Raw genomic sequence first — 110,639 nt, forward strand, 5'->3', positions numbered from 1 at the left:
TTGATTGTCAATATATTTTAGAAATTCAGGATTATAGTGTAAGTTATATAGAGAATTATAATTTTAGACCTAGAAAAATCAATTAGAAACTTATAAAATTTTCCCTAAATAATATATGTGATATTATTCAGGGGACAAATTAATATTTTTCTATTTATAAGGTTTTCGGGTTTTTTCTATAAATAGAAAGTTATGCATTTTATTTTCTAAAAGTAGAGTATAATACATAAATACCTGAAAAACACAAAAGAAAAGAGCTACCATTCAAAGGTATAACAATTTCTCTCTTCTAAAAGGGTTTAAGAGATTTTTTACTAGTGGTTTGTATGGATTATTGTTAGGGACCATACGTTTGGATGACTTGTGGTTTGCGACAACCCAACCTTCAAGTAAATATTCAAAGCCAAAAAGAATATTTGATATTCAAGTAATTCTCGTATAAACCCTAAGAAATTTTAGATTCATCTAACGAGATCCTTAAGAATCCTATTTTTTTTTTAATTTACAGTTTTTATTATATGTGTTTCGAGAAATCCAACAAATTATAGTTTTACCCTTAGCTAAAGCCATAATTATCTTCAAATAGTAGTTAATTAGTTTTTTTAGACTAGAATTTATCAAGTTCCTATAAAACCAATATAGAAGGAAGGCTACATGTTCACATTGGGTTGAAAATTTTTCTTCTTTCTTTTTAAAAGGTTCATATTTATTCACCCCTAGGTATAGACCTCCTATCATGGACAAATTATACAAAGTAATAATCTAAATGCCATACTTAAAGATGAATACGTTACTTGATTGACCAGAAAAGGGAGAGTTTCTATTCCTTACTAAAATGATGTTGAACTCTTCTTAGTTAGTTGCTTTAGTCAATGATTGCAACATAATGTCATATTGGAATCAACTTCTTCTAGATATTCAAGTTGATGTGGTCATCCTAAAATTGAAGCTTTTCTTTGTCAATATCAAAAGGGAAGAGGCTATCTTTTTTTGGGATAATTTCTTCTTCATAAAGGCCAGGACATTCCTTATTCATTCTTTCTAGGGCACTTTTATGACTTCTCAATTTACTTTAAGGATGCAATCAATGCATTTTGACAACAAGTGATTAGGGATTATTTTGGTTGAGAAGCACTGGAAGATGTTATTTCTATTGAAGAAGTAAACTTACATTTTCTGAATATCACTTTTTTTTGCAAAAATAAATTGGAGATTTTTTGATAAAAAGATGAAGATCTAGGTGTTAATTGATTAATTATAAGATAAAAACTTAATGTAACAATTCATACAATCCTAAATGTCCATCTAAGCCGATCAACATTTCATTTTGAAGTTTCTTAGTTTGATAACATGTTAGTAAGTAAAACATGGTCAATATTGTAATGAAACAATGCTCAATTTACCACATCATCAATGGTTGATTTGTTGATCAATTTAAAAAAGGATTATGATGGGTATTTTTTACATCTACAATAAGCAACCACCTATAATCTGATTAAGAATAATAGTTATTTTTTTTATTAATGTGGATGTCCGGATCAGCTTGCACGTACCTTGACTATCCCATGAGCTCTGAAGTTAATGACCATATAAATCTCCAATGGCCCTAAGGTTTGTGGGACTCAAACTGGTAACCTTTAAAGAGCAAGCTTAGGGTTTGACCAGTTAAAAAAAAAAGTAGTTATTTAGTTTGTAAATTAGTGAAGATAGTTGAGATCAAACATCAACCAAAGAGATTAATGCTTACATTATTAATCATCGATCAAGTTCTATGCAAAACAAGAGTATTTAACAATTATAGTAATGGATATTGAAACAACAATATTTAACATATAGAGTAATGAATATTGCAGTATAATTGAAATTCTAACACACATCACTGCCATGAAATACTTGGACCAACTTATTAGGGAACCTAATTGGTCATACACACAAGAACCATTGATCATAAATTAAAATGAAATGATTAATCAAATATAACTTAATTGTAAATATATTATAGAAATTGAGTAGAATGTAATTTATATAGAGAATTACAATTCTAGACCTAGAAAAATCAGGTAGAAACTTGATTGAATAAATTTATAAAATTTTGCCGAAATAATATATGCGATATTATTCAAGGGGCAAATTGATATTTTTCTATTTATAGGTTTTTAGTTTTTCCTATAAATAAAAAGTTATGCCTTTTATTTTCTGAAAGTAGAGTACAATATATAAATACCTGGAAAACACAAAAGAAAAGAACTAGCATTCAAAGGTATAACAATTTCTCTCTTCTAAAACGGTTTATAAGATTTCTTACTAATGGTTTGTGTGGATTATTTTTTAGAGACCATATGTTTGGATGATTTGTGGTCTGCGACAACCTAGATTTGAAGTAAATATTCAAAACCAAAAAGAATAACTAATCTTCGGGTAATTCTCGTATAAACCCTAAGCAATTTTAGATTTATCTAACGAGATCCTTGAAACTCCTAATTTTTTTTTAAAATTTACAGTATTTATTGTGTTTGTGTTTTGAGAAATCCAACAAGTTATAGTTCTACCCTTAGCTAAGGCCATAATTATCTTCAAATAGGAATTATTTAGTTTTTTTAGACTAGAATACATCAAGTTCCTATAAAACCAATATAGGAGGAAGGCTACATGTTCACATTGGGTTGGAAAATTTTCTTCTTTTTTCTCTCTTTTTAAAAGAGTGATATTTATCCACCCCTAGATACAGACCTTGTATCATGGACAAATTATACAAAGTAATGATGTACATGCCATACTTCCATACTTAAAGATAAAGACGTTGCTTGATTGACCATAAAAAGGGAGAGTTTCCATTCCTTACTAAAATGATATTGAACTCTTTTTAGCTAGTTGGTGTAGTCAGTTATGGCAACATAAGGCCATATTGGAATCAACTTCTTTTAGATATTTAAGTTGATGTGGTCATCCTAAAGTTGAAGCTTTTCTTTGTCGATATAAAAAAGGAAGAGGCTATCTCTTTTTGGGATAATTGCTTCTTTGTAAAGCTTAGGACGTTCCTTATTCATCTTTTCTAAGGCACTTCTTATGACTTCTCAATTTACTTTAAGGATATAATCAATTCATTTTTTACAACAAGTAATTAGAGATTATTTTGGTTGAGAAGCATTAGAAAATGTTATTTCTATTGAAAAAGTAAACTTATGTTTTCTGAAAATCACTTTTTTTTGCAAAAATAAATTGGAGATTTTTGGATAAGAAGATGAAGATGTAGATGTCAATTGATTAATTATAAGATAAAAACTTAATGTAACAATTCTTACAATCCTAAACGTCCATCTAAGCCAAACAACATCTCATCTTGAAGTTTTTTAGTTTGATAACATGTTAGTAAGTAAAGCATGGTCAATATTTTAATGTAACAATGCTCAATTCACCACATCATTAATGGTTGATTTGTTGATCAATTTAAAGAAGGATTATGGAGGGTATTTTTTACATCTAAAATAAGCAACCACTTATAATTTAATTAAGAATAGTAGTTAGTTATTTATTTTATTAATATGGATGTTCGGATCAGTTTGCGCGTACCTCGACTAATCCCACAAGCCTTGAAGTTAACGACCATGTAAGCCTCCAATAGCCCTAATATTTTTTAGATTCGAACTGGTGATTTATAAAGAGTAAACTTAGGATCTGACCAGTTAAAAAAAATATTAATTATTTAGTTTGTAAATTTATGAAGATAGTTGAGATCAAACATCAATAAAAAAGATTAATATTTAAATTATTAATCATCGATTAAATTTTATGCAAAACAAGAATATTTAATAATTAAAGTAATGAATATTGCAATATAATTGAAATTCTAATACACATCACTGCAATAAAATAGAAGAGCTAATAAGCTGTATAAATTATGAGTTATTCTTGAAATAACCACTCTTGTAATAACTTATCCCTAACCTTTAGATTTTTCAAGAAGGGAAAACTTTGAATTTTGTGTCTTTCTCTCTGTGTTTTTTTTTTTTTTTTTTTTTTTTAAGATAAAGGTGCAAATAAATAGATTTCTCACCTTGTACAAAAGAAATGTTAAGAGCAAATACAAAAATCAAGTTGGAAAATACAAGGGTAGCGAAGAAATAAAGTGGAAATTGACAGTGACGAAATTTAGCCTAAAAAGACAAAAGAGAGAAGAAAATGAATATATAAAATTCCATATGGACGGAAAGAAAAGAGAAGAAAAGCAGAGGTCATGCCGTGCGATCATCTGTGTCGTGTCATTATTCTCTCTGTTTGGAGAGAAAGAAGAGTATAAACAAGAAGAGAGAAACAGAACGCTGTTAGATTTAGATCAGACAAGAAATAGTAAACAGTAAGTGATAGAATTGAGGAAAACCTGGGAAGATCAATCATCATAGAGAGGGGATGGGTCAAGCCTTTCGCAAGCTCTTCGACACCTTTTTCGGCAATACCGAGATGCGGGTACTCTTCTCAGGCATATCCTTTTATTTTACTCAAATTAATTTCGCATGAGAAGTGAAATTCAAGAGATTTTGACTGTGTTCTTGAAACTCGGCAATCCAAAATTGTTTGGAGCTGACTTAGGTTGTCATGCTCGGACTCGATGCAGCCGGTAAAACTACCATACTTTACAAGTTGCACATTGGAGAAGTGCTATCCACTGTCCCTACTATTGGTTGGTATTTTTTCCTTGCAACATCTATCCTTATATTATAGGTATGCTTCCATTGATCGGAGGAGTAGCGCTTAAGTATTATATAGGTATGCTTATCCCTCCTTTCTCCCACAGGGTTCAACGTGGAGAAAGTTCAGTATAAGAATGTGGTGTTCACCGTTTGGGATGTTGGTGGACAAGAGAAACTAAGGCCGCTATGGAGGCATTACTTCAATAACACCGATGGACTGGTAATGGCTATTGTCCGCGTGTCTTATTTTGCCCGGTTATGCTTCTTGCAATCCATTGTTTCTTTCTAAATCTCGATTTTCGCTTTGCATTGATCCACATATGCTTTGTCTTGAAGCTGAAGGGTCTTGTAATAGTACAACTGCTTGTACCTTGTTTTCAGTAGTAAGCATATTTCTCTATGCAGATATATGTTGTTGATTCGTTGGACCGGGAGAGAATTGGAAGAGCTAAGGCAGAATTTCAGGTTGTGTATTCAGAAAGGTATGCAGGTTTTACCATGCTAATGTTAGAAAGAGTTCTAAGTTGACCACCACCTTTTCTTTCAGACCATCGTCAAAGATCCGTTTATGCTCAACAGTATCATCTTGGTGTTTGCCAACAAACAGGACATGGTAAGTTCTATTAATGGTTTCTGATGTGCTTTCCCACACATATAAAACTCATTAAACGAGTACTCCTTAAGTGATTCTGATGAGCTGCATACGAATTGAAATATCCAAGTCAATGTCCTGCACAGATACAAACTATCTGACCCTCCCAATCTTGCAAAGTAGAACAACATCACAGAGAAGATCTTGTCTTTCTGATTTAGAGTAGAGCAGAGAGGATATAGAATCCCAGTACAAGTTTATAATCATAATTCAAAAGACTAAATGCACACAGACGCACGCACTCATTTTACCTGCTACAATGATTAATCACCATGTCCATTCATATCTAAGCTGCCCCTTTGCTGTGACTGACTTCTGGAGCCTGTTGTGCTAATCATTTATCCTGCGATTCTCTATATTTGCATTGACTGAAACCATGCAATGCAATTTGGTATTCATGTTTGGTTTCTTGCTTGATGAACTTGTATATGAATTGTTAATTTCCTTATTTTATTTGGAGGGCAGGTTATCAGTTATTTGGTTTCATATAAAAAAGCCTCGTTCTGTTTCCAGATTTGTTCATTACCCACATCAGTAATTAATTGGATAAACTATAATCTAGGCAAATTCACATACTTTTGTTTTCTCATTACTCAAATAAAAAAAAAAGAGCTACCACCTGAATATTTTTAAGATTAAAGGAAGTTATATTAACAGACAAAAAGAATTACAAAATCATGTTAGATAACAAGACATCCTCTAAAATATAAAAGCAAAAAAGCAGAATCAGCTAACAATACTCACCCAAAAGAACCTGAATCATGACGTCATACAGAGAAAAGGGAAATTATCCTATCCCATAACGTTTGTCTTACTGCACCCCTATGCAATTATAAGCTCATCAACATGGGGGAATAGGGAGGAGGTTTGTGACAACCCTAATTTCAGCATATCTGCATAAATGGATCTCTAACTTTTGTGCTGACATCTGTATATTTCTCAAGGTGACAATCCTTTGAGCTACGTGCTTCTAAAAATGTGAGGCTAATGAAAGATGAATTATGAACTAAGATGTATGATACCTGAAATATAGTCTTTTCTGCATAATAAACTTTCTGAGAGTTTTGAACAAGGACTGTTCTGTACTGTTTGAATTCATTGCAGTGATAATGATAAATCTTTTCTTTTTGGCTGTAAAATAGTATTTGCATTTGGTAAATTTTTTAGATGGTATTTATTTCCTCGTAATTCTTCTGGATGATATCTGTATTAGAAAGGTAGATAAGGCAATCTTTTTTTTTTCCTTCTAATTTTAACAACATCACAAAAAAAAAAAAACAAAAGAGAAAAGAAAGAAAAGGTATCAAACCCAGATATGATACCTTGAGAACAGTGTTGAAACATCAGGATAATATTAAGACTCTTTTGGTCAGAAAAGATGCATCTGAACTTGATGCTGAACTTAGATATTTGGCAAGCTGCAGCTAGAAATTTGAAAAACTTTGCTTATTCTGGAAATATATAGGTTTTAAAACTTCTGTTCGGATCAATCTCTTGTTCTTTTAAACAATAGAATCACTTGGTGAGGCCTCACTAATTTTGAGTAAAATTCATAACAACAAGCTATTAACTTTGTCTAGTAGGGATTTGATTAAAATACTTGACTTCCTGACTGCTTTCTAAGTTTATCAACTGCACTAGATGTGAGTAGTAATTATGCCTTCTCAGACTTGCTTCTTATGTCATGCATCAAGGCTCTTACATCTCATGTGCTTGCTGAAGAGTTCTTGGCACTTAGATTTTGGACTTTAGAAATTTGCAAGGTGAAATGAAGCTTCTATAAAAGGGCTGATTTATTAAATCTGCTATGCTTTTAATGGAAAGGAAGCATCCATCTGTCTGAAACAGTATTTAGATACTTCAGGGCCTGTTTTCATGTCTTTCAATCTCCTTCCCTTTCCCCCACCCCAAGGCCTTCTGTTTTGATTTGCTAAGAGCACATGGACATTTGAATGAAAGCACAGCAGGTTGCTGTTTCCATCTTTTCTGCAAGTTCTTTCTGAGTCTCATGATGGTGTTGGTCAATACATTAGAAGAAGTTATTTCAGTAAATAAAGTATTCCATAATTTCCCAATTGTTCTCTAACATTGGCAAGGAAGCAGGAATCATCTAATTGAGTAGAGATCCGATCAAACACTGCTCCAGTGATGTTTGTTTTGCCAATGCCACTCATACCCCCAACATCCCAGAGAGTGAACATCTGATGAACAAATGCATAATAATGATTCTATTTTCTCAATGGCTAAATAGTTTAAAATTGGAATTAGAACATTCATTAATTTGAGCAAACAATATCAATCAATTTTATGCACGAACAGATGAAGTGAAGGGCAAAAACTCTCCAATATAAGGAGGACAAACTAGAGGAGGCTGAGAGGAGCAAATGCTTTCTATATGTTGAGGTCCATTTTTTGTCCTTTGCTAGTTGCTTCATGTTGATGGCCAAGACACCACAGCCTTTGCTATATTTATACCTCACTCTAGTTGTCCTTTGCTAGTTGTATCATTGTTAATAGATTTGCCATAAGCATGCATAAGAATTCAATGAGAGTATTGCATCGAAATGAATATATTTTGATTTTTATTGCATGCTTGTTCAATGGTTGTATCTATAGTGATATGTTGGACTCCATTTTTCCTGTTCAGAAAGGAGCAATGACCCCAATGGAAGTATGCGAAGGACTAGGTCTTTTCGAACTCAAGAACAGAAAATGGCACATACAGGGGACTTGCGCTCTCAGGGGAGATGGACTTTATGAGGGCCTGGACTGGTTATCTGGAACTTTTAAAGAGATGAGAGCTGCAGGATACTCTTCAGTGGGCACCTCATCATTCTAACATTCCAAGGTCATTTATTTATTTCCCATATACCGTCAGGATTCTGGAAGCAGCATCGTGTCAAATTTTTCACTTAATTTATATTTACTTCCTTTCACAGGTTTGCTGGAAGCCTCAAGTTCATCTCGATGAAGCTGGAGAGTTGGCCGTTGCATCTGGGGAAGTCCTGAACTAATCATTTGTAGGTTGCCTAAAGCATGTGGATTTATTAGGTCGCTTACCTTTTGGCTTTGACTTTCTCCCGTGTATATGGAAATACAGAGTCTGAATGGGATCTTTATATGCTTTAGGGTGCCCATCTTATAAAGTAGAATGCTTTTAATTCGGTCTCTTGCTGTATTGTATTTGGATGGAAGAAGGGTAGGGCTATTAAAAACACGTAAAGATGGGGAAAGGAAGGGGATGATAGGGTTAGAAAAATGAGATTAATTATTGAATCACAAAAACATCCTTAAAGAGTGAAAAATAGGGTATTTTATTTCTTTAAAAGTAAAGCATATATGTGTCATTTGATAATCTTCATACTTTTAAACACCTCAATTTGGACTCCTAAGATTTTTAATTATTTGGAGGTTTGAACTCTCCCAACAAAACCCATCTTTTCCTTTGCTTTTATTAGTAGTGACTGGTAAGAACTGAACAAGGATGAAGGACTTTGATCCCATCTTTAGCTTCCTTTTCAAACCTTTCTGAACAAACACGTTATTATTACGAACACAATGACTTGTAGATCTCAATTGGACGTCTAGATCAATTATTACTTGTTGAATCCGCTATAAAAAACAATTACTCAGGGACAGAGGCAGGAGGTGGCTAACGAGGGCCTAGGCCCCAACAAGAAATTCAAAATTTTCTAACTAGGTTCTTGAATCTTCAAATACATCATCGTTTTTCAAGTAGGGATAAAAATCCGTACTTTAATAGACAATAGTCACACCAAACTTGCAAACTATTTTTCCCTAACCCAAATCCTTCAATTGAAGCTTCTTCCTATACCACAACAAAAAAACTTCAACTCAAGTTTGGATTAGTTACAGAAAGTGACTTGAAAGCACATGTTGAAAAAGAACTGGTCTCCCAAACCGAGAAGAAGGATACGAAGACTTTTCTTGGCAGGGAAGTCTTCCTTCTTTATTCCAAAATTGAGTTACCTTTTCACTTTAACTTCAGCCATTCAATTTTGTTTGTTTTTGCATATTAAAAGTATTTTTTAAAAAAAAATTATTTACTTTAAATTAATATATTTTTGATATTTTTAGATCATTTTAATTTGTTGATATCAAAAATAATTTTTAAAAATAAAAAAATTATTATTTTTATATATTTCTGAGTGAAAAACACTTTAAAAAACAACCACAACTACAACCACACTCCGCTTCTAGCCATCTTTCTTGACCTAAAAAATAGTCTCTAACAACTCTACCATCAATACTTTTTTATTAATCTCTAAATCAACATTTTGGATTTGCTAGCTTTATTTGGATGTTTAAATTAAATCTTGTGGCTTATCAAAGTTATAATTCTCTTTAACTCTTCTTGGCTAAGATCTTTAACTATTGTTTTGACCTTGAAAAAAACCTTCAATGGTTATGCCATCAAGACTACTATGTGAAGCATTAAATCATATTTTTGTATCGGGTATAAAGAGCTCATCAATCATGTAGATAAACTTTATGGATTATTGAAACTAATTTGATTTCTTGACCTTAAATCTAGCCTATAATAACTTTTTCATCAATGAATCTATAATGCTTGTTTAATAGCCTAGACTATCTTGTTGAACTTTTATCTTTAATTAAAAACAACCTCTAAAAACTTTACTATCAAGAATACTTTATAGCTTTGAATAAACATTTTAGATTTTGAGCCAAAAAATGTTTTAGACATGAACATATTCAATATAGTTGTTTAATTCAAGAAATGATGTCAATATAGAATTATAACATTATTAACATATAGTCAATGGTAACTTTGAAATGTCTAAAGAGTTGTTATACTTCAATATCATCAATAATGTTTATAAATAAAAAATTATTTCACCAAAGGGTTATATACATGGTTCATCCTTTTGGTTTGGATTTTTTCTTATCACATTTATCCCTATGGTTTTGCTTTGGTGATCGTTGTCCCTATACATACAATTATTGGTCATGTTTAGCCTTATAGTTTCGATGTTTGGTCATGGTCACCCCCTATGATTTCTAGTTTTAGTCATATTTGCCTCTATGATTTTGATTTTAATTTGGTCATTATATTGAGGCTTTATTTATATTTTTGGATACTGTTTGTATGTTAGCTACGGTCGCCGATGGTTTTTTCCTCCGTCCATCGTTGGATCCTGCTTAATTTGAAATATGCTAGTCATATGAATGAGCTCTTCATTCAGAATGATGGAGATTGGAATAAGAGACTTCGACAAGAAGTTATTTACCAGTGAATAATATACTATCAATTTTCATGTCAGTTTTGTTTTGTTTTGATCTAAAGAGATCTATATGTTAACATGCTTTGATTTTTGAATATGTGTCATATGACATAATGATGGTTAACTTCATCGTGGAATTTATCAATTTTGATTGAGTTAGGAGAAAATTTAACCTTGCTGAAACTTTTGGTTAAATTAAGTTAGCAAGAATGAAATAAATAAAAAGTGGGTGGCTTGATTTGTGTTTAACCATGAAAAACATGTTAATTATGATTTAAATTGAAGAAAATCCTCAGTGTCTTTCCTTAGGCATGTGAATAAATTATCCTCTCATTGATTACCGTAAGAAGACTTTCCCATTTAGAAAGAATGACGCTTTCTTTGAGGAATTCCAGGGATGATATGGAATCTTCAATTTCTTGTTACATAGAGCAAAGTCATACTTCGTTATATTATTCCAATCTGTCATTATGGTTAAGTAACCTATCCTGCTGAGCTAGATCCAAGATTTCTATCACAATATTGTTTTTCTCATCATTTTTATTTCTTTCTACTATTGTGTAGCCACAAGTAGTGGGGAGCACAACCTAGAGGAGCCAAGCCCATGACCACCACTTTTCTAACATATATGAAAGCTGCTTCAAGAGTAGGAGAATATTTAGAGATTGCTGGAAAGAGACTTCTAGCCAGGTTTGCTCCATCTCTACGAATCAATTGAAAACTGGTGACTGGGGTCAACAACCAAATTCGACTTTCTGATGTAATTTCTCGATTTCTTTCATTTCATTCTTCTTGACCAGATTATTAGTAAGGAAGATAAGATTGATAAGTTATGTAGACATGACGTACATGTTTTGGTGTTAAGTGGAGGACTTCATGAAAAAAATGAGAACTAAATTATTGGGAGGGGGGATGAGAAGTTGGGGCTAGCCATTTATACAAAGAAACCTTGTGACAAATATGGATTCTAGAAAAGTTTGGATAAGCTGTAGTAGAAACATGAATAAGTGATGATGATATATATAAACTTTAGGATATTGATGTAAAAACAAGATGATAGTTAGGAAAAGTGAGATATTGGTTGTCTAATTCATGTATTGGGACTAAATAGTTCGGTTACCCAACTTCCAGTTAAGGTTAGGGCACCCAAATGATAAAAATTAAGATTGGTTTTTTCCTAAAGGTTATAGGTATAAATGTTATCTTTTAAACAAAATTGATCTCGCTTAATCTAGAGTTATAGAACTCCGGATATAGACTGATCTCCAGTCCATTTTTTTTATTTTTTTTCATTTGATTTTTGAAAATGACGCAAATACATCAAGAACATATTTTTTTGGATTTTTTAAGAAAATAATTTTTTTGGGTTATGACATCCTTTATGAAGAAATTCTTAGAAAAAATATCTTTATTGATTGGAGTAAAGATATGTCATTTCTTATTAATATGTCAACTACATATAAAAAACAACTCTACCCAAGCTATACTTTTTTATAAACACAAGGTTTATTTAATTTTTTGATGAAATTAAAATATTTAATTATCTTATTAAAATGAATATTTCTTCTCTTTGAAGCTTACTTGAGGCCATTAATTACAGCTTGCATATTTTATTAGCAAATTCTTTAGATTCAAAACCTTCAAGTATGTCATATATATATATATATATATATATATATATATATATATATATATCTTTGTGAAGATTTATATTTAGGAATGCAATTATGACATTCATTTGCTAAATTTCATAATCATTGTTATACAGGTACAAAACAAAATTTATATGGAACTTAACATAGTTACTGACGAGAAAGTTTCATCAAATTCAACCCCATATCTTTTCCTATAACATTTGGCAACCATATTGGATTTGTGCCTTTATACATGACCACCTCTATTAATTATTATTTTAAAGATCAACTTACATTTAATAAGTTTTATTCCTTCAGATGAATCAATCAAGACCTTACTTATTTGATGTACTTGGAATCTATTACAAATTTTATAGCCTTAAAACAATTTCATAAAATCAACATTAGATATTATTTTCATATATTTAGTAAGATTATTATGTATGAGTAACTCATCATTTCTAATTTTATTAAGAAGTTCATATCACATTAATACATGATATCTCCTATGAGATCTATAAAGTTGTGTTTCTTAAGCTTCAAACTAAGCATTAATTTAAAATTATAGTTTTAAATTCGAGTTTTATTTAGATGTCAGTTTGGAAATAAGATTGGAATGATTAAAAAAAACAAATTCAATTAATATGTTTTTTAATATTTTTATTTATTTAGATATGTTATTATTAAAAATAAAAAAAAATATTTTAATATTTAAAAAAAAAAATACAATAGCATCCTCCAGGACGGGTGACCTAAATTGTGAAACAACGGTGTATATTATAAATCCAACTATCCCAGGGATAAATACAGAATATGAATTTGAAATCAATACTACAACAGTAAAAATCCAGACGGTGGGAATGTCGTCAGCTGTCAGGATAGAATCCCGTTGAAATGCGGAAATTAACCCTATAAATCATATTATGTTCCACATGTGAATTATGAGCATGCACGGTGCCAGGTCTGAGCTTGAATCTAACACCTGTATATTTGAATCTCTAACGCGTGTCAATCAAAACCTCCCCTGCATGCAAAAGTAGAGAATCCCTTTGACGAAGTTCTTAAAACCATATCGATGCGAGAGTAGTCTCAATCGCACTTGCTTCTGTCTGTTCGCCGCTCAAACCCCTCCTCGTACGGCTACACCCGCAGGTCAGTGCTTATCCATCAATCAAAGAATATCAGTGTTCCGATTATATTAATTACGTATATATTGCTGGTCCAATTGCCATCTCTTGTTAATTCGTCGGTAGTATAATGGAAGAACCAGACACGGAGATGGAGTGGGATGAGATGATGAAACCATCAGAAGAAAATAATAGGTGTGGAATTGTTAGCTGGATATTGAACAAAGGATTGTCGGTGGGAAAGATGATTTTGGTCACAGGTTTTGTGATATCTTCAGCACCTGTGATTCTTCTTCCATTTGTTGTTGTCTCAGCAATTGGCATTGCTTGTTCTGTCCCATACGGGCTTTTCTTGGCAAGCTATGCTCTCACCGAGCAGCTTATGTCTAAACTTCTTCCAGCATCTTCTCACCTTTCCCTGGAATATTATGGAACAAATAAAAATATCATTGTCGATGATTATAGAGAAGACGACGCATGCGCTGATCAGTTTGGAGTAGATATTATTGATATGGGAAAGGAAGGAGAGCCAAAATTATCAGTGGAAGTGAACAGTGCCAGGGGTGAGCTGATTTTTGACAAAGAAAACGACTATGAAGTGCCCCAAGGATTTTGGAAGGATGAGAAACATCCATTGGATGATAAAAATAACGCAACTCTTGTGGATGAAAATGGATATGAGGAAGATGTTGAAGATCAAGATCATAAACCTCCATCAAAAGTCCAACAAGCCGAGGAAGAAAAACCAGTCATAGAACAAGGCAGGGAAGCAATAGTTGGGGCGTCCCAAGTCATGATTGTAATTAATGAGGGAGATGAGGGAAGTGGCAGTAATCTTCGAAAAAAAGAGAAAGCACCGTATGAATTAGCGAGGAGTTTGGCTGTAAATTTATCTAAGGATCATGATAAAGACGAAGACAAGGAACGGGTGATAGAGATGGTATCCGATATCCTCATGGAGAAGCAACCAATTCAAGATGTCAGAGGCTTGTTAGAGAAGAAGGATTTTGGTGACAGTACCAAGGGAGGAGCGCAAGGGGATGCTGCCTATGTTGAACAAAACCTTCAACTGATTAGAGTGAAGGAACTAGTTGTGACTCCTCCAAACGAGGATGCAAGAGAAATTGCCGATGAAAGTGGTTTGGACTTGTTTGATGATAAACAAGCAGTTGGTCCTCAGTGTTCTTACGCAGATTACCGAATTCCTGAAGGTAAATTAATTTATACTGTAGTAATAGTTGCTGCACTGTGAGAAATTTAATCTGTAAGTAGCGTTCTTTAATTTAGTCCATTGTTTCATCTGCAGGGAGTGAGCAACCAAGTTACAAAGCTTATGAAGTTACTCTTCCAAGAACGGTGGATGACTCCAAATGTACTGGAATTACCTCTGAAAATGACATCCATTTGGCTGCTGGTAATGTTAAGGTATGACTTGCTATGGATTGCCATAAACAACAAAAACAAATTTGAGACTCCCATGCATGCCAAAATGTGTTGTTGGTTAATCTCCTTTATGCATGAGATTTGTTTGAAGGGTTGATTAAGATGCAATGTTCATTATTGTCGAGTTATTTTACTGCTCTCTCTACTTTCTTTCTTTTTTAATCTGTTATTTCTCTGGATGCCAAACCAAGTTTTGAATGGAAAGGCCTAGGTTTCCCCCACTAACATAAAAGGACTAATATATCTGTAATCTTCTTTCCCTTTTGGAATTAAGCAAACTTAAGTAATTATGAGGTGGAATTGCATTTACATGTTCTGTGATGTCTGCCTTTCTTTAATTTTGAGCTGGAATTGCATTGGCTACCTCACAGATAGATTTGGCACTAGTGACAAGATCAGGTTTTAGCTGAATTAGAACCATAGTATTTTTCATGGATCTATGAAGTAATTTGACAACTATTTTACACTATTCCATATATTTGGTTATATATTTTCTAAAAATGTATTAATTTAATAATACTATATTTACAAGCTGAGTCATGGATATATAAAGAAATATTTTACATACTACAACATTAATTCCAGAGTGGAATGCTGAAGTGACTTGGTTTAGATGAAAATACTCCTAAAAGGCATTGACAACTTTGGGTTGCATGGTTTTGTGGAGGGTTTATTCATCAATTAAAGTTATGGGAAGATTATCTTATGTTATATAGATGGCCTCATAACATAGATTAGAAGAGTCAAGTTGAGAGATGGATTCAACAACTCTTGCGAGAGCAATTATTAGTGCTAAATGTTCTGGTTTATGTGATCAATTATCTCTTAATGCTGATTCCATATGTTGTAGATGTTGTTGGGGCTATCTTGCCCTGTTTGAGGTTTTCTGTTCTTAGACTTCAGCTTCATTTCTTACCAAAAGAGCAAAAAAAAAAAAAAAAACTCTGGAAACTATTTTTATTGGTATCTGATATCAGTGAGAAGTCGGCCTTTTTCTTAGTTTTCTTTCTGATGAGGTTTTATGGAAGTTCAACCCAAGCTTCATTAGGCAACCATTTGGGTTTTTGTTGCATAATCCTTTTGGAGCTCGAAGCCTCTAAAAGTTCGCTTAGTCCAAGTGCCGTCTCTGTGACAGTGTAAAATTTAGTGAAAGTATTGTTGCATAAATTGCATTGCATTCTGCCATGAGTTTTCCCGTTTTGGCTAAAGCAGGATTGAGAATTTGAACAGTATCCTCTATACAAAGTTAAATCTTGTATGAGATGGCTACTGAGATTTTGCTAGGTGATTACCTCTAAAACCTCACTTTGCATAAATGTTTAAATTGATGATCATATTCACCAATGTCTATGTTCTGGTCCTGGTTTTGAGTGTTAGAAATGATAGAGCTCTGAAAAAGGGTCAGCTTTCCTACTCACCAAGCACCTAACATCAAAGTTGGTGAAATCTCAGAAATAAAACTCCCAGCAATGGATATTTTGTCCAACTGAATTGTATAAAATCCACATTGAATACTGCAGGTGTTGTACAGTGAGGACAAGATATGGAAACAAATTAGTGCAGTACGCACAATAGTGGGGTACAAAGCTTCTGTGCGAGGAACGTGTATTGAGGAGCTCAAGGCACTGTATGTTTTCACCGGAGTGGAACCACCCGCCTCATTCAGGGATCCTTCCGATCTGGCGGAGGTCAATGACAAGCTTAAATTTCTTATGACCATTGTTGGAGTAAAGTAGAACTGCAGTTGGTTTATCCTATGTTTCTGTCCTAACAATGTCTCTGATTATGTTCGTGCGATGTTATGGATATATATTTGCTTCCCTGAAGAGAAGCTGCAGATTTTGCAGCCTGTAAATCTTGCAAATCATGTACGTGTTTAGAGCTATTGCCAGGAAATCTTGAGAAGACGTGCATTCAATTGATTGGCGATTCTAGCGCTTCCACGTCCACTGGCAAAATAAAATATAGTCATTATTTTTCTTATTTTAGTTGAAGATTATATACCTCTATGCCAAATATGTGTTTGAGGTGAATAATGGCACGGGATTGAGAGAAGTAGAAAGGAGAGGTAAGAGGGTATTTAATCAAAGTCGTGTCACGTGAGCTATGCATAAATTATCATTATTTTTCCAACTCTTCAAGGTATTATCTTTATTTTGAATTTATTTTTTTCTCAAATATAATAATTTGTGTTATGTGGGACAAAAATATAAGGTAATTAATATTTTTTTTTATTCTTTATATATATATATATATATATATATATATATATATGCTTTAAATCATATCCATTTATTCTTTATTTTGTAAAATCTAGATTTAAGAAAATAATAGACTAGCTTATCAATGATGGTGATTCCACAATTATAATGGGTGTCATAATTTAATTTTTCCAAAATAACAGAAAACAACAAAAAGTTCAAAAAATGTGTTTCCAACTATTTGTGTGCCCATTTTATGATTTTAAATATGTTTTAAAATCAAAATAAAAAAAAATATATATGTTTTTGACTTCATTTTCATGATTTTCAATGTCTTTTTAAAAAAGTTAAAATTCAAAAATATATTTTCAACATGTTTAATTTTTAACGTGTTCATTTTAAAATCATCGATTAATCTTTCTCATCAAATTGACATTGACAATATTTTAAAAAAAATCAAAATACAAAATATAAGTAAAATAGATAAAGAAACCAAAAGCACAAATAAAAGAAAATAAAACTAAAGTTAATCTAAGTTGCTCAAACCAAACAAGGAAAGTACAAAAACACTTGGTCTCTATAATACCAAATCTTAGGAGATCCATAATTAAAAATACATATTAGAAAATACAATAAAAAAAAATATAGATTTTCTCTTTAACACATCAAAACCCCTGGACTATTCTTCCTAACCTAGTTGCCACTCTCACAAAATAAGAAGACATGACCATTCTCTTTCTTTGATGTTTACTACCCACGTAAAAAAACATTAGCTAAGACACTGTGAAAACCTCCAACACACTATTGAACCTCTCTCTTGTCAGCCACCAACATCGACAACATTGTCAACCACCACCTACAACTTTCTCCCTCTCTCCTTATCAACCTCTCTCTTCTTGACGAACCTTCTCTCTCGGCCAATGCCATAAACTCGACTAGCCAAGACTCACCAACCCAAAGTCCTCCTTATCACCGGCCAAACACCAACCTCTTCACATCATATTTCATGTACTGCTGCCAAGCGCCATGAAAGTTAACCATGACAAAAAACAAACATCAATAATAGAAAAAAAAAAACCTAGTGGAAGAAGAAAGAAACAATGAGGGCCAAAACTTCAGAGGCTTCGATCTCCTCCCTCGAGTAATAGTGGGAGACAACGTCTGTACTAGAAGGAGGACCAATAAGAGATTGAGCAGAGTGACTCAAGCATTTCCATCCCTTGTCAGCGCATGCAACAATGCACCACTAGCAATTGTGCTCTCTTCACACATGTCAAACACACTGCCACAATTCATCTCACTTCCAACAACTCCTTTACTTGACTTAATTGTTTTTAAAGGTTGTTTTAAACCTTAAACATGGTTTTTGAATAATATTTTTGCATGTTGATGGACTTTGATGAGTATTGTAATGAATTTTATGGGATTCAGAAAAAACATTTAATGTGTATTGAGTTTAATTCATTTTATTTTGAACAATTGTGAAATGTTTGAAATGTGGAGGTTGTTTTTGGATGTTTTGTAAATGTTGTTCTTGATTTGTTGTGTTATAAGGCAATGTTATAGATTTTTTTTTTTGTGTGAAATTATGGTTAAATAATATATTTATCTTGTTTTATTTATTAAGAGTAGAATAATATCTTTAGCTTAATCTATATAGAAGCTCTTTGTATTTAGGTTAAATTATGTACTTTACAAATCAATAAATGAGAATTCTAGCATCCTTCTCTTTTGTGTTTGTATTTATTATGTTAATTGAATTGTTTTAATAGTTACTACTGGCACGGTGATGGTGATTTTGATTTGTTGTTGTTATTATCTTTTATTTTGTGGGTTTTGATTTTTGACGAATGAATATTTTTTTTTTTATGGTTTATTATTGTAAGTTGACATAGGATTAGAAAACCCAATGGTTTTATCCTTAGAATTCAACCTAAAAATGATAATAAAAACCATTTCAAAAGAATATATATGTGTGTAGTCAACACATAATTAAATATTCACTGGTAATTTTATTATTCATTGATTGATATATGATAAATAAACATTTAATGGATCATTGAAAGTCGATCTAAAAGTGATAATAAAATCATTTTAGAAAATATATTTTTAATATATAAATTTTTTATTGTGATTTTGTTATTTATGAATTGACATTGAAGAAATAAACCCTTGATGATATTTATTCTTAGAAGTTGATTTAAAAGTGATAATAAAATCACTTTGAAAAATATATTTTCAATTATCCATGGATCGACATAGGATAAATGAGTTCTTAGTAGGATATGTCCTTAGTGGGGTTTATCCTTAGAAGTTGACGTAAGAGTGATAATATAATCATTTTGAAAAAATATTTTTTCAATGTACATTAGATATTTTTTTCATTAAAAACAAATATTAATGAAACTTATCTTAGATAATATGATAGTTATCTTCTTTATTACATAATCAACCCCTTACTTAAAACCTCTAAAAATCAGTTAGGGTTTTTAATTACCATAAAACTAGGTGATAAGTTCTTTTTTTATTTTTACACATAGTTTTCCTTGATGTCCTGGGATAGAATGATGATTCTACTGGGGATTTTGAGGCTAAGCTATGTTGGTTTGTTTTGTGATGATAATGAGCATTTTCTATTATTCTTTGTTTGATATGATGTTTATTTATGTGTGTGATCTTGCATCTCATGCATTTTGTTCCTTTTATTGCATATATTAAATATGAATTTATCCCTTCACACCAATTCTAACAAACTTTGATCACACTCAACATCAACTTTAGGTTACGTGGGTAAGAGTGATACCCCAATAGCTTTAATATGGGCAAAACTTGTGAAATCATCTAACTCTCGTTTGATTATTTACTACGTAGTGGTTGATATGCCAACTAGATATTATCTATGGTCTTTATCTTCACACTCCTTATAAGACTCATATTGACTATCACATTTTAATTTTAGGTTTATCCTAAAATCATCTTTTTTTCTTTCTAAAAAAAATTAAAAAAAAAATGAAAATGAAAAAAAAAAAAAAAGAGGACCAGCAACTTGATTGGCAAAATAGGCTGGAGAGGGATTTAAGTGCAAAAATTGGAAAAATAATTGCACCGTTGAAAAACCTGAATTTGAAGGAAAACAGATAGTTAAGGCTAATTTGAGTGCATATCAAATGAATTTGCATTAAAATTAAATCTAAATACTTAATTAGATTTTTAATAGGCCAATTTGATTTAATCATGAGCTCAATTAGAGATTTAATTGAGTTTAAAACATAATTTAGCCAAAAGTAGAAAATTAGTTAAGTGTTAGAACTTAATTAGTCTTTCAATAAGTCAAATTAATTTTATTAAGGACTTAATTAGTAAAGAAACAAAATTTGAAAGCCTAACTTGAGATTAATTGAGAAGATTATAATTTTAAAAAACCATATTTATTTCTTACAAACTTGGTCAGATGAAATCAGGGGTAAAATTATTAAAAAAAAAATCAAAATTTAAGGGCTGATTAAAGACTAAATTGAAGAAATTTAAGATTGGTGACTTCTTTACAAAAGGCACACATATTCAAGGACCAAATTCTATTGAAAATAAGGGTTAAAATTGAAGAAAATAGATTTTTCAAGGTCAATTAAGGATAAAATTAAAAATATTTGAGACGAATGACCAAGTTGAAAAACGTGTTAAATTATAGGGTCTTTCTAAAATTTTATAGGGAGAAATTGAATTAATTCTTAAAATCAGAATTTAAATGAGGACTTAAATGAAAAAATTATAAAATTGAAAGTTGAAATAAAAAAAGAGATTTATGATCTAATTTAGTATAGAAGTGTCAAAACTATTTTAATTCAAAATAATGTTATTTTTGTCAATGCCCAATCAAAAATAAAAAAAAAAAACTTAGATATATCTTCTATCATTAATCATCATCTTGATGAAAGATTGTCTCTGATCCCACCTTTCAATCCTTCTTTCTCTCCCTGTCCCTAACCAAACAAGATAAAAAAATATAATATACCCCCCAACCCTATGACACTAAGCTTGGTCTGCAAGCCATTTTTATTTGTCTTGACCATGCTGGAACTTTGTCATGACAAACAGAGAGCACAAATTGAGCAATAAATTAAAATCTACAGCTACAATTTATTGAGAAGTAGCTTTGCAAGGTAAGAATCAACAACCAAGATGAAGACTTGATCATCAACCATGATGATCTTGCCAGCTTAAAACCCTGACATTCCCTAAACCCCTATAAATACCAACCCTAGGGCAGCCATGGAAAAAAAGGTGAAAAAAGAAAAAAAACGTGAAGGACATGAAACCAACGAGAAAAAAAAAAGAAGAAGAAAATCAGTCCCACCATTTGCTCATTCCTACCAAACCAAAACTCAAACACATAAACATTGCCACCTCTCCTCCCCACCCTTCCCTTTGCACCAATACAAACATTGTCAACTTCCACCCTTTCCTTTCCTTCTCAATAGCAATAACACTCTTGTGGTCCTTTTTCCAAGATTCCAGCCTCCATTAAAGCAACTCCAACAGCCTAAGGTCATTATATCCCTTTTATTCACTGTCTTATATGTCTTACTTTCTTTCTTGTTAATGCCACCAGACATGCAAGGCCTTTGATGGAGTAAAGATGGGCTTATCCAAGCTCAGCCCATATGGTTAGGTTGGGTTCATATATAAAAGAAGTTAAGCATTTTTTATTGTCTATCGAACCTATCAACAAAGTCAAGTTGGGTTAGGTTTGAGCCCAAATCATATGTGTATAGGCTTAAGACTTTGGCCCAATAAGCTCAATCCATATGGTTGTGCTAGGCCCCATCCAGCTTTAAGAGCATGTTTGGCTCACCCTGATTTTTGCCAAAGACAAATTATCTTTTTTGGTTCTTAAGGTATTTTTTTATGTCTCTAATTTTAGGCTAAGGATATTTTTGGCAAACACACTCTACTGTCTTCCCTTTTAGTTTTAGTTTGTCCCTATTTTATTGTTTAGCCAAACAAGCCCTAAATAATTTCAAAAAAAAATATAAAAAAAAATTCAAGAACTATTTTAAAATAATTTATGGATCCCTCGTGTGTTTTTTTAATAATTTTACCTAATATCAAATTGCAGATTTACACTATAAGATATTGACTCTGTATTAAAAATACATGTTTTTTTCTTTGAAATTTAAGAAAAATAAAAACAATTCTCATTTCAAAAATACAAAAAGTATGTTTTTATTTTTGCGCATAAGGCCAAATTCAAAAAGTTTTTCATGCATAGTTTTATAAAAAAAACAAAAAATTACATTTTTATCATGTTTTAAAAAAATTTAAAAAATGAGTATTGTAACCCATTAATGATCATCAATTAGGATTTGGCTGAAATTTTTAAAAATATGAAAAAAAAACTAATTTTTTTAATTAATATTCGGGGTATGAACTTTGCAATATAATGCATACTCCTAGTATTAAATTAAATAAATTAATAGCAATAAATATTTGAAAATTAGTAATAGACTTTATTATTTGATGGTATAAAATTACATTGTAAGGTATATTCTTAGATATTAAAGATATAAAGTAGGGAATTAATGCAATGCTAAAATTTAGTCTCTAGAATTGTTAGGATTTAACTCGATAAGGCAGAGACTTCATCACGAATGGATATTTATCTTAAACCTTAGATAAGACCAATGAATAGAAACATGGCCTAATAAAACAATCAACCAATAATACAGCTTAACATAGGTAGGGTGCACTAGGGTCAATGCTATGTGATGACTCCTTCAAAATCACAATTAAAACGAAACCCCTTCAATCCAGGAGGAAAACTCATCATTCGATACCTTTTATGCCATGACATCAACCTTTTAAGGATGATCACTGAGCATGCAAAAGACCTTTAAGACTAAGTAATAACCTACCATCTTTGTGCATATAATGAGCTATATCATAACCAAAAGGATGGACCGTTTAAGATACAAATAAATAATAAATAGTCATAATCAATGTTAGAAGGTTAATTAGTACTTAAAAGTGCATTTTTATCAAGGTTTTATATCATTATTTTGCACTTAAAGTATCAATGACTCCTTAACTATATTTTTCTTAATCTCTTGTTTATGCTTTTCATTTCCTTTACTATACTTATGTTCTTATGTTGTTTATTTATGTTTCTCTTCTTCATTATGTTTAACTAAGTTTATTATGTCAAGGTGAAAAGGTTTCACTAATGGTGTTAGAATATGTATAATATAAACTCAATATGGACTTCAATGTTTATATCCAAGAAAGTTTGTTATTAATATGTCTTATCTTTTTATCTTATTAATTCTTAATACCTTACTTGTTAAATGGTTACTCTAGATTTGTGTTGTATAACACTTGGTACAGCAAACACTTGGCACTTTCATAGTATAACTTACACATGTGCTATGAAAGAAACTTGATTTGTTGTTAACATAAGTTAGCATCATAAATTTCTGACAATATTTAAAAGTTTTGTGTTACTTAAATAAGATAATTAATATGATCATGTTAAAAATTTATAATGAACTATTAAGGATAAATCATCCGATTGGAACCTCCTTTGTGTGTGGTTTCCAGTTGATTAATAAAAAGAGTTTATACTATACTTATTTCTAATATTATTAGTAGATCCTCTAACCTTGACATTTGTTTTTATCATTGTTGAATCCTCACATTAATCTTACATCTCAAAGTCCTCTTTAACTTGTTGTTGTTGTTGTTGTTGTTGTTATATAGTTAACCTCCCTGTGGTTCAACCTCGGTCTTGCCGGGTTATTTATTACTTCGACACTCCTACACTTGAGAGAAGACATCAATCTTTTGATTTTGTCAAGTTTTATTATTTTAAAACCAAAAGATGTTTTTGTTATAAAAATGGCATTTGGCATCTTATTTTCCATCCATGCTTGGGTAAATATAATGGAAAAAATAGCTAAACTCTAGGGTGCGTTGCTTAGACGCTCGAGAGTAAACGCTAATCCTTTTGAGACTAAAAAAAATCAACCCTCATAACTTCATATGATCCATGGTTTTGATCAAATTAGCCTTGTGAAAACTCTTCACTAAGACAAGTCTGAAAAATTAAACTTGATTTTTTATTTCAAAAATAATTTGATATTTATTCAAAACAATGTTTTAATATCTTTTTCATAGGATGGAAAATAATTAATTAGACAACCTCCACTCTAAGATGATCAACGAACCCGAACTAAAAAAATAAAATTTAAAGAAAAAAACATGCAAGCACCCATATACCATGTTTTTTAGGCCGTGTTTTAGATATACGAATAATAATATGTAGTGGATTAAGTAGTCATCGCAAAATGTATTTCTTTACAAGTCCAAACTATTATACTAGACAGGGTATAAATTTATTAATTCTAACAAATTATAATTGAAATGATAAAGGGTCATATTTGTTATCCCTTTTAAATTTAAAAACAAATACATTCCTTGCATTCTTTTTTGAAGCTGCGAACAAATTTTCTTCATGAAAATCCTGACTAGCTGACCCATTTAGAACATTAACTTGAAAAATATGATCAGTAAAAGAAGGATGTTTAACATCTTCAAACAAATTAAACTCAACCTCTTTTTCACTAACCTTTAAGGTCAGCCTACCATTCATGACATCTATGAGAACTCCAGCTGTGGCTAGAAAAGGACAGCCTAAAATGATAGGAATATTGGTGTCTTTTTCCATCTCCAACATAATAAAATCAACTGGAATGATGAACTTCTTTACTTTGATCAGCACATTCTCAAGAATATCCACGTGATATTTCACCGATGGGTCAGCTAGCTATAAGGAGATAGCTGTAGGTTTCAACTCCTTTAATTCAAGTTTTGTAGACACGTAAAAGGGCATTTGTGAAATACTAGCATCTAAATCACACAAATCTTTAGAAAAACTAACATCATCTATAATAAAAGGAATAGAAAAACTCCCTGGATCTCTTAGCTTTGGTGGTAGCTTATTTTGGATAACGGCACTGCATTTTTCTGTCAAGGCAATGGTCTTAAAATCCTCTAATTTCCTCTTCTTAGACATTACTTCAGGAACTTTGTATAGTCAAGGATCTATGCTAAGGCATTTGCAAAAGGAATATTACCTAAACACTTTTAAAAATTTCTCAAGCTGTTCATCAATTTTATTTGAAAAAGATGACCGCATAAGAGTAATTTATAAAAACGAACTGCCTCGTAATTTCTTCAACTCCAGAGTCCACTGGCAGGCTTATGCATAAAAATGTGCTTAGGCGCAGCTATATAGTAGTTTCACAAATAATACCAGTCAGAATTTCTCATGACAGTTCAAACAAGTTTTCAGATATGCCGACCAATGTGGTGTTTACAACATTTGAGTATAAATAGAGCACTCAAGAGATAAACATTGTATTAAATTCAAATGGCAGGTCTATGCTTTCCCTCACAGCAGCTAACATGGACAGACTTGAGACTCGTGAACAGAAAACTATGGCCAACTTTAGTGTCCACAAAAGATATGTGAATCTTATCTTTAAGTTCCCTCTCTAAAGAGAAATATATCAATGTGAGCTTAGTGGACTGACTTGTACCGACTGATAAAGACGAAAAAAAAACTCAAGAATTTCCGGTTGATGTAGAATTTGTTTCTGATGATGCAACTATTTCTTCCAAGGCTTCCATGTCAATGGTCATATCATCATCAATGTCAGCCTCCTCTACCTCAGTCATTATTTCATCACCATCTCCTACCACAGGTTCAACCCCATTTTGTACCAAGCTGGATTGCACCTGCAGTTCTTCGATTGGTTTATCAGATTCAGCCGGCTTTTCTAATGCTTGTGGATACGGATCAGTACAGACAGCCAATGTGGATGTAACCAGCAAATTCTAGAAACAGGAATTGGGGAATATTAGCATATCTAAGCATCGGGAAGATAACGCATAAAGGAACAAAATTAAAATAAAATAATCATTCAGTTGATAGGAAAAATTTTTATATTAAACATTTCAGGTGCAAATAAGCTCAAATTATCAGCATATATTCTTTTTATTCATTTATGTTATTTGTATCATATAATGAATGCAAAGGATACCATTTCCCAGTATTTCTCCCAAAACAACTTCCATATCCAGCATTTCAATCAAGTACATAGCAAGATGTGCATGTGATGATGGAAGAGAGCAAGAACTCCCCAGTCTACCAGAAGTCATTGTACCAACAAAATGCAGTTGAATATAAGGGTTTACTAATAATTGGAAACCGATTAGAGAAAAAGAAGAATGAGAGGAGATGAGAGGACAACAATCCACGTCCAGGGCTCAAAGGAAAGAGTAAAGTGAATGAGAACTGGCTCTCCCGCAATTTTATCCAATCAAAATTCATCACCTCCATTTGCAATCCAGATAAGAGCTTTTCAGTAAACAAGAAGCCATCTAGGGCAAAGGGCAGTCCTCAGTTACATTCTCACCTAAAGTACGAATATTTTGAAGAATCTTAATTAGTACATGCACCAAATTGGATATAACATTGTTTCATGGCTTGTTTATGATGTACAGTTTCTAATGCTTGGGTAGTTTTCCTCAGTGGAAGTTGAATGAGATCGAAGAGCTCTTTTCTATTAAAGCTTTTTGTATTAATAATTTGAAAGATGCATCATCCTCCCTATTCTACTATGTCCTCTACTCTGAAATCCCTGGGGTTAGCTTTTATCTTTATTTATTTTAAACTGCAATTGGGAGTTGCTTTTCCAGACATGGCACTGCCAAGAAACATTTCATAACCTAGAAATACATACTTTTTGAGCTTTTATGGTTCAACATTTGCAGAAAATAATCAATTCAGTGCTGTTTCAAACTGCTTTTTAGTTTTTACTTGACAGCAGACAAATGTCTTCAGCTTTTCATATTACTATTATATGACCATAACAAATTGCAAGTTATTGATATTCAACAACACTATCATGATTGTTATATACACTTTTCAGCATTTCTCTGGCAATTTTATCCAACAAAATAGTAAAACAACAGCAATCCAAAAATGGGTTTCTTCCTGACTTTATAGGTACTGTAGAAACTAAAACAGTCTAATAAATAAGGTGAAATTAAAAAATCTAAAAGCTCAAACATGAAAATAAAAGTTTATCTTCCATTTGTTACTTAAATCAAGCTTCCATAATTGTCTATTTTTTAAATACAGTTTACTTTAACAACAATGAGAAAAAAAGAACAAAATCACATCAAGGAGAACAGAACAACTTCAGTTGAGAAAAGTAAGAAAATACAAAAACTATGACTGAAAACTATTAAAGAGAAACTGCCCTTCAATAGTCCAAAAGTCTAATCCCTTGGAATGTCATAAAAAGAAACCCCAAAAATTTTCCCCAAGCAGAACACTTCAACAAAGCCAAAAATACAATTCCATCCCACAACTGCTCATGTTGAGATTAATCCTCAAATTTAAGCTCTGCTTTCATCATTCATTAAATAAAAACAGCAATGTTTAAAAAACCTGCTATACTTGTGTCGATTTAGAAAAATATCCAGAAACATGTCCTATAAAGGACAGGGGTTGAAGAATTAGATTTAGTTTTTTTTTTTTTTGACTTATTTGCAATTTAAGCTCTGGTTTATGACAGTCGAGTTCATATGAAATCTAGACTTCAAGAAATCTATTTGTGCACAAATTACATTTCGACAACAGATCAAAATAATAATAAAAAACAGGTAAGCATAATTTAGAAACAGGTAATAGGATATTGACTAATGCAATTAGACTTGGGGATTAAATATTATTCACTCTGCATAACAAGAAAGGATTATAAAAGAGGTTAACATAAGCGTGAAAGCATGTAACCTCTAGCAAATCATTATATTCAACAAACAAAGTGTCAAAGACCAACGAACACACCTTTTCTAGGGCTAGGGCAAGCTTTGAGAGATTTGGATAGATGTGTCTTGCTGCCAACAAAATCTGTTGAAAGTATAGAATTATATCACATGATGCTGTTCAGTAGTATTTGAAGAATGACCAGCAATAAATAGGATGAACAGATGCAAAAGGAAGAACAAGGAAATATAGTTTTAAAATCACGATTACTATCAACTGATGCACCTTTCTGTCTCTTATTCGATAAGATCAACTTGCCACAAAGATAACATTGAATATATGAGTAAAATCATACATCACACATGACTAATAACTAGGATTTCATCGTGTAATAGATAACATGGGATAGCAACAAAAAAGTTGATGGCACATACTTCACTAACTCCATCACATCCAACTCTCATTGAATTGCTAGTTTAGATAACAAAAACATAAAGGGAAACCTATCAATGTACCCTTATATGATACATGTTTACTCAATTAAATCCTTGAGAAAAAAATAATCAATTGCAACATTTAGTTTTATCTATATTCTCTAATATGCGCATTGCACATGGTAGCTTTCTTATGAATCAACATAAATTCCCTATCAAGAGTATGTAAAAGGAAACGATGAATGATTTAAATGAGCAAATTTTAACAGAAAAAATTGATAGAAGAGCATATATCACTGAAAATATGGATATCTAAAGGTTATGACTCATAGATTTTTTTCATACAAGTGTACAATTGAGAAGATGTGTATTATATAAGCTGACATTTGTTTTATGTGAAACATTTTATGTTTTCCTGATTTTCCCATGTTTGTTTGGCATAAAGTATTTTATAAGGAAAATTAGTGAACGAAAAATATTTGATATTCCTATTCTCAATCGACGAGGCCCTCCAAATGCCATGATTTTTTTTGTTTACTTTTTCAATCAACCTATAAACTTGGTTCATTTCTTAGACAATATTTTCAGCATAGGAAGTTGCATAAAATATTTTACTAATAGTGATCAACTCACAATATCATACAAATATTTCTACCACCATCACCACCCCACTGCCAGCACCCAACACACCATCACCTTCAACACTGCCATCACCGTTCCACCACCACCACCCTATCACTCTATCACCAACACCACTGGCACCACACCAACACCGCCTCATAATGCACTTAAAAGACATTAATCAGTTTAGAACAAGGATGCCCATCCTAAGTATTTCTCAATCTTTCATGTAGAAAAAGAATTCTGAAGATCTACACTACCTTTAGGAGGATGGAGAGTAGAAGGAAAACATTTGGAGGCAAAGAAAGTGAGGGGGAGGAAGTTACCTTCCATTGTTTGGGAGAGAAGGAAGATGAGAAGAAAGGAAGTGAAGGGCATATACTTCCATGGACTCACCAAATATGTGCAAGGAAAATAAATACAATTACTCAATTTACCTCATAATAAATTTTCTTCCATCACAAAAATAATGGATGAGAATGTAATCTCATAAACTTACCCTACACTTCCATTCCCTTCAAATTTTTTTTCTATCCAAACAAAAAAAAAATGAGAGTTCTTTCCATTAACTTTATCTCCCTCATTTTCAATCCTTCCACTTTCATGCTTGTCTTTTTTGGTTCCCAAACAATGTGTTGAGGTTCTCCCTGAAAGCTAAGTGTGACAATCAAAGAGTAAGTTGTCATACTTATTCTCCAGACAATGAATCACCGTACATGTACCCTAAGAATCACCCAACCTAAAATATTCTAATCATTTCTGAAATTACATGGGTTAAAATATTCTAATCATAGCAATTTCTGAAATTACATGGGTTTAGGTGACGCACAAATCTTCATGTGTTCAAACAATGGCCAAAACAAGTCAAAAGGGACAAAAGCTACTGAATAGTCAGCTTTTATCATTATCGAGGACCCAAATTGAAATCAAGTCATCATTATCCTAGGCCTCACATTAAAGAACCCATTTACAGGTACACATCGATTTTGAAGCCATAACCAATGCAAGACTACACTTGGTAAACTAGAGAGATGCAAACAGCAAAGAAATATCAAAGAAACATAAAGCCCAAAAATAAAAAGTAAAGCACCTCGCAAAGCCTCTGTAGGGTAAAAGGAGGACCTTCTTCGAAGTTGTGTAGAGCTGGGGAACAAGAGACAAAAAATTTACAAATTATCCCATCCAAGGGCAATAATAAGACTCAATAATTTAGTATATTCACAAGGCCTATCAATATAGCTAATTAAACACCCTGTATCAAAACCAAACAAATTGCATGTCCATTCACATATTAAGAAGAAAAAAAACCAAATGTGAGCACCACATCTATACTAAAGCTACAAACCAGCCCATTAAACACCCATGGAAGTTGAGAGATACAGTTTGCTCATTGCAACATAGCTCTCTTAAGACTCTCATCTATTATTATTAAGCAGTGCACAAATGAACAAGGAAAAACCCCAAATTATGAGAAAGCAGCTAGAGTCATGTGAACAACAACTAACGATTTGTCTTGAATCATATTTCCTCTCTGGTTTAGAACTATTGGGCTTTGGTGCCTATAAAGAAAAGGCTATTCTGTGTGATTGTAAGGATTTAGATAATGGAACATTATTGAGAATTTGAGTTATCTTGAAGGCTTCATGCTTAGGGTTTTGTCTTCTCTTTTCCTTCTATATACCCCTTGTTCTTCTTCTGGCTTCTAAAAGTCTGCTTGCTGTTACAGTCCCACAATTACCATTCACAGCCTTGAATTCAATCCCATATTCTTCTAAAACAAATAACTAAACAATTCTAGTTCCTTAGACATCAATTCTAACCCTAATTCCCACCTAAAATCCTTAATTATCTTAACCTAGCTTCTTCCAACTCTTTTGCTAGACAAATCCAAAGATGTCCTACATCATGACATGCCTGTAATTTTTTGCGGTTTTAGCATGGTTCAAATTTATTCAGGAAGGTTTAGGGGAGAATAATGAGCACAGAGGTAACTTCAGCACATTATAAAATGTAATGAACCGTATTGTTGGTTTAGAAACACAAAAAATAACATTTTACTACACAAAAAAACAAAAATAAAATACACTTCTCTCTTCCATGTTCAGCTGCACTCATTTGGTTTGTTCAGTAAGAGGTAGACAAGTCTTTGCTGGAAACTTTCGACCATATAGATTAAAATTAGTTAATCTGTGAGTTTGCTGTAACCAGTGCTTTTACAAGCAATCCATCAGGTCACTAATATAAAAATTCTCACTACATCATGTTAATGTATTTTACACACTCATTTATTTTGTTAATTAGTTTGTCAGTTTTACTTCGTTTTGGATAATAAAATGGGCCATAAAACTACATATTTAAACATTAAATTTGACCTCACACTCTCAGAAGAACAGCCCATGCCTAACATATGCAAAGTTGACTCAGCCAGACCATTGTCATAGACTTTGACATTTTGCGTGGAGTTATTTAGGGACTTCTCAGTGTTTTCTTGTTGATTGTCATTTTATCTTTCCGTAAAAAAAAAAAGACGCAAATGTTTAAAAGAAAAAAAGGAGAGAGAAAATTTTTTAAGGCTAAAACCAAAGCCATTTCTGGGATTTATAGTCCCAAGAACCATGTATCTGAGTCCAAAATAATTGCTCCCAGCCAAACTCAATAAGAGGCTTGGTGCGGCATAGTCATTATCCCCATCCTTAATTCATAGTTTCAAATTGTATCACAGATGCAAGCGAACCTTATAGATAGCTGAGAATAGCAAAGCAAGGATGAAGATGAGATACCTTCATCCAACTTTTTCACCAGATCTTGATAAGTTTCCTCTTGTTCCTTAGTTGTCATTTTAGCCTCGGGATATTCAGACAGAACCTTCATAAATTAGAGAGGGAGGTGAGCATCGACACAAAGGAAACAGATATCATTCGGACAAAGCACTATCATTAGAAACAATAGTTATCTTCAGTTATCTTGACATTGCAAAGTAAGAAGAGGACCACATGCAAGCATACCTCCCCATACCTGCTTCAGCTGAAAGGATAACAAACTCTTCAATTTTTCCCAATCATGCCTGAGATAAAAATCATGAAAATACACATGATATTACTGGGAGTTGGTAATTTTATTAATCATTTTACTTCTCACAGTCATAACATGCATAGGAAAAGAACATGAAGCAATTAACTTCTAAACTATAATGTGCTTAAGGCTAGTTGGAGCGTGGTACAATAAGAGATATGTTGTTGACATCTAACTGCCAAGACTAAGCATATCCAATGATGGATTTAAAAATTCAACCTTTACTAACTATATAAGGTAGTATCTTATTTTTTTCCCTTTGTATTTCCTTTTGAATGTAATGATCATGTACCTAAAGAACTAATTCAATCATGACAAACCTTTAACTGAAGAGAGAATGGAAAAAATTCAATACATAGTGTAATTTTTCTTATTTTGTGAGTGGTCAGTGGAACAAGAAGGAAAGGATTAAGGAAACTACACGGACCATATAAATCAGTAGGAGTTCCTTGAAACCACAAGGAGAGGGTAAAAAGCACACCCATTAGCTTAAAGATGGCTACTGTAAGAACTTTTAACTAAGCTGGTTCATAAAAATATAGCTTACAGCAAAATACAGTTTTTGGATTTCTCTTATATAGGCACATCTAAAGAGCCATTAAACTCCCAAAAAGAATAGGAAAGAAAAAAAACTTTATTTCAAAGATCCTACATAAGATCAAATCACAAAAACAAGGAAATTCCTAAATCATGCTGAAAATTTTAATGTGTAAAATTATTGAAATCACAATAAATTTACAATAATTGTTAAAACTCCTCCTTCTGTACTATTGAGTGCATATTTTCTAATACTCTCACAATGTTGAAGCATATGACCTCTTGAGCTAGAAACCTACAATTGCATAATCTGAAGGGAAAACAACTACGACACTTAACCTCTGTTTGGCACAGTTATTAAGCAACTTTTGGTCCAACTTTTAAAAGTACAAGTGTTTGGTAGAGAATTATTTTTAAAAAAGCAGGCATGTTCATTATAAGGGAAGCATGTATTCTTCTGCTTTTATTACACTATAAACTAAAAGACATGGGATTTTTATTGTTCAAAGTTATTGTTCATTTCACTATAACAGTTTGGATTGCTATAGTGTTTTGCCCAAAAAATTCAATTCGATCCTTGAACTTTATTCAGGAAATCTAAATCAAAAATTATTATTAAGAGTCATAAGAGAAAAGAAGGAGATTAATAATTGGAGTTTCCAATTTGGCGTGCAAAAAAGGAAAAGAACAGAAGAGGAGTCAAGACATTTATTTTGGAAATGAAATGCATTATCAAGGAAAATGTGTTATTAAGTTAGAGAATCCAGGATGTATTTATGCAATGCATTGGGCCCCAAGGGGTGAAGGAAGGCAAATGATCCCTGCAACAAAAAAATGGAAAAGTATGCCTAGAAGAAAAATTGTAATGAAACAACTGCAAGACTTCACACAAGGCTCAAATTATTTTCAATAAATATCCATAAAAATACATTAATGGACAAGTGGTGCAACCATTTTTCCATCAATTTATTCAAGAAGGTTGATGGGAGAGTGGAGATATGACTACTTTAGGAACTTTGAAGAATTATTCATGAGGATGATGTGAAAAAACAATTGGAAATGGTTCACGGTGAAGAGTAAAAGTACAGCCTAAATTATAACAAACTATGGTGTTTCATATGTAGGTATAAAGCATGCTTGTGTGATGATATATGAGAAGAAAAAATGTAATAACATCATGGAAAATAACCATCCAATAACAGAATGGTATTGGTGATAATGGCATGAATAAGGATGGCAATGGATACTGACCAGAATGGATAGGAAATTTTTAGACTTGCTGGTTTCGGGTAAATGCCGAAGGCAAAAATCAAGTTTCAAGTTGGGTACAGATATTGGTCTACCTAAACTAAACCCTAACTTGAACCCAGCCCGAAATAAATAAATAACTTTAAAGTTTGAAAAAGATAACATGTATACCAAGTTAATTAAGTACTTAATAGTTGTAAATTATAGCATTCAAGTTCGGGCTCGGATCAGGTTCGGGTTATGGATAATAGATGAGTAGTCAAAACCCGATCAGGTCATGTTCGGGTATCAAAGATCCATAACCGGTCAGGTTTGGATAGTTATTTGGGGTTCGGGTTCAGGTATGGATAGTGCAAAACTTGACCCATGGGTATCCATTTCCATCCCTACGCAAGAAAAGGGCATCATGACACGGTGATTAATGGGTATGTTGAAACTGCTATGGCTCCGGAATCCGGTGGTTTAAGTGATAAAGGTGACGATTTAGTCTTTAAAATCAAGCACGGGTAACTAAATTTTTTTGTGCAGTTGCATCTATCTAGCATGTGAAAAAACAAAAAGCACCAAATCTATGTATTGAAATCAAAATAAAGGAAACATCAAAAGTGCAGTACCAAAATTTGCCAGTAGATGCAATAACTTGTAGAATGCCTCGCACTTCTTCTTCGTCTTCTTCTCCAGCAATCTCAGGCTTGGATTCTTTTTCTCTACGTTCCAAAAAAACAAAAAGGTTCAAAAGCTAAATGCCTAGAGTACAATCCAACAATAGGGACATGAAGGCATGTGCCTTAGCAGTTTGATATTTAATTTAAGAGTTCAATCCAATAATTTGGTTTGTTTTCTTTGCACATCGAAGAAAAACAAATAATTCATGACCAAACATAAATTTCTCCTTTTTTATTTTCTAGAAATCCAAGTGGAACTAACAGAAATTACAAGAAAGTAGTACCCAGGATTTATGGAGGACGCATCCTCCGGATTTTCATCGCGATTGCGAGGGGAGGTGGTGTTATCAGCAGCGTCGTTTGCAATTGAAGGTGGCGTTTCCATATCTACCATTTGTGATGAGAAGAAGATATTTTATATTTCTCTGTTGCTTTCTCGCACTGGTAGCAAGGAACCTAGGTTACAGCCACCCGGACCAAGAACGCCTTCTATATGCGCTTATTATTATTACTATTTTTTTTTTTTTTTTTGAAAGGAACTATTAACCAAAAAATCACCTGAAATATTACAAATTTATCATTATAATTAATTTAATGCCACGAAATGTCTTTCGTGATTTTTGTATCTTCTTTCTCCCACCACCGTTTACGCATCTTTTCCTTTTATTATAGATTTAAAATCCAATCCGATTATCAACATGATGAAGTAATTACATTATAAATTAGATGAATTAATCTACTCAAGTCAATTCAAAAAAAAAATACTTATAAAAAAAATATATAACTAATTATAATACAACACTTATATAAACCGAATTTAAATTATAAACTAACAACATAAATTCTAAAATATTTAAAACAAAACATCCAACAACATAAATTCTAAATCAACAACACATTTATTTTTGTTAAATGAACACATTAAATTCTTTTGTGTCCATAGGAGCAAAATTTAGATCAAATATCGATGAAATTGAGTCCAATCTCGTCAACACTTAATAATTAATTATCAGCATACTCCTTTGAAACTTCATCGTCACAATCATCTTCAATATCATTAACATTTATGACATCTACATTTCAAACACAATTAATAAATAAATATTATGTGTTAAACAAAACTTTATTTTAAATAATATTTATCACTAAATAATCAATCATTAATTACCATCATCTAAAGTATCTTGTATGGTCATAGTTGATAGAACTTGGTGAAAACTTTCTGCATCTTCAGCTGTCAAGATTGGTGAGTCATCTTTTACTACCTAATTTTCAATGTCACAAATTGTCTCAACATTAATTGGATCATAATTTCATTCTTTCCAATAATTCCTATATATTATAAGTGAAGGTAAACACAATATAAGTATTAATAATGTTACTAAACAAGATAAAATAATATTTAAGGAATTAGAGAAAAAAAATACTTTTATTTCAATCTTAGATTGCAGTGGATGTAAACAAGGTGGTATCATACAAATATTCCATCGAATGTCTATCATCACCATCAACCATCCGTAGAACTTGAATTAAAGGCTCACTTATTTGCACATTTATTGTATATTCTTCCCAAAACAGAAAGTCTAGCATACTCTCAACAAACTTTTTTCCTTTGCTAACTTTAGCATAAGCAAATGAAACTCATTCCCTGGATGTTATCATAGCTCTCAACTCATCTTTATGAGCTAAAATGCTTTGCAATGCAATGAAATTGGTAGCAAAATGAGTAGAAGGTGGATGAAGTATTTATTTTCCTCCAGTGAACTTCCTCATCAAATACAATGGATAATAATGATTATAAATGTACTTTGTGATACCAGAAGCATGCTAAACAACAGAACAAACTGACTGCAATTTACCAATGTTCTAGAGTATGAGGTTCATGTAATGAGTAGTATAAAAGAGACCAAAATATTGAAGGAAATTCTTCCATCAATAACTTGCCAGCAGCAACATAATTTACAGTATTATTAGTCACTATATGCACAATTTTTTTACCCTAACATACAAAACAACCTCTCTAAACAACTAATACAACAATCTAGCAGTCTTTGAGACATCTGATACATCCACAGTTTTTAAAAAAACTGTTCCTTTAGGACAATATACTAAGAAGTTAATTAAAGTCCTTCTCTTCTGATATGTCCATCCATCAGCCATTAATGTACAACCAGTCTTCTTTCAAATCTCTTGATAAGTCTCAACATAAATCTTGACTTTATCAACCATTTTTGCCAAGTAATAGCCACGAATAGCATGCAAAGTTGGTGCTTTATAACCAGGACACATGGTTGTTGCAGCATCTATGGCATGTTGATAATACACAGAGTTAACAGCATTAAATGGCACACATGCATCAATCATCCACTTTGTTAAAGCAAGATCACACCGTTCAACTGCTTCCTTCCTTTGCCAACAATTCTGAAGAGACTTTTGAGCACCAGGAGTTGTTCTCTACATGAAATATGTCCCTAATATTGCAGATTTCTTCTGCTTTCCATAACTTGTAGTTGATTGTTTTACAGTGTTGGTGCTTTGAAACATACCTAAGGTGACTGGGCTGCGAATGAATCAAAGAACAACGAATCAATGCCAGTGATTGGGTGCGAAGGAATCGATGCTAGTAATTCAAAAAACGACCAAGAATAAAGAAAATAGAGAGTGAAAGAAGGAGATTCAAATCTTTTTTATAGAGAAACAACAGTGATCAAGAGTCAAGACGTCTTTTGCTCCTCTGCTCCTCAGCTGGGTTTCAAAGAGCTGATTTCCTTTTAATTAGGTTTGCAATTGTCCCCAATATTACTTCGTTCTTCTTTAGCATTTTGGCTTTTTAAAAGGCCAAAACGACGTCGTTTAATAACTGCCAATATTAATAAAAAAATAGATCGGGTCTCACCCGAGTTTGACCTGGTCTCGGGTCAACTGGGTCTCACCGGGCCAATTCCCAAGTGAGTTTTTACCTCCACCTAGATCGGGTCCCTGGTCAACCTGCCAGGCCGATCCCGGTTTTAAAACTCTACTCTTCATTAACCTGCCCCTTTTTTTACATTTAATTTTCTAATTAAAAATAAAATTTATGTCCTTTTTTTATGTAAAGTGATTGTCTTTATGACCTGTTTGGCTTAAATTTTGAGGAAAAAAAATTTGTTTAAAATTAAATTTTTTATGTTTTTATATTTTTTTAATGTACTGATGTAAAAAATTATTTTTAAAAACCAAAAAAAAATTTATATATTTCTAAACAAAAAACATTTCAAACCACAAACTACCACTACAATCCTAAACACACCATAACAAACAATTCATCATATTTTATTTCCCGACTTTAATTTCGTTCTATAATCAACTTAAAACCTCTCCAAAAACAAAGATTCTAATCCAAAATCAATACCAAAACATGAAAAACCATTGAAGTAATTATCTACTAGCTTGCTAATCCTACCAAGACACGAGTCCATAAATTCAATCTGAAAGGGCTTTAATTATTAGCATGCATTTAAGTGCATTTTAAAAGTGTATTTGACTTGAAAAAAATTAAATTAATGTTTTTTTAGTATGTTTTAACAGTTTTGATATGTTTATATCAAAAATAAAATAAAAATTATTTTGATACGATTTCAAGTGAAAAACACTTTTAAAAAGCAATTCGCATCATAATATCAAACACACACTTAAATATGTAATGGCTTTTTGCAATATGTATGGTTGGATTGTGGTGTTATAGAGGTTGCTTGATATAATCAATACCACATCAAAAGATCTATTGTAAGTTCTAAAGCCCATGGGGACGGGGCTGGACCCAGCCAGCCCGGCCCGGTCACTGGCCCAATCCAGTGACCCGGCTGGGCCAAGGATGCAAACTCAGTCTCTTCTGCGTGTGCACAGTGCACTGTGCCGATGTAATTAAAATTGCATGTGCACGATGCCTGTGTAATTAAAGATGGAAATAGAAGGAAGGGTGCAAGCTTAGCTGGTGCAGCTGCGGGTTGAAGACGAAGACGATGGTGATGACCGGTTAGCTCTAGCCGGCAGACGCTTCTTCCTCTCCTCTGTTCCTTCTTCTACGTTGTTTTTTTTTTCTTTCTGTGTTGGATCCCTCTCTTTTGCACGTCTTCTCCCTGCTTGTTCGTGCTCTCTGTTTCTCTTTGTTAGTTATCAATCTTCTACGTCTTGGTCTCCGTTTCGTTCTTCTCTGTGTGTTTCCTGTTGTTTTCAATTTATACTTCTCCCCGTTTATTCCTTCCTTTTGTTTTCTCAGCCCAGTCCCCTCTTTCTTCACGCGTTCGTGCCTCACGATCGTGAGGCACGAACGCCTCTGTTTCTTTGAGCAGAAACAGGGGCAAAAAATTTGCTCCCCTCTATATAATTTCCCTCTCGGTTCTGCCCTCCCTTCGTGGCTTTTTCTTCTCCCCAATTCTGGGTCTACTCTTCTCTCAGTTTTCCCCAGGTTTTCTTCAGTCTCTCCGCTTGGCTTTTTCGTGTCTTCCCCCCTGTCTACTGGGTTTTTTCCGTCAGGGTTTTAGCTTTTCTCCCCCCCTTTCAGTTCTGTGATTCCTCCCCCCGTGCATGGCCTATCTCTAGCTTTTATATAGCCAGAGAATGCCATGCAGTCACCTCTAAATAATGAGGTGACCGACCGTTTGCAGAAATAATGAGGGACTGAGGATCATGTAGTGTCCGTTTCTGGTTTTGAAGAAGACGAATAGTGTCTCTTGAAACAGCGCCGTCTTGAGATGTAAAATGTGGCCATTTTATATTTTGACCCGTGTAGTTTCGAGTCTTGTAATTAAGCCCCTAGTTTAAACTGTAATTTCCCCTACATTTTGGCATCGTTTACAAGTTAGTCCTTGGACTTTAATCTGTTGCAATCATGCCCCCAATTAACCCCAAACTTTGCAATTTTTTTCAATTAAGTCCCTGATTTCATTAATTTAATTAATCCAAGTCCAATTAAGTCTAAAACTTATCAATTCTTCAATTAAGCCCTTGAGTTGATTAATTAAATTAATTCCAAGCTCAATTAAGTCTCAAAACTTATCAATTCTCTAACTAAGCCCTTGACTTGATTAATTAAATTAATTCTAAGTTCAATTAAGTCTAAAAAATTATCAATTCTCCAATTAAACCCTTGATTGGATTAATTAAATTAATTCCATGCTCGAGCTCAATTAAGTCTCAAAACTTATCAATTCTTCAATTAAACCCTTAATTGGATTAATTAAATTAATTCCAAGCTTAATTAGATTAATTCCAAAGTTTAATTAAACCCCAAAACTTCCAATAATGTTGCCTTTTACCCAAATTTTAATTCATTCTTCATTTATTTCATTTTACTTGATTTTTCATAATTATTATTTTTTTATCCTTTTCAGTAAATAAAATAATAAAATAATTAAAATAAAATAGTCAAAAATTGGGTTATGACAAGAACAAGTAAGATGTTTTTGAATAGTTCTAGTTGAAGTGAATCACTAAGACATAGGAGTTCAAGTCAACTGATCTAAAAATAAAAATCGTTGAGATGACAAAACTCTACCAAATAGTTGTATAGGAGAATAATTATGAGAATACGGTTCTTCTAGTAAATATAAAACCAAGGTTCTAGTTGAATAAAATCATTGACATGTAAGATATCATGTCAATTGAGTTAAAAACATGAGTTGTTGAGATAGTAGGACTCCACCAATCATTTGCATAATAGGATAGCCATAAGAAACGGTTCTCCTAATAGCTGTGAAACCAAGGTTTAGTTGAAGGGAATGGCTAAGATATATGATTTTAGGTTAACTGAGTTGAAAATAAAAGTCGTTAAATAACAAAACTCCATCAAATAGTTACATAGGAGAATAGTTATGAGAATAGTTATGAGAATACAGTTCTCCTAATAGCTATGAAACCAAGGTTCTAGTTGAAGGGAATCACTAAGATGCACCTCTTATCTCTTACAAATGCTTCATAGCTAGATGGTCATATTAGTTAGGAATAACCTTATAATTAGACTTATTCACACTAGTTTTTTCTTTCTTGGTTCTTGTATTTTACACTTTTTTTGCTTATTTTCTAATGGTTTTCACTTATTTCAATTTTAATTAAAGAGGACGGGTTTGTTTTTGTGAATGTTATGGTTTTGTGTTCATTAATTTTTCTCTAACATTGTTGGAAATGGCTCTCATTACATCTATTTCAATGTGATTTAGGTGTCTTTTCTTATCAATTCGATGGATTTTAATGATTATACATGAAATACAATCCCTACTTGCTCATATAGGTTTTTAATCTTACTAGGGCAGGTAGGTTTCTATGTGATTTATTAATATGAATGTGGTTAGCTTTATAATATTGAATATTTCCTTTCCTGTTAAGTTTTTAAGGTTGTTGATTTCGACATTTGTTTAGGTTAAGCCACTTTTCAATTGCATTATAAGATTGAGAATTATGATTGTTGCTATAAACATGGATTGTTACGCTTTTTACGCCAAAATAGGAATATTATATTACGTGGGTCATATCACAAGGCTGAATCGTATCATTACTATTAGACATGGATGAGAAAACAATAGGAAGGTAAATGATCAATTCTCTAAGTATATAACTAAATTTTAGATGACTTAATATCCTTACCATTTTGTTGTTTCACTTATTTTTGCTTCATCTTCTCTACTCTATCTTTCTTTCCACTAAGCCTCTCCATATCATATTTAGGTGTTGTTGAAATCTGACCAACCTTTTTCTTTGCTCTTTTCGGTTTTGTCGTCAACCATTTTTTCAAGTTCAGATCTTCAATATACTCGGCATTAACCTAAAAGTAAAAATATTAATAGATGAGAGTACATGAAAAACTATGAATTTTATGTTGAAATGTAAGGAATTGAGACATGTCAAGTACATCAATCCTATAGCAAAATCACAATTGATTATAATTCTTAGGACAACTTTTCCCATAGTAATGCATTGCCTCCCAACATTAATCCCACACAAGGCAAACTATTGCCCACGAGGTAATGTAAAATTATCAACTCTTGATACAATCACTTACAACTTTTTTTTATTATTATTATTTTTAATCATAGTTAAACTAGAGGATCAAGTATCAGTGAGAAAGAATGCCTCATCACTTTTGGTTTATGCTACATCGAAACCTCATTTTTATTCGTTTTTCCTTAAGCTCATACTTACTAAGTTTGATTTCTTTTTATGAAGGATCCTTTGCAAAGTTTTTAGGATACGTCTCTCAATTTATGCCTGAGAATCCTTTAATGGTTTGAGATTAGTAGTTTTGTCCTTTATGACATTTAATATGGGCATAAATAGTTGCATCCAATTATATATATATATATAACAATAAGCATCCAAGTATCTCATCTTTTTTGTAGCATGTTATTGTTTATCTATAAGAGATAAAGTAGCGTAGTTTGGAATTTATTTATATTAGATATGTGGTGGTTATGATGGTGACCAAAATCATTGATGATTGTTTATGTATGATGGACTGGAGATGATGATGGTAATTGTTTTAATGTGCATGGTGGTAATTGTTACAGATGATAATAATTCTTAGTTGACTATAATGGATTGAGTGACAAATATGAGATTTTTAAAACTATATGTTTTTTATATTTTGGAGAAACTACACAATTCTCATATAGCTTGATCTATTTTTTTTTTGCCTTCGTGTTCTTATAAATTATATTTTACATCATGTATTAAACAAAAAATTTAAATAAAATGCTGAGAAGATAAATTGTTATTGAACATGTAAGCTACAGGATGGAAAGCATGATTTATGAAAATATGGAGGGAAAATGAAATTCATATCAAACTATAGGAGGATTTTTGTAATTATCCCTTATATTTCTATTATGAGTTGACGTAGATGTAAAATTCCCCCATCTTATTTATTTTTTCAATTCAAATTAATGTTTTATTAGGTTTTTATTTTTTTATGTGAGCTTAATAATTTATGTGACCCTAAATGTATTCCATACAAGTAGTTAATAGAAGAAACTTGACATTTAGGGCATATATAGGAGTATGATTGTGGTTGCGGTTGCTTTTCAAAGTACATTTTCATTCCGAAATGTATCAAAATAATGTTTTTTTATTTTTTAAAAATTATTTTGAGATCAGCGTATCAAAATGATATAAAACATAAAAAAATTAATTGTTAACAAAAAAATATATTTGAATTTTTGAAACGTGGGTAAGGCCGCGTTTCCAAACGCTCTCTTAGTTTACTCTCTTAAAGTTGTAACACTTGCTTAAAAATAATTACAGAAGAGACTTAATTGTAGAAATATTAAAAGTTAATACACTTATATGCCTATCTATAATATACAATGAAGATGGTTAAGATTTGTTGGTACGAAAGCTTGACATATGAGTAAGTAAATTATTGCTTCTTAAAATTAGAGTATATGGAGTAATTTTAGAGAAGAGAGGAATGTGTGTTGAGAATTTATATGTTAAATTATTTTCTAATCCTTATTATGTGATAAAATGTATTAATATTGAGTTTGAATTTAATTAAAAGTTAAGGATATTTTCAGAGCAAAGTGGAATGTATATTTAGAATTTATATGTTAAATTATTTTTTAATCCATGCATCTTTATTGACCCTTTTGCTATAATTTACATAGAAGAAAAAAACTGATGATTTAAAAAATCAACACAAAAAACTAAAATAGAAAGGGAAATCCCAATTCATTTATTGTGCATTAAGGCACATTTCACTATTCAATCATTATTCATTTATTGTTTATTGTCTTTTTACTCTATTTTGGTGCTCAAACTTATTTTCTGTTTGATTGTATCCATTTATTGCTCAATTAAACCAATTTCTTATAATTTACAATTGAGAGTCAAAATCCTAAGTCAAAGGACTAAAGTGTAAAAGATGAAGAAACCAAGTGGCCAATTACAACTTTACATATAGAAGGTATCTCTAGTTTAAAACTTTCCTTTTTCATTATTTTACAATCTTTTAAATTTTTAAAAACTTAATTTTGTTCATTATCAACCCTCAAGGTTGAAAGATGAGAGAGAGAGGTTGATGGAAAATAATATACAGAGCAAAAATGTTTGTTCATCCACATTTCAGGCTCTAAAAATGCAAAATCTTGATATCAATGGGTTTCTCTTGGAAATAGGAGTTCATTGATGGTGATTTTTCCATTAACAATACCAAAAAAATTAGATTCGTGCTCAAAAAATCCTTTTAGATCCCTTTGATTCTTGAGTTTTGAAGAGGTTTTAGGTTGTTTTGAGGTTTAAAAAGAAGTTATAAAGGTTTGCGAGGTGTTTCATAGCTTTTTTTTTTTTTTTTTTTATAGTAAAAATGAGCTTTAAAGGTCAAAAACCTTTTTGCTTGATTTTTCAAACCATCAAAGGTGGTTAGGAAATTTCTATAGCAACCAACAGGTTGTCTACTACACCTTTTGTTTTCATATTTTTTAAGATGGCACGTTATCCTTTGATAATTGCCACGACAAATAATGCGTTATTAGCTTTGTTTTTTTTTTTTGAAAAAAAAAAAAAGATGAATGACCCAATTTGAAAAACAAAAAATAATATAAGGACGAATGCATAGACTTGCCCTTATTAGTCCACGCATGCCTCGCCATCTTCTTTTAGGCTAAGTAGCGCCCAACCGATTTATGAATTTTTATTTTTATATAAAAAACAATTAAAATGTATAATTAAAATAATATTTATGTTATTATTCTATTAAATAATTTTTAATTTATTTTCAAATTCCATTGTAATAATGTTTTTTGATATTAATAAATGTTATTTTTCTAAACTATTATTCTTTTTTCCCCTAAAAGTTTAATAAGAATTATTATAATTAAATAGATTGTATAATATTTAAGATGTTATTTTGTTAGAAATTATTAAATTGTCATATAATAAAGGAAAAAAAAGAACAAGAGCTCTTACTAGTGCAAGTTAATATATTTTAATATGCATTTATCTTCCACTTTTACAATTTAATTTTGAGTTTACATTAACAAATCTTTTTTTAATTTATTAATGTATATAATTTTCAATTTGTTTTATTAGAAACACATTTACAATACTTGCATATTCATTTTCTACAATTAGGATTATTTTGATTTGGCTTGTAGCAAGGCGCTAATCAAGAGACTAACATAAACTAAATAATATACAAAATTGTTGCGAAGCGGGCTAACCCACCAGAGCGTAAGAAGAATTGTTTAAAATTGAAATAAACATGAGCGGGGAGAATTCAACCATTCGTCTCTCTTTCTTTCTATTTCAAAAGAACTCTCTCCCTCTCTCCCACCCTCTCCTCTCGTTTGTCTTCTTAGATTTGCAGATATTTCACTACATTTCAGCGACACTTAAGGTACTCTCTTCATCTCTTCACTACAGTTTTTCTCAAACATTGATCAACACCATATCTTGATTACTATAGGAACTGAAATCAATCATCGATATTGCAATCTGCTAGGCTAAATTCAGGGTTTTACAAGAAATCTCAATTTATGATATTTTTGTAATTAAAGGAAAAAAGAAAAGGAAATAGGAGTTGAGAACTATCACGTGATAGAGCTAGTAGGTGAAGGCTCGTTTGGCAAAGTTTACAAAGGAAGGCGCAAGTACACGGGCCAGGTAGCTACTTCAATCCTTCTGTGTTTCACTACTAATAATTAATCTTGATTTTTATCCTACCCTTTTTTTTAATGATGAAATGATAGACTGTTGCGATGAAATTTATTATGAAACATGGGAAAAGCGACAAGGATATTCATAATTTGAGACAGGAAATTGAGGTGATCACTCCTTTCTTTTTTTGATGATATGAAATGTGATTATCTGGAAAAAATAAAATTGTGCATTGTGATTATTATTATTATTATTACTGGGTGCAGATTCTAAGAAAGCTGAAGCATGAAAATATTATTGAAATGCTTGATTCCTTTGAAAGCCCACAAGAGTTCTGTGTTGTCACGGAATTTGCGCAGGTTCGTTATCCATCACAACAAGCGAACATCTATTTGTTATGGATTTTTTACTTTTCAGACTAGGCAAGAGCTAAGATTAGTTGATGTGCAGGGTGAACTATTTGAGGTACTAGAGGATGACAAGTCCTTCCTGAAGAACAGGTTCAAGCGATTGCGAAACAGCTGGTAATTCCTTGAGCTCCCCTTATTTTCCCCTTCTTCTCTTGATTCAAACTGATTGCTAAATTGCTCTTCAGGTTAGAGCACTTCACTATTTGCATTCCAATCGTATCATCCATCGGGACATGAAGCCGCAAAACATACTTATTGGTGCGGGTTCAGTTGTGAAGGTCAGAGATTATTTTTTTCTTGTTTTATTTTCCACTTAGGTATTGGTGACCTTTTCTTTTAATGTCTTGCTTTGTTTTTCCTATCAAGGGGAGTCTTTCATGGTAACATCATGTCTTACTGTTGCTTCATTTAAATGCCACTGTATATCAGATACTTAGCGTTTGCCATGCTTTCAAAGGGCAATGTATCTTGAGGTGAATTCCTATATGCTCTGTTTTTTTTTTTCAATCTGTTACAGCTTTGCGATTTTGGCTTCGCACGTGCTATGTCCACAAATACTGTGGTTTTGCGATCCATAAAAGGTAAGATCCGGTGTTTTACCACTTCTGAGGATTCCTTCTTATCCCACACTTCACTTGCACTTTTGCTCATCATTCCCAGGCACACCACTATACATGGCTCCAGAACTTGTACGAGAGCAACCATACAATCACAGTGCTGATTTATGGTCCCTTGGAGTTATCCTGTACGTGCAGCATCCCTTTTTTTGTGTATTTGTGTGTGCTTGCATGCTCTCATTTAGATGTTGATCTCATGGCATCTTTGAATTTGATTCTGGTGGTCATCTGAATGGTATCAGTGTTGCAATTTTTTCTTCAAAATCTCATGCTGCAAGGATTTTAATTTGAGGCAGTTTTTCTGAGACATTTTCTGAATTCATAGTGGTATGTCATGAAAAAATATATATTGATAAAATTCCTCACATAAATGTTCCAAACTGAAATACGACTTAATGATATAGGGTTTTGCTAAAAACTTTCAACCATGAAGAGTATTTTCTATCACAGAACCTGTGTCTACTGAAGTGGTGCATCTTTCTTTCTTTTTTTTCTTTTCGTCTTCTATTTTTGCTATACATCCTTAATTGAAACTAGTTTGTTGTGGTCCCAACAGGTATGAATTATTTGTTGGCCAGCCTCCATTTTATACGAATTCAGTTTATGCACTCATCCGTCATATTGTGAAGGTTAATAATGCTTCTCCTAGTTCATGCCTGAAACTATGGTGTATGATAGTGGAAGCTAATGTTATATACAAAATCTCAGGATCCAGTAAAATATCCTGATGACATGAGTCTGAATTTCAAAAGCTTTCTTAAGGGGTTGCCCAACAAGGTGCCTCAAAATAGATTGAGTTGGCCTATGCTTCTTGATCATCCATTTGTTAAAGAAACCTCAGAGGAGCTGGATGGCAGGGTAATGTGATCGCACACAATTATTTTCGTTCTCTCTTCACCTTGTTTTTCTTAATATTCAAATTAAGGACTAGAACTTGCTACAAACTTATATTACCAGTAAAAAGGCTGCATAAACTCATCTTTCTCTACAGTTGTATATACATATATATTACATGTTTTTTGCTGATATTCTTGTCAGTAGAATATGGAATACTTTAGCACCTGATAAAAGAATCTACAGGTAATGTGTGCTGCAACTTCTGCACCCAGAGAATGTGATGCAGCACGGAGGGGTGAAGAAAATAATATGCAAGCATCAACTGGTTTGATTGCCTCAAATCCTGGTGGTTTAGCCTTCACTAGTTCTTCAGTTTCGAAACCTTCAATGCGCCAAATAATCATAAATTATTGTTATAGGTAGAAGCAATTCTGTTGCTGCTCTTGAGAACTGTAATCCTCCGAAGTCTCACAGTGATGCTGATTTAAATTGTCCTAATGCAGTCACAGGCAGCTCCTCGCCACAGGAGGAGTTCCCTGGATTTGCAAGTCCTAATGATGTTAAACAATCAGGTAGACTGACTTGTGGCTATCATAATTTCTGTCCAGTTTTTCCATTGATGCTGTAGAAAAAAGAATGTTATTTATAGAAGAAGGCTCTCTGTTGTTCTATCTAGTCTTGCAGTAATGTCTTGTATCATAAAATCGTTATCAAATGGATAAGCCTGAATTTCTGTCTCATTTAAGTGTCATAAAAACCTGGAAATTATGGTGCTTGGATCATTCATTTCTTGTTCTTATTGAACTTTTACTAATCTTCTTTAGTACATGCAGCATTGCAGTCAGCCTGCGTTTGTATTCCCCTGTTCATGAAAATGTTAAATTGTATTTTAGTTTTGAATTATGTTTATATGACAGCATGCATAGGAATGCACACTGCTTTGTTGGTGGTTATCTTTTGGCTGTGCGAAGTTGTTTTCTTCTAAATGAGGGATACTCCTTGGTTGAAAACAAGAGCTAGCTGTCTTTCAGAATTTGCTAATGACTGTTCATGCACACATACATGTAAAAATGAAATGTAAATTTGTATCATATTTATAGCTTCTTTTCTGTATCACCGTGATTCTATCTCTTTATTACTGATTGGAACCTGAAAGTTATTCCTGTAGTTTTTTCTAACTTGACAATGTTGATTTTGAGACATGTTATTACTCTTCAGGCAATCAGATATTGGATAGATTGGAAAGCAATTCACTTACAGTTAAAGGTGCCAATATAATTGGTCAGGATAACGAAGCATTAACGATTATTCTACTACCATTGAGAAAATGGTCAAAAGAATCTCTGCATTCTTGGAGGTGAAATTCAATATCCTTTTACTTGCATGATCAACCTTACCTTTTGTGGGAAGCATTAGATACAACGAAAACATTTTTACTCTTGGTAGTTTGTGGTTTTGGTAAAAGAAATTCTAATATTGTTGCTTGCTCATAGCATTGAAGCATCATGCCCTCCTTTGCTACCGGAAAAGACTGAGAAAAATATATGGGAGCAGTTGAAATTCACATGCATAGGGGAATACTTCATCTGGTTACATTGCATTAAAGCTCTGTAGATATTTTGATAAAATCTAAATTAATTTTGAAGTAGTTGAAATTCACATGGATGAGGGAATACTTCATCGTGTTACATTGCATTAGTTAAAGCTTCATAGAATTTTTTTGATAAAATTTAAAATAATATCGATTCATTCTATAATGATTTTTTTGTTTTGCTTAATTTCTCCTTGCGTGGTACTCATCAAAGTCGTGTGACATGGTTTGGAAACTATGTTGTGTTGATGAATGTTAAGCAGCATGCAGAATAAGTACTAAACCTGGAAAAGAAGGAAAAATATGCTAGAAATAACCTTTTCTAATAATAATCCAGACACTAATAGCTTTCAGAAAAATGAAGTTTCCTTGGAGATGAAATAATGACCCTCTGCTGGAAGAACTGTTGGAGCGTCCCTCACTTCATCTCTCTTTAACCAAAACCGCTTTCATATTCATAACCGAAATCCACCAAGAAGATATGAGATCTCTGAAATAATGCATTACTTTTCACTCAAACTGTACCTAAGGATATCCATGCATGTGAAACCAATTCTTTGGAGATTCTACCATGTGAACACAAACACCTATGATCACCAAAGACAACAACTCTGTAAGAGCACATTACCTGAGTTGTTTATTACAAATGGGATAAAAGAATGGATGAGCTGATAAAATGGGATGTCTAAACTAATTTGTGTGTGCTTGCATGCTCTCATTTAGATGTTGATCTCATGTCATCTTTGAATTTGATTCTGGTGGTCATCTGAATGGTATCAGTGTTGCAATTTTTTCTTCAAAATCTCATGCTGCAAGGATTTTAATTTCAAGCAGATTTTCTGAGAAATTTTCTGAATTCAGAGTGGTATGTCATGAAAAAATATATATTGATAAAATTCCTCACATAAATGTTCCAAACTGAAATGCGACTTAAAGATATAGGGTTTTGCTAAAAAATTTCAACCATGAAGAGTATTTTCTATCACAGAACCTGTGTCTACTGAAGTGGTGCATCTATTAAGATTGAAGTATGACAATGTTAGTTATGATAATCATATTTATTCACGAAAAATTAATTAAAATAAAAAAAATTAAATTTTTTTAAAAATATTTTTTAAAATGTAATTACAAGTGGTTCAACTGCAATAAAAAATATAGTCATTATAAGCTACAGGACTAAAGTAGCTTTGAGGGATTTTTATAAGGTTTTATCTAATTTTGGATTTTTACAAATTCTAGATAAAGTTTTTGTTTAGAATACAAAGGAAAGAGAGAAAATGAGATAGATTGGTATAATGAGTTTTTGGATATATATATACAGTGCTCGTTTTATTATTTGAGTGATTTTAACTTCTTGATTCACCGAGGATATTTTCCGTAATCTACCACAGTAAAATATAAAACACACCAGATGCTTAGTATAATTTTCCATAATGATTTTACAAAATTATGTTTGTAGTCATCTCTGATATAACGACAAATTGATAATTCAATTTGTATCCGTTTCGCTCTGATTCTGACGTGGCAATTAATCGTAGAGCAAGCACGGGATCGTGTGATGTGACGTGTTGCGAAGCGAGCTGAACCCACCGGAGCGTGAGAAGAACTGTTTAAAATTGAAATAAACATGAGCGGGAAGAATTCAACCATTCGTCTCTCTTTCTTTCTATTTCAAAAGAACTCTCTCTCTCTCTCCCTCTCCTCTCGTTTGTCTTCTTAGATCTGCAGGTATCGGTTTTTCTTCACTACATTTCTGCGACGCTTAAGGTCCTCTCTTCATCTCTTCACTACAGTTTTTCTCAAACATTGATCAACACCATATCTTGATTACTATAGGAACTGAAATCAATCATCGATATTACAATCTGCTAGGCTAAATTCAGGGTTTTATTAGATCTGCAGATAACAGTTTTTCTTCACTACATTTATGCGACGGTTAAGGTACTCTCTTCATCTCTTCACTACAGTTTTTCTCAAACATTGATCAACACCATATCTTGGTTACTATAGGAACAGAAATCAATCATCGATATTGCAATCTGCTAGGCTAAATTCAGGGTTTTATTAGATCTGCAGATATCAGTTTTTCTTCACTACATTTCTGCGACGTTTAAGGTACTCTCTTCATCTCTTCACTACAGTTTTTCTCAAACATTGATCAACACCATATCTTGGTTACTATAGGAACTGAAATCAATCATCGATATTGCAATCTGCTAGGCTAAATTCATGGTTTTATTAGATCTGCAGATATCAGTTTTTCGTCACTACATTTCTGCGACGCTTAAGGTACTCTCTTCATCTCTTCACTACAGTTTTTCTCAAACATTGATCAACACCATATCTTGATTACTATAGGAACTGAAATCAATCATCGATATTGCAATCTGCTAGGCTAAATTTAGGGTTTTATTACATCTGCAGATATCAGTTTTTCTTCACTACATTTCTGCGACGCTTAAGGTACTCTCTTCATCTCTTCACCACAGTTTTTCTCAAACATTGATCAACACCATATCTTGATTACTATAGGAACTGAAATCAATCATCGATATTGCTATCTGCTAGGCTAAATAGAGGGTCTTACAAGAAATCTCAATTTCTGATATTTTTGTAATTAAAGGAAAAAAGAAAAGGAAATGGGAGTTGAGAACTATCACGTGATAGAGGTAGTAGGTGAAGGCTCGTTTGGCAAAGTTTACAAAGGAAGGCGCAAGTACACGGGCCAGGTAGCTACTTCAATCCTTCTGTGTTTCACTACTAATAATTAATCTTGATTTTTATCCTACCCTTTTTTTTTAATGATGAAATGATAGACTGTTGCGATGAAATTTATTATGAAACATGGGAAAAGCGACAAGGATATTCATAATTTGAGACAGGAAATTGAGGTGATCCCTCCTTTCTTTTTTTGATGATATGAAATGTGATTATCTGGAAAAAATAAAATTGTGCATTGTGATTATTATTATTATTACAGGGTGCAGATTCTAAGAAAGCTGAAGCATGAAAATATTATTGAAATGCTTGATTCCTTTGAAAGCCCACAAGAGTTCTGTGTTGTCACGGAATTTGCACAGGTTCGTTATCCATCACAACAAGCGAACATCTATTTGTTATGGATTTTTACTTTTCAGACTAGGCAAGAGCTAAGATTAGTTGATGTGCAGGGTGAACTATTTGAGGTACTAGAGGATGACAAGTCCCTTCCTGAAGAACAGGTTCAAGCGATTGCGAAACAGCTGGTAATTCCTTGAGCTCCCCTTATTTTTCCCCTTCTTCTCTTGATTCAACTGATTGCTAAATTGCTCTTCAGGTTAGAGCACTTCACTATTTGCATTCCAATCGTATCATCCATCGGGACATGAAGCCGCAAAACATACTTATTGGTGCGGGTTCAGTTGTGAAGGTCAGAGATTATTTTTTTTCTTGTTTTATTTTCCACTTAGGTATTGGTGACCTTTTCTTTTAATGTCTTGCTTTGTTTTTCCTATCAAGGGGAGTCTTTCATGGTAACATCATGTCTTACTGTTGCTTCATTTAAATGCCACTGTATATCAGATACTTAGCGTTTGCCATGCTTTCAAAGGGCAATGTATCTTGAGGTGAATTCCTATATGCTCTGTTTTTTTTTTCAATCTGTTACAGCTTTGCGATTTTGGCTTCGCACGTGCTATGTCCACAAATACTGTGGTTTTGCGATCCATAAAAGGTAAGATCCGGTGTTTTACCACTTCTGAGGATTCCTTCTTATCCCACACTTCACTTGCACTTTTGCTCATCATTCCCAGGCACACCACTATACATGGCTCCAGAACTTGTACGAGAGCAACCATACAATCACAGTGCTGATTTATGGTCCCTTGGAGTTATCCTGTACGTGCAGCATCCCTTTTTTTTGTGTATTTGTGTGTGCTTGCATGCTCTCATTTAGATGTTGATCTCATGGCATCTTTGAATTTGATTCTGGTGGTCATCTGAATGGTATCAGTGTTGCAATTTTTTCTTCAAAATCTCATGCTGCAAGGATTTTAATTTGAGGCAGTTTTTCTGAGACATTTTCTGAATTCATAGTGGTATGTCATGAAAAAATATATATTGATAAAATTCCCTCACATAAATATTCCAAACTGAAATACGACTTAATGATATAGGGTTTTGCTAAAACTTTCAACCATGAAGAGTATTTTCTATCACATGAACCTGTGTCTACTGAAGTGGTGCATCTTTTCTTTCTTTTTTTTTTTCGTCTTCTATTTTTGCTATACATCCTTAATTGAAACTAGTTTGTTGTGGTCCCAACAGGTATGAATTATTTGTTGGCCAGCCTCCATTTTATACGAATTCAGTTTATGCACTCATCCGTCATATTGTGAAGGTTAATAATGCTTCTCCTAGTTCATGCCTGAAACTATGGTGTATGATAGTGGAAGCTAATGTTATATACAAAATCTCAGGATCCAGTAAAAATATCCTGATGACATGAGTCTGAATTTCAAAAGCTTTCTTAAGGGGTTGCTCAACAAGGTGCCTCAAAATAGATTGAGTTGGCCTATGCTTCTTGATCATCCATTTGTTAAAGAAACCTCAGAGGAGCTGGATGGCAGGGTAATGTGATCGCACACAATTATTTTCGTTCTCTCTTCACCTTGTTTTTCTTAATATTCAAATTAAGGACTAGAACTTGCTACAAACTTATATTACCAGTAAAAAGGCTTCATAAACTCATCTTTCTCTACAGTTGTATATACATATATATTACATGTTTTTTGCTGATATTCTTGTCAGTAGAATATGGAATACTTTAGCACCTGATAAAAGAATCTACAGGTAATGTGTGCTGCAACTTCTGCACCCAGAGAATGTGATGCAGCACGGAGGGGTGAAGAAAATAATATGCAAGCATCAACTGGTTTGATTGCCTCAAATCCTAGAGAAAATGAGATAGATTGGTATAATGAGTTTTTGGATATATATATATATACAGTGCTCGTTTTATTATTTGAGTGATTTTAACTTCTTGATTCACCGAGGATATTTTCTGTAATCTACCACAGTAAAATATAAAACACACCAGATGCTTAGTATAATTTTCCATAATGATTTTACAAAATTATGTTTCTAGTCATCTCTGATATAACGACAAATTGATAATTCAATTTGTATCCGTTTCGCTCTGATTCTGACGTGGCAATTAATCGTAGAGCAAGCACGGGATCGTGTGATGTGACGTGTTGCGAAGCGAGCTGAACCCACCGGAGCGTGAGAAGAACTGTTTAAAATTGAAATAAACATGAGCGGGAAGAATTCAACCATTCGTCTCTCTTTCTTTCTATTTCAAAAGAACTCTCTCTCTCTCTCCCTCTCCTCTCGTTTGTCTTCTTAGATCTGCAGGTATCGGTTTTTCTTCACTACATTTCTGCGACGCTTAAGGTACTCTCTTCATCTCTTCACTACAGTTTTTCTTAAACATTGATCAACACCATATCTTGGTTACTATAGGAACAGAAATCAATCATCGATATTGCAATCTGCTAGGCTAAATTCAGGGTTTTATTAGATCTGTAGATATCAGTTTTTCTTCACTACATTTCTGCGACGTTTAAGGTACTCTCTTCATCTCTTCACTACAGTTTTTCTCAAACATTGATCAACACCATATCTTGCTTACTATAGGAACTGAAATCAATCATCGATATTGCAATCTGCTAGGCTAAATTCAGGGTTTTATTAGATATGAGATCTCTGAAATAATTCAGTACTTTTCACTCAAACTGTACCTAAGGATATCCATGCATGTGAATCCAATTCTTTGGAGATTCTACCATGTGAACACAAACACCTATGATCACCAAAGACAACAACTCTGTAAGAGCACATTACCTTAGTTGTTTATTACAAATGGGATAAAAGAATGGATGAGCTGATAAAATGGGATGTCTAAACCCATCCATAAGGAATTTAGTTTCTAATCATTTTAGTATTACTTAATGTATGAATTGGACGATTGCTACATGTAACCACTTGCTATTTGGTAGAGTGTTCCAAAGACATGGAAAGACAGCAAGACTTTGAAATGCAAATCAGACTTTGGCATAGGTTAAACTGCAGGTTTTTCTGATGATGCAATAAGTTGGTGTTATTTCACACCAAAGATATGCCTTACGAAGACATCATATTGTGGGGACCAGGGCGGTGGTTCTTTTGGTGCTCTACTACAATTATTTTACCTCATCTAGTGCTCTAGATAGCAATCATTTTTTCAATAGCTGACACTTGTGATGTTGACTGAATTTAGGTAAGCAGCATATATAATAATTTATTTGTGAGAGAAATTTGCTTTTTCAACTCGTGCAGGGATCAAGATGTTCTTACTACAACGCAGTCACCGAGAATTATTTCAAACTTAGCTGCAGCTGGTGCAACTGGTGGCCTAGTTAATGAAATACTTAGTGAACTTCTTAATTTCACTGCCAATGTAGTCAGCTTGAAATCCTCTGAACTTAGTGACTTATTAGCAAAGGTATTAGGACTTCATTTATTCCTGCCTTATAGTAGTTTTAATTCTGTTATGTGCCATCCTTATATTCTTGTAATATTTAAAATTGAGTTATTGATAAAGGTGTTCCACATGATAAAGTAATATAATTTTTATACAAACAAAAAATTGTAACAAGGTTTTATTTCACTTGTTTGTTTAATTAATGCAGTCCACTCTCTTCTTTCACTCAGATATTTTCTCTTCTTTCCCAACTGACCTTTGAAGTTATTGCAAATGCTAAGATGTTTTTTTCTGGAAAATTTCTTTTTGTTGATTTCTGGAATAGTGTTCATTATTGAAAATCCAAGTGCTGTAGATCACTGTATGCTGTTTCCATTATAACTTGCCACTCTCTGATGATTGCTGGTTGGCAACTCTAAATTCTTAATTTTGCAGAGTTTCTCTATAATAAAACTACAATTAGACAATATTGGGAGTGCCATTTCAACTTCATATTTCAAGCACTGGGTTGCCTTAGCTGAAATTTTTTCACAGGTAATTATGTTCTTTGTTGATTCTTCTGCAAGTTTAAGTGTTAATTTTCAAGTCCCTTATCATAGTAAAATATATAGATTGTTGGTGGCCATGAAGAAAACTCGGGAAGTGTTCTGTTAGAGTCCTGTGCTTGCATTGCAACCATGTTATCTGCTGTAGATGATGGTCTTAAAAGCAACTTCACTGACTTCTGAGGCAGCTCCTACTCCTGTAATGCATGAAGCGATGAAGCAGATTTTGGATCATGCAAAAACATGTGGATTAGTTGAAAATTTATCTCTTTGCTTAAGCAACATCAGGCTCTAGTCTCGTTTCAGGTTCTTTGAACATGTTGCGTGCTGCCTGTGAAGCTTGCAGGGCTACGTGGTCATTGATAGATGCAGTGGAAACACTTTTCAGGAAAGAGAATCTCTATTTATTTCCATTAAATTCTTTGCAAAGTCATTCTTTACCCTGTCTTGACATTCGGGACCAGGAACGAAGTTCATTGGTTGGAACAGATTCAGCAAGAATCATTGAAGCAGTGACAAGAGCATTCTTGAGATCAAAAGCTGTGCAGGTGGCAATTTTCTATTGCCTTAAGCAACGTATAGAGCCAGCCCTCTCCGCTAGTATTCAGGTGTTTTTCTTACATCATTGTTATTCTTCGTTCTTTTTCAGTTTATTCTGTTCTACAACATTATTCTCAAAAAGTTAACTCATTTTTAAAAGTTAGTGGTCTCAAATATAACTTCTTAACATCATGCTTGGACGATGGTCGCTCTACATATAGGTGCCATAAAGTGTGCTCATTTTAAAATGTTACAGATCTTGTCAAGATGCTGTCTACATAATGCTATGGTTCCTGGTGTTCTTTGCGGCTTGCCTAGTTCTCTTCCTGTAACAACTGTTGTCAAGTGGTGGAGGAGATAAAACTATTCTTTAGAAATATTCGCCATTTTATCTTGGTGTGCATCTAATAAAGATCCTGAAACAAGTAACTTAAAGAGTAAATTAGGCGAATTCTTCCACGGTGGTTTTAAATTCATGCCTTCTCCTTGCAATCATTGCTCAATGTTTGAAGTCAACGGGAAGAAATTCAGCCTTGTTTATGTTGACGTCCTCTCCAAAGAATCAGTTGTCCCGACTTTCTATTATTGGCCATCAGTTCTCTCTTGATGACAAAATGAAAATTTCATTGCAACCTCATTGTGCATCGGCTATGCTGGCTCTCACATCAATTCTATCTCTTGAAAGTGGAGCTTCTGTTGAATCTTCCATCTCAGAAATTGCGGTGCCTTTGATTCCTCGAAGTGCCACGCTTTGTGAACACCTCAAGATTTCACCTGTCGAAGGAAATGAATTAGGTCCACGCAACATGAATATTCTCTCATATTGGCATGGCATTAGGGATGGTTGTGTGGGCTTGTTGGAATCCAGACTAAAATGGGGAGGTCCATTAGCTGTAAAACAGTTATGTGCAAGTGGCATGCCTCTGCTTCTTATTGATTTGTTAAGCAACAACCGTTCAATTACCTCTCATCAAGGAATTGATAGCACAAAGGATCAAGTCGGGTTATCCCCCATTGGGGTTGTATGGGCAGTTTCTTCAATATGTCACTGCCTTTCTGGTGGAGCTCCGATTTTTCGTCAAATTTTACTCAGGAGTGAACATGTCAAGGATATCACTGAACTAATCTCAGATGTGCATCTCAAGCTTGTGAAAAGTTGGAGCGGGCCAGGTGGAGGCAAGGATGGTGTTAGAGATGCTGTAAATGCAGTTATAGATATCTTAGCTTTTAGATACGATTGGATCATGGTTAAAATATTAGGTTTTAAGTTGTGTATGAATATTGGTTTATCTGATCTAAACACCTTCTGAACTTAACTCATTAAAAAAAACAAATAATTAACTTTAATATATATATATATATATCAGGTTAATTGTTATAAATTATAACATTTACATTTGGATTCGGGTTATAAATATTTAAAATCTGATTGGGTAAAGTTTGAGTATTAAAAATCAATACCTTATATAGTTTGAGGAATTAAAGTTTGAATATAAATGATATAAAATCTAACCGAAGTATCTATTGTTATGCCTATAATTATTTTTTTTCCCTTCTTTTCTCTCTTAACAAAATTGATTTTCGCCTATGTAAGAAAAGAGTAAAGCCGAAAGGAATATATTTCATTAGTCGGATCTTGCTGCATATGAAGATTGTAGGAGGTAAGTAAATTATTTGCGCTAATAACACAAGAACTAATGGTATGATTTCTTGGAGAAAGTGATTGAGATATTGAAGAAATTTCAAAGTATTCAAGAAATAATTATTAATACTTATTTTATAAATTTATAAGAGAAATTATAAAACATATTGTATGAATTAATGCTTACTCTAATGATAAATTTTTAATAGGAAGAAAGAGATACAAAAAAGATAAGATGAAAATTATAAAGAGCAACTAAAAGTAAATTTATAGTGTTAGTTTTCTAAAATTTTCTTTTGAGGGGTGTTTGTTTGTTTGGAAATTAAATTTTTTTAGAAATTAAATTTTAAGTGTTTTTATGTTTGTCTGTTATTAAAAAAGTTGGTCAATAAAAAATATTTTCTAGTTAAAAAAAAAATTGGCTTGATTCTCAAGAAAAAAATATATGTTTTTTATTTTAGGTGGAAAATATTTTCTAGAAGCTGTGAAAATTTTTAAAAATATCATATTATTTGTTGATTATATCAAATTTAGTCCTCAAACTTTTGATTGATATATATTTTGTTTGAATATATATATTTTTTTAATTTCATCCCTTAACATTTGATTTGATTTAATTTTTATATTAATTTTAGTCTTTATTTTTATGATTGTTATTTATTTTTTTCTTATTATTTTTTTAATTAAAATTTTTTATCTATTAAATTTTGTCCACATTTTTTTTATTGTTAACTTATTTTATTTAAAATCATTTATGAAATTTTAAATTATTATTATTTTTATTCATCATATTTTAATTTTTTTTATTTGTTATATTTGATCTCTATTATTTTAATTATTATTTATTTTATTTGAGATAATTTATGAAATTAGAATTTTTTTTCATTCAACTTTTTAATTTGTATTGATTTGTTTATTGTTATTTAATAAAATTTTTAAAAATATATTAATAAGTTATTTTTCATAACATAACTAAATACTAAAAAATATTTTTCAATTTATTTTTTATAACACTACCAAATATCAAAAAATAATTCAATTCTTACCGTTTACTTTTAAAAAAACCTACTTTTCAAAATACAATTCCTTTCCAAGAAACAATAGGACCATGATACCATTTTGTTTTGTTTCTTATCCATGTTCCCGGTGATCTAGGAACTCTATCAAACTACACCTTCTAATTTAAGAGATGGTGTCGTCACGCATTCCAATTACAAAGTCATGCGAGTAAGAGGACCAACTAAATAGATTATACTTGTTCGAGGGAAGTTTGAGGTTAATGCTGTGGTTGAGAGTGTTTTAAAGTATTTTTTTATTATTAAAAATAATATATTTTATTTTTTTATAATTTATTTTTGATATTAGCATATTAAAACAATTAAAAATATAATAAATTAAATTTAAAAAATATATCAAATTACATTTTAACGCGCTACAATTCCCACATAGAAGCTCAGTTCCATTAATTTTTTTTTCAAGTCACAATTTATCAAATGGAAGGTCTCTCTTTAAGAAACGCAATCCAAACCAAAATGGATCCTTATCGATTTAAAGTTGCAAAACTTGTTATAGTAGTTCAAAAGACAATCAATAAATATCTCATTTAATACGTGTTAGGAATTGTTATAATTGTAATAGTTATAATAGGTTAAAAAAAATATATGTTTAGTTAAAATTATTGTGAGATGTATTTTTTACATGTAAAATAAATGAAAAATATAATTTTATAAATCAAAAACAAGTTATTTTATTTTTTTATAAAAATAAAATTTAAAATACAATTATATATTATAGAGTGTTGTACAGTGTATAAAAAAAAACTATTTTTCTAACCAAATAGAGTTTTTTCTATGTGCTTATGTGGAAAAAAAAAAAAAAAAAAGGAACTAGAAACGAAACAGTATCTTCTTCTCTCCATAAAAAGTCAATAAACAAGTACAAATTTTGTAGGAATCTATTATTGTTGCTAATTTCAAGATAATAATATTATATGATCTTGATTTCTTACCCGGTTCTGGGTTGGATTTTCCTCCACCTATCCTCGATTCTCGGTATTTAAATACATTGTTCATCTTCTCCGCTGATTTGGCTCGACTGATACCTACCAAATATTCGAATCTCATTTTTTTAAAATTAATTTTACAAAAATAATATATAAGCTTAAAAAAAAATTATATCTTTATCCATAAATCATAAAATTATAAAACAGAGTCTAAACCACTAAGGCACATTTCACTATTCAATCATTATTCATTGTCTTTTTACTCTATTTTGGTGCTCAAACTTATTTTCTCTTCGATTGTATCCATTTATTGCTCAATTAAACCAATTTCTTATAATTTACAATTGAGAGTCAAAGGACTAAAGTGTAAAAGATGAAAAAACCAAGTGGCCAGTTACAACTTTACATATAGAAGGTATCTTTAGTTTAAAACTTTCCTTTTTCATTATTTTTACAATCTTTTAAATTCTTAAAAACTTAATTTTGTTCATTATCAACCCTCAAGGTTGAAAGATGAGAGAGAGAGGTTGATGGAAAATAATATACAGAGCAAAAATGTTTGTTCATCCACATTTCAGACTCTAAAAAAAGCAAAAACTTGATATCAATGGGTTTCTCTTGGAAATAGGAGTTCATTGATGGTGGTTGTTTCCATTAAACAATACCGAAAAAATTAGGTTCGTGCTCAAAAAATCCTTTTAGATCCTTTGATTCTTTAGTTTTGAAGAGGTTTTAGGTTGTTTTGGGGTTTAAAAAGAAGTCATAGAGGTTTGCGAGGGTGTTTCATAGTTTTTTTTATATATATATAGTAAAAATGAGCTTTAAAAGGTCAAAAACCCTTTTGCTTGATTTTTTCAAACCATCAAAGGTGGTTAGAAAATTTCTATAGCAACCAACATGTTGTCTACTACACCTTTTGTTTTCATATTTTTTAAGATGGCACGTTATCCTCTGATAGTTGCCACGACAAATGATGCGTTATTAGCTTTGTTTTTTATTGAAAAAAAATAAAATGAATGACCCAATTTGAAAAAACAAAAATACTATAAGGACGAATGCATGGACTTGCCCTTACTAGTCCACACATGCCTCGCCATCTCCTTTTAGGCTAAGTAGCGCCCAACCAATTTATGAATTTTTTTTTTATATAAAAAAACCATTAAAATGTATAATTAAAATAATATTTATGTTATTATTCTATCAAATAATTTTTACTTTTTTAATTTATTTTCAAATTCCATTGTAATAATGTTTTTGATATTAATAAATGTTATTTTTCTAAACTATTATTTTAATGTTTTTGATATTAATAAATGTTATTTTTTCTAAACTATTATTCTTTTTCCCCTTAAAGTTTAATAAGAATTAGTTATAACTAAATAGATTGGATTATATTTAAGATGTTATTTTGTTAGAAATTATTCAATTGTCATATAATAAAGGAAAAAATAGAACGAGAGCTCTTACTAGTGCAAGCTAATATATTTTAATATGCATTTATCTTCCACTTTTACAATTTAATTTTGAGTTTACATTGACAAATCTTTTTTTTTAATTTATTAATGTATATAATTTTCAATTTGTTTTATTAGAAACACATTTACAATACTTGCATATTCATTTTCTACAATTAGGATTCTTTGATTTGGCTTGTAGCAAGGCGCTCATCAAGAGACTAATATAAACTAAATAATATACAAAAATTTGTTGCCAAGCGGGCTAACCCACCAGAGCGTAAGAAGAATTGTTTAAAATTGAAATAAACATGAGCGGGGAGAATTCAAACCATTCGTCTCTCTTTCTTCCTATTTCAAAAGAACTCTCTCTCTCCCCCCCCCCCCCACCTCCCTCCCTCTCCTCTCGTTTGTCTTCTTTAGATCTGCAGATATTTCACTACATTTCTGCGACGCTTAAGGTACTCTCTTCATCTCTTCACTACAGTTTTTCTTAACATTGATCAACACCATATCTTGAATTACTATAGGAACTGAAATCAATCATCGATATTGCAGTAGGCTAAATTGAGGGTTTTACAAGAAATCTCAATTTCTGATATATTTTGTAATTAAAGAAAAAAGAAAAGGAAATGGGAGTTTGAGAACTATCACGTGATAGAGCTAGTAGGTGAAGGCTCGTTTGGCAAAGTTTACAAAGGAAGGCGCAAGTACACGGGCCAGGTAGCTACTTCAAATCCTTCTGTGTTTCACTACTATTAATTAATCTTGATTTTTATCCTACCCTTTTTTTAATGATGAATGATTAGACTGTTGCGATGAAAATTTATTATGAAACATGGGAAAAGCGACAAGGATATTCATAATTTGAGACAGGAAATTGAGGTGATCCCTCCTTTCTTTTTTTTGATGATATGAAATGTGATTATCTGGAAATAATAAAATTGTGCATTGTGATTATTATTATTATTATTACTGGGTGCAGATTCTAAGAAAGCTGAAGCATGAAAAAATATTATTGAAATGCTTGATTCTTTTGAAAGCCCACAAGAGTTCTGTGTTGTCACGGAATTTGCGCAGGTTCGTTATCCATCACAACAAGCGAACATCTATTTGTTATGGATTTTTACTTTTCAGACTAGGCAAGAGCTAAGATTAGTTGATGTGCAGGGTGAACTATTTGAGGTACTAGAGGATGACAAGTCCCTTCCTGAAGAACAGGTTCAAGCGATTGCGAAACAGCTGGTAATTCCTTGAGCTCCCCTTATTTTCCCCTTCTTCTCTTGATTCAAACTGATTGCTAAATTGCTCTTCAGGTTAGAGCACTTCACTATTTGCATTCCAATCGTATCATCCATCGGGACATGAAGCCGCAAAACATACTTATTGGTGCGGGTTCAGTTGTGAAGGTCAGAGATTATTTTTTCTTGTTTTATTTTTCCACTTAGGTAGTGGTGACCTTTTCTTTTAATGTCTTGCTTTGTTTTTCCTATCAAGGGGAGTCTTTCATGGTAACATCATGTCTTACTGTTGCTTCATTTAAATGCCACTGTATATCAGATACTTAGCGTTTGCCATGCTTTCAAAGGGCAATGTATCTTGAGGTGAATTCCTATATGCTCTGTTTTTTTTTTCAATCTGTTACAGCTTTGCGATTTTGGCTTCGCTCGTGCTATGTCCACAAATACTGTGGTTTTGCGATCCATAAAAGGTAAGATCTGGTGTTTTACCACTTCTGAGGATTCCTTCTTATCCCACACTTCACTTGCACTTTTGTTCATCATTCCCAGGCACACCACTATACATGGCTCCAGAACTTGTACGAGAGCAACCATACAATCACAGTGCTGATTTATGGTCCCTTGGAGTTATCCTGTACGTGCAGCATCCCTTTTTTTGTGTATTTGTGTGTGCTTGCATGCTCTCATTTAGATGTTGATCTCATGTCATCTTTGAATTTGATTCTGGTGGTCATCTGAATGGTATCAGTGTTGCAATTTTTTCTTCAAAATCTCATGCTGCAAGGATTTTAATTTGAGGCAGTTTTTCTGAGACATTTTCTGAATTCATAGTGGTATGTCATGAAAAAATATATATTGATAAAATTCCTCACATAAATGTTCCAAACTGAAATACGACTTAAAGATACAGGGTTTTGCTAAAAACTTTCAACCATGAAGAGTATTTTCTATCATACAACCTGTGTCTACTGAAGTGGTGCATCTTTTTTTTTTTTTCTTTTCGTCTTCTATTTTTGCTATACATCCTTAATTGAAACTAGTTTGTTGTGGTCCCAACAGGTATGAATTATTTGTTGGCCAGCCTCCATTTTATACGAATTCAGTTTATGCACTCATCCGTCATATTGTGAAGGTTAATAATGCTTCTCCTAGTTCATGCCTGAAACTATGGTGTATGATAGTGGAAGCTAATGTTATATACAAAATCTCAGGATCCAGTAAAATATCCTGATGACATGAGTCTGAATTTCAAAAGCTTTCTTAAGGGGTTGCTCAACAAGGTGCCTCAAAATAGATTGAGTTGGCCTATGCTTCTTGATCATCCATTTGTTAAAGAAACCTCAGAGGAGCTGGATGGCAGGGTAATGTGATCGCACACAATTATTTTCGTTCTCTCTTCACCTTGTTTTTCTTAATATTCAAATTAAGGACTAGAACTTGCTACAAACTTATATTACCAGTAAAAAGGCTGCATAAACTCATCTTTCTCTACAGTTGTATATACATATATATTACATGTTTTTTGCTGATATTCTTGTCAGTAGAATATGGAATACTTTAGCACCTGATAAAAGAATCTACAGGTAATGTGTGCTGCAACTTCTGCACCCAGAGAATGTGATGCAGCACGGAGGGGTGAAGAAAATAATATGCAAGCATCAACTGGTTTGATTGCCTCAAATCCTGGTGGTTTAGCCTTCACTAGTTCTTCAGTTTTGAAACCTTCAATGCGCTAAATAATCATAAATTATTGTTATAGGTAGAAGCAATTCTGTTGCTGCTCTTGAGAACTGTAATCCTCCGAAGTCTCACAGTGATGCTGATTTAAATTGTCCTAATGCAGTCACAGGCAGCTCCTCGCCACAGGAGGAGTTCCCTGGATTTGCAAGTCCTAATGATGTTAAACAATCAGGTAGACAGACTTGTGGCTATCATAATTTCTGTCCAGTTTTTCCATTGATGCTGTAGAAAAAAGAATGTTATTTATAGAAGAAGGCTCTCTGTTGTTCTATCTAGTCTTGCAGTAATGTCTTGTATCATAAAATCGTTATCAAATGGATAAGCCTGAATTTCTGTCTCATTTAAGTGTCATAAAAACCTGGAAATTATGGTGCTTGGATCATTCATTTCTTGTTCTTATTGAACTTTTACTAATCTTCTTTAGTACATGCAGCATTGCAGTCAGCCTGCGTTTGTATTCCCCTGTTCATGAAAATGTTAAATTGTATTTTAGTTTTGAATTATGTTTATATGACAGCATGCATAGGAATGCACACTGCTTTGTTGGTGGTTATCTTTTGGTTGTGCGAAGTTGTTTTTCTTCTAAATGAGGGATACTCCTTGGTTGAAAAACAAGAGCTAGCTGTCTTTCAGAATTTGCTAATGACTGTTCATGCACACATACATGTAAAAATGAAATGTAAATTTGTATCATATTTATAGCTTCTTTTGTGTATAACCGTGATTCTATCTCTTTATTACTGATTGGAACCTGAAAGTTATTCCTGTAGTTTTTTCTAACTTGACAATGTTGATTTTGAGACATGTTATTACTCTTCAGGCAATCAGATATTGGATAGATTGGAAAGCAATTCACTTACAGTTAAAGGTGCCAATATAATTGGTCAGGATAACGAAGCATTAACGATTATTCTACTACCATTGAGAAAATGGTCAAAAGAATCTCTGCATTCTTGGAGGTGAAATTCAATATCCTTTTACTTGCATGATCAACCTTACCTTTTGTGGGAAGCATTAGATACAACTAAAACATTTTTACTCTTGGTAGTTTGTGGTTTTGGTAAAAGAAATTCTAATATTGTTGCTTGCTCATAGCATTGAAGCATCATGCCCTCCTTTGCTACTGGAAAAGACTGAGAAAAATATATGGGAGCAGTTGAAATTCACATGCATAGGGGAATACTTCATCTGGTTACATTGCATTAAAGCTCTGTAGATATTTTGATAAAATCTAAATTAATTTTGAAGTAGTTGAAATTCACATGCATGAGGGAATACTTCATCGTGTTACATTGCATTAGTTAAAGCTTCATAGAATTTTTTTTGATAAAATTTAAAAATAATATCGATTCATTCTATGATGATTTTTTTTTTTTTGCTTAATTTCTCCTTGCATGGTGCTCATCAAAGTCCTGTGACATGGTTTTGGAAACTATGTTGTGTTGATGAATGTTAAGCAGCACGCAGAATCAGTACTAAACCTGGAAAAGAAGGAAAAATATGCTAGAAATAACCTTTTCTAATAATAATCCAGACACTAATAGCTTTCAGAAAAATGAAGTTTCCTTGGAGATGAAATAATGACCCTCTGCTGGAAGAACTGTTGGAGCGTCTCTCACTTCATCTCTCTTTAACCAAAACTGCTTTCATATTCATAACCGAAATCCACCAAGAAGATATGAGATCTCTGAAATAATTCAGTACTTTTTCACTCAAACTGTACCTAAGGATATCCATGCATGTGAAACCAATTCTTTGGAGATTCTACCATGTGAACACAAACACCTATGATCACCAAAGACAACAACTCTGTAAGAGCACATTACCTGAGTTGTTTATTACAAATGGGATAAAAGAATGGATGAGCTGATAAAATGGGATGTCTAAACCCATCCATAAGGAATTTAGTTTCTAATCATTTTAGTATTACTTAATGTATGAATTGGATGATTGCTACAAGTAACCACTTGCTATTTGGTAGAGTGTTCCAAAGACATGGAAAGACAGCAAGACTTTGAAATGCAAATCAGACTTTGGCATAGGTTAAACTGCTGGTTTTTTCTGATGATGCAATAAGTTGGTGTTATTTGACACCAAAGATATGCCTTACGAAGACATCATATTGTGGGGACCAGGGCGGTGGTTCTTTTGGTGCTCTACTACAATTATTTTACCTCATCTAGTGCTCTAGATAGCAATCATTTTTTTCAATAGCTGACACTTGTGATGTTGACTGAATTTAGGTAAGCAGCATATATAATAATTTATTTGTGAGAGAAATTTGCTTTTTCAACTCATGCAGGGATCAAGATGTTCTTACTACAAGGCAGTCACTGAGAATTATTTCAAACTTAGCTGCAGCTGGTGCAACTGGTGGCCTAGTTAATGAAATACTTAGTGAACTTCTTAATTTCACTGCCAATGTAGTCAGCTTGAAATCCTCTGAACTTAGTGACTTATTAGCAAAGGTATTAGGACTTCATTTATTCCTGCCTTATAGTAGTTTTAATTCTGTTATGTGCCATCCTTATATTCTTGTAATATTTAAAATTGAGTTATTGATAAAGGTGTTCCAAATGATAAAGTAATATAATTTTTATACAAACAAAAAATTGTAACAAGGTTTTATTTCACTTGTTTGTTTAATTAATGCAGTCCACTCTCTTCTTTCACTCAGATATTTTCTCTTCTTTCCCAACTGACCTTTGAAGTTATTGCAAATGCTAAGATGTTTTTTTTCTGGAAAATTTCTTTTTGTTGATTTCTGGAATAGTGTTCATTATTGAAAATCCAAGTGCTGTAGATCACTGTATGCTGTTTCCATTATAACTTGCCACTCTCTGATGATTGCTGGTTGGCAACTCTAAATTCTTAATTTTGCAGAGTTTCTCTATAATAAAACTACAATTAGACAATATTGGGAGTGCCATTTCAACTTCATATTTCAAGCACTGGGTTGCCTTAGCTGAAATTTTTTCACAGGTAATTATGTTCTTTGTTGATTCTTCTGCAAGTTTAAGTGTTAATTTTCAAGTCCCTTATCATAGTAAAATATATAGATTGTTGGTGGCCATGAAGAAAACTCGGGAAGTGTTCTGTTAGAGTCCTGTGCTTGCATTGCAACCATGTTATCTGCTGTAGATGATGGTCTTAAAGCAACTTCACTGACTTTTGAGGCAGCTCCTACTCCTGTAATGCATGAAGCGATGAAGCAGATTTTGGATCATGCAAAAACATGTGGATTAGTTGAAAATTTATCTCTTTGCTTAGCAACATCAGGCTCTAGTCTCGTTTCAGGTTCTTTGAACATGTTGCGTGCTGCCTGTGAAGCTTGCAGGGCTACGTGGTCATTGATAGATGCAGTGGAAACACTTTTCAGGAAAGAGAATCTCTATTTATTTCCATTAAATTCTTTGCAAAGTCATTCTTTACCCTGTCTTGACATTCGGGACCAGGAACGAAGTTCATTGGTTGGAACAGATTCAGCAAGAATCATTGAAGCAGTGACAAGAGCATTCTTGAGATCAAAAGCTGTGCAGGTGGCAATTTTCTATTGCCTTAAGCAACGTATAGAGCCAGCCCTCTCCGCTAGTATTCAGGTGTTTTTCCCTTACATCATTGTTATTCTTCTTTCTTTTTCAGTTTATTCTGTTCTACAACATTATTCTCAAAAAGTTAACTGATTTTTAAAAGTTAGTGGTCTCAAATATAACTTCTTAACATCATGCTTGGACGATGGGTCGCTCTACATATAGGTGCCATAAAGTGTGCTCATTTTAAAATGTTACAGATCTTGTCAAGATGCTGTCTACATAATGCTATGGTTCCTGGTGTTCTTTGCGGCTTGCCTAGTTCTCTTCCTGTAACAACTGTTGTCAGTGGTGGAGGAGATAAAACTATTCTTTCAGAAATATTCGCCATTTTATCTTGGTGTGCATCTAATAAAGATCCTGAAACAAGTAACTTAAAGAGTAAATTAGCGAATTCTTCCACGGTGGTTTTAAATTCATGCCTTCTCCTTGCAATCATTGCTCAATGTTTGAAGTCAACGGGAAGAAATTCAGCCTTGTTTATGTTGACGTCCTCTCCAAAGAATCAGCTGTCCCGACTTTCTATTATTGGCCATCAGTTCTCTCTTGATGACAAAATGAAAATTTCATTGCAACCTCATTGTGCATCGGCTATGCTGGCTCTCGCATCAATTCTATCTCTTGAAAGTGGAGCTTCTGTTGAATCTTCCATCTCAGAAATTGCGGTGCCTTTGATTCCTCGAAGTGCCACGCTTTGTGAACACCTCAAGATTTCACCTGTGGAAGGAAATGAATTAGGTCCACGCAACATGAATATTCTCTCATATTGGCATGGCATTAGGGATGGTTGTGTGGGCTTGTTGGAATCCAGACTAAAATGGGGAGGTCCATTAGCTGTAAAACAGTTATGTGCAAGTGGCATGCCTCTGCTTCTTATTGATTTGTTAAGCAACAACCGTTCAATTACCTCTCATCAAGGAATTGATAGCACAAAGGATCAAGTCGGGTTATCCCCCATTGGGGTTGTATGGGCAGTTTCTTCAATATGTCACTGCCTTTCTGGTGGAGCTCCGATTTTTCGTCAAATTTTACTCAGGAGTGAACATGTCAAGGATATCACTGAACTAATCTCAGATGTGCATCTCAAGCTTGTGAAAAGCTGGAGCGGGCCAGGTGGAGGCAAGGATGGTGTCAGAGATGCTGTAAATGCAGTTATAGATATCTTAGCTTTTCCTTTTGTTGCTGTACAAAATACTCCTAGCTTGCCATCAGCTACCGCTTCCGTAAATAACGGGTTCCTTCTCAACATGGGTTCTCCTGGGGGAAAAATATTCATCGAAGACAAGGACATGGCTAAAGCAATTGAGGAAGACATGGGAAAGTATCTAAAAATACTTCTAGAGGTTAGATCTTCCGTTAGCTTTTTCCTTCACAGTTCTTCCCGGTTAGAGGTTAAAATGGAAGGAGCCCTTTTAATGCACGTTTTTTTTTACCATGTTATGATGAAAGTGGACAATACGATACGTAGAACTCTTAAGACTCTTATTGCTTTTTAAAAGTTCTTAGCAAATTTGCCCGACAATTTTCATGCATTGGCATATCTTTATTATCATGTGTTCTACCTTAAGTAAGATAACCTGTCCTAAAATCGTCTCTAGTATTAACGATACTCATTCTACTACTTTTCAGGTGGGATTACCTGGCATTATACTTCGCTGCGTAGAATACATGGAGTTGAAAGATCTGGGAAGGCCAGTTGCATTTCTTGCCAAAATGATCGGCCACCGACCTTTTGCTATTCAATTAATAGGCAGAGGCTTGTTAAATCCAAACATGGTGAAAAGATTGCTCGATAACATGAGTCCGAGAGAGGTCCTGCTTGATGTTTTGATGATTGTTTCCGATCTAGCACGCATGGATGAGGTGAGGTTTTATATAATTCTTTTTGTATATATATATATATACATATACATACTCCTTTTTAAAATATTTCCATAGAGGTCAAGTAGCTTTATTTAAGAATAGAAATCTTTTCTTACAAGGATCTAGTACTTTAACTAATACAAAATAGGATGCTAGCATATTTTGTAGTTGTCTTTTTGTTATTTCATTCAAACCTTTTAGGATTCTACAGATTTCTTTGGGGCCTTATTGGTGTTTTGTATGGGGACCTAGATTCCCTATACCAAACAATTCAATATCTTGTGTTTATTTAGGGACGGAACGTTAAATGCAAGGGAAACATTGCTAGGACATTACATTTCCTTGAAATTAGAGAATTTGGTTCCCTTCTAAAAAAGGGAGCCTCAAATTCTATAACAGAGGGAATGCTATTTTTTTTTACTTAGTTTCCCCTATTTTATATCTTTTAGACTTATATACCCTTGTTTTTACTAATAATAACATAATTGTTATAGACTTATAATTTATTTGAACAATTAATATGTATTTTATTTGTTTTATTACATCACTGTAATTATTAATATAATATGTATGTTAAATAATTTGTTGGTATATTCTATTTTATTTTTTGGTAGTTATAATTCTATAAAGTCAAAATTTAATGTTATGGAACATTAAAAACATTAAGTTTTAAGGGTAAAATAATAAATTTGTATAAATTCTTCATGGATTCATTATATAAAGTAAACACTATATACTTTTCATTTTCAACCAAATGCAAAAATCACATGCCACAAGGATATCTAGGAATCCTTGTACCAAATGCTCCCTAAACTTTATTTCAACTTAAGCTCTGTTTTATTTTTAGGATCTGTTGGAAAATTATGGTTTTTAGCTATGACTGTGGCTTTTTAAGAGCTATAAATTATAGCTTTTAAAAATAATAATGAAGTCATGTGAAATTAGCTGAGATATTAACTTTTAAGTATAACCAAACATGGAAGCTAAAAAAAAAGTCCAAAAATTGATGTTTTCCAAACTGGCACTTAGCCATTATTCTATTGCAATTTTGTTGTATATTGGTGTCCTCTTCCTATAGTAGTTCCTCTCGTTTTCCAAGTTCCAATTTTGGAGAAGCTATCTAAGAAGTTGCTTCTCTTCTAGTGCACGTTTTCAAAGAAGATGGAAATTTAGCTCTCTTTCCAACGTTTAGCTCATTTGAACATTTTCCGTTGTCCTCATTTTGTTTTTTGTTATTTCCACTTTCTTATCAATCCTAAACCCTATAAGCGATTCTTGCCTAGTACTTAAGTTCTTGCTGGATAATCGACTTTGTTCTCAGGCAGATTGCAAGCTGCTGTTGTAATTTTATATTCCTTTAGTTTCTTTATTCCTATCTCAATTTTGGCCTGCATTTAGAGCACAGGTTAATTGTAGGGCGAACTCGTAAAAGTCCTCAACGTTTAAGGGTCTCCATTAGGTCCCTAACATATTTTTCATCTTGATGACGTCCACAAAATTCTCAATCTGATCTTTCGTTCACTTTTAGTCAACAAAACTATTAAATAGCAGCATGAAATTCACATAATTTTTCTTTTTTAATGAAAAACCAGTGAATTATCTAAGATCTTCATTTTCAATAATAACAAACTCACAAAATAGACTAAGCTATATAAAGAATCACAAAACCTCTACTTTTCTTTCTATAATTTGTTTTACCACGTGATGTGAGAATCTATTTGAGATTACCCTGAAGCTTGGGCACTTCTTTAGGCTTGCCCTTAATTTTATCTTAAATTCTTCCTTTATTTACACGTTACTTTCTTTTGGTGCACCTTTCTTCTTCACAGTTACATTTTGTCTTACAAGAAAGAAATTAGCCCCGTATGCTCCTTTCGTAATGCCCTTCGGCATTTGTAAAGGTTAAATAATAGGTAAGGTTAGACCAAGGGTGTATTTAAATTATCCGAGAACAATTAAGGTAATAATGGCTGCGGGTTCCTGGAGGAACAAAAAAAAAAAAAAGATAACCGAGAAATTGAGTCTAAAACCGAGATGTCCTTTCGTCCTTATTGGTAACCTGCAAGAATATTCGTGTTTCTGGCAAGGTCAGCAGAAAGCCTATATATTTTGTTCTGGCATGTTCAGGTCAGGTCACGGGTTCTGGGTAATATGTAACGTCAAAAACAGAAATTCCCTGCTCAAATCCTGTCTTATTAGCTTGGATTTTGTGGGCTTGCAGGGTTTAGGTTTCTATGAACACATTAATGGGGCTTCTATATTGGAATTCTTGAAGAAGTTTCTGACACATGAAGATCCCAATATTCGTGCAAAAACCTGCAGTGCTCTAGGCAATATGTGTCGGCACAGCTCCTACTTCTACGGTTCGTTGGTAAGTACAGATCATAGATCTATTTGGAATTGTGTGAGAAATAAATGAAATTACTGGGGATTCACTCACGACGAACCATTGCGTTACGAATAATTTGCTCTTTCTTACTGTTTAATTTGATTTTCTAGGCAAGATCTCGCATCATAAGTCTTCTCATTGATCGATGTTCTGATCCAGACAAACGCACTAGGAAATTTGCATGCTTTGCTGTAAGAACTGCTACTAATGCTCTGTTATCCTTTAAATTTGTTGCAATGAAAGCGCATCTTTACATTGAGATTTTGCTGGGCACTATTAATTAGTGTACTTTCAAGAAAAAGTAAAACTCGTGTAAATAAAGAAGAAACATTATGATAGTAATTATAAATGTGGCGTTATACTCTCCAGATTGGAAATGCTGCCTACCATAATGACATGCTGTATGACGAGCTAAGAAGATCTATACCTCAACTAGCAAATTTGCTGCTGTCAGCAGAGGAAGACAAGACTAAAGCAAATGCTGCTGGTGCTTTAAGCAATCTTGTTCGCAACTCGAGCAAACTTTGTGATGACATTGTGTCTAAAGGAGCCATGCAGGTTTGGAGATATGCGGAACTGAGTTTTACAGCAATAGAGATTTCATAATTTACAGCATTTGCATGTTTTGTTTTCAAACAGCATTATATATCGAATGGTTTATCAAACATGCATTACTTTTTATTTTATTTTTATATAGAGGAAGCTTACTTAAATACCATACAAGTTTAAGCTTTTTTACCGTGAGCCTCGAATGTTAATTTGGTTTAAATAAATCCATTTTATGCTCACTTATTCCACTGTTTGGTTACAATTACAGGATACATACAGTTGTACTGCTTCCTTTTTTTGAAGGAAAGAAATCATTTGAAATTCTTAGTGTAAACATTGCGAAGGACCTCGTAGACCTCACTTGAATTTGGATTTGTTATTTCATGTAGTGCAGAGAAATTTGCTAGTTTATGTTTATATATATATATATCACCGTTGATAACAGTGGTAAATTGACTTCATTGGGTGGTTTTATTTCTTCAGGCTTTACTAAAGTTGGTAGCTGACTGTTCAGCAGTAGCCCTAAACCCCATGAGGAGAGATGCTGTGAATGAATCACCATTAAAGATAGCTCTCTTTTCATTGGCAAAGATGTGTGCACATCTGCCCTGCAGACAATTCCTCCGTTCATCTGAGTTGTTTCCGGTGATTGGAAGACTTCGGCAGTCCCCAGAAGCAACAATTGCCAATTATGCCACTGTTATCATCAGGAGAGTGGCTGATAGTTGAAGCCCGAAACAGAGGTCAGGGTTTTCCAAGCCATATTCTCATTAGCTTGATTTTCACCAAATCAGTGCATAAAAGTGAAACAGAAGCTGAAAGTAGTGTAAAGTTGCTCTGCAATGAATATTGTAAAACACGATGCTTGTAATATTCTTAAATGCATTAATTAATAATTTTATTATGGTAAGATGTGTACTGTCAGAGAGAGAGACGACGTGGCTATTTGTGGTGCCCTTGATGATGGTATTGGAGTCAGGGATGACAACTAAATCGACGGATTCCAAGGCGAGCCCAACCGAACAGCTAAGAAAATTTTAGATACGATTGGATCATGGTTAAAATATTAGGTTTTAAGTTGTGTATGAATATTGGTTTATCTGATCTAAACACTATCTGAACTTAACTCATTAAAAAAAACAAATAATTAACTTTAATATATATATATATATATATATCAGGTTAATTATTATAAATTATAACATTTACATTTGGATTCGGGTTATAAATATTTGAAATCTGATTGGGTAAAGTTTGAGTATTAAAAATCAATACCTTATATAGTTTGAGGAATTAAAGTTTGAATATAAATGATATAAAATCTAACTGAAGTATCTATTGTTATGCCTATAAATTATTTTTTTCCCTTCTTTTCTCTCTTAACAAAATTGATTTTCGCCTATGTAAGAAAAGAGTAAAGCCGAAAGGAATATATTTCATTAGTCGGATCTTGCTGCATATGAAGATTGTAGGAGGTAAGGTAAATTATTGCGCTAATAACACAAGAACTAATGGTATGATTTCTTGGAGAAAGTGATTGAGATATTGAAGAAATTTCAAAGTATTCAAGAAATAATTATTAATACTTATTTTATAAATTTATAAGAGAAATTATAAAACATATTGTATGAATTAATGCTTACTCTAATGATAAATTTTTAATAGGAAGAAAGAGATACAAAAAGATAAGATGAAAATTATAAAGAGCAACTAAAAGTAAATTTATAGTGTTAGTTTTCTAAAATTTTCTTTTGAAGGGTGTTTGTTTGTTTGGAAATTAAATTTTAAGTGTTTTTATGTTTGTCTGTTATTAAAAAAGTTGGTCAATAAAAAATATTTTCTAGTTAAAAAAAAAAATTGGCTTGATTCTCAAGAAAAAATATATGTTTTTTATTTTAGGTGGAAAATATTTTCTATAAGCTGTGAAAATTTTTAAAATATCATATTATTTGTTGATTATATCAAATTTAGTCCTCAAACTTTTGATTGATATATATTTTGTTTGAATATATATTTTTTTTAATTTCATCCCTTAACATTTGATTTAATTTAATTTTTATATTAATTTTAGTCTTTATTTTTATGATTGTTATTTATTTTTTTCTTATTATTTTTTTTATTAAAATTTTTTATCTATTAAATTTTGTCTATATATTTTTTTATTGTTACTTATTTTATTTAAAATTATGCGAGTAAAAGGACCACTAAATAGATTATACTTGTTCGAGGGAAGTTTGAGGTTAATGCTGTGGTTGAGAGTGTTTTAAAGTATTTTTTTATTATTAAAATAATATATTTTATTTTTTTATAATTTATTTTTGATATTAGCATATTAAAACAATTAAAAATATAATAAATTAAATTTAAAAAATATATCAAATTACATTTTAACGCGCTACAATCCCACATAGAAGCTCAGTTCCATTAATTTTTTTTTCAAGTCACAATTTATCAAATGGAAGGTCTCTCTTTAAGAAACGCAATCCAAACCAAAATGGATCCTTATCGATTTAAGTTGCAAAACTTGTTATAGTAGTTCAAAAGACAATCAATAAATATCTCATTTAATACGTGTTAGGAATTGTTATAATTGTAATAGTTATAATAGGTTAAAAAAAATATATGTTTAGTTAAAATTATTGTGAGATGTATTTTTTACATGTAAAATAAATGAAAAATATAATTTTATAAATCAAAAACAAGTTATTTTATTTTTTATAAAAATAAAATTTAAAATACAATTATATATTATAGAGTGTTGTACAGTGTATAAAAAAAAAACTATTTTTCTAACCAAATAGAGTTTTTTCTATGTGCTTATGTGGAAAAAAAAAAAAAAAAAAGGAACTAGAAACGAAACAGTATCTTCTTCTCTCCATAAAAAGTCAATAAACAAGTACAAATTTGTAGGAATCTATTATTGTTGCTAATTTCAAGATAATAATATATATGATCTTGATTTCTTACCCGGTTCTGGGTTGGATTTTCCTCCACCTATCCTCGATTCTCGGTATTTAAATACATTGTTCATCTTCTCCGCTGATTTGGCTCGACTGATACCTACCAAATATTCGAATCTCATTTTTTAAAATTAATTTTACAAAAATAATATATAAGCTTAAAAAAAAATTATATCTTTATCCATAAATCATAAAATTATAAAACAGAGTCTAAACCACTAAGGCACATTTCACTATTCAATCATTATTCATTGTCTTTTTACTCTATTTTGGTGCTCAAACTTATTTTCTCTTCGATTGTATCCATTTATTGCTCAATTAAACCAATTTCTTATAATTTACAATTGAGAGTCAAAGGACTAAAGTGTAAAAGATGAAAAAACCAAGTGGCCAGTTACAACTTTACATATAGAAGGTATCTTTAGTTTAAAACTTTCCTTTTTCATTATTTTACAATCTTTTAAATTCTTAAAAACTTAATTTTGTTCATTATCAACCCTCAAGGTTGAAAGATGAGAGAGAGAGGTTGATGGAAAATAATATACAGAGCAAAAATGTTTGTTCATCCACATTTCAGACTCTAAAAAAGCAAAAACTTGATATCAATGGGTTTCTCTTGGAAATAGGAGTTCATTGATGGTGGTTGTTTCCATTAACAATACTGAAAAAATTAGGTTCGTGCTCAAAAAATCATTTTAGATCCCTTTGATTCTTTAGTTTTGAAGAGGTTTTAGGTTGTTTTGGGGTTTAAAAAGAAGTCATAGAGGTTTGCGAGGTGTTTCATAGTTTTTTTTTTATATATATAGTAAAAATGAGCTTTAAAGGTCAAAAACCCTTTTGCTTGATTTTTCAAACCATCAAAGGTGGTTAGAAAATTTCTATAGCAACCAACATGTTGTCTACTACACCTTTTGTTTTCATATTTTTTAAGATGGCACGTTATCCTCTGATAGTTGCCACGACAAATGATGCGTTATTAGCTTTGTTTTTTATTGAAAAAAAATAAAATGAATGACCCAATTTGAAAAACAAAAAATACTATAAGGACGAATGCATGGACTTGCCCTTACTAGTCCACACATGCCTCGCCATCTCCTTTTAGGCTAAGTAGCGCCCAACCAATTTATGAATTTTTATTTTTATATAAAAAACCATTAAAATGTATAATTAAAATAATATTTATGTTATTATTCTATCAAATAATTTTTACTTTTTTAATTTATTTTCAAATTCCATTGTAATAATGTTTTTGATATTAATAAATGTTATTTTTCTAAACTATTATTTTAATGTTTTTGATATTAATAAATGTTATTTTTTCTAAACTATTATTCTTTTTTTCCCCTTAAAGTTTAATAAGAATTAGTTATAACTAAATAGATTGGATTATATTTAAGATGTTATTTTGTTAGAAATTATTCAATTGTCATATAATAAAGGAAAAATAGAACGAGAGCTCTTACTAGTGCAAGCTAATATATTTTAATATGCATTTATCTTCCACTTTTACAATTTAATTTTGAGTTTACATTGACAAATCTTTTTTTTTTAATTTATTAATGTATATAATTTTCAATTTGTTTTATTAGAAACACATTTACAATACTTGCATATTCATTTTCTACAATTAGGATTCTTTTGATTTGGCTTGTAGCAAGGCGCTCATCAAGAGACTAATATAAACTAAATAATATACAAAATTGTTGCCAAGCGGGCTAACCCACCAGAGCGTAAGAAGAATTGTTTAAAATTGAAATAAACATGAGCGGGGAGAATTCAACCATTCGTCTCTCTTTCTTCCTATTTCAAAAGAACTCTCTCTCCCCCCCCCCCCCTCTCCCTCCCTCTCCTCTCGTTTGTCTTCTTAGATCTGCAGATATTTCACTACATTTCTGCGACGCTTAAGGTACTCTCTTCATCTCTTCACTACAGTTTTTCTTAAACATTGATCAACACCATATCTTGATTACTATAGGAACTGAAATCAATCATCGATATTGCAGTAGGCTAAATTGAGGGTTTTACAAGAAATCTCAATTTCTGATATTTTTGTAATTAAAGGAAAAAAGAAAAGGAAATGGGAGTTGAGAACTATCACGTGATAGAGCTAGTAGGTGAAGGCTCGTTTGGCAAAGTTTACAAAGGAAGGCGCAAGTACACGGGCCAGGTAGCTACTTCAATCCTTCTGTGTTTCACTACTATTAATTAATCTTGATTTTTATCCTACCCTTTTTTTTAATGATGAAATGATAGACTGTTGCGATGAAATTTATTATGAAACATGGGAAAAGCGACAAGGATATTCATAATTTGAGACAGGAAATTGAGGTGATCCCTCCTTTCTTTTTTTGATGATATGAAATGTGATTATCTGGAAAAAATAAAATTGTGCATTGTGATTATTATTATTATTATTACTGGGTGCAGATTCTAAGAAAGCTGAAGCATGAAAATATTATTGAAATGCTTGATTCCTTTGAAAGCCCACAAGAGTTCTGTGTTGTCACGGAATTTGCGCAGGTTCGTTATCCATCACAACAAGCGAACATCTATTTGTTATGGATTTTTACTTTTCAGACTAGGCAAGAGCTAAGATTAGTTGATGTGCAGGGTGAACTATTTGAGGTACTAGAGGATGACAAGTCCCTTCCTGAAGAACAGGTTCAAGCGATTGCGAAACAGCTGGTAATTCCTTGAGCTCCCCTTATTTTCCCCTTCTTCTCTTGATTCAAACTGATTGCTAAATTGCTCTTCAGGTTAGAGCACTTCACTATTTGCATTCCAATCGTATCATCCATCGGGACATGAAGCCGCAAAACATACTTATTGGTGCGGGTTCAGTTGTGAAGGTCAGAGATTATTTTTTTCTTGTTTTATTTTCCACTTAGGTATTGGTGACCTTTTCTTTTAATGTCTTGCTTTGTTTTTCCTATCAAGGGGAGTCTTTCATGGTAACATCATGTCTTACTGTTGCTTCATTTAAATGCCACTGTATATCAGATACTTAGCGTTTGCCATGCTTTCAAAGGGCAATGTATCTTGAGGTGAATTCCTATATGCTCTGTTTTTTTTTTTCAATCTGTTACAGCTTTGCGATTTTGGCTTCGCTCGTGCTATGTCCACAAATACTGTGGTTTTGCGATCCATAAAAGGTAAGATCTGGTGTTTTACCACTTCTGAGGATTCCTTCTTATCCCACACTTCACTTGCACTTTTGTTCATCATTCCCAGGCACACCACTATACATGGCTCCAGAACTTGTACGAGAGCAACCATACAATCACAGTGCTGATTTATGGTCCCTTGGAGTTATCCTGTACGTGCAGCATCCCTTTTTTTGTGTATTTGTGTGTGCTTGCATGCTCTCATTTAGATGTTGATCTCATGTCATCTTTGAATTTGATTCTGGTGGTCATCTGAATGGTATCAGTGTTGCAATTTTTTCTTCAAAATCTCATGCTGCAAGGATTTTAATTTGAGGCAGTTTTTCTGAGACATTTTCTGAATTCATAGTGGTATGTCATGAAAAAATATATATTGATAAAATTCCTCACATAAATGTTCCAAACTGAAATACGACTTAAAGATACAGGGTTTTGCTAAAAACTTTCAACCATGAAGAGTATTTTCTATCACAAAACCTGTGTCTACTGAAGTGGTGCATCTTTTTTTTTTTCTTTTTCGTCTTCTATTTTTGCTATACATCCTTAATTGAAACTAGTTTGTTGTGGTCCCAACAGGTATGAATTATTTGTTGGCCAGCCTCCATTTTATACGAATTCAGTTTATGCACTCATCCGTCATATTGTGAAGGTTAATAATGCTTCTCCTAGTTCATGCCTGAAACTATGGTGTATGATAGTGGAAGCTAATGTTATATACAAAATCTCAGGATCCAGTAAAATATCCTGATGACATGAGTCTGAATTTCAAAAGCTTTCTTAAGGGGTTGCTCAACAAGGTGCCTCAAAATAGATTGAGTTGGCCTATGCTTCTTGATCATCCATTTGTTAAAGAAACCTCAGAGGAGCTGGATGGCAGGGTAATGTGATCGCACACAATTATTTTCGTTCTCTCTTCACCTTGTTTTTCTTAATATTCAAATTAAGGACTAGAACTTGCTACAAACTTATATTACCAGTAAAAAGGCTGCATAAACTCATCTTTCTCTACAGTTGTATATACATATATATTACATGTTTTTTGCTGATATTCTTGTCAGTAGAATATGGAATACTTTAGCACCTGATAAAAGAATCTACAGGTAATGTGTGCTGCAACTTCTGCACCCAGAGAATGTGATGCAGCACGGAGGGGTGAAGAAAATAATATGCAAGCATCAACTGGTTTGATTGCCTCAAATCCTGGTGGTTTAGCCTTCACTAGTTCTTCAGTTTTGAAACCTTCAATGCGCTAAATAATCATAAATTATTGTTATAGGTAGAAGCAATTCTGTTGCTGCTCTTGAGAACTGTAATCCTCCGAAGTCTCACAGTGATGCTGATTTAAATTGTCCTAATGCAGTCACAGGCAGCTCCTCGCCACAGGAGGAGTTCCCTGGATTTGCAAGTCCTAATGATGTTAAACAATCAGGTAGACAGACTTGTGGCTATCATAATTTCTGTCCAGTTTTTCCATTGATGCTGTAGAAAAAAGAATGTTATTTATAGAAGAAGGCTCTCTGTTGTTCTATCTAGTCTTGCAGTAATGTCTTGTATCATAAAATCGTTATCAAATGGATAAGCCTGAATTTCTGTCTCATTTAAGTGTCATAAAAACCTGGAAATTATGGTGCTTGGATCATTCATTTCTTGTTCTTATTGAACTTTTACTAATCTTCTTTAGTACATGCAGCATTGCAGTCAGCCTGCGTTTGTTTTCCCCTGTTCATGAAAATGTTAAATTGTATTTTAGTTTTGAATTATGTTTATATGACAGCATGCATAGGAATGCACACTGCTTTGTTGGTGGTTATCTTTTGGTTGTGCGAAGTTGTTTTCTTCTAAATGAGGGATACTCCTTGGTTGAAAACAAGAGCTAGCTGTCTTTCAGAATTTGCTAATGACTGTTCATGCACACATACATGTAAAAATGAAATGTAAATTTGTATCATATTTATAGCTTCTTTTGTGTATAACCGTGATTCTATCTCTTTATTACTGATTGGAACCTGAAAGTTATTCCTGTAGTTTTTTCTAACTTGACAATGTTGATTTTGAGACATGTTATTACTCTTCAGGCAATCAGATATTGGATAGATTGGAAAGCAATTCACTTACAGTTAAAGGTGCCAATATAATTGGTCAGGATAACGAAGCATTAACGATTATTCTACTACCATTGAGAAAATGGTCAAAAGAATCTCTGCATTCTTGGAGGTGAAATTCAATATCCTTTTACTTGCATGATCAACCTTACCTTTTGTGGGAAGCATTAGATACAACTAAAACATTTTTACTCTTGGTAGTTTGTGGTTTTGGTAAAAGAAATTCTAATATTGTTGCTTGCTCATAGCATTGAAGCATCATGCCCTCCTTTGCTACTGGAAAAGACTGAGAAAAATATATGGGAGCAGTTGAAATTCACATGCATAGGGGAATACTTCATCTGGTTACATTGCATTAAAGCTCTGTAGATATTTTGATAAAATCTAAATTAATTTTGAAGTAGTTGAAATTCACATGCATGAGGGAATACTTCATCGTGTTACATTGCATTAGTTAAAGCTTCATAGAATTTTTTTGATAAAATTTAAAATAATATCGATTCATTCTATGATGATTTTTTTTTTTGCTTAATTTATCCTTGCATGGTGCTCATCAAAGTCCTGTGACATGGTTTGGAAACTATGTTGTGTTGATGAATGTTAAGCAGCACGCAGAATCAGTACTAAACCTGGAAAAGAAGGAAAAATATGCTAGAAATAACCTTTTCTAATAATAATCCAGACACTAATAGCTTTCAGAAAAATGAAGTTTCCTTGGAGATGAAATAATGACCCTCTGCTGGAAGAACTGTTGGAGCGTCTCTCACTTCATCTCTCTTTAACCAAAACTGCTTTCATATTCATAACCGAAATCCACCAAGAAGATATGAGATCTCTGAAATAATTCAGTACTTTTCACTCAAACTGTACCTAAGGATATCCATGCATGTGAAACCAATTCTTTGGAGATTCTACCATGTGAACACAAACACCTATGATCACCAAAGACAACAACTCTGTAAGAGCACATTACCTGAGTTGTTTATTACAAATGGGATAAAAGAATGGATGAGCTGATAAAATGGGATGTCTAAACCCATCCATAAGGAATTTAGTTTCTAATCATTTTAGTATTACTTAATGTATGAATTGGACGATTGCTACAAGTAACCACTTGCTATTTGGTAGAGTGTTCCAAAGACATGGAAAGACAGCAAGACTTTGAAATGCAAATCAGACTTTGGCATAGGTTAAACTGCTGGTTTTTCTGATGATGCAATAAGTTGGTGTTATTTGACACCAAAGATATGCCTTACGAAGACATCATATTGTGGGGACCAGGGCGGTGGTTCTTTTGGTGCTCTACTACAATTATTTTACCTCATCTAGTGCTCTAGATAGCAATCATTTTTTCAATAGCTGACACTTGTGATGTTGACTGAATTTAGGTAAGCAGCATATATAATAATTTATTTGTGAGAGAAATTTGCTTTTTCAACTCATGCAGGGATCAAGATGTTCTTACTACAAGGCAGTCACTGAGAATTATTTCAAACTTAGCTGCAGCTGGTGCAACTGGTGGCCTAGTTAATGAAATACTTAGTGAACTTCTTAATTTCACTGCCAATGTAGTCAGCTTGAAATCCTCTGAACTTAGTGACTTATTAGCAAAGGTATTAGGACTTCATTTATTCCTGCCTTATAGTAGTTTTAATTCTGTTATGTGCCATCCTTATATTCTTGTAATATTTAAAATTGAGTTATTGATAAAGGTGTTCCAAATGATAAAGTAATATAATTTTTATACAAACAAAAAATTGTAACAAGGTTTTATTTCACTTGTTTGTTTAATTAATGCAGTCCACTCTCTTCTTTCACTCAGATATTTTCTCTTCTTTCCCAACTGACCTTTGAAGTTATTGCAAATGCTAAGATGTTTTTTTCTGGAAAATTTCTTTTTGTTGATTTCTGGAATAGTGTTCATTATTGAAAATCCAAGTGCTGTAGATCACTGTATGCTGTTTCCATTATAACTTGCCACTCTCTGATGATTGCTGGTTGGCAACTCTAAATTCTTAATTTTGCAGAGTTTCTCTATAATAAAACTACAATTAGACAATATTGGGAGTGCCATTTCAACTTCATATTTCAAGCACTGGGTTGCCTTAGCTGAAATTTTTTCACAGGTAATTATGTTCTTTGTTGATTCTTCTGCAAGTTTAAGTGTTAATTTTCAAGTCCCTTATCATAGTAAAATATATAGATTGTTGGTGGCCATGAAGAAAACTCGGGAAGTGTTCTGTTAGAGTCCTGTGCTTGCATTGCAACCATGTTATCTGCTGTAGATGATGGTCTTAAAGCAACTTCACTGACTTCTGAGGCAGCTCCTACTCCTGTAATGCATGAAGCGATGAAGCAGATTTTGGATCATGCAAAAACATGTGGATTAGTTGAAAATTTATCTCTTTGCTTAGCAACATCAGGCTCTAGTCTCGTTTCAGGTTCTTTGAACATGTTGCGTGCTGCCTGTGAAGCTTGCAGGGCTACGTGGTCATTGATAGATGCAGTGGAAACACTTTTCAGGAAAGAGAATCTCTATTTATTTCCATTAAATTCTTTGCAAAGTCATTCTTTACCCTGTCTTGACATTCGGGACCAGGAACGAAGTTCATTGGTTGGAACAGATTCAGCAAGAATCATTGAAGCAGTGACAAGAGCATTCTTGAGATCAAAAGCTGTGCAGGTGGCAATTTTCTATTGCCTTAAGCAACGTATAGAGCCAGCCCTCTCCGCTAGTATTCAGGTGTTTTTCCCTTACATCATTGTTATTCTTCTTTCTTTTTCAGTTTATTCTGTTCTACAACATTATTCTCAAAAAGTTAACTGATTTTTAAAAGTTAGTGGTCTCAAATATAACTTCTTAACATCATGCTTGGACGATGGTCGCTCTACATATAGGTGCCATAAAGTGTGCTCATTTTAAAATGTTACAGATCTTGTCAAGATGCTGTCTACATAATGCTATGGTTCCTGGTGTTCTTTGCGGCTTGCCTAGTTCTCTTCCTGTAACAACTGTTGTCAGTGGTGGAGGAGATAAAACTATTCTTTCAGAAATATTCGCCATTTTATCTTGGTGTGCATCTAATAAAGATCCTGAAACAAGTAACTTAAAGAGTAAATTAGCGAATTCTTCCACGGTGGTTTTAAATTCATGCCTTCTCCTTGCAATCATTGCTCAATGTTTGAAGTCAACGGGAAGAAATTCAGCCTTGTTTATGTTGACGTCCTCTCCAAAGAATCAGCTGTCCCGACTTTCTATTATTGGCCATCAGTTCTCTCTTGATGACAAAATGAAAATTTCATTGCAACCTCATTGTGCATCGGCTATGCTGGCTCTCGCATCAATTCTATCTCTTGAAAGTGGAGCTTCTGTTGAATCTTCCATCTCAGAAATTGCGGTGCCTTTGATTCCTCGAAGTGCCACGCTTTGTGAACACCTCAAGATTTCACCTGTGGAAGGAAATGAATTAGGTCCACGCAACATGAATATTCTCTCATATTGGCATGGCATTAGGGATGGTTGTGTGGGCTTGTTGGAATCCAGACTAAAATGGGGAGGTCCATTAGCTGTAAAACAGTTATGTGCAAGTGGCATGCCTCTGCTTCTTATTGATTTGTTAAGCAACAACCGTTCAATTACCTCTCATCAAGGAATTGATAGCACAAAGGATCAAGTCGGGTTATCCCCCATTGGGGTTGTATGGGCAGTTTCTTCAATATGTCACTGCCTTTCTGGTGGAGCTCCGATTTTTTCGTCAAATTTTACTCAGGAGTGAACATGTCAAGGATATCACTGAACTAATCTCAGATGTGCATCTCAAGCTTGTGAAAAGCTGGAGCGGGCCAGGTGGAGGCAAGGATGGTGTCAGAGATGCTGTAAATGCAGTTATAGATATCTTAGCTTTTCCTTTTGTTGCTGTACAAAATACTCCTAGCTTGCCATCAGCTACCGCTTCCGTAAATAACGGGTTCCTTCTCAACATGGGTTCTCCTGGGGGAAAAATATTCATCGAAGACAAGGACATGGCTAAAGCAATTGAGGAAGACATGGGAAAGTATCTAAAAATACTTCTAGAGGTTAGATCTTCCGTTAGCTTTTTCCTTCACAGTTCTTCCCGGTTAGAGGTTAAAATGGAAGGAGCCCTTTTAATGCACGTTTTTTTTTACCATGTTATGATGAAAGTGGACAATACGATACGTAGAACTCTTAAGACTCTTATTGCTTTTTAAAAGTTCTTAGCAAATTTGCCCGACAATTTTCATGCATTGGCATATCTTTATTATCATGTGTTCTACCTTAAGTAAGATAACCTGTCCTAAAATCGTCTCTAGTATTAACGATACTCATTCTACTACTTTTCAGGTGGGATTACCTGGCATTATACTTCGCTGCGTAGAATACATGGAGTTGAAAGATCTGGGAAGGCCAGTTGCATTTCTTGCCAAAATGATCGGCCACCGACCTTTTGCTATTCAATTAATAGGCAGAGGCTTGTTAAATCCAAACATGGTGAAAAGATTGCTCGATAAACATGAGTCCGAGAGAGGTCCTGCTTGATGTTTTGATGATTGTTTCCGATCTAGCACGCATGGATGAGGTGAGGTTTTATATAATTCTTTTTGTATATATATATATATACATATACATACTCCTTTTAAAATATTTCCATAGAGGTCAAGTAGCTTTATTTAAGAATAGAAATCTTTTCTTACAAGGATCTAGTACTTTAACTAATACAAAATAGGATGCTAGCATATTTTGTAGTTGTCTTTTTGTTATTTCATCAAACCTTTTAGGATTCTACAGATTTCTTTGGGGCCTTATTGGTGTTTTGTATGGGGACCTAGATTCCCTATACCAAACAATTCAATATCTTGTGTTTATTTAGGGACGGAATGTTAAATGTAAGGGAAACATTGCTAGGACATTACATTTCCTCGAAATTAGAGAATTTGGTTCCCTTCTAAAAGGGGGAACCTCAAATTCTATATTAGAGGGAGTGTTATTTTTTTTTTACTTAGTTTCCCTTATTTTATATCTTTTAGACTTATATACCCTTGTTTTTACTATTTTATTTGTTTTATTATATCACTGTAATTATTAATATAATACGTATGTTAAATAATTTGTTGGTATATTTTATTTTATTTTTTGGTAGTTATAATTCTATAAAGTCAAAATTTAATGTTATGGAACATTAAAAACATTAAGTTTTAAGGGTAAAATAATAAATTTGTATAAATTCTTCATGGATTCATTACATGAAGTAAACACTAAATACTTTTCATTTTCAACCAAATGCAAAAATCACATGCCACAAGGATATCTAGGAATCCTTATATCAAATGCTCCCTAAACTTTATTTCAACTTAAGCTATGTTCTATTTTTAGGATCTGTTGGAAAATTATGGTTTTTAGCTATGACTGTGGCTTTTTAAGAGCTATAAATTATAGCTTTTAAAAATAATTATAAAGTCATGTGAAATTAGCTGAGATATTAACTTTTAAGTATAACCAAACATGGAAGCTAAAAAAAAAGTCCAAAAATTGATGTTTTCCAAACTGGCACTTAGCCATTATTCTATTGCAATTTTGTTGTATATTGTTGTCCTCTTCCTATAGTAGTCACTCTCGTTTTCCAAGTTCCAATTTTGGAGAAGCTATCTAAGAAGTTGCTTCTCTTCTAGTGAACGTTTTCAAAGAAGATGGATATTAAGCTCTTTCCAATGTTTAGCTCATTTGAACGTTTTCCGTTGTCCTCATTTTGTTTTTTGTTATTTCCACTTTCTTATCAATCCTAAACCCTATAAGCGATTCTTGGCTAGTACTTAAGTTCTTGCTGGATAATCGACTTTGTTCTCAGGCAGATTGCAAGCTGCTGTTGTAATTTTATATTCCTTTAGTTTCTTTATTCCTATCTCATTTTTGGCCTGCATTTAGAGCACAGGTTAATTGTAGGGCGAACTCGTAAAAGTCCTCAACGTTTAAGGGTCTCCATTAGGTCCCTAACATATTTTTCATCTTGATGACGTCCACAACGTATTACTGAATTCTCAATCAGATCTTTCGTTCACTTTTAGTCAACAAAACTATTAAATAGTAGCATGAAATTCACATAATTTTTAATTTTTAATGAAAAACCAGTGAATTATCTAAGATCTTCATTTTCAATAATAACAAACTCACAAAATAGACTAAGCTATATAAAGAATCACAAAACCTCTACTTTTCTTTCTATAATTTGTTTTACCACGTGATGTGAGAATCTATTTGAGATTACCCTGAAGCTTGGGCACTTCTTTAGGCTTGCCCTTAATTTTATCTTAAATTCTGCCTTTATTTACTCGTTACTTTCTTTTGGTGCACCTTTCTTCTTCACAGTTACATTTTGTCTTACAAGAAAGAAATTAGAGCCCCGTATGCTCCTTTCGTAATGCCCTTCGGCATTTGTAAAGGTTATATAATAGGTAAGGTTAGACCAAGGGTGTATTTAAATTATCCGAGAACAATTAAGGTAATAATGGCTGCGGGTTCCTGGAGGAATAATAATAAAAAAAGATAACCGAGAAATTGAGTCTAAAACCGAGATGTCCTTTCGTCCTTATTGGTAACCTGCAAGAACATTCGTGTTTCTGGCAAGGTCAACAGAAAGCCTATATATTTTGTTCTGGCATGTTCAGGTCAGGTCACGGGTTCTGGGTAATATGTAACGTCAAAAACAGAAATTCCCTGCTCAAATCCTGTCTTATTAGCTTGGATTTTGTGGGCTTGCAGGGTTTAGGTTTCTATGAACACATTAATGGGGCTTCTATATTGGAATTCTTGAAGAAGTTTCTGACACATGAAGATCCCAATATTCGTGCAAAAACCTGCAGTGCTCTAGGCAATATGTGTCGGCACAGCCCCTACTTCTACGGTTCGTTGGTAAGTACAGATCATAGATCTATTTGGAATTGTGTGAGAAATAAATGAAATTACTGTTTAATTTGCTCTTTCTCACTGTTTAATTTGATTTTCTAGGCAAGATCTCGCATCATAAGTCTTCTCATTGATCGATGTTCTGATCCAGACAAACGCACTAGGAAATTTGCATGCTTTGCTGTAAGAACTGCTACTAATGCTCTGTTATCCTTTAAATTTGTTGCAATGAAAGCGCATCTTTACATTGAGATTTTGCTGGGCACTATTGATTAGTGTACTTTCAAGAAAAAGTAAAACTCGTGTAAATAAAGAAGAAACATTATGATAGTAATTATAAATGTGGCGTTATACTCTCCAGATTGGAAATGCTGCCTACCATAATGACATGCTGTATGACGAGCTAAGAAGATCTATACCTCAACTAGCAAATTTGCTGCTGTCAGCAGAGGAAGACAAGACTAAAGCAAATGCTGCTGGTGCTTTAAGCAATCTTGTTCGCAACTCGAGCAAACTTTGTGATGACATTGTGTCTAAAGGAGCCATGCAGGTTTGGAGATATTCGGAACTGAGTTTTACAGCAATAGAGATTTCATAATTTACGGCATTTGCATGTTTTCAAACAGCATTATATATCGTATGGTTTATCAAACATGCATTACTTTTTATTTTTATATAGAGGAAGCTTACTTAAATACCATACAAGTTTAAGCTTTTTTACCGTGAGCCTCGAATGTTAATTTGGTTTAAATAAATCCATTTTATGCTCACTTATTCCACTGTTTGGTTACAATTACAGGATACATACAGTTGTACTGCTTACTTTTTTTTGAAGGAAAGTAATCATTTGAAATTCTTAGTGTAAACATTGCGAAGGACCTCTTAGACCTCACTTGAATTTGGATTTGTTATTTCATGTAGTACAAAGAAATTTGCTAGTTTATGTTTATATATATATATATATCACCGTTGATAACAGTGGTACATTGACTTACATGGGTGGTTTTATTTCTTCAGGCTTTACTAAAGTTGGTAGCTGACTGTTCAGCAGTAGCCCTAAACCCCATGAGGAGAGATGCTGTGAATGAATCACCATTAAAGATAGCTCTCTTTTCATTGGCAAAGATGTGTGCACATCTGCCCTGCAGACAATTCCTCCGTTCATCTGAGTTGTTTCCGGTGATTGGAAGACTTCGGCAGTCCCCAGAAGCAACAATTGCCAATTATGCCACTGTTATCATCAGGAGAGTGGCTGATAGTTGAAGCCCGAAACAGAGGTCAGGGTTTTCCAAGCCATATTCTCATTAGCTTGATTTTCACCAAATCAGTGCATGAAAGTGAAACAGAAGCTGAAAGTAGTGTAAAGTTGCTCTGCAATGAATATTGTAAAACACGATGCTTGTAATATTCTTAAATGCATTAATTAATAATTTTATTATGGTAAGATGTGTACTGTCAGAGAGAGAGACGACGTGGCTATTTGTGGTGCCCTTGTGATGGTATTGGAGTTTGGGATGACAACTAAATCGACGGATACCAGGTAAGAAAATTTTAGATACGATTGGATAATGGTTAAAATATTAGGTTTTAAGTTGTGTATGAATATTGATTTATCTGATCTAAACCCCATCTGAACTTTAACTTATTAAAAAAAAAAACAAATAATTAACTTTAATTTATATATATATATATATATATATATGTAAATATCAGGTTAATTGTTATAAATTATAACATTTACATTTGGATTTGGGTTATAAATATTTGAAATTAGTCAAGTTGAGAATTAAAATACAAGGATTCGAGTTATAGATATTTGAAATCTGATTGGGTGAAGTTTGAGTATTAAAAATCAATACCTTATAGTTTGAGGAATTAAAGTTTGAATATAAATGATATAAAATCTAACCGAAGTATCTATTGTTATGCCTATAAATTATTTTTTCCCCTTCTATTCTCTCTTAACAAAATTGACTTTCGCCTATGTAAGAAAAGAGTAAAGCCGAAAGGTATGTATTTCATTAGTCAGATCTTGCTACATATGAAATTTGTAGGAGGTAAGGTAAATTATTGTGCTAATAACTCAAGAACTAATGCTATGATTTCTTGGAGAAAGTGATTGAGATATTGAAGAAATTTCAAAGTATTCAAGAAATAATTATTAATACTTATTTTATAAATTTATAAGAGAAATTATAAAACATATATGAATTAATGCTTAATCTAATGATAAATTTTTAATAGAAAGAAAGATACAAAAAGATAAGATGAAAATTATAAAGAGTCTAACTAAAAGTGAATTTATAGTGTTAGTATTCTAAAATTTTTTTTTGAGGGGTGTTTGTTTGTTTGGAAAGTGATTTTTTAGAAATTATTTTTTAAATTTTTTTGTGTTTGTTTGGTATTAAAAAAGTTGATCAATAAAAAATATTTTTTGGTCAGAAAAAAATTACTTGATTTTTAGAAAAGTGTTTTCATTTATTTATTATATATATTTTGGGCGGAAAAAACTTTCTAGAAGCTGTGAAAAATTTAGAAATATCATATTATTTGTTGATTATATTAAATTTAGTCCTCAAACTTTTGATTGATATATACTTTGTTTGAATATTTTTTTTTAATTTCATCATTTTAAATTTGATTTAATTTGATTTTTATATTAATTTTGGTCCTTATTTTTATGATTGTTATTTGTTTTTTTCTTATTATTTTTTTAATTAAAAGTTTTTATCTATTAAATTTAGTTCTTATTTTTTTTATTGTTACTTATTTTATTTGAAATAATTTATGAAATTGTAATTATTATTATTTTAATTCATCATCTTTTAATTTTTTATTTATTAGATTTGATCTTTATTATTTTGATTATTATTTATTTTATTTAAGATAATTTATGAAATAAGATTTTTTTCCAATTTTATTTTCATTCAACTTTTTAATTTGTAAGATTTGTTCATTGTTGTTTTAATAAATTATTTTAAAAATATTAATAAGTTATTTTTCATAACATAATCAAATATTAAAAAATATTTTTAAACTTATTTTATATAATACTATTAAATATCCAAAAATAATTATCCAAAAATAATTTTTCATAACATAACCAACGATTAAAAAATAATAAATTAAATTTAAAAAATATAATAAATTAAATTTTAACACGCTACAATCCCATATAGAAGCTCAGTTCTATTAATATTTTTTTTAAGTCACAATTTATCAAATGGAAGGTCTCTCTTTAAGAAACGCAAACCAAACCAAAATGAATCCTGGATCCTTATCAATTTAAGCTGAAAAACTTGTTATAGTAGTTCAAAAAACAATTAATAAATATCTCATTTAATACGTGTTAGGAATTGTTATAATTGTAATAGTTATAATTGGTTAAAAAATATTTTTAGTTGTTATTTTAAAAACAATATATGTTTAGTTAAAATTATTGTGAGATGTATTTTTTATATGTAAAATAAATGTAAAATATAATTTTATAAATTAAAAACAAGTTATTTTATTTTTTATAAAAATAAAATTTAAAATACAATTATATATTATAGAGTGTTGTACAGTGTATATAAAAAAACTATTTTTCTAACCAAATAGAGTTTTTTCTATGTGCTTATGTGGGGAAAAAAAAAACAGGAACTAGAAACGAAACGGTATCTTCTTCTCTCCATAAAAAGTCAATAAACAAGTACAAATTTGTAGGAATCTATTACTATTGCTAATTTCAAGATAATATATATGATGTTGATTTCTTACCCGGTTCTGGGTTGGATTTTCCTCCACCTACCCTCGATTCTCATATTTAGGGTGTATTTAGTATTGCGGTAGCTTTTGTGGTTGTGATTTGAAAAAAATTGTTTTATAAAAAGTATTTTTAGTTGAGGTTGGTTTGAAAAAATAGGTGTTTGGTTAAAACTGTGGTTGAAATTGAGGTTGAAGAAAAAGTAGTTTAATGTGTTTGGTTAAAAAAATACTTTTCAAATTGAGGTTATAAAATAATTAATATATATATATATATTAATACTAATGATTTTTAATTTAAATATTGTAAATTTAATTACTTATATTACATCATGAAATAAAAAATATTTTATATAAAATATTTTTTATTATTCCATTAAACTATTTATAATTCCATTATGTACAAAATTTATCTGATAAGAATTACAGTTTTCATAATTTTTTTAGCGTAGATAAAATATTATCAGGTATAAAATTGATATTACAGTGCGAGTGAATTTAATTCACTCTATACTAGTTTTTCGGGAAAAAAATATTATTCACATCACAATACGAGTAAATTTAATTCACTTTAAACTAGTGTTTTTTTTTTAAAAAAAAAATGTTAAAAAATTTAATACACTGAAAAGAAAAGAACGTGAACAGTGCATTAGTGTGCACTGTTTAACTAGTGTTTTTTTTTTTATAAAAATAAAAATGTTAAAAAATTTAATACACTAAATAAATAAATAAATAAGTGAACAGTACATTAGTGTGCACTGTTTTACTAGTTTTATTTTATTTAAAAAAAATAAAAATGTTAAAAAATTTAATACACTAAAAAAAACGTGAACAGTGCATTAGTGTGCACTGTTTAACTAGTGTTTTTTTTTTTTTTTTTATATATAAAAAATAAAAATGTTAAAAAATTTAATACACTTAAAAAAAAAAAGTGAACAATGCATTAGTGTGCACTGTTCAAGCGAATTGCACTGTTTAGTGAACAATGCAATTAGCATGCACAGTGCGTGAAAAGCATGAATTCATTGCTTTTTATTACCTGCGGTCCGAACATAAAAAACATGTGGGACCCATGAACAACAACTCGTTTTTTTCCATTACCGAACGGCTGCCAACTGCGTTTTAAGTAAAACACAGCCGCAACCGCTTACCCAAACACCATCTTAAATACATTGCTCATCTTTTCCGCTAATTTGGCTGGACTGATACCTACCGAATATTCAAATCTCTTTTTAAAAAAATTAATATAAGCTTAAAAAACAAAATATATCTTTATCCATAAATCATAAAATTATAAAACAGAGTCTAAACCTCAAATTCATATATGAAATCATCATAAAAATTCTTAATGAATCATAAAATAAAAACCCATACACTACATTGTAAAATAAAAAGTTAGTTATAATTTAGTCCTTATAATTTATAAAAAAATTAATTAATCTCAGTAATATAAAAAAGAATTGAATTGTCCCTTGACTAGGGTTGACTATCATTAGTTTAATAGTATCTTATATAAAAAAAATATTTTCTTTTCTTTTTATTTAAAATGATATTTAATAGTATCTCAGTAATATAAACTGTATTTGATCTTTTTCATTTCACATGTAGCTTTTTAGTTTTTTTTTGGTTAAAAATGCAAGTACAAAACATATATCTTTCAAGTCTAAAATCAATTTTCTTATTAATATATCTTTTGTTTATCATAGAGAATACAGTTGTTCTTTAATTAGAATCATTGTTTTCTTTTTAAAAAAACATTTTACAATTTTTAAAGCAAGTTAAAAATAATAATCAAAATAGCATGTCCATATTCTATGTGTGATTGAAATCTACAAACAAAAATAATCATAAATATGATAAAATAAAGTTCAAAATCTATTTAAAAAAAAATTGAATCGATGAACAATTTATTATTAATAATATTATTTTAATATTAAATATGTAATAATTGAGAAAGATTATCAAAATCCAAATAAAAAATTATACTATTATTTAAGAACCATGTTAAAATAGAAAAGTAAATGAATCAATATGAAAATACAATTTTTTTTATTTCCAACACCAAAATAGCAAAAAGTTGGGAGGAAAAGCAATTTTTTTTTTCAACAAGCTAGCCATTTTTTCAAAAAACAATTCACATGAAAATACACAAAAAAAACACCCTACAAACCTAAATAAACCCATTTATGCCTTTAAAGTAGTTAAAAATTGAAAAATCAAACCAATACTCAAGACTTTCAAAGTTTCAATCTTTTTTTTTCCAGTAAGACAAGAACCAAAAACTATTATTATAAAACACATTTCATCAAATAGAATATTTTGATATCAAACTTGATTATTTTTTTGGCCAAAATTATGATAACCAAATACTCCATTTCTTTACGGCTATTTTTTATGAATTTTTCTCTTATTCAAGGATTGAATAATAACAAAAATAAACTATGGAGCCAAAATAAAAATTAAAAAAATTTAGTATAAGGTATAAATTATCTCATTGGCTCATGTTTTAGTCATTTGTCTTTTAATTTAATAGACCTACCATAATTTCAAGGAAAATTTCATCTAATTAGGTTGGAAAGGGACTGAATTGAATAAAAAGAAGTTTTTTTTTTAAGGAATCATTAACTTCACTTTTTATTTCCTTGATGTTTTAGGTAATTCCTGCTTTGTGCAGGAAGGGGCTGATGTTCATGACAAGCCGTGCAATTTTACTAATTTCTTGATGTTTCGTGCAATCGTATTAATTCCTTTGATTAATCTATTTTTCTTTAGTATTCATAATTTAAAAAATATTATCTTATTAGTAGGACTTATATTCCTGTTTCATCTTACTTATTTCTAAGATTATTTTAATATTAAATTAATATTTTTATAAACAGAGAAGCATTTGCCTGTAACTCTTGAGCCAGTCCCAATACATATTTTTTTATACGATTTATCTTTTAAGTTTTATATTATATGCTTTTAATTTATATTCTTCTTTACTATTTTCTTTATTGCTTGCTTGGCTTAGACGTTGTTTGTAAATGCGGTAGCGATTGTTTTTTAAAATACTTTTTGCTCGGAAAAAAATATCAAAATAATATATATTTTTTATTTTTTAAAATATATTTTCAATATCAATATATCAAAACGATCCAAAAACATTAAAAAAAATAATTTGAAGAAAAAAAAAATTAATTTTTGATGAAAAACAGGTGAAACTCACTCCCAAACACTAACTTAATCACCTTAGTTTACCTACGTTTTGTCATTTTATATATATATATATATATATATATATATATATATATATATATAATTTATTAAGTTTTTGAATCTTAAAATCTTAATTATCTTTATTTTTTAAATCTAATTACTTTTTAATCCATGGAACTTGTATAAATTTATTCACCCATATTTTGATATGTGGGAGTTGGTCATCCAGGTGAGAATTGAAACAATGTAAAGGATTAAAGGTCAAAAGAATAGAAGATATGTCTTGTGTTATTTGTCTCCAGGTGAGAGATTGATGAGAATGTGAAAACAAATGACAATCACATACACAATGACTGAAAAATAGGCTTGAAATTAAGGAACGATTTCATGGCTGCAAATTAGGGAATGATTTTGTGGTAATTTATGGGGAGAAATCATGGCTATTTTACCATTGATGTTGGAGTTAATACTGAAAATGGGGATGTTTATTGCCCATTTACATTGTAAATAGGCACCATTTGTATGAGTAAAGAAGAGCCAATTGAGAGGAGAAATAGAGATGTAAAGAGAGCCATTAAAGGGTAGCAAAAGTAGACAATATTAAAATCTTGTGTCCAATCTTTATAAAAAAGTCAACCAATCCTAACAATAGTTAGAAACTACATATTTGAATGTATGATTTATAGTTTATGATAATCTAATTTTGAAGAAGTTGATTAAATCTAAACAAAAAAAAAATATCATTTTTATATAATTTTCACTCAAATCCTAAAAGGTCTTAAATTATCTAACATGATTATTAGGACTCCCAAAAAAATAATTTAAATTATTGTTTTTGCTACGTCTAAGAGTTTTAGGAGACCTAAACAGTAGCTATTATTAGACAATTAATATCATGATTGCATATTTTAATTGTTATTGGAGTTAATTGTGAATTAATTTTATAAGAAAATTATTTTTTCCTTTTCACTCATCTTTTTCTAAAAAAAAATCTCTCTCAATTATTGTTTTGGTTAAATCTAAGTGGAATCTATAGAAAAAAAAGTTTGGGTGGCTATTAAAGCCACCAACAACAATGTCAGTGTTGTTGGCGTGCTAGTCACCATTGTCTTGCCTAAGTAGTGCTATGGTTTGTTGGTGCTGCTAGCTGCCTTGCACGAGGTTGCTTCCTCGTGTTGGGGCATCATAACACGAGGGACTATCCTCACACCATGATGAAAAAAGGATGGCAAAAAGGATACAACCAAGGTACTCACAAGAATTTATGAAGATTTACAGTAAATACCAAGGTTTTGACAACATGATTCAATGAGAATTGCATGCTAAGGGTATATGTTTATATATAATTGTTATATATAATTTATCAATTATACCATGTAAAGAGACTTGATTAAAATAAAAAAATTCATCGTTAATATATCAAGTATATATTGAGAACTTGATTTATTGCCTTTTAATTTTATATGCATAAAACTAGAGTTTCATTCATGGATAACTTGTTGAGCTACTCAAAGTTACCATTAACGAAATATATTTAATGCTAAAAAATTAGGTCCTACATAAGTAAACATATATGATTTAGATAAGTTACTTATGATCATATAATATTAGAGGTAATAATTAGGTGAAACATATATAATATATTTAGGTAAAGGGTTGTCACCTCACTAATTTAAGAGTCACATAGAGATGCGATTGATAAGTTATGTTATCTACCGAATTTAATTTATTTTAACTTGATAAGTTATATAAGGTCATATAAATTAAATGAGATCCTAGTTCATAAGGAGATCTAAGCAAGATCTCCCTAATTAATAGTAAGGGCTATTAATTTGCAAGAAAATAATGGAAGATTAAATTATGATTAAAGAACTTATCTAAATTTAATTTTAAATATGTATGTATAAAACTAATATTCATTATCATTACATGAATAGGTTGATATATAAAAAATTAATTAGACCAAACTTCTCAAATTTGTACTGTAATATGAGAATTGTCCTCAAGCAAGAAAGAATATTATATGTTCTTAAGAATCTGATTCCTTCTGCCATGATGAGGATATTGACGAAGAAGTTAGGAATGAGTATCAATGTCATATTGATGACGATGAACATGCCATATATGTGATCTTGACCATTATGTCACTTGAACTTCAAAGATAATATGAAGATATGGATGTCCAAAAATAATTATACATCTCAAAGAGTTGTTTGATGCAACTAGACTGAGAGATATAAGATCTCTAAGAAATTATTCCATTGCAAGATAATATAGGGTTCCTATGTGAACACTCATATTTTAAAAATGATTGACTATATTTAGAATTTAGGCTATTTGGGCTTTGTTATGAACTATGAATAAGTATTGACTTGGTTTTGCAGTCTTTACCTAATTTTTTTTTTGCAATTCATTATGAACTATCACATGAATAAGTTGGATAATATGTTGCCATAACTATTTAATATGCTTGAAATTACCGAAGGGGCCCTTAAGAAGGAGAAAAGACTTTGTTCTCATAGTTTAGTCTTTTAAAAAGTCTAAAAAAAAGAACATGAAAAAACAATGTTCTGCCTTTAAAGCATAAAAGCATGCTGGGGCATCAAGAAAGACAAGGACACTTGTTATCATATGGCGAGGTAAGCCAGTGAAAGAGGAATTGCAAGGAGTATTGTGCAACTATGAAGGATAAGAAACTTATTAAAGCTTTTACGCATATTTTTAAGAGATATCTTTATACTTCACATAGTAGTTCTTGAATATTAAATACTATATATGATTTTTACATTTGCAATTATATATAAGAACTAAGGAAAAATAAAAAATTGTATAAAGATAAAATGGACCTACGAGTTGGCAATGGAGTAAGGGTTACTGAATTTCAACTTATTATTTATTTTTGCTATGTGGGCTGATACTAGAACTTGATAATAATTATTTTGTTCAAGTACTTTCTAGAAACATTGTATCTATTTCTTACTTAGTATTGAATGGATTTAAATTTATTACTGGGGGAAAATTTTGTTCCTTTTATAATGATTATGTTTATTATAGATATGATATTTATATGCATGGTTTGTATATACTTAATTTTAAAATACCCATGTTCAATATAAACAACAAGAAAGATAGATTAGATAATATATATCATATTAATAAACACAAGAATCACTAAATTACATAAAAAAATAAATTTTTGATCATTTTGATTATGAATCGTATAAAACTTGTGAAGCTTGTTTATTAGATAAAATGACCAAAACATCATTTATTGGAAATAGTGAAAGGTCTAAAGAATTGTTAGGTGTAATACATATAAATGTATTTAGACCAATGACAATACATGTTATAGGTGGATATACATATTTCATTATATTTATTGATGACTATTCTAGATATAATTATGTGTATTTGATGAAACATAAGTCTGGATAATTTAAAATGTTCCAAGAATTTAAAAGTCAAGTTGAAAAACAAACTAGAAAAAATATTAAAATACTTCGATCTAATTGAGGTGGTGAATACTTAAGCCAAGATATTCAAGATTATACAAAAGAGAATGTGATTCTCTCATAATAAAAATCTGCTAGAACATTATAACATAATAGAGTTTATGAAAACAGAAATAGCTCCCTATTTGATATGGTAAGGTACGCGATGAGCTATGCGGATCTTCATCTTTTTTTTTTTGAGGCTATGTCCTATACACTACCACTTACATTTTAAATAGGGTTCCATTAAAATTTATTAATAAGACTCTATATGAGATATTAGATGGTAGGAGATCAAACTTATCATACTTAAAAGATTTGGGGATGTGATATTTATGCTAGGCGTCTTATATTTGAAAAACTAAGAGCCAAGTAAGATAAATGAAAGTTTATGGAATATAAAAAAAACAATTGGATATTATTTCTATCATGCTATTAAATAAAAAAAATATTTGTCTCAAATTATGGTACATTCTTGGAGAAAGAATTTGTTCTTGAAAAGAACAGTAAGAGAAAAATAAACCTTTAAGAAGTTCAAGAATCATAATTTGACATCCAAATAAAACTTAAGCCCCAAGCTATAACATTGTATGTTTAGCATGAAGATCAAGAAATACAAGAACTCCATATATCTAGGAGGACACATTGTGCACCAATGATATATGGACTTCTTATGAAAGTTGGAAATGATAAGTTACTTATACTTGATGACACTACCAACTATATATAAACAATATCTAAATTGATTATAAGAAATAGTAGAGGCCATGAAATTCAAAATTGATTCTATGTACACCAACCAGGTCTTGATTTTGATTGATCCACTTGAAAGGATATAATATATTAGATATAAGTGGGCCTTTAAGAAAGACTAATATAAATAGAAATGTATAAACATACAAAGCTAGATTAGTTGCTAATAGTTATAGAAAAAAACAAAAGGGTTGAGTTTGATGAAACCTTTTCATCAATAGATATATTAAAATACATGAAGATTTTGCTTGTTATAGCTGTGTACCATGATTATGAGATTTGAAAAATAGATGTCAGAACTATATTCCTAAATGAAGACCTTTATAAAAAAATGTATATGACACAACTTGAAGGTCTTAAATCTAAGAAATTTGCCAACAAAGTATGTAAGTTTTAAAATATTATTTATAGACTTAAACAAGCTTCAAGGAGTTAGAATATTAATTTTAATGAGAGAACTAAATAAATAACAATTGAAAAAAATGAGAACCATATATGAGAGATGAAGAAATCAAAGGAGGATGAAATAAATAAAAAATTCTAATTTTATAAAACATTTCAAATAAAAAATAATAACAAAAAAAGAAGGGATCAAATTTGAAAGAAAAATAAATTGAAGGGTTTATTTGAATTTTTAAAAATGTCACGCATGGAAATCGAGGTATAGAGAGAAAATAAAAATAAAATAAAGAAAAGCCTATTAGCACCAGACCAGAGGTTATAACACAACACACACTATCGTGAGAGGGAGATGATGTTGAGATGAATCCAACAATGTCAAGAAAGCCTAATGTTTATCGTTGGAGGCCACTACACATGCCACCTGAAAGTGGCAGAGTGCTTCACATGATTATGAATGCACCAACCATTTTTTATTTTTTTTTAATAATATTTTATATTTATTAAAAGACTAAATTGCTCTTAAGTCAGCATGAATATAACAAAAAATCTAATGTCAAAAGATAAAATAACCCTTGGATGACTTCTTATCACTTTTTGATTTTAAGGGTATTTGTGTCATTTAATTGTTCTAACTAGAAGGGAAAGAAGAAAATAACCCTAGATGATAATTTATTATTATTTTTTATTTTTAAGGGTATTTTAGTAATTTAACTATGTTAAAAAAGCAAAAAAATATCGAGTTTTTCTCGTTAAATTGCATAATGACTAATGGATCATAAAAAAGAATTGAATTACTCCCAATACCAAGGTTATTGTGTTTTTTAAAAGAGTAAAATGATAAGTTATTGTGTTTTTAAAAGAGTAAAATGATAATTATATTGTAGTGGTGAATAGTAAATTGAGTTTATATACATGGTAAATTTACCTTCCAGATCTTTTGTTATATAATAATGGTGAATTGTAAATTGAATAAATTTACCTTCCCTTGTAGCTTTTTTATAATAATAACAATAATATCCCATTCAATAAATACTTGGTTCTTTTATTATGATAAAAACCTTGCGTTTCATAATAGGGAAAAAGTTTTCCCAAACTAGCAACATAGGTAAATTTTTTATTTTTTCTAAACTAGCATAGTTTGACTATTTGCACAGGCCAAGATCTGCACTACCTAAGATGCACAAATAATACGTGCGTCTCTTGTGATTTTTATTTGGTTATACATGTGTCAACATATCAATATTTTTAATGGTTAAAATATGTATTTTTTTGGTAATTTAATTAATTAGATTTTGAATTTACTTTTTAATAATTATGAGTTTGAGTTTTTTAAAAATTATTGAAGAATTATATAATTATTAATTTTAAAATCTATAAAATTAATCAAAAATACACATAAACTAATCTAGATATTCATATTAATAATAAAACAAATTATATTACATGCGCTGCATGTGAGGATGCTGTTAATTTTAGACGGTAAGTGGGAGTCATCTCCAGGTCCAAAGTTAATTTTTTCGATATCTATTGATTTGCCGTATTAAAATTTAAGTGTTATCATTTTAGCTCTAATATATCTTCGATGTCTCATTCATTCTTTCATTTTCTTTTCTAAATTCTCTCACCTACTTTAATTATTGTGCCAACCCATTTCCTTTTCTTTCCTTTCTACCTACTTCCCTCAATTTTTATATTTAATTCATTTATTTTTATTATTATGAAATTAAATGAATTTTGCTATAAAATAATGGAATAAGCTTCTAAAAAATAAAAAAAATAGTTAGTTTTTGCTCAACTTAAATTAAAATAAGTTTTTTTTTAAATAACGGTTGAAACGATGATAATAATAGAAATAAAATTAATTAAATATAAGTTTTTAGGAATCAAATGCATTTTAAGTAGAAAAGAAAGAAATATATTATCAAATTGTAAAATAGTTTATATATATATATATATATATATATATATATATTACTTTTGATTTTATTTATTCAATCTCATCCACAACCCAGTCTCTCCGTCTCTACAAGCTGACCAATTTTCGCGCAGGCTCTCCTCTCAGTGATCCTCGAAAGAGGGAATAGAGTCACCGAGTTTGATGGGCCTTAACTTTCCTCTTTCTTTTCTTTTTCTTCATCTTCATCAATGGCCAAATCTCTCTTTATCTCTGCACCTATAAACAACACTGTACATCTTCTGATTCTCCATAGATCACCAATCACACCTTTTCACCTTCTCCTCATTCTCCTCCATTCCCTCTTATAATAGCCAACCTGGTTCTTCCGTTTGTTTTCTCTCTGTTAGTTTTGGTTGCTTTCAAGGAAAGAAAAAAAAACCACATATCAACAATGCCATCTGTGTTTCTTTATCATGTGGTGGGAGATCTGACGGTGGGGAAGCCAGAGATGGTGGAATTCCATGAGACAGAGACGGTAGAATCTGCGATTCGGGCAATAGGAGAATCGACAGAGTGTGGGATTCCAGTTTGGAAGAGGAAATCTCATGTGGGCATGATTGAGAACAGTGAAACGAGACTACAGAGGTTTGTTGGTATCCTTAATTCGCTTGATATTGTGGCTTTTTTGGCTTCAACTGAGTGCTTAGAGGATCGGGATAAGGCCATCAAGACTCCAGTATCTCAGGTTGTTGTTCCTAATACTTCGCTTCTCAAACAGGTTGATCCTGCTACAAGGTTAGCTCTTTATTCTAATTTCTCTAACGCCACATAGTATAACATTCACATGGATTCGTGGTTATGTGATTATGATTATGAATCTGAATTTTTGGTTGTTATAATCATGCACTCTTCTTGTTGTTACTGTTTTTTAAGTTGTTTATAATTCTTTGATTATCTTTAATTGATCGGTCTGTTCTCTTCTCTTTTTTGTACGGAAAGACTTTCTGATCACCAGCCTTTGACCTTTCACTTGAGAGTTTTGATGTACAACAGCATGCCAACAAGCTAACATACAGTGAGGTTGGTCGTACAAGACCATGCCAACATGCCATTGCTATGATAATGAATTATACGGAGTATGCCATGAAGTATTTCAATTATTTTATGACATATAAAGTTGCCTGGTGCTTGCAAATTAGCATGGCTCTTTTAATTTATTTTTTCACCCTCAGATACATGCATCAGTTCGCGTGGTTATGTTTCTGCCTTCTTGCAAATGCTATGCTTGTGGAATTTGTCATCAACGTTGTTGATCTTCTTCATGGTGGCACTTGAATCATAATGTTCATTCCATTCTTCTATCTTTGTTTCCTCTCTTGTGTGCATGCAAAGTAAGAAATTAAAATACTATTATTAATAACAAAGTAAAAGCACACTCCCCTTGCTACTCCGTTTTGCTTTTGTTTCTTGTCAACATCTGATTGTTGATATCATACTTGTTCTCATGTTAAGGGTATTGTTTCTTCTCTATTTGGCCTGATACCTTTTCCATCTATCTAGTATATCTGCTTTGTGCTGTATACGTGCTGCTTTGAGATGGGACAGGGTGGGGGTGGGAGTAGACTTGGGTGTTCACTACTGTATTTGAACAATTTCTCCATGATATGCTTGTGTTTGCTCCAAGGAGCACGGTCTGGATTCAATCCGTTCAGATCCACTGCTTTCTCATGTACGTTTCAAATGACTCGATGGTAATCATGATGCCAGAAACTATGAAACCAAGTGATGTGTAACTTAATTGGGTACTTACCTTATCCTATGGGAAATACTACTTTCTTTCTTAGGGGTCAGCAAAAAAACTGAAAAACTGATTAATCCGAGAAAACAAACAAAAATAACTGAAAAAACCAAACCATTAAAAAAAAACATATTAAACCGATTAGAATATTTAAAAAAATATTCGGTTCTCATAAGCTTGAAACCGAAAAAACCGAGTCGAACTGAACCAAAAAATAAAAAAAACCAAATGGAAAAAAACCGAACCAAACCAAAACCAAGCCCATTAGAAAATCCAAAAAAACCCCCAAAAAACAATATATTTTTTGGTTTTTAATATAAAATAATCGAACAAAACCAGTCAGTATCAGTTTTACTTTTTGTATTTTACAAAATTTTGGTTTGGTTGTTTTTATAAGTAAAAACTGAACCGTACTAAAAATGATCACCTCTACTCTTTCTCACATATTCTTTATCCTAATGCATCAAGGTGTCTTGGTAGGATTGAATAGAAGGTTTGATCTCATGGACCGAGTTGTTAACTATGGTTGTTAGGTAGTTGGATAACACCCTTTCCATCTCAAGAGCTTTTGAAAGAATAAATGTATTCTTAGTAATTTGACTTTTTTTTTTTTTATTATTTTATGTTTAGGAATCCTAATACTATTTAGATTCTATACTAGTTATATAACTTTCAATAATATTTCTTTTCAAATAAGGGTTAGGATTTAAACCTAGAACTTGTATGAGTAAAGCTTCTTGGCCTTTTTTTTTCCAGACATATTATTTTTATTTTTATCAATCATAATATGTGCTAAGAGGTTGTATACAAATCCTAAACCTATTTTTCTAGTTCCAATTTCAATTTTCCTCTATGGTAGCCATTTATTTTCTATTCTTTATAGTTTTCAGTTGATTTTTCTTTCCACACTATGTCAAATTTGTATAAGAGCGAAACAATCCTCAGACTTTTATTAGGGTTTCAATCCCTTAACCATGTTAGGACATGTTATAGGTTGTAGATAGAGAAATCAAGATTGCCAAATAATATTGGTTTAGATAAGTTGTATCGCTGAGCATTAGTTGTGTGATAGTGATGCTTTGCAACAAAAGGAACTAATAAATGCTTTAATGGAGATTCCAGAAGGCAACCACGACTCTTTATATGTATGAAATAGTCATAAGAATAAAAACTTAGTTCATGATGATGAAGCCATAAACCATATGGTGCAAAGGAGGATTGAAAGGGTGGAGAAACTTTACACTTGAATGGAGGAAGAGAGTTGAAGAGCAACAAATACAAAGGATGAACAATTCCTCAGTAAAAAAGTAGTGGATTGGAATTCTTTGCCCATCTATAACAAAATAGATCTGGATCGAGATTTTTTTGCCAATCTATGATGTTAATGATAACAACATAGTTAACATCATAATCACCATCAAAATAAACATTATACACAATCCCAATCAATATCTATTTCATTATAGATGGACAAAAAATTCCAACCCATAACTACTTATTTCTCTAGAAATAAAGTGTTTTGTGCTTGGAGCTCATCAACTCTCTTCCTCCGTTAAAGAGTGGTGTTGTTCCTCTCTTCCAATCCAATAAGGATTCTTATATTAATGTTTCCATTCCGGCTCTCACTGGTTTCTTTTGTTGCAAAGCGTCAATAATGCATAATGTAACATGGGAAGAGAAATCAACTCAAAACAAGAAAGAATAGGAAATTGATGGCTTAAATAGAAGAAAATTTGAAGTTGGAACTAGACAAATAGGTTTATAGTTTGTAGAAAACTTATAATAATAATAATAATAATAATAATAATATTAATATGTATGAAAAAAAATAAGCTAGGTAGCTCTATTTATACTAGTTCTAGACCTTAAGCCGAATCCTTATTGGAAAAGGAATCTTTGTTGAAAATTATTTATTTAATATAGAATCAGACTTGTGTTAAAATAATAAACTAAATTAGAAATGTCAAATTACTATGGAAAACATTTATTATTTCAAAAGCTCCTTTGTCACTTTCCCCTTTGTAATCTATCATCTAACTCCTTACCCACAATTAGGCATTACAGAATCCGCTTGACAGGCTGACCTGTTCGGCTGCTAGACCAATTGGTCATTGGATAAATAAACTAGACATGTTCTTATATTAGTGTTTCCAGTATTGGGTACTTGGGATTGGATAAAAGTAGAAAATAAAGGGTTTTCTACAAGAATCCATCCTCAGAGCACTACGAATCCATCTTAAAGGCCATGGGGAAATTGATCTCTATCATCATAATTTTAATTTTCAAATATCAAATCATTCATCATATGGCTGCTCCAAAATAGAGAATTTGTGTGTGCTTTGATACACATCCTAAAGGTCCCAAAGGGCCCTAATCACAAGAGCATAAAACATCAATTATCATAAAATTCATAATAATACCAAAATGCGCAACACAAACACACATCAACCTAAATAAAGAAGTTCTCTAAAATTTATAAACCTCCAAGTTAAAAACCATTTGTTAATGGATGGTGTGATCTAAATACCTCTTTCCTTGATTGTATCAACCTAAATAAGGTGAGATTGGTGGGGATTGTTAAGGTGAAGAGGCTGGAGGCACGATGATTTAATCTTGGATTTATGAAGAGTTGTAGTTTTGTAATATTAAATGGTGGAGAAACATGGTTTCTTCATTCTTGGTTGACTTGCATGCTCATGTGCAATAGTGAGGAGATGAAAGAAAGAGTAAATGCTGAAAAGATTTTTTTTCATGCAAATATAGGAAGTTAATCTAAATTTGAAATTTGATTTTTTGTGGTAGATTTTCTCTCATTTTGGATATGGTTTTCTTAGTGGTTTGTATATAGGACTAATCTGGGGCTCCTTGCATAATTTTTCTCCATATAAATAATCTTTATATTTGTACATGCTCCATTTGACAGGTTTTGTTTCTTGTCTCTCTCTTTGTATGGTTGTTTGTGTTGGTATGCATCTAGAGACAAACACATAATCCGTGCCAGAGTGCATCCTTATTGGAAAATACTTTTCCTTGATCATCTTGTAAACGGAGCCTTTTTTTTGTGGAGAAATCCCAAGGCATTTGTCAATTTGTTCCTCAGGTTATATATGTACAAGAGAATAAAGTTTAGATTCTGCGAGAATTTAAAAATGTCATGTGATTTGATCGGGTACCACATACAGGAAATGACTTTTTGGTGCTTGTGGTAGGTTGATAGATGCCTTGGAAATGATGAAGCAAGGTGTAAGGCGCCTTATTGTTCCAAAAAGCATGGGATGGAAAGGTATGAGCAAGCGATTCTCAATTCTCTACAATGGTAAGTGGCTCAAGAATGCTGATACATCCAATAGCAGCAGCAATAATAACCTGACCATCAACACCAACCGTCCTTCCTCATCTTCTGGCACTTCCATCCGTGACAAATTTTGCTGTCTCTCTAGAGAAGATGTCATCCGTTTTCTCATTGGATGCCTTGGTGCTCTAGCTCCGCTCCCTCTTTCCTCCATCTCATCCCTTGGAGCCATTAACGCAAATTACAACTCATTAGAAGCCTCTCTCCCAGCCATTGAAGCAACAAGAAAGCTGCCTGAGGATCCCAGTGCGATAGCTGTTGTGGAGCCCATTCCAAATGGTCAATGTAAGATCATAGGGGAAATATCAGCCTCTAGATTGTGGAAATGTGATTATCTGGCTGCAGCATGGGCTTTAGCAAACCTCTCAGCCGGGCAGTTTGTGATGGGGGTTGAGGATAATGACACATCAAGATCACTTCCGGATTTTGCAGTTAATTCAGCAGTTGATGATGATAATACAGCTCATGGGGCTGGTTCAACAAGGCTGAGGAAATTCAGCAGTAGGAGCATTGGATTCAATCCAGGAAACTCAATCGGAATTGGCCGGAGTATTTACAGGGGTCGAAGTGCTCCCCTGACATGTAAAATTACGAGCTCATTGGCTGCAGTGATGGCACAGATGCTTTCTCACAGGGCAACCCATGTATGGGTGATCGAGGATCATAGTGATGACGTTTTAGTTGGGGTGGTCGGTTATCGTGACATCTTGGCTGCGGTAACAAAACAACCTGCATCTGTTACTCCTGTGAATCGACCTGAGGCTTTTGGAACTTTGTGTTGAACAACGAAGGTTTTGCAACTGAATTTTTTTTAAAATTTTTATTAATTGTATTTTTTCTGTGATTGTAGTTAAGACACTGAAGAGTGGAGATATAATCTTATGGGAAATTGTTGATGAGTTGAATAATAATGTTTTTAATATCTGTACTCTGAACGATGGTGTTTTTGCAACAACTACAACTCTACAAGCGTTTTATTATTTTAAAATAAAATTAACAGAAACTTTAAATCGCCTAGTCAAAATACTGCAGAAAACACTGTACTCCTAGTCTAAATTTTACGCATGATTTTTTAGCCATTAAAAAAAAAAAACTAATGATTTTGGGGTAAATTATTTTTTTCATGATGGAGGGTATATATGATTTTTATTTTATTTTAGAATAATAAATAAACTTATCTAATCTTAAAGTAAAAAAAGTTTAATGCTGATATAAGGGGTATTGAAGTATTTTTATTTTTTTTTAAATAGATATTTTTACCCTTAAAATTAAATAAGCATTGGTTTAGAGGTTTATTAGAATTCTCACACATGTTTTTTTTAATTATATAACCATGAAGGATAATTTGGTCTTTTAAAAATATTTAATTAATATTTAAATTTAAAAAGTTGTTGGTGTCTACTGTACACGTGTTGGCCCGTGAGCGGCGTGTGCGGCGTCTTTCAATTCCAAGTTTGCCTTTTCTATCATGTCAAGGAAATCAATTGCTTCACTTCCTCCTAAATGCAACATGTGTTAGCGATGCTTGAGCGGTTTTTGTCGTCGATGGACTTTTTTTTTTTATCTTCTTTTCTTTCTCATCCCCTGCGAAAAATTACAGGCTGGTCTTGTTATTGTTGATTATATTCAACTTTAGTCCTCATTCTTTTAATTTTTAATTTTTGTTCTCGATCCTTTTGTAAAAAAAGAATTATTTGTTTTCAATTTTGTATTTCAATTTTAATTTGTTATGTGTTGATTTTAATATGATCCTTATTTTTTTTATTTTCAATTTTTATTCTTGTCTTTTTATAAAAGTTTTATTGGTTTTATGGTGTATTATTTTTTTCAGTTTTGTCTTCATTCTTTTAATTTTTTTTTTTGTTAAAGTTATTTTTCTTTTCAGTTTAACCCTCTAATTGAAAATTTGTAGTTGCTCTCTAATTAATTTTTTATTTCAATTTTTACCCTCATTGTTTTAATTATCACTTTTTTTAATCTTACGAATCCTTTTGGGTGATTGATTTTTTTTTCTTCTCAATTTCATCTTTCATTGTTTGAGATGATGGTGATTGGCTTCCATATTTTTTTTTTTTTAGTGTGTATGATGCTTCTAGTCCAATTTCTCATATTAAAGATTTAGAAAGTTAATGCAGGTCGACATCCTTTTTCTTAACCTAAATTTCTTCTCAATTTCATCGTTTGAATTAATTTTATTTTAAAAAATAAAAATTTCATCATTCGACAATTGATTGCAATTTTTTTATTATCTTCTCTTTCGTGATTTTTTGTGTTCTTCAATTTAATCCATAATCATTTGGTTTATGTTGGTTTTAATATTTTCAGAGGACTCACCACCTTAATCAGTCCTTGATTTCCGTTGGTTTTTTTTTCTTATCTTTATACTATTGAGTCTTTATCAATTTCATCCCAAGAATTTAATTTCAATTTATTTTTTGTTAAAGTATGGTCCTTATCTCTTTTATTATTGTTTTTTTTTTGTTTAAGGTCCTCTTTTATTGTATTTTTTTTTGTAATTTCATCCCTCAACAATTTTTGATAGAGGATGTTGCTTTTTGTTTTTTTAGCTTTCCATGGAGTTAGTTAATTCCTCATAATTAGTGTCGCACATGTGCGGTGTCGTGACCAATTGTCCCACCACTCAAAAGGAAAATGGGATATGATCTATCTGGCAAATATGAGGAGACAAGAAATTCTTGTCTTTTATCAAAGTGAAAAATTTGAAAATGGGAGTCCCGTCACCTAGTATTCTGGTAACATAGGAATCTTAATTGGTCTTAGAGATCGGGTACGGAGATTGGTTGCGTAAAGAGAAGATGGTATTAGCACACCTAATTTACGCCCTACCTAAAAGGTAGGCTGCATTGTTTTAATGTTTGATAAAAACTATGGATCTTATTGTGTTTTTTAATTGTTGGTCTGTCTAAGGTTCAAGAAAAGCCCTTCTTAATAAGGAGGTTGCTATCTTAATGAGGTAAAAACCTAATCGTTATAATAGCGTAAAAAAAATTAAATTTAATATTCGAAATATATAATTACTTGTAAGTGTCATACCCCGGATACTAAAAGACAAACAAAATAAATTTTTGTTGTTTTTGAAATTTTAAGCCAATGTTCATTTGAACTTTTAATAAAACTGGTTAATAAAACGCAAAATGAATGCTAAAAACAATGTTTTTTGGGTGTATGAAAAACAGCAATATGATTTTGTAGCTTTGAGACACTTGACCGTATGCACAAAAATATTTTTTCCTTACAATTTTTTTTTTGCATCTTGGATTTTGGAAGTTTTTTGATAAAAAAACCGAGTATTTTAATACCGAATTTGTATTTTTTTATTAACATAACAATACTACCCGATATTAATCAAAATGACATAAAGAATAACGCGGTGATAAATTGTAAAGTTCAAGAAAAAGAAATATTTTTTGAAATTTTCTTGTTATTTTAAAAAAATCAACTGAGCCGGACCTGGCCCAACCGCTATGTTTGGGTTGGGGCTTGACCCGAACCCATATACTCATGGGCTGCACTCAAGGCGCAAGCTGCGTGAGCTAGGTTGAATGTTCCAGTCCATAACCAAATAAGTAATTACTCTGATGAGCACAGTTAATCAGGCTAACTCTGCATTTGCTGCAGAACGTGATTTATTCATGGTTCTGCATGAAAATGGTTAAGGCGAGGTAAACCAAACAGGGAAGAGGAGGCCATGATTACCTGGAGCGACGGTGATGCTGGCGACTGTTGGTGGCAGCGAAAAGCTGCAGGGGTGGGTGGTCGCCTCTTCTCCTCTGTTTTTCTCTGCTTTTTTTTTTTCCTTATGGTTTCTGTCTTTGCTTTCTTCCTCTTTCTATGTTTATTTTCCTTCGTTTTATTTCAAAAGTCTCTTTTGTGCTCCCTTTGTTTTCCCTTTTTCCCCTTCCCTCTCCTTTTTTTTTTCTGCTATATTTTTTTTCTCTTTTTTTTTTTTTTTGTTCTTTCTCTCCCTAATTTGCTTTCTCTTTTTTTTTCCCCAGTCCAATCCCCTTTTCTTTTTTGCGTGTCTCTCTTCTGTTCTCCCTCTGTGCCTCTCCTTTTGCCCTGCTGTATTTTTATAGGCAGAGAAATGGTAGTGAAAAATAGGAAGGACATGGCGTAGGGGCAAGGGCGCACCGTTGCTACCGCCCCATAATTGCCCGAAGAGGCATGTCCTCCTCCATTTTCTCCACACGTGGAGGGCCACGGGTCAACTGAACAAATGGTGTCCTGGTCAGCGTCTTTTTTGGTCATCGAGGGAGAAGAAGTCAGTGAGAAACAGGGGAACA

General features: G+C 32.0%; 7 protein-coding genes and 1 pseudogene across 8 annotated transcripts; 7 read left to right on the forward strand and 1 right to left on the reverse strand.

Annotated features, from left to right (window-relative positions):
* Positions 1–4,118: 4,118 nt before the first annotated feature.
* LOC118038725 (uncharacterized) lies at positions 4,119–8,504 on the forward strand. The gene is made up of 7 exons (XM_035045142.2): positions 4,119–4,464; positions 4,588–4,678; positions 4,793–4,908; positions 5,094–5,153; positions 5,236–5,301; positions 7,988–8,188; positions 8,280–8,504. The coding sequence occupies exons 1-6, from the start codon at positions 4,408–4,410 to the stop codon at positions 8,177–8,179; spliced, it is 582 nt and encodes a 193-aa protein (XP_034901033.1). The 5' UTR covers positions 4,119–4,407; the 3' UTR covers positions 8,180–8,188; positions 8,280–8,504.
* Positions 8,505–13,098: 4,594 nt separating this feature from the next.
* Positions 13,099–16,672, forward strand: LOC118038726 (uncharacterized). Its single transcript, XM_035045143.2, has 3 exons — positions 13,099–14,576; positions 14,672–14,790; positions 16,329–16,672. The coding sequence occupies exons 1-3, from the start codon at positions 13,496–13,498 to the stop codon at positions 16,542–16,544; spliced, it is 1,416 nt and encodes a 471-aa protein (XP_034901034.1). The 5' UTR covers positions 13,099–13,495; the 3' UTR covers positions 16,545–16,672.
* An 8,536-nt stretch (positions 16,673–25,208) lies between these two features.
* On the reverse strand, positions 25,209–34,950 carry LOC118038727 (uncharacterized). 2 transcript variants are annotated; one of them, XM_035045144.2, is made up of 7 exons: positions 34,702–34,933; positions 34,367–34,459; positions 31,911–31,959; positions 31,676–31,760; positions 29,986–30,038; positions 27,922–27,984; positions 25,209–25,901 (listed from the first exon to the last, which is right to left on the reverse strand). In XM_035045144.2, exons 1-7 carry the CDS (start codon positions 34,809–34,811, stop codon positions 25,629–25,631), a joined length of 726 nt encoding a protein of 241 aa, XP_034901035.1. In that variant the 5' UTR covers positions 34,812–34,933; the 3' UTR covers positions 25,209–25,628. The 2 variants fall into 2 exon arrangements, with proteins under 2 accessions (XP_034901035.1, XP_034901036.1); XM_035045145.2 differs by having other exon boundaries at positions 25,726–25,901; positions 31,630–31,760; positions 34,702–34,950.
* Positions 34,951–40,958: 6,008 nt separating this feature from the next.
* On the forward strand, positions 40,959–57,395 carry LOC118038706 (serine/threonine-protein kinase TIO-like; annotated as a pseudogene).
* Positions 49,811–52,963, forward strand: LOC118038729 (serine/threonine-protein kinase TIO-like; the record flags this gene model as incomplete). The annotated part of the gene is made up of 9 exons (XM_073406932.1): positions 49,811–50,961; positions 51,122–51,227; positions 51,315–51,389; positions 51,486–51,578; positions 51,669–51,743; positions 51,815–51,907; positions 52,147–52,210; positions 52,290–52,374; positions 52,804–52,963. Coding segments are annotated over exons 2-9 (735 nt in total), but the record flags the coding sequence as incomplete, so codon positions are not given.
* Positions 57,396–62,206: 4,811 nt separating the features above from the next.
* On the forward strand, positions 62,207–74,256 carry LOC118038707 (serine/threonine-protein kinase TIO-like). Its single transcript, XM_073406586.1, has 19 exons — positions 62,207–62,263; positions 62,354–62,428; positions 62,500–62,592; positions 62,831–62,894; positions 62,974–63,058; positions 63,484–63,556; positions 63,636–63,785; positions 64,008–64,110; positions 64,184–64,336; positions 64,985–65,123; positions 66,467–66,632; positions 67,048–67,146; positions 67,224–67,763; positions 67,955–69,097; positions 69,384–69,617; positions 71,839–71,988; positions 72,117–72,197; positions 72,376–72,564; positions 73,039–74,256. The coding sequence occupies exons 1-19, from the start codon at positions 62,207–62,209 to the stop codon at positions 73,282–73,284; spliced, it is 3,840 nt and encodes a 1,279-aa protein (XP_073262687.1). The 3' UTR covers positions 73,285–74,256.
* A 2,997-nt stretch (positions 74,257–77,253) lies between these two features.
* On the forward strand, positions 77,254–89,313 carry LOC118038730 (serine/threonine-protein kinase TIO-like). The gene is given in 24 exon segments (XM_073406534.1): positions 77,254–77,421; positions 77,577–77,682; positions 77,769–77,843; positions 77,943–78,035; positions 78,126–78,200; positions 78,272–78,364; positions 78,604–78,667; positions 78,747–78,831; positions 79,256–79,328; positions 79,408–79,557; positions 79,780–79,882; positions 79,956–80,108; positions 80,755–80,893; positions 82,229–82,394; positions 82,809–82,907; positions 82,985–83,524; positions 83,715–84,527; positions 84,529–84,858; positions 85,145–85,312; positions 85,314–85,379; positions 87,557–87,706; positions 87,803–87,883; positions 88,062–88,250; positions 88,718–89,313. Coding segments are annotated over 23 exon segments (4,041 nt in total). The 5' UTR covers positions 77,254–77,421; positions 77,577–77,592; the 3' UTR covers positions 88,964–89,313.
* Positions 89,314–101,269: 11,956 nt separating this feature from the next.
* Positions 101,270–107,270, forward strand: LOC118038710 (CBS domain-containing protein CBSX6). The gene is made up of 2 exons (XM_035045120.2): positions 101,270–101,980; positions 106,193–107,270. Exons 1-2 carry the CDS (start codon positions 101,637–101,639, stop codon positions 107,115–107,117), a joined length of 1,269 nt encoding a protein of 422 aa, XP_034901011.1. The 5' UTR covers positions 101,270–101,636; the 3' UTR covers positions 107,118–107,270.
* The last annotated feature ends 3,369 nt before the right edge of the window (positions 107,271–110,639 follow it).

This window comes from Populus alba, chromosome 19 (genome assembly GCF_005239225.2).
Source record: "Populus alba chromosome 19, ASM523922v2, whole genome shotgun sequence".
Taxonomy (NCBI): Eukaryota; Viridiplantae; Streptophyta; class Magnoliopsida; order Malpighiales; family Salicaceae; genus Populus; species Populus alba.

Bases quoted from the DNA above. Each gene is read 5' to 3' on its own strand.
- LOC118038725 (XM_035045142.2), top strand. From the start codon at position 4,408: ATGGGTCAAGCCTTTCGCAAGCTCTTCGACACCTTTTTCGGCAATACC. The intron at 4,679-4,792 runs GTTGGTATTTTT...TTTCTCCCACAG, and splicing joins ATCCACTGTCCCTACTATTG to GGTTCAACGTGGAGAAAGTT. The intron at 5,154-5,235 runs GTTGTGTATTCA...CTTTTCTTTCAG, and splicing joins GAGCTAAGGCAGAATTTCAG to ACCATCGTCAAAGATCCGTT.
- LOC118038726 (XM_035045143.2), top strand. From the start codon at position 13,496: ATGGAAGAACCAGACACGGAGATGGAGTGGGATGAGATGATGAAACCA. The intron at 14,577-14,671 runs GTAAATTAATTT...TTTCATCTGCAG, and splicing joins AGATTACCGAATTCCTGAAG to GGAGTGAGCAACCAAGTTAC. The intron at 14,791-16,328 runs GTATGACTTGCT...TGAATACTGCAG, and splicing joins TGGCTGCTGGTAATGTTAAG to GTGTTGTACAGTGAGGACAA.
- LOC118038727 (XM_035045144.2), bottom strand. From the start codon at position 34,811: ATGGTAGATATGGAAACGCCACCTTCAATTGCAAACGACGCTGCTGAT. The intron at 30,039-31,675 runs GTATCTCATCTT...CTTGTTCCCCAG, and splicing joins GGTGAAAAAGTTGGATGAAG to CTCTACACAACTTCGAAGAA. The intron at 27,985-29,985 runs GTGCTTTACTTT...TACTTTCAACAG, and splicing joins CCCTACAGAGGCTTTGCGAG to ATTTTGTTGGCAGCAAGACA.
- LOC118038707 (XM_073406586.1), top strand. From the start codon at position 62,207: ATGCTTGATTCTTTTGAAAGCCCACAAGAGTTCTGTGTTGTCACGGAA. The intron at 62,593-62,830 runs GTCAGAGATTAT...AATCTGTTACAG, and splicing joins GTGCGGGTTCAGTTGTGAAG to CTTTGCGATTTTGGCTTCGC. The intron at 63,059-63,483 runs GTACGTGCAGCA...TGGTCCCAACAG, and splicing joins TGGTCCCTTGGAGTTATCCT to GTATGAATTATTTGTTGGCC.
- LOC118038710 (XM_035045120.2), top strand. From the start codon at position 101,637: ATGCCATCTGTGTTTCTTTATCATGTGGTGGGAGATCTGACGGTGGGG. The intron at 101,981-106,192 runs GTTAGCTCTTTA...TGCTTGTGGTAG, and splicing joins CAGGTTGATCCTGCTACAAG to GTTGATAGATGCCTTGGAAA.